A 144,179-nucleotide genomic window follows, 5' to 3' on the forward strand; every position below is an offset into this window, starting at 1 on the left:
ATTGAAATTGTCATTGCTGATTTAGCGATCGAACCGTGACGCTTGGACTGCTATACGATTTAAAATATTTGAGTTTCCACCAGCTATAGCTTTTGGTAAAAGCGGCAAGCGTTTGGTCTTACAATTGATATCAGAGCGAGTGTCAAAGGTTCGATTCTTATTGATTGCAAAGAGTGCTGCAATTATTGGGAGAGAGATTGTTGGGGTGCAATAATTGTCCATACAAGCGTTTGGTGTTACAATTTAAATACACAGTTTAAAATATTTGAGTTGTACGGTCACCACTAACTAGTAGCTTTTTGTAAAAGCGGCAAGCGTTTGGTCCTGCATATATACTATCTTCTGAATAGCTTTTCGACTTTGATGTTCTTATGAAAATTGACGTTGTTTATCACAAAACAATATATAAATATCTGACGCGGCATTCTTTGCATTATTTGTTTTGGGCTAGAATGTTGTTGTATTTCCATCGCTGATTGTGGCAATTGAAAGTGCTCTTCGATTATTGTCCCCCCGCCTCGCCATTGTTGATGAACAATTATCACGGCATTTACCCCGGCAATGGTTAACATCCCTAAATATTGAGGTATGGTTATTTTGAAGTCATTTCGTGCAATTATGTTAGTTTCTGATTTTATTGTATTCAATTAGCGATAATCCCAATCTATAAATCAGCATTGTTTCATTCTGAGAGGGCCATGTATGATTGGTCCTTTGAAATATGTTAATGCATCAGTTAAGGGAGTCAGGAAAATAGTACATACTAGTCCGTGAAGAGAAGTGGTTCCCAATTGCTGTCATATTCATGAAGAATAAAGGTTTGTGAAGGCTTTCTAGGCATGCATTGCTGATATGCATGGCCATGTCCACCGAATGACACTCTCATTAGGCATGTATTGGATATGCATGGCCATGTCCACCGAATGACACTCTCATTTGTTGTATTTCCTGTGCAGAATATTTTCTCTTTAAAAATGTTGCCACCTAATTTTTAGCATCGGCAGCTCTCAAATTGTGTTCTTAACAATTTATCTTTTGATATGAATCTTGTCATTTTGTGCTTTTACATTAAATTTCTCCATACATGATTTAGATATTTTTAAATTTTATTATATAGGCACCTGATCTTACTTTCTTTTGCTACTCACCAAGATATACATGCATAATAAAATATATGTTTATTTATGGTTAGAGTGGTGCTCTGTCTAAACTTAAGTTCTGAACTAGTTTATTCAACATCTCTCCTTGTTAAAAGATTGTTTTGATTTCTCGTGGACCTCTATTGCATATTTTGTTTATAATGCTTTGAGACTATCCCAGTATGTTGAATTACGTGTCAGAATTTTTTCGCTTCTGGTGTATATATACTTAAAGATAGATAGAAAAATACCTGGGGACATTTAAACAGACAGCATGATAGGCACTTTCATGAACTCATTCTAGATGTTTGTTCAAGATGTTTTAAGCACATATGTGAGCATTTCATGTGTTGCCTAGTGAAAGATGATAATATACTCTGATATGTTGTACATTTTTCGTAGAGGACAAGAACTGGTAGAAATGTTGAGGAAGAAATTACAGTCATTGAAGCACCTCGCCAGTCAGATTTGATGATAGAGATGATAAAAAAATTGAAGCCGGAGGTGGTCATCACTGGGATAGCTCAATTTGAGTCAGTTACCACTTCTGCATTTGAGCTTCTTTTAGATATCACCAAAGAAATAGGATGTCGTTTGTTTTTAGATATGTCAGAGCATTTTGAGTTATCTAGTCTTCCCACTTCCAATGGAGTCCTGAAATATCTCGCTGGAACTCCTCTTCCATCACATGCAGCAATTGTCTGCGGCTTACTGAAAAATAAGGTGTGTGTATTTAATTTTCTAATATTAGGTAATGGGATTTTCTTGAAGTCCGGAGCTAGTCTAGATGTAAAAGTGTTTACATTAAAAGGTATTTTATTAAGCAGAGATTTTTTCGGTGTTTTGTTTTTAAAAGGATAAAAGTAATTTTCTGTTTAAACATAATAGAATAGCAATTTTTTTATTATCATGTAAACAGAAGTTGATGCACAGGCCTTTATATGACATAGGCTATTGAATTTTAATCGTTTTTTAAGCATTTTTGTAGAAGTTAAAGCTCTGCCAAACATCATTTTTTTTGAAAAAAAAGGGCTTCTTCAGAATTTTTTTTTTCTTTTTTCAGAAGAGCTTTTCCGTCAAAGCCCTCAGTTATGCATCACACTGAGCTCTTTGGAACGATTACTAAATCCCTTTTATTGTAAACTGAATATAAACTCATCCCCTACCTTTTTTTTTCTCTTCCTGCTAGGTTTATTCGGATTTGGAGGTGGCCTTTGTGATAACAGAAGAAGAGACAATGTTTAAAGCGCTATGCAAGACTGTGGAACTTTTACAAGGAAGTACAGCCATAGTTAGTCAGTACTACTATGGTTGTCTTTTCCATGAGCTTCTGTCTTTTCAACTTGCTGATCGACATCCACCTGCTCAGGTTAGGTGGTCAACGTATTTATCTATTCTGCCGTCGAGAGGTCACGAGTGGTCTTGTTTATTATCAAACTTATCTGCTATTGAATCTCAAGTGATGGTTAAGATCCTTTCAAACCATTTAAAGCCTCATTAAATTGTCAAACATTACTATTTGAAGATAAATGGAAGAACAAAAATATGATTTTATATTTTATTTCCTCTCCGCATTTTATCTAGATCTGTAATTCTTTACAACTTCAAACAATTATCTCGGCCTGAGATATTTTTGAGACGTGCAAAAATTTTTGTCCCAATTTCAGGTTCTATGATGTGATCAAGCATCTTATTTGCTGATGAGAGAGTTATTTCAATAGATATTCATGTCTAATTCATTATAAAAATATGATTTATTAACTGTTTGTTTGATTCTTTACTCCCATGCAGCGAAATGCCAAGCAGACTAGAGCTTCTAAGGTGAATGACTTTTCCAGTTCCACAATCTCAGTACTCGATCAGGCCGAACTGGCAATAGATGAAGGGGAAAATTCTACCCTGGTCCATATGGATATCGATCAAAGTTTTTTGCCCATAATAACCCCCGTAAAGGCTGCCATCTTCGAGAGTTTCGCCAGGCAGAACATAACAGAACCCGAAATTGATGTTGCACGTGGCTTAAGACAATTAATTAGCGGTAATTATGGCTTCCCATCCGATAGCAACACAGAATTTATATATGCAGACTGCCCAGTGGCACTTTTCTGTAAGTGGGTGCTCTGCTGTGTTCACGAGGGCGGTACACTGTGCTTCCCTACTGGTACCAATGGAAATTACGTTTCTGCTGCAAAATTTTTGAATGCCGAAATTGTTAATATTCCTACAAATTCAGAAGCAGGTTTCAAGCTGACAGAACAGACTCTTACAGATGTTTTAAAGACTCTGAATAAACCATGGATCTACGTTTCTGGTCCAATAGTCAATCCCACCGGATCGGTTTACAGTAACAAAGAGATAAATATTATGTTATCCATTTGTGCTAAGTTTGGAGCAAGGGTTATGCTGGATACTTCATTCTCAGGGGTTGAATTCAACTCCAAGGGTGTAGATGGCTGGAATCTGAGAGCTACTCTGGAGAAACTTTCCTCTACCAATCCAACATTTTGTGTATCACTACTTGGAGGATTATTTTTTAGGATGCTTGGCAGTGGGCTTAAGTTTGGATTTCTTCTTATAAATCAGCAATCTGTCGTGGATATATTCCGTAGCTTTGCAGGATTAAGCAAACCTCATAACACTATCAAATATACAGTGAAGAAATTGTTGGATCTTCAAGAACAGAAGACGGGTGATCTGCTGAATGACATTGCAGAGCAGACTGAACTTCTGAGAAGTAGATATAAACAATTGAAGCAGGTATAATTTATTCTCGATACCAATACTATCACTTAGTGTGACGGTTGAAAAACATGATCGAGTAGGGATAAGAGTTTTCTAAATATCTTCATATTTCACATATCATACTTGCTAAAAGTATATATATATGCATGCGTAGGGGGAGCAACAATTGCTAAAACCAATTTACATCTTGTTGTTATATTCCTTTTCACAAAGCAACGGTTACTAGATGATACGATTGATGATAGAGTGGAGGTCACATATTTGGTACATAGTCGAAACACAAATGTTTGAGCTATTTTATGATTTGAAATATTATTTACATTGCCATGACTTAATGGTTGGTGTTTGGTATTATAATATAACCCCAAGTAATAAATCTAATCAAAATTTGGTTATCCCTGGACATGCCGTCTTTTTATCCCATCAAACACACACACACGAATATCTTTTCAGCATGCAGCAATTGCACCACATATGGTTACATTCGCCTGCACGCGTAACTTTTTCTTATGCAAATTTTGTGATTTGTGGCATGACAGACACTTGAATGTTGTGGTTGGGACGTTCTCGAAGCTCAAGGTGGTATCTCCATTGTAGCAAAGCCTTCTGCCTATCTCGGCAAGACTATCAAAAGTAACAACTCTTCCTATACTCAGGAAATTAAGCTCGATAACTCAAATATTAGGGAAGTCATGCTCAAGAGCTGTGGTTTGTGCATCAATGGTGCTTCGTGGACTGGAATCCCAGGTTACTGTCGCTTCACATTCGGCTTGACAGACAGTGATTTCCAGCGTGCATTAGATTGTATCACTAAATTCAAAAGCTTAGTAAGTAACTAAACTATTCTCTGGAAGTTAAAAAATTCTTACCCGCCTCAGAAATGATTTATGTTTTTTTCACAACTTGATTGTTGTGAAATACGTTGTCATGTATTATGTTTGTGCAACAAAATATGTTGTGAAATAAAGCATGTATTTGAGGAGGTGAACTGAATGTTATTTATTTACAGTTTGCCACATTCTGTGATCACTTCACCAACAATTTTTTCCTTATTTTTCGTGTTTTAATATTTCTGTTTCATGCATGTAACTTGAACTTAAATATTATTTGAAATATTTACTGTTTCTACAAAGTGAACCCTAGTCGGTTTTGTAGAATCCTCGCCTAGCCTATTATAAAATTGCAGTTTTAGTCATATATTGTTCGATTTTGTTAATTTTAATTCTTTTTACATCAACGCTACTGGTGTTACACTACACATGTCAACCTCATATTAAAAAATGACTATATTTATACACACACAAAACAAGTATTGCGGGATAAAACTGAAATTTGACAATTGTAGAATATCAAAATCACTAATAAACAAACACACAATACCGATTTTCTCGGTATAAATAATCCAAAGATTTATAAAACCAAGGTGCTAAAATTTGATAATGTCCAAATAAACATGTTGAATAGACAGACATGTATAAAAAAAATGTTTTCTAAAACTTAGACCCTCAAAGACTAAAAGACACGTGGTGTGGTGTAACGTGTTGCATCATGTGTAAAGTTTGAATTTGTTAGATCTATTTAATAAAAATGAACTTTTTTGCCTGTTCTTGCAAAGGACTAATGTGAATATTACTAACAATTTAATGCGTAACCTACATGTATACGTTGTTCAGTGAAATTAATTGCATTCTTTAATCTAAAATATAATATCACGTTCTTAGTTGTTAAATTATTAATAATGATAATACTAAAATATTTTATTCTATATTCGTATATATTAAAATTTATGAAAAACAATAGAGAAATATTTTGAAATTTTTGGGAACTTTAAAAGAAAATAAGAAATATGACAGATAGTTATAAATTAGCCATAAATTGCTTAAATTCTATTTATTTATTTAAATAATAAAAATAATTATTCAAATCAAAATCAGAAAATATTTTTACCAAGTATATTTACTAACTAATATTTCATCCTTATCATGCATATAAAAATCAAAACCTTGCAACGTTCGGCTTTTTCTTTATCACATGCAAATGTCTCAATCTTTTCTTTATTCATCGTACGTTGTATTAAATGATTGCTAGCACATTTCCAAAAATTATAAAAAAAAAAAAAACCTATAAAAAGTTGATACTGATGAGAGAGAAGATTTCAAAAATTATATATCTTATCCAGAGACATTTCAGCTTTCTGATGGCCTTGTTTCTAGTGTATGATTGGTCAAAAAGATCTTCTGATATAACCAAGCTGGTAGATAGAATTGCTTTGAACTTTGTGAAATTTGGCTCGAACACCAAATACGCTGAGACTTGCATAGTCTGATATGCAGAAGAAAATCCATTTTGATACTTAAATAATTCAGTTTGATCATTACGGCTGGACAAATCATCTTGTTGAGAACTTGTATGATCCAGTTTTGAGTAGTCCCGTTATAGAAGCAGTGTGGTTAGACTTCTGGAACTCTGACCCGGTGTACCTGTCATTACAAGGAAAGACGGTTGAATCTTATAATAGTTAAATATTGTTTGTTTCATAAAAATCAAGGAGTTACAATCCAACATAACATTTATTTATAGCAGTTGTCTTAATAGAAAAGGTAGAAAAATCCTCGTCATTTGTTAATCAATGGTTTTTGGGAAGAAAAATTTGTGGGCATTCGACTTGTTGGGTTAGTCCACAAACTAATATTAAAAAGAAATAAACAAAATAGCATAGATTTGATCGGAAATGAGTCTATCTCCAAGAAATTGACATGATACACTTGTACTCTTTCGATCAATTTTATAACATTTTATATCATGAATAATCTGTATCTAAATATCCAATAAGGTTGAAAATTGAGCATTTGGATTATCAAAGACCCACATTGGTAGTGTTGTTTAAATATTTGAGAATTATTTTAGTTGTAATGTAGTGAGACTACTTAGGGTTTGATTGGAATGTTGCACTTGTTTGATTTGATTGATGAACTCATAGGGTAGAAGCTATTGCATAGTTTCCATGCCAAAATTCTTCTAAATTCATTGGTATATTTTTCTTGTTTGATGGAAATGCTTTTTTCAATTGCTTGACTTGCAATCCAAGAGAGAATGTTAACTCTCTTATCATGTTTATTTCAAATTTATCCCTAATAAGCTTGGAAAACTTCCCCCAAAGCTTGGGGTTTGTGGAACCAAAAATAATTTCATCAATATATATTTTAACAAATAGAGTATGATCTCTATTATTGAATTTAAAGAGTGTATTTTTTATGGTTCCAATAATAAAATCATAATTAATTAAGAAGTTGAACAATATGTCATACCAAGCTCGGGGAGCTTGTTTCAAGCCGTATAAGGAATTTGTCCAATTTGTACACAAAATTTGAATATGCATGATTATAAATCAGGAGGTTTCTTAACATAAACTTCCTCATGCAATAAAGTATTTAAAAAAGTAAATTTAACATCCATTATATAGACTTAAAATCTTTAAAGATATCAAATGGAAGGAAAAAACTTCAGTATCAAATCTAGCAACATGAGCAAATGTTTCAAACACCGGTTCTCTTTTTGGATGATCTGTTTTGTAGGAATATCTTCTTGTGTAGCTAGACCGGATTCAGGGATGGCTTCACTATTCCTCATTAGATCAATCTCGTTATCACTATCTCATCAAGATTTATGGCATCCAACCTATTACTCAAATCATAGATATTGATATCTTCTTGAGCTGGACAAACAGAAGTTTCATAAAAAAAACATGAATGGTTTCTTCAATAGTTAGTGATATATTATTGAACAATCTATAAGTTTTACTAACTGAAGAATAATCGATAAATAAATTCATATTAGATTTATCATCAAAAGTGGTTGAGTGAGTTTTACCAGTGTTGTAGTTGAAGCACTTGTAGCCAAACACTTTAAGGTATGAAATATTATGTTTTTGGTCATTCCAGATCTCATAAGGACTTATTTTTTTTTTTTTTTTTGCATTTATCTACTATAAGTATAACAAGTTATATTGACCTCTTCTGCCCAAATTTTTTGAGAAACAATGGAATCAACAATCATAGTTCTAGTCACTTCTTTAAGGTTCGGTTCCTACTCTCAGCAACACCATTTTGCTGAGATGAACATGCAGCAAATAACTCATGTTTGATTTCTTAATCATATAGTTAGGATGAGGAGGTTTTATTTGTTAATTTAGTTCCCCTATCACTTCTTTATCATATCTATCACAAGAGATTTCTTATTTTATAATCGTTTTAAAATCATGATCAAGTGGACACTGGCCTTGTCTTTAAATGGTAGAAAAATTACCCAAGTGTACTCTCTTTACATGTATAGGACCAAATAGATACATTTGCAGTAAATCCAAGCATTTGGTAGAGGACATACACCCACGATTTTGTAAAAATAGATCTCAATTGATTTTCCTACTGCTATGCGATACATATTTTTTTTGGTGGTAAAATCGATTTTGGCCAAATCGGTCACCAACTCTTGTTTGCTCAAACTGATAATAGATTTGAAACTTAAGTAATTTAGCATCTTACGCCACAACTAATGCTTATTACCATGCATAGCAACAAAATAAGTAAGAAAAAAAATTGGTTCATCAACCCAATTAACTTTCAAGTGTTTTGTTATCTTAGTTCGGTTAGTATGATGTCTTTACTGATAGAATTTATTATGTGTTTTTGTGAAATTCAATAAAAATTATTATTATCTCACAATTGATTAGTGCTAATCAGGTTATAGCACCAAGTTTCAAATAGTAAAACATATTTAATAATGATTTTTTCATAGATAATCTTACCTTTATTTATAGCTTTACAATTTGAATTGTCTCCAAAAGTGATTTTCGGTCATTTGCATTCAATGAATTCTAAAACAATTTGGCATCTTTGGTCATATGTTTGGAGTAACAACCGTCAAGATACCATGTAGATTCATATACCTTTTTTATTTTGTGTACCTCATCATTGTCTGTTTTTGGTTCTACATTAGCCATCATGAATTGAACCGATTCTTCATCACTTTCACTTCATGATTTTTCTGAATTTGATGTATCTGAGTCTATGTCCACCTACTTGCTTTTGTTTTCCTTAATAACATGCACTTTTTGGTATCTTTTCTTCTTGAATGACTTCTTGCCATCCCTTAACCTTCTCTTCTCATATGGCTTATTCTCATCCTTCATGGACTGGTTGCAATCTGCAATAAAATGACTCAGTTGAAATCTGAAATAAAATGGTACTTCTTATCATGTTTAAAACAAGCTTGACCATCATCTGATTGGTCCTTTTTTATGATACAATTTTAAAAAGTTAGATTGATTTTGCGCATAAATTTACTAAAATTTTTGAAAAACAATGACAATGTCTCATTGTTAATCTGTTTTGCAGATTTTTTTTTCACGGAGTCTCCTTAGTAAACTGTGGGACAATAAGTCAACAATAGTTGTAGCTAGAACATTTGGTTGGATGTGATGTAAATAGTTTTTCTTCAATACGGATACGAAAAGATCATGCAGCTCAAGTTTGCTAAAGTCTTTTGATTATCTCATGGTCACTATCTTTACGTTTCACTCTATGGGTAGAGCTCGCATAACCTTCAAAACAAGCTCACATTTAATATATTCTTTTCCAAAAGCTGAAAGTTCGATAGCAATGCTTCAAAAATGCTCCTCAAGCTCATTTAGGGTTCTCCTAGTTTCCTCTTGGTGTTGTCGAACTTCTGTACATAAACAATGAGTTTGTTCTCTTGGTCTGGTCCTTCCCTTCGTATAACTGGGCCAACTCCTCCCAAGTTTCCTTCACGGTTGAACACATCTTGATTTTGATTGAATGTTCTTGTTTACCGTCTTGTAGATAATATCTTTGACCATATTATCTAGATTGACCTTCTTCTTTTCCTAATTTTTCCACTCTGACAGGTGTTTTTCCACCATCTGAGCTCTATATTCAGTGATAGCAAGTGCGATGTTAGCTTTAATGATTTTCATGGGTCCATCTGTGACAACATACCACGCATCATTATCCTAGCCATAAAGATGTGTTTGTGCACAATTTTTTCAACCATCATAATCTTCTTTTGAGAACATTAGGATCTTCTTAAAGGAAGTCTTCATATATTTATATCAAGGTCGAGAAAAATCAGCTCTCATACCACTTGTTAGGATCGGGTTTAGAGTATAGAGAGGGTGAATAAACTCTTGAAACTCTTTTCAAAATATTTGAACTCGAGATGAATTTTAAACCAGAATCAATATTTGTTAACAATAAAAGTCCATTTCTCGACCAGATAGATGCGGACAGATGTGCGGAAAGGTCTGGATAGATCTAGATAAAGATATAATCAAATTTCTAAGATTTTAACATTGCAAATCGAATAATAGTAAATATTGTAAAGTAAAGAACACGATAATTTTTATGGAAGTTCAAATATTTAATCCTTCTACGTTTATCCTTTTTCTTCTATTTAGAAAAGAATTAACTAAAAGACTTTGTTTTTACAATGACTTGTACAAATCTACTTCAATTTAAAACTTATCTCTTGTTTAAACTAAAATTCGTAGTACAACTTAAACAACAATACAACTATAAAAGAATATGAAACCCTCGATTCAATCGAATCAACAACTCGATAGTGATGAAACAACGATTTGAGAAGTTGTGATAAGCCCTACTTTATCCTTAATGCTAAACTTGAAAGTGATGGCTTCTGAGCGGTTTATATTTCAAATAAGTGTACTCGGAGATCTTGAGAAAATTGAGAACTTGTAGACTTGTAAATTGTTCGGAAGCTTCAAATTTATGAAGACATTCTCGGTTTATAATTGTTCTTGATTCTAATGTTCAAAACATCGCAATGTTAGATCAATGGTCTTTTTAGAAATAAAAACAAAATTTCAAGAATAAAGACTTAGAAGACATCACCATCTCTTCGATTAAATAGGTTGTACAAGTAGCTGGTAATCTTCACGGACGTCGGTTTCAAAACCGGTCAATACGTTGACAACATTCGAATCACCGTTGAACGATCCTAAACAATACGATGCACAACAACGATTCCGTTATAGAACAAAAAATAAACTGAAATCGTATGACAACTGTAATAGGTAGAAGAAAAATTAAATTGAAGTGTGCATAAAACAATTTAACACTTCTCTTGCAAGAAATTCACCTTATCAGTAGTCGTCATTCCATATAATTGTGCGAAATCACGGCGAGGAAATCAAAAATCGGAAAGATATTGTTCTACCAACAGAGGACGTAAGGGTTAGAAATTGGCTTCAGGAAAAAAATCAAGTGGCCCGTCTTTGTATCACAGTTTTTAACTTGGAAGGGTATTTTAGTAATATATATACTTATATATACTACTTATCCATGTCTGAAAATTTTTTCTGAATTTGATGTATCTGAGTCTATGTCCACCTACTTGCTTTTGTTTTCCTTAACAACATGAACTTTTTGGTATCTTTTCTTCTTGAATGACTTCTTGCCATCCCTTAACCTTCTCTTCTCATATGGCTTATTCTCATCCTTCATGGACTGGTTGCAATCTGCAATAAAATGACTCAGTTGAAATCTGAAATAAAATGGTACTTCTTATCACGTTTAAAACAGGCTTGACCATCATCTGATTGGTCCTTTTTATTATACAATTTAAAAAAATTAGATTGATTTTGCGCATAAATTTACCAAACTTTTTGACAAACAATGGCAATGTCTCATTGTTAATCTGTTCTGTAGATTTTTTTTTTCATGGAGTCTCCTCAGTAAACTGTGGGACAATAAGTCAACAATAGTTGTAGCTAGAACATTTGGTTGGATGTGATGTAAATAGTTTTTCTTCAATACGGATACGAAAAGATCATGCAGCTCAAGCTTGCTAAAGTCTTTTGATTATCTCATGGCCACTATCTTTACGTTTCACTCTATGGGTAGAGCTCGCATCACCTTCAAAACAAGCTCACATTTAATATATTCTTTGCCAAAAGCTGAAAGTTCGATAGCAATGCTATAAAATGCTGCTCAAGCTCATTTAGGGTTCTCCTGGTTTCCTCTTGGTGTTGTCGAACTTCTGTACATACACAATGAGTTTGTTCTCTTGGTCTGGTCCTTCCCTTCGTATAACTGGGTCAACTTCTCCCAAATTTTCTTCACGGCTTGAACACATCTTGATTTTGATATAATGTTCTTGTCTAGCGTCTTGTAGATAATATCTTTGACCATATTATCTAGATTGATCCTTCTTCTTTTCCTAATTTTTCCACTCAGACAGGTGTTTTTCCACCATCTGAGCTCTATATTCAGTGATAGCAAGTGCGATGTTAGCTTTAATGATTTTCATGGGTCCATCTGTGACAACATACCACGTATCATTATCCTGGCCATAAAGATGTGTTTGTGCACAATTTTTTCAACCATCATAATCATTCTTTTGAGAACATTAGGATCTTCTTAAAGGAAGTCTTCATATATTTATATCAAGGTCGAGAAAAATCAGCTCTCATACCACTTGTTAGGATCGGGTTTAGAGTATAGAGAGGGTGAATAAACTCTTGAAACTCTTTTCAAAATATTTGAACTCGAGATGAATTTTAAACCAGAATCAATATTTGTTAACAATAAAAGTCCATTTCTCGACCGGATAAATGCGAACAGAGTGCGGAAAAGTCTGGATAGATCTAGATAAAGATATAATCAAATTTCTAAGATTTTAACATTGCAAATCGAATAATAGTAAATATTGTAAAGTAAAGAACTCGATAATTTTTATGGAATTTTAAATATTTAATCCTTCTACGTTTATCCTTTTTCTTCTATTTAGAAAAGAATTAACTAAAAGACTTTGTTTTTACAATGACTTGTACAAATCTACTTCAATTTAAAACTTGTCTCTTGTTTAAACTAAAATTCGTAGTACAACTTAAACAACAATACAACTATAAAAGAATATGAAACTCTCGATTCAATCGAATCAACAACTCGATAGTGATGAAACAACGATTTGAGAAGTTGTGATAAGCCCTACTTTATCCTTAATGCTAAACTTGAAAGTGATGGCTTCTGAGAGGTTTATATTTCAAATAAGTGTACTCGGAGATCTTGAGAAAATTGAGAACTTGTAGACTTGTAAATTGTTCGGAAGCTTCAAATTTATGAAGACACTCTCGGTTTATAATTGTTCTTGATTCTAATGTTCAAAACATCTCAATGTTAGATCAATGGTCTTTTTAGAAGAAAAAACAAAATTTCAAGAATAAAGACTTAGAAGACATCACCATCTCTTCGATTAAATAGGTTGTACAAGTAGCTGGTAATCTTCACGGACGTCGGTTTCAAAACCGGTCAATACGTTGACAACATTCGAATCACCGTTGAACGACCCTAAACAATACGATGCACAACAACGATTCCGTTATAGAACAAAAAATAAACTGAAATCGTATGACAACTGTAATAGGTATAAGAAAAATTAAATTAAAGTGTGCATAAAACAATTTAACACTTCTCTTGCAAGAAATTCACCTTCTCAGTAGTCGTCACTCCATATAATTGTGCGAAACCACGGCGAGGAAATCAAAAATCGGAAAGATATTGTTCTACCAACAGAGGACGTAAGGGTTAGAAATTGGCTTGAGGAAGAAAATCAAGTGGCCCGTCTTTGTACCACAGTTTTTAACGTGGAAGGGTATTTTAGTAATATATATACTTATACCTACTAATTATCCATGTCTGAAAATTTTTTCTGAATTTGATGTATCTGAGTCTATGTCCACCTACTTGCTTTTGTTTTCCTTAACAACATGAACTTTTTGGTATCTTTTCTTCTTGAATGACTTCTTGCCATCCCTTAACCTTCTCTTCTCATATGGCTTATTCTCATCCTTCATGGACTGGTTGCAATCTGCAATAAAATCACACAGTTGAAATCTGAAATAAAATGGTACTTCTTATCACGTTTAAAACAGGCTTGACCATCATCTGAATGGTCCCTTTTTATTATACAATTTTAAAAAATTAGATTGATTTTGCGCATAAATTTACCAAACTTTTTGACAAACAATGACAATGTCTCATTGTTAATCTGTTCTGCAGATTTTTTTTTTCATGGAGTCTCCTCAGTAAACTGTGGGACAATAAGTCAACAATAGTTGTAGCTAGAACATTTGGTTGGATGTGATGTAAATAGTTTTTCTTCAATACGGATACGAAAAGATCATGCAGCTCAAGCTTGCTAAAGTCTTTTGATTATCTCATGGCCACTATCTTTACGTTTCACTCTATGGGTAGAGCTCGCATCACCTTCAAAACAAGCTCACATTTAATATATTCTTTGCCAAAAGCTAAAAGTTCGATAGCAATGCTACAAAAATGCTGCTCAAGCTCATTTAGGGTTCTCCTAGTTTCCTCTTGGTGTTGTCGAACTTCTGTACATACACAATGAGTTTGTTCTCTTGGTCTGGTCCTTCCTTTCGTATTAACTGGGTCAACTTCTCCCAAATTTCCTTCACGGTTGAACACATCTTGATTTTGATATAATGTTCTTGTCTAGCGTCTTGTAGATAATATCTTTGACCATATTATCTAGATTGATCTTCTTCTTTTACTAATTTTTCCACTCAGACAGGTGTTTTTCCACCATCTGAGCTCTATATTCAGTGATAGCAAGTGCGGTGTTAGCTTTAAGGATTTTCATGGGTCCATATTTGACAACATACCACGTATCATTATCCTGGCCATAAAGATGTGTTTGTGCACAATTTTTTCAACCATCATAATCTTTTTTTGAGAACATTAGGATCTTCTTAAAGGAAGTCGTTAATATATTTATATCAGAGTCGAGAAAAATCAGCTCTGATACCACTTGGTAGGATCGGGTTTAGAGCATAGAGAGGGTGAATAAACTCTTGAAATTCTTTTCAAAATATTTGAACTCGAGATGAATTTTAAACCAGAATCAATATTTGTTAACAATAAAAGTCCATTTCTCGACCGGATAGATGTGGACAGAGTGTGGAAAGGTCTGGATAGATCTAGATAAAGATATAATCAAATTTCTAAGCTTTTAACATTGCAAATCGAATAATAGTAAATATTGTAAAGTAAAGAACACGATAAATTTTTATGGAAGTTCAAATATTTAATCTTTCTACGTTTATCATTTTTCTTTTATTTAGAAAATAATTAACTAAAAGACTTTGTTTTTACAATGACTTGTATAAATCTTCTTCAATATAAAACTTGTCTCTTGTTTAAACTAAAATTCGTAGTACAACTTAAACAACAATACAACTATAAAAGAATATGAAACCCTCGATTCAATCGAATCAACAACTCGATTGTGATGAAACAACGATTTGAGAAGTTGTGATAAGCCCTATTTTATCCTTAATGCTAAACTTGAACGTGATGGCTTCTGAGCGGTTTATATTTCAAATAAGTGTACTCGGAGATCTTGAGAAAATTGAGAACTTGTAGACTTGTAAATTGTTCGGAAGCTTCAAATTTATGAAGACACTCTCGGTTTATAATTGTTCTTGATTCTAATGTTCAAAACATCGCAATGTTAGATCAATGGTCTTTTTAGAAGAAAAAACAAAATTCAAGAATAAAGACTTAGAAGACATCACCATCTCTTCGATTAAATAGGTTGTACAAGTAGCTGGTAATCTTCACGGACGTCGGTTTCAAAACCGGTCAATACGTTGACAACATTCGAATCACCGTTGAACGACCCTAAACAATACGATGCACAACAACGATTCCGTTATAGAACAAAAAATAAACTGAAATCGTACTGACAACTGTAATAGGTAGAAGAAAAATTAAATTGAAGTGTGCATAAAACAATTTAACACTTCTCTTGCAAGAAATTCACCTTCTCAGTAGTCGTCACTCCATATAATTGTGCGAAACCACGGCGAGGAAATCAAAAATCGGAAAGATATTGTTCTACCAACAGAGGACGTAAGGGTTAGAAATTGGCTTCAGGAAGAAAATCAAGTGGCCCGTCTTTGTACCACACTTTTTAACTTGGAAGGGTATTTTAGTAATATATATACTTATACATACTACTTATCCATGTCTGAAAAATTGTACCAAACAAGAAGGACAATTATCTCATTTACTATATGTCCTTTGGGGCATTTTTGTCTTTACAATAAAAATTACAAAATTAATACATCATTTTAAAATCATACCAAACACCATGTTATTTATCCCATAATACTATTAATCCATATATCTCATTTTATAATCACTTGAATTACTAATCATTTAATTATCTCATCACACATACCAAACGTAGCCTATAAGTATAACAAGTTATATTGACCTCTTCTGCCCAAATTTTTTGAGAGACAATGGAATCAACAATCATAGTTCTAGTCACTTCTTTAAGGTTCGGTTCCTCCTCTCAGCAACGCCATTTTGCTGAGATGAACATGCAGCAAATAACTCATGTTTGATTTCTTAATCATATAGTTAGGATGATGAGGTTTTATTTGTAAATTTAGTTCCCCTATCACTTCTTTATCATATCTATCACAAGAGATTTCTCATTTTATAATCGTTTTAAAATCATGATCAAGTGGGCACTGGCCTGATCTTTAAATGGTAGAAAAATTACCCAAGTGTACTCTCTTTAGATGTATAGGACCAAATAGATACATTTGCAGTAAATCCAAGCATTTGGTAGACGAGATACACCCACAATTTTGTAAAAATAGATCTCACTTGATTTCCCTACTGCTATGCGATACAAATTTTTTTTGTGGTAAAATCGATTTTGGCCAAATCGGTCACCAACTCTTGTTTGCTCAAACTGATAATAGATTTGAAACTTAAGTAATTTAGCCTCTTACGCCACAACTAATGCTTATTACCATGCAGGGCAACAAAATAAGTAAGAAACAAATTGGTTCATCAACCCAACTAACTTTCAAGTGTTCTGTTATCTTAGTTTGGTTAGTATGACGTCTTTACTGATAGAATTTATTATGTGTTTTTGTGAAATTCAATAAAAAATATTATTATCTCACAATTGATTAGTGCTAATCAGGTTATAGCACCAAGTTTCAAATAGTAAAACATATTTATTAATAATTTTCTCATGGATAATCTTACTTTATTTATAGCTTTACAATTTGAATTGTCTCCAAAAGTGATTTTCGGTCATTTGCATTCAATGAATTCTAAAACAATTTGGCATCTTTGGTCATATGTTTAGAGTAACAACCGTCAAGATACCATGTAGATTCCTATACTTTTTTATTCTTGTGTACCTCATCATTGTCTGTTTTTGGTTCTACATTAGCCATCATGCATTGAACCGATTCTTCATCACTTTCACTTCATGATTTTTCTGAATTTGATGTATCTGAGTCTATGTCCACCTACTTGCTTTTGTTTTCCTTGACAACATGCACTTTTTGGTATCTTTTCTTCTTGAATGACTTCTTGCCATCCCTTAACCTTCTCTTCTCATATGGCTTATTCTCATCCTTCATGGACTGGTTGCAATCTGCAATAAAATGACTCAGTTGAAATATGAAATAAAATGGTACTTCTTATCACGTTTAAAACAGGCTTTTGATCATCATCTGATTGGTCCTTTTTTATGATACAATTTTAAAAAATTAGATTGATTTTGTGCATAAATTTACCAAACTTTTTTACAAACAATGACAATGTCTCATTGTTAATCTGTTCTGCAGATTTTTTTTTCATGGAGTCTCCTCAGTAAACTGTGGGACAATAAGTCAACAATAGTTGTAGCTAGAACATTTGGTTGGATGTGATGTAAATAGTTTTTCTTCAATACGGATACAAAAAGATCATGCAGCTCAAGCTTGCTAAAGTCTTTTGATTATCTCATGGCCACTATCTTTACGTTTCACTCTATGGGTAGAGCTCGCATCACCTTCAAAACAAGCTCACATTTAATATATTCTTTGCCAAAAGCTGAAAGTTCGATAGCAATGCTACAAAAATGCTGCTCAAGCTCATTTAGGGTTCTCCTGGTTTCCTCTTGGTGTTGTCGAACTTCTGTACATAAACAATGAGTTTGTTCTCTTGGTCTGGTCCTTCCCTTCGTATAACTGGGCCAACTCCTCCCAAGTTTCCTTCACGGTTGAACACAATCTTGATTTTGATTGAATGTTCTTGTTTACCGTCTTGTAGATAATATCTTTGACCATATTATCTAGATTGATCTTCTTCTTTTCCTAATTTTTCCACTCAGACAGGTGTTTTTCCACCATCTGAGCTCTATATTCAGTGATAGCAAGTGCGGTGTTAGCTTTAAGGATTTTCATGGGTCCATCTGTGACAATATACCACGTATCATTATCCTGGCCATAAAGATGTGTTTGTGTACAATTTTTTCAACCATCATAATCATTTTTTGAGAACATTAGGATCTTCTTAAATGAATTCGTTAATATATTTATATCAAGGTCGAGAAAAATCAGCTCTGATACCACTTGTTAGGATCGGGTTTAGAGTATGGAGAGGGTGAATAAACTCTTGAAATTCTTTTCAAAATATTTGAACTCGAGATGAATTTTAAACCAGAATCAATATTTGTTAACAATAAAAGGTCCCTTTCTCGACTGGATAGATGTGGACAGAGTGTGGAAAGGTCTGGATAGATCTAGATAAAGATATAATCAAATTTCTAAGCTTTTAACATTGCAATCGAATAATAGTAAATATTGTAAAGTAAAGAACACGATAAATTTTTATGGAAGTTCAAATATTTAATCCTTCTACGTTTATCCTTTTTCTTCTATTTAGAAAAGAATTAACTAAAAGACTTTGTTTTTACAATGACTTGTATAAATCTTCTTCAATATAAAACTTGTCTCTTGTTTAAACTAAAATTCGTAGTACAACTTAAACAACAATACAACTATAAAAGAATATGAAACCCTCGATTCAATCGAATCAACAACTCTGTAGTGATGAAACAACGATTTGAGAAGTTGTGATAAGCCCTACTTTATCCTTAATGATAAACTTCAACGTGATGGCTTCTGAGCGGTTTATATTTCAAATAAGTGTACTCAGAGATCTTGATTCTAATGTTCAAAATATCGCAATGTTAGATCAATGGCCTTTTTAGAAGAAAAATTTGCTGACATTTAATTTGTTGGGTTAGCTACACAAACTAATATTAAAAAAATAAAAGAAATAATATAGATTTGAATAAAATAAAAGAAAAATATTCAAGGGAATTAGAAACACATATCAATTTGGGTTTTTTTTTAACATGATATCATTTTTTGTAATATAACATAAAGGAGATATTGATGTTAAAATTTGGAATAATTCACAATACAAATGTTTTCATGTAATTTATGACAAAATAACAAATTAAAAAATATTATTCAGATTCTTAAACACATTAGCTAACTTCACACTATAGCTAAATGACACAAAATTCGGTCCATAAAAAAAAACCTAACTTAAAGTAATAAATATATATTTGTTATATTTTTCACCAAACACATACGCTTTTTGTCCGTATCAATTAAGTGACATTCACCTATTTGATATATAAGTTTGACATAATTCATCACATCTTGATGAGTGTTATATTATTGATGAATACGAAGATGGACACGATTGATGAACAATAAAATAAATATATATAGAAATTAAAAAGTCGATTTATTCTTTCACTGTGTTTCATTCATCTTTCATATTACAATTTTTCCATTTCTTTCATAGAAAACTAAAAAATCTTGATAATTCTTCTATCAATGTCATATTTCAGAAGAGCCTTGGAATTTTCTTTTGGGAATATTACAGAATCGTCGAAATATCAAAGATTTATTTTACTCTTGAGAAAAATCCTGTGGATATTTTTTCAAATATAAATTTTAAATCATACAACTGGTTACATTATTTAGAAAATCTGAAAAATTAATCATATTTTATTATTTAAGGCTTAAATATCGAAAAAACACTCATTAAATGTTATATTTTTTTAAGCACAAGCTTTAACTCATATCATTTGTTGCTTTGTTTTGAAATTCTTAAAAATAAAACATATTCTCTTTTTTAAGTCTCTATTTCTACAATATCAAACAACACTCATTAAATTTTGTTGTGATTATGTTATATATATACTTTGGCTATGCTATTTAGCAACCGTGTCAAACTCTGTGTCAATTAATGAGATAACATTCATTTATTATAAAATTTTGGAATAGGTTTTTTGTGAGACGATCTCATGAATCTTTATATGTGAGACGAGTCAAATCTACCGATATTCACAATAAAAAGTAATACCCTTGTCATAAAAAGTAATACTTTTTCATAGATGACCCAAATAAGAGATCCATATCACAAAATACGACCCGTGAAACCGTCTCAAACAAGTTTTTGCCAAAATTTTGATATACTTCATCATATCTATGGATGAGTGTGACATACATAAGTTGACATAATGGATGAACGGTATATCAAAACTGTGTATTATATATATTATAGAATTTAAGATGAAAAAACTTAATTGAATATAATGAAAAAAAATATCTGATACAAAAAAGTGAATAATTTTCAGAAGCCAACCTTTTGTTGATTGGCCCGACCAGACCACGCCGGGCGGTCCATCATTTCTCCCGCCACCGAGTCGCCGCCTCCACTGGGCGCTATTCAGTCTCTATCTTCCCTCCCGCGAATCTCGTCTGCGCCTACCTGTGCTCATCTGTGTTCTTCTCCACTCGTGGTGCGTCTTCTGTACATTTTTATTTTTCCTGCAATTATCATCCCGGTTCAACTGTGAACTCTTAACATCGGAATGTTTGAATTTGTTTGTTTTTTAGTTTTTTTAATGATTCTTGGCGAAAGTCCAATCATAGACTCATATATTACATTTAGAGAAGCTCATGCTAAGCATTTCACCCTTTTAAGGTTTTAATTAAAAATGAACAGCATTAGGGCAAAATCTAGGAGCTATTCTACGTATTCCCGGCTAAATGAACGTGGAATTTCTTATTCAAGTTCTTTTTTTTGCACATGGTTACAAATTAATGTACAACATTCGCAACCGAATCCCTAATTTGGTAGTGTGAACGGGCTTCTTTGTTTAATTTTGAGAGTTGGCGAGGCAGCGATAGGAGTAATTTGTTGAGTGTCATTAATATGACCCGGGGTCACACCACTATAAGCTTGATCAAGATTCATATACGAAATATTAATGGTTGAATGAGAGTTAGAGTGGGTACTGGGGTACTTCTGTATGGGGTGGGTAATGTTATTTCCCACATTAGCTCCGGTAGTAATTGTAGAGTAACTCATAAATTTGAGGGGATTTTCCATCAAGGATAGTCCTTTGGATTGGATGTTTCTCTTGAGCTTATGGCGTAACATTCTACATGTCTGCTTCAGTAAAAAGTGACATAGGCAACATTTTTGTGTTATGATGTTTTACATTGTTGATTAGTTTATCCTTGTTTGTGTTGGATGAATTTGCCTTCAGTCTCAATTTTCTTTGCATTTATCTTTTTTTAAAAAAAAAAAATTGTGAAATGTGATGCGTTTTATTTATATTGATAAATTTCTTCCTGAATTACACTCTTTTTTGATACTTGGTCATAGCCATTGTAAGATCACAACTTGACTGGGCAGTGTTTCATGTGGATTGCCTTCTGCAGATTGAAAAATGCTAGGTTCCTTGTCGATACTGCCCCTTCCAGCACCGCCAGTTGATGGGAATCTTGGTCCGACTCCCCTTGCTCAAGTGATAAAGGAATCTGAGGATGAGAAAAACGGGCCTACTGAAGGCCAAACAAACGCTAATGATAAATCCAATTCAGCTCCTCTTTCAGTTGCTACCCACACTAGGACTATAGGAATTATATATCCGCCCCCTGACATCAGAAACATTGTAGATAAGACTTCCCAGTTCGTGGCGAAAAATGGACCAGAATTTGAGAAAAGAATCATAGCAAACAATGAAGGGAATGCAAAATTCAACTTTCTACATACCTCTGATCCTTACCATGCTTACTATCTGCATCGCCTATCAGAAGCTCGGGCCCAGAATCAAGTTTCTGCCCAGCAGCAGCCTTCCCAGGATGCTCCAGAACCAGGTGCTGATGCTCCAGCTGCTGATGCGAGTGATGCTTTGACAAAGCCTGACCCTGTGTCCCAATTTAGACCTGTCCGCAAGGTACTTGAGCCACCAGAGGCAGAGCAGTATACTGTTCGGCTTCCCGAAGGAATTACAGGGGAGGAACTAGATATAATTAAACTCACTGCTCAGTTTGTGGCCCGAAACGGGAAGTCATTTTTGACTGGTTTGACTAGTAGGGAGAGCTCTAATCCCCAGTTTCATTTCCTGCGGCCAACACACAGTATGTTCATGTTCTTTACATCACTGGCTGATGCATATTCAAAGGTACTGATGCCTTCCAAAGGGTTGACGGATAAGCTCCAAAGGAATGTTGCAGATATGACGACTATCCTTGAGCGTTGTTTGCATCGTCTTGAATGGGAACGGTCACAAGAACAGGCCAGACAGAAAGCTGAAGATGAGATAGAGCAGGAGCGACTGCAGATGGCTATGATTGATTGGCATGATTTTGTTGTGGTTGAGGCAATTGACTTTGCTGATGATGAGGATGAGGATTTACCTCCTCCCATGACACTTGAGGAAGTGATAAGGAGAAGCAAAATGACCACCATGGAAGAAGAGGATATTATTGAGCTCGGCAAGGAGGTGGAAATGGATATGGATGAAGAAGAGGTCCAACTGGTTGAGGATGGTATGAGGGCTGCTAGTCTTGAAGAGAATGGTAGTTTGAAGAATAATGAGGCCATCATTCCGGAAGAACCGGAACCACCCTTGCGGATTGTGAAAAATTGGAAGAGGCCTGAAGATAGAATCCTAACTGAAAAAGATCCAACTAACTATGTTGTCTCACCAATAACTGGAGAGCTCGTTCTCATTAATGAGATGTCGGAACACATTAGAATTTCTCTCATCGATCCTAAGTATAAGGAGCAGAAAGACAGGATGTTTGCTAAGATTAGAGAGACAACTCTAGCAGCAGATGATGAGATTTCTAGGAATATTGTGGGACTTGCAAGGACACGTCCTGATATTTTTGGTACCACAGAAGAAGAAGTTTCTAATGCCGTCATGGCTGAGATTGAAAAGAAGAATGACGAGCAACCAAACCAGGTCATATGGGATGGCCACACGGGAAGTATTGGTCGCACAACTACCCAAGCCATGCCTCATAATACTGGTGGGCAGGACCTAAATGAGACTGTGAACAATGATGGTTGGAGTCTTCCGGGTCCAGCACCTCCTCCTCCCATGCCTGGTATGCCTTCAGTTCGGCCATTGCCTCCACCTCCAGGCCTTGTCTTGAATATTCCAAGGCCTCCTACCTCAACCCCATACTCAATGCCAACTAGCACTGGACTAATTGCCCCACTACCACCTAGGCCTCCGGTAATCAATATTGTTCCACCTGTTCGACCACCTCCTCCTCCTATATCTATGGTTCCTGGGCAACCTCTTATGGGAAATAAGCCATCTTTGCTACCATCTATGGCCGTGAATTCATTTAATATTCCAGTTCCACCTCCCCCTGGATCCCAGTTTACGCCGTTGGGTGGTCCCAGACCTTTCATTCACATCCCTATGCCCCAACCAGGTATGCATATGGTTCCTCCGCCACCTATGCTCCAAGGGATGCCTCCACCTCCTCCACCTGAGGAAGCTCCTCCGCCACTACCCGATGAACCAGAACCCAAGAGGCAAAGACTTGATGATTCTATGCTTGTTCCTGAAGACCAATTTTTGGTTAAACATTCGGTATTGAGCCTCTTCTCATCTCTCTGTTGAAGATGTGTATATATATATATATGTGTGTGTGTGTGTGATATACTGTATCAATCTCCTTTGATAAATTGTATTACATGGATGACTGCAGGGTCCTGCTCATATCAGTATCTTTGTTCCAAATGTCGATGAAGCAAATCTCAAGGGACAAGTACTGGAGATAACAGTGCAATCCTTATCAGAAACAATTGGCAGTTTGAAAGAGAAAATTGCTGGGGACATCCAACTTCCTGCAAACAAACAAAAGCTAAGCGGGAAGGCTGGTTTCCTCAAGGACAATTTATCACTTGCTTATTACAATATAGGTCCTGGAGACTCCCTATCTCTATCTCTTAGAGAACGTGGTGGTAGGAAGAGATGAAACATAATACTGTGAATCCAATGTTCATTAGAACTTTGGCATTGCAATATATTATTAAACATAATTGGGCACATGTCCTGATTTTTCCTTTTTCATTTTAGAGATTGTACTTGTCCTCTACCTCGGAAGTGTTTATTATTTTTTCTTAGTATGTCATATCTACTGCAGATCTGCCATCTTTGTACTCATCACATGGGGTTATAAGAGTTTTCTAGTTATATGTTACGAGCATTGTTCTTCTGGAGTTATCTTGCATCATTTGCATTTAGGTTTTCATCTCTTTTATCTAATGGTACAGTCTTGCTCCACGACTGTTCCTATTTTTGGTTGATTCTGAGCTCGTTTTTAGTTATCCTGCTGTGTTTGCAGTCTCACATGTCTTCATTTTATGTTCTCATATACTCGTGGATCAATGACCGGCAGTCCTCAGGTGAATCTGTTCTTCGAAAATTCTACCCTCTCGTGATCCTTGTTTTGTCCACCCATCTTAACTCTTACACAACACGGCGTAAGAAGAATGCGTCTTATGTCAATCTCATATAACTTCTGAGTAAGTCGGATCAGTAGTACTCAGCAGTGGTGAGTCTCTGAGATTTTCTGATACCTTATATTCCATGCAGCAGCAGTGGTCCTAATCAGGACTTGAATTGTGGTAGCAATCAAGATTTCTCTTAGTTACTGCTTCACCAGTTGAATCAGATTAGTCTGTTTCATACAGGGAAAGAAAATGATTTAGATTTTCTTATGCCGTTTCCTCTTGAGGAATCCATTATTTGTTTGATTAACAGGGTTGGTAAATATTGATTATTCACGAGCTTGGAGTTAAAAATTTCAAAAATTCATGGATGAATTTCACTCTTTTCAATTATTTTTTAATTCATTAATTATGAGGAAACACTTGATCAATGGTTGATTCCTATCTGTGTTGTGTTAGTATTCATATTTTACAGTCACATGTTGTTCTCTAACTTACGTTATTACATACAGTATGAAATGAAAGAACATTTGGAAATGAGATCCCATCTTTGCTGCACTTTTGACATTGGACCACTTGTGGGGACAAATATCTTAAACGGATGATAGAAAAATGTTAAGCACCGTACAGCTTGAGTAGTGTTTTGGAGCAATAATTGCTCCTGATGTGAGTATTCGAAATATGAATTTTGGATTGTTGTACGATGTTTTTATATTTTACTTATATTGTATTTATTGATTGTTAGTAAAACGAGAAGTGTTTTGGTACAATAAGTAAGTAGTATTTGCAATGAATTATTAATGAAGTTAGTCTTGTGTTTCAAATTTTCATAAAATGATGGTTTTGTTTTATAAAATGTTTATAAAGATTTTTTTTTCTTAGGAAAAAATTTAAGTTTACAATGGAATAATTTTTTTGAAAAAACTATGTTTTTTTTTCATGAAATGTTTATTTCGAAATTTCTTAGGTCACATTTTCAGTTTAATTTATCAACTTAGTGCATACAATGAAATAAAAGGCAAAATTGAAAGTTTAGTTCTGTAAGTTGACATGTTTTGAGTTTTAGTCTTATAAATTGTGAATTTTTGGCTTTCATCCAGTGACTTGGATTTTTCTTTGGTTTTGGTCCTTTTTTGGCTAAAAGTCATTAACCCCATCGAATATTGTTCATGTGACACTAATGTTCTCCTAAATAGCTTCTGTAACGAGAATAAACCTACATTACACACAATAAAATAAATCTAAATAAATTTTTTTTTAAAAAAGACGCACAATATTTCGAAGTAGAAGGGAAAAAACTTGTTGTTTCTCTCTATTTTTTCTTAGATAAATTTTAATATATATAATATCTATTTTATTCTCCGTATATGAGTCGTGTAGAAAAATATCAATATAATATAATTTTATAATTTAGTGTATTCAAGCGAGAAAATGACTAGAACAAAAAAAATTAAGTTATTGAATGAAACCAACAAGTTGTAGGACTAAAAACTAAAATGAATCAACTTATATGGCTGAAATTATAATTTTCCCGAAATAAAATAAATAAATACAATTAATGTTTCTCAAAAACTTTAGAGCCCCGATCAGTGCTGTAGTTAAAATTTTGAAGACCTAAGTCGAACTTGAAAAAAATCGGTCCCCTTAAATAATAGACCACATATTTATTTTTATTTCTCTGAAAAATAGACCACGATTTTTCATTAATAAAAGTTTGTCAAAACATATAACATAATATTTATTCGTATCATTTTATTTAATATGTCCTTAAGGTGGCATTCGATTGTTGGATTTCAAATATATTCAAATGTATTTTTGTGATTTTAGAGAAGTATGACCCTAAACTTCAAATACACTCGTGCATGTTTTTATAATATTTATGTTAATTAGGATGAATTTTAAGTTTACCCAATAATTGAGGCATTTGAAATTCATTCAATTTTATGTAATTAATGTGTAAATAAATAAGTTATGGATTTAAGATTTCATTAATTGTTTCATTGTTAACGATAAAATTATAATCGAAATCTATGAATTTCAAATTCATATATTCAAATGCTAAACCTTAATATTTTTATCATTTTTATCTCAGTTCTATAAATCATCAATACTCAAGGGAAACAAACTCTTTTAATCCATATATTACATAATAATCATCTTCGATAGTGTTAGACTATCTATTTTATTCAGTTTGTTTACAACAGAAGCTCGAATTATCATGTTTATATTATCATTATAATCTATTAATAAATCAGGTTCTTCGACATTATTTTAATTTGATTTTCTCGTTCCATATACGTCAAATCATCGATTGTCACTTCCTCAATATTTATTGTTGTCACTAAAGTATTTATCAATATATTTGTCTAACTATGTGTTAATCATTCTTCTCTTTGTTTTTTTTATTTTTTATATCTAGACAAATGTTTCACGTCATACTAACTGTTAGAACCTTTAAGTTTTGATGTTTTAACAATGCTGATGGTTCAATAGATAAACACAAAGCCTAACCGAACTGAATTCAAAGAAGGAAACTTATGATTCATGCGTATATATGTTTCCTAACAAAAACTGTTAAATAGGTATCAACTCATGCCTAAGTCCTGTTGAATTGAAGAATACTAGATGACAAAGATTACTGTTATATAAGTCTAGCTACAACAACAAAAATTCTCTGCAATCCCTCATATTACTCATTGGTAAGAATCAGAGCTCTGCTGTAATATCAAATAAAGTTTTCTGTACTCACAGTTTCTGATTAGCAACATAATATCAGAAATCTACGAGCACTACTCAATGTACTATTGCCAGAAAGAATAGTGACGTGACCAATGACTACTTCATTTGGAATGAATATCAGATTTGATTTTACCGACCATTGGATCGAAGTCTATAAATAGGGGAATATATCGGTCTCTCTTGCTCTCTCGCGTGCCTACACTTCCAAAACTCTTGTGCATTTGTGAAAAGTTCAAAGCATTTTTTTCAAAGCTTTCAAGAAGCCCAACTGATAAGAGAAATCACACAGTCATTTGTTCGCTATGATCATTGAACATCTTATTTATGCTTAGTATTTCATTTCATTTATGCAATACTTGTAATCTGACGATAAATATATTGTTTATTTTTGTTAAGAGAAGTTACTAAGAGTTTCAACTAAGATGTGTGGTAAGTTAAGATAAAGTGGGCAGCTGCAACATTTGTAACTGTCAAAGTATTTTAGGGCAATCATTCCACAAAAAAGAAGAGATGACGTTGGAGTGTTGAATTATCAGAATATTCAAAAACAAACCCATGCCATTAACATTTCAGTCAGCCTATCTTAAATTATTCATTTGATAGCCTAGTCGATTATAATAAAATCATTTTCAGTGTTCGACCCTTCAGTGAGCCTCTTTCTATTCGGTAACACACTACAAGTTTATTGGATACTCAACTGAAAAGAATTACATTTCAGTTTTGTTAACCCAACTGAAATATTTTCAAAATTTACTGAGATAATTATTCACCCCCTCTATGTTAATCTCCGATCCTAACAAGTGCTATCAGAGCATGTTAATTATTGTCTCATAACACTATATTCAAAATGGCCTCATTTAACAAAATCTCAATGTTTTTCAGAGAAGACTTTGATTATTGGAAGATCAAAATGCAGGCCCATTTAGCTGCATATGATGAGGATATTGGCATACCATCAAAGATCGACCAATAAAGATCATGAAAGAAAACATTGACATTGCCATTTCTGATGATGCACCTCACATGATCGAAAAATCGAGAATGAAGTGGACCAATGATTACAAGAAAAAGGAAGTTATATACAATATTGCAAATGATATCTTGTACAAGACATTGAACAAAAATACCTTCAACAACATTAATATGTGTTCCATTGTTAAAGATATCTAGGAGAAACTGATACAACTATGCGAATACGATGATCAAACAAAAGAGAACAAATTGTATGTTGCCATTCAAAAATATGATATTATCAAGATGAAGGCTGAGAAATCTATGTCATACTTCGATGAAAGAGTGAGAAGCGTCATTATTGAACTGACTGCACTTGGCAAAGAATATGGAAATCGAGAAATAAGATAGAAAGTTGTGATGATACTCCCAAGAGATGAGATGTCAAAACAATAACTATATGAACATTGAATTGCACAATCTATTTGCAGATCTTAAAACATATGAATTTGAACTTGAAACAAGAACCGATGGTGAACCAACAGCCAAATTGACGAAAGCTCTGGATGTGACATCAATTGATCAATCAGTCTTGAAAGAAAAGTCATCAGACTAGTTGAGCAATAATGCAATGTCATTGTTTTTAAAGAAATTTAGCAAGTTCCTAAGGAAGAATCAGGCCCAAGTTGCATCAGAAAGTCATCCGGCTAGAAAATTCTCAGCAAATCACTTTCAGATGACTTTTAAAGTCGACAATGTTCATCTTTATCTGACAAAAACTATAATTGGAATATAATCATCTCTCCAAAAAGGTTAATGGTATCATTAATCAACGTATTGAAGTGCTTACCAACCTCAAAGAACATTATGGTATTGATAAAAAAGGGAAGTGGTATCAGTTCATAAGATAACTGGATCCAATAGTCAAGTGTGGTATCCAGTCAAAAGATAACTGAATCTAGCAGTCAGGGTGAGAAAAGAGAACCTCCAAAGCCAATTGATCATCCAAGAAAGCCAACGGATCCCAGTATCAAGCACTCACACTCTCGACATAAGAACATCATAAGATATAGTGCAGTCCCTTATTTTTAACATTTTTTTAAATGTAAATTTTTTCCATCTATTCAAAGGAGTTCAGTTTTGAATTCAGATATTGAATCAAGTGCTTAGTTTTGTCAGACATAAAAAAATGATAAAATTGTTAGAACATTTACATTTTGGTGATATAACAAAGCGGATGATTCAATAGATTAACAGAAAGCCTAGCCGAAAGAATTCAAAGAGGAAAACTGATAATTCATGCATATGTATTTTTCTTAAGCAAAATTGTTAGATAGAGCCCAACTAACGCCTAAGCCTTTGTGAACTGAAGAATACTCGGTGGCAAATGATTACTATTATATAAGCCTAGCTTATCAAATGACAACTGATGTAGCGACTTATATTAGACAATCAGTCAGTCTACAACAACAAAAATTCTCTACAATCCCTCAGACTACTCAATGTTAAGAATCAAATGACAGGATCGATTAGGGAGATCAACGTTGAGCTACAATAGCTCGGTTCTTGAAATATTGAACACTGATTAATTAAATCGAGTTTGGTTTTCAAATCAAGCGGAAGACACTCGAAATAATCCTTCGTAGAAACCGATTAAACATTTTGTAAAACATTTAAAATATATGCAAGTTGAATGAGTAAAAAATATTTTGGCTGAAGCATTTTATCAAACACTTGAAATGCAATAATTTTGTATTTGAAGAACACATAAAATGCTTCAAAAATGCATCCTTAAAACAATGAAAATGATAAGTAAATGCAATAAACAAATAGATATGAATTTGTTTATGGATGTTCGGAGACTTTAAATGCTCCTACGTCACCCCTTCTTCCACCTCGAGAAGGATTCACTAGAAGACTTTGATTTATACAACTCTTTGTACAAACCCACTCTAGAAGGACAACACCCAACTAGAACTCCTAGCACTCAAGATTGCAGGCAGCACCTCAAATCAGCATATTGTTTAATGTCTCATATGCAAATACTACAAACACATTGTTTTACGTATTTGTGTGAAGACTCACTCAACTAATATTTGAAGTTCAACTCTCTTGTATATGTGTGAGTGATTGTGTGTGAGGAATTTATCTTTTACAGTGTACATCTCAAATATATCCTCACACAAAGCTTATGCTCTCAACTAGCTGATTTCTTCATGCTAATTGCTCATGCTTTGAATCCTCTTCAAAAGCTCTTGTTTGATCTTTAATATGTTGTATTTATAGGCTCCAACAATGATATATACGTTAGACACAATAATATGACCGTTTGGAAAATTTATGTACTGTTTCTGAAATTGCAACAGTCAAATTCGCCTTGCTGGACATTTTCCCGAGTGGTCAACTCTGTCAACTGGTCTTTAGCTGGTCTGGTTCAGTTTCAGCTAGTTCAGTTCAACTGGTCTTCAGCTGGTCTGGTTCAGTTTCAATTCAGTTGGTCAGCTGAAATCAGCCTAGCTGATTTCAGTTTGTGCAGAACCAGTAGCTTCATCGTCATTTATCAGCATCTTAAGCTTCGATTCAAACTTTGACTTCTGATGATTTGTAGATCATCGTCTTATATTTCCAATGCATACTGAATCGCTTCATTCTAATAACCGAGCTGAGAGATATGACCAAATTACCGCAACTGCTCATACCCAACTGATTGTTGTTTTCACGCAATCAATTCTGTAATTCAGCGATCAGTTAGACATCGATAACATCCGATTTTGCCCAACTGACCTGAGATATGGCTTGTTCCAAATTGAGTTTTCTAATTAATTGAGTTGGCGGATTGTCATTTGAATCATCTAGTTGAGAGATATCTTCAAAATACCGAAACTTGTCAGAAATTCTGTTTGTGCAGAATTCCGTTTCAACTTGCTTCTTGTTTTAATAACTTCACACTTGAGAGAATATATTAGAAACACAATAACAAATTTTGTTAACATCAAAATAAAGATTGTGAACATGAAATGTTCCAACATCAAAGCTCAACTGAAATATCACATAAAGTTTTCCGTACTATTAGTCTCTGATTATCAACGGAATGTCAGGAATCTGCAAGCACTACTCAGTGTACTATTGTCAGAATGGATAGTGATGTGATCAATGGCTACTTCCTTTGGAATGGATATCAGATTTGATCTTACCAAACATTGGATCAAAAACTATAAATAGAAGAATATATTAGTCTCTCTTGCTCCCTCACTTGCTTACACTTCCAATACTCTCGTGCATTTGTGAAAAGTTCAAAGCATATTTTTCAAAGCTTTCAAGAGCTCAACTGATAAGGGAAATCACACGCTAATCCGTTCATTCATATAATTGATAGTCTTATTTGTACTTAGCATTTCATTTAAGCTATGCAATACTTTAATCTGAGAGTAAATATATTGTTCACTTTTGTTAAGAGAAGTTATTAAAAGTTCTAGTTAGGTTGTGTGGCAAGTCCTGCTGAAATAGGCAGCTGCAATATTTGTAATTGTCAAAGTACTTTAGTACAATCCTTCTGCAAGAAATAAGGAGTGACGTAGGAGTGTTGAATTCTTCGAACATATAGAAACAAACACATGTCATTTATATTTTAGTCAGCCTATATTTAATTATTCATTTGATAGCCTAGTCGATTATATTCAAATCATTTTCAGTGTTCGACCCATTCAGTGGGCCTCTTTCCGCACAGTAACATGTTGCATGTTTATTGGATACTCTCAACTAACAAGAATTACATTTCATTGTAGCTAACTCAACTGAAATTTTTTCATAATTTACTTAGATAATTTATTCGTCTCTCTATAAATTAATCTTCGATCATAACATTAACTTTATCACAACCATAAAAAAAGTAATGATAATTTTCTATTTATCATAACCACGTATTATATAATTTGAAAATTTATAAAGAATTTTCCAATTGATATGTAGATATGTGTATTTCTGTTATATGATTTTAACATTCATTATTTAAAAAAAAAAAACCGATAAATTGACAGTATAAGTAACCATTCTAATCATGTCCTGAACAATGCCTCAAACTTTTTATTTTTAAGAACAACTCCTAAATTTCAAATCAATAAAATAAAAACAGTTAGAAAAACGAGACAAAAAGAGTCGGCCTAATCCATAATAGAATATAGATATATTGAAATTTGTCAACAAAATATTCCATTACGAATTTTTAATACCAAATTTTTAAATAAAAAAATTAAATTATAATTTTTAAATTTGATTGTCTAAACAACATGTGACTACAAAATCAAATTAAAGTAGACGATATATAGTCAAATTTATTTTTATAGCTAGATCTAAATACAAGATTATGAATATTAAAATCATTTCATTTTAGAAAATTTTGTATTATATAGTATAATAAATATTGCTTTTGGTATTGATCTGAAACTATTTGAATAAAATATTATATTATTACATTTAAAACATTTTTTTAGCCCCATAAGATATAGGTCTTGAGGCCGCCATCTCACGTGCCTTACCTCAATTACGGGTATTGCCTTACAAATGAGACAATTCGACTCATCCATATTGTACCTTACGCATAATAAGTTAACAAAAATTTGTGTGACACAGTTTCACATATCGTATTTTGTGAGACAGATCTCTTATTTGGTTCATCTATAAAAAAAATATTACTTTTTATTGTGAATATCGATAGGATTGACCCGTCTCACATATAAATATTCGTAAGACCGTCTCACAAAAAATTTATTCTAATAAATTACCCCTTCTGTGTATAATTAGATAAAAGAGTTTTTTTGGTCCAGCGACCTGTCCAATTTTTTGTGTTTGTCCACTTGTTTTCAAAGTTTGTTTTGTTAATCTCACTTTTAATTTTTGATTTCCTACAATTGATGACATGGAACCAGAGAATTTTTATTTTGGATCGAAAAATTCTGGAATGGCATAGGAGATTCCTAACTTGTCTTGTGTCATTTCAACAATTCGATCAAAATCGTTGAAAATTAAAATTTATTGTACCAAAACCAAATTTTGAAAATTTATTCGAGCAAAACTCAAAATTGAACAAGTTAATGGAACAAAAAAACTATTTTCCAATGTGATAACATTTAATACAAAAGAATTTAATCTATTTAGAATTTTAATAAAATGTAATATGTGTGTATATATGTGTTGGGAAGCAATGATACAGTGATCGAATTAGCATGAAGATTATGTTATTGTACGATTTAAAAGATTGTACTGTTATTATTAGTTATAATTTTTGGCAAAACAACGAGACGTTAATCCTACATATCGTGTTCAAAAAGATACTAATATATATATATATATATATATGCATGTATATGTCATATTGTGTGCATCTATGTAATAAAGGGAAATAATGGTCTTTGACAAAGATATTGTACGATTACAGATGACTCTACTGTAAATAAATTAAATTTCTTGTTTTATATACTATATAATTTCCATCAATATGTGCTATTATGCATTTATTCCACAACTGACAAATGTTTATCCTTGGCAAGAGCAGGACAAATTAAGTGTACGGACATAAATTCAAATAAATATTTGCTTTTATTATAATTTACTGTTTTTTTTATAAATTATGAAATTTAAGTGGGGACAAATAATAATTTCAGGAAATTAATTGAAAAACCTCATCAGCACAAAGAATTCAAGAAATGATCAGTGGATTGAGGGCTTCTTCTCCCATACACCGGAGACCACAGGTATACTTGGAATTTGGGGGAGAATCGGAGGATGCGAGATCATATATAATAGGACCACTCGGTATATTTCAATGGCGGAATTCACGAAAAGTTATACTTGTTTTTTTAAAAAAAACTTGTCTACTCGATCTGCCATTAAATGCAGCCTACATTTGAGTGAAATTCAATCCAAGAAATAATTTAATATTATATCCACATAATTGTTATATCGGAAAATACGTAAATGGTAAATAATTTATTTTTAATGACGCTGTTTTTGAATGATTAGTCTGGTCGAACAGGGCCGAAGACCATCTTCATCTCGATGGAATGAAATCATCTGTTCCATTTTAATTCTCATTATTTAACAAATAAATTTTTACATGATCGAAATTATTATACTGGTAGGCTGGCGGCCTCCTAGACGGCGTCTAAGCGATTTTTCTATTTTACCTAAATATATAATTTTTCTTGTTCACCTACATATTTATCTAATTATTCATATAGTATTTCATGTTCGCAATTTTGTTGTTAACAAAACTTGTTATTTTGTTACTGATAAATTTACCTAAGTGCACAGAGCTGAGATCAGTTACGAGCTGTCAAAATCGCAAACTGAAGACGTCAAACTGATCGCACAAAATGAACCAGTCGAACTGAAATGTCAACGAATAGTTCAACTGATTGTCCAGCTGATAGGTGATTTAGCAGGAGAACTTCAGAAGCTCGGCCAACTGATAAAGAGTTCAACTGATGAAGAGCCAAGCTGACCAGTTCAACTGAAAGAGTGAAATCAGTTCAACTGACGAGACAACTGATTTCACCAGCCCAACTGAAGATCGGTTCAGATGAGTAGTTTAGAGCATCAGTTAAAACCAATCAGTTGCAGATCAAAACAAGGTTATCGAAGTGGATTAAAGCTCAGCACAAGGGTACAAATCAAAGGACAAATTATAAACTTTGCTGCAGAGCTTAAAGCCAAGAACGATTTCAAACTGCAACGAACATATTTGATGAATCTTGGTGTATGGTCACATTGTCTCTATAAATACAAGTAACAGAACAACAAGAGTGTGTGAAGAAGAAGGTCACTCTAAAAGTCTTATTAGCTTACAAGAAGTAATCAGCCCAGTTGTGAGGGAAAACTTCAATTTGTTATCAGCTTAGTATAGAAGCTCTTTTCTCTCAGTGTGTGAGAACACCTTCCCGGTATATTCATTGTTCAATTCTCACACACACTATCACTCACATATATCAGAGAGCAGAGCTTAAAAAATCAGTTGAGTGAGTCTTGCACAAAGACATAAAACTTGTATGTGTAGTCTTTGACACATAGACGTTAAACAAGTGTTGGCTGGAAGATGCTGCCTTCAGTCTAGGCTAGGAGTTCAGTTAGGCAGTGGAGTAAGTCCTAAGTAGAGTTCGTTTGTACAAGGTGTTGTATAAATCAAAGTCTTCTAGTGTATCCTACCCAAGGAGGTAGAAGGAGTGATGTAGGAGCAGTTGAAATCTCCGAACATCCATAAACATATCTTGTGTTATTTCTGTTTAACTGTTTTTTTTGTTCTTAACTGATTTGATTAGTTCACCTGATATCAGTTCAGTTTTATCCATAACTGAACTGATATAAGTCATAATTGATCTCATGTAATTTTCAATTATTCAATTGAACAAGTTATAAAATTGATTAATTTTCTTAACGAAAGATCATTTCGAGTATTTTTCGCTTGGTTTAAAACAAAACTCGATCTAATTAATCGGTGTTTACATTCTTAGAACACGAGCTATTGCAGCTCATTGAGAATATTTTGTTTGATGCACCCTCAAAGGTGCCCGAACCGATCCCGTCATATATATAAATATATATATAAGCAAAATGAATATTTGTTCATAATATTTTGAAATATTGATTGTCGTTTTGATTTATTTTTCATTTATTTTTTCTTGGATGTATTTTAATGTGTCACATGAGCTTTATTTGCATATATAACATGAATCATGTAAGAGTGAAGCAACGACAAATAAACAATATTCGTGGGATTTATTGATTTCGGCAAAAAAGGACCAAAAACAAAAATCTAAGTGATTAGATAAACCAAACTTTGACAAATTTCAATACTAAAATCCAAAACATGTCAACTTATCATAACAAAATCCTAACTTTTCCCAACATGTATTGATAAATATCAAATAATATACTAAGAATAGCATCATCAATGTGGAAATTTCTCCCCTCATATGTGCAATCCAGTGAAAAGTATAATCCTGACATATATCGATAAATATAAACTTTTAATACAATGTTTTAAAAATAACATCTCATTTTAATTTCTAATCTTTTTTTAGTCGAAGAGGATATTGTTATAGTTCAGTCTCGAAATTGAGATCGAGACCTATTTGTAACAAAAATCTCTCTCCCAACTAAAAAACAAAGAATAATAAGATATACCATTATTATATGTAGTTGCATTATACTAACTTAAATTATAGTATACTATAAATGCATGTCTGAAATACTTTAATAACGCGTGAAAAATTTATTAGTAATAATAAATATTGTTTCAAAAACGTGTGTCCAGGAGTCCAGTATTTAAGTATAAAATTTATATCACCAACCAAAAAAATTAGGCACATGCTAATTAAGACATCGTACATAGGAAACTTAAAATAATCTTATTTGGGAAAAACTAAAATAGAACAACACACTTCAATTTCTTTAATTTTATGTTTATCGTTTTTTACTAAATAAGTTAGATTTAAACGTACCACTTCTACTTGATGAAGATTTTTGTGGAATCAAACGTTTGTCTTATATATATATATATACTTCTCAACCTTTTAAAGCCCCTTCAGTACCATTTGTCGTAAGCTCAAACCAACCAGCAAAACCCTATCCCATTACTGTATACCCTTATTCATCAGTACTCCACGTTTTATATGTTTATTTTCTTAATCCCATAATGCTTCAGACAAGTTTTTAAATTTGTTTTCTCAGATGATCTTATGTATGTTTTAGACCTTAATATATATATATATATATATTTATAAATTTCCATTAATCTTTTCTGTTCCTTCTCTTTTGTCCACCTACCAAGAAACAGAGGCAATACATAAAAAGAGATACTAGCAAAGAGCAAGAAAATGGCTCAAGTCCCAAATCAAGAAGATGAAATGCCAGTTCCACTTAACACTCGCATGATACATCATATTCCCACATCCCACAATCACAATATAGTAATCCCAGCTTATTCTTGCCCTCAAATTATCCATTCAGATAACCCAATCATGGCATCCACTTTTGATCACAACTTCAAGAAAATGGTAACTATCAAGTACAAAGAATGTATGAAAAACCATGCCATAGGCGTGGGAGGAAATGCAACTGATGGATGTGGAGAATTCTTGCCCGATGGAGAAGAAGGCACTATTGAAGCTCTCTCTTGTTCAGCTTGCCAGTGTCACAGAAACTTCCACAGAAAAGAAATTGATGCAGATGATCAACCCTCTTCCGAAAATTGTCACTGCCAAGAGAATGAGTATAATCCAAAAATTGGCAGAAATGTGCTCTTCGTGGGGCATCAGAATCTGGAATTCTTGGACAGAAATGAGTTGGAGTATCAAGCTGGAACACTGATTCCCTCGAGAAATTTGGCACGGGTACCGCATCTAATGGGAGGTGCTGTCATCCCTTCAGAGTTGGATGAGCAGGAGGAGCCCTGTGGGGTGGCGGCGGCCAGGCCAAATCAAGTGGTGAAGAAGAGGTTCAGAACAAAGTTTACCCAAGAACAGAAGGAGAAACTGCAAGATTTTGCGGAGAAAGTTGGGTGGAAAATACAGAAGCTGGAAGAATCTGCCGTTCAAAGCTTCTGCCAAGAAGTCGGAGTGAATAGAAGAGTACTAAGGGTTTGGATGCTCAACAACAAGCATAGTTTTGCCAAGAAGAATAATCAACCCAATGATCAAAACTAAACCAAGTTCCGGAGACCAATTAATTCATTAGTATTTAGTTCATCATATAAGCATAACAAGTTTAGAGCGAGTTTCTTCCGACTTGTGCCCATCTTTTTCTTTTTTAAGTTTTCTCTACTTATTTTTCATATTTTATCATGTTTATCAACTTATATTTGGAATTTTGTTTGAAATTACCTTAGCCTTTTGAAGTGTGTAAAACTTGCGTTTCTTGAAATGCTGCAGGTGCCTTTCGGAATAAGCTTATTTGGACCAACTCCCTTTGGGGTACTGTGAAATCAGTGTAAAAGACCTTAAAAAATACAAGTAAAAACGACAAAGATATCCTGAAAATAGTTGCATTTTAAAAATTCTATTTTATTTTATATAGTTTTGATTTTTTTTAAGTGAATTGGACGGGCGAGTGTTCGTTCATGGATATCCAATAATGACTTGTTTATCAAAATGCAAATTAATACAAGGATTTTAAGGTTTTATGAAAGAAAAAAGAGAGGTACATTATTGTCCATCTTGAACGTGTTTAATAACCCTCAAAATGGACAAAAACAGAAGCGAAAAGGGGATTAAAACATGTCCCCATTATTCAAATTGAGCCATAAAATCTAATAGAATGAAGAAGGAAAAAAAAATTTAATTTTCAAATGAGATATCTTCGATAAAAACTTCAAACATTAAAAGGACGAGAATCTGTGCTTGAGAAGTTTTATTTTGGAATAAGATAAGAAGTGTAAAATTACTAATAAGCAATATAATATTTTTTGGTTAAAACAGAAGAAAATGAGTATCATTGTGATTTTAACACAAGCTTCTTAATGGTAAACGAATCGACCTGGTTTGCGAATTTTTCGAGTTGGTTCGATGAATATGTTGATTCATATTCGAATTTATAGAACTCGAGCCGAATTGGAACATGTTCGAATTTTTTCGAGTCGAACTCGAGTCAAAATGATTTTATTCGGATATTTCACGAGTCTTTATATTTTATTATTATAATATAATAATTATATTATATATATATATATATTTCGATTTTTTTGATATTTCGAGCTTTTGAAGCTTCATTTTCGAATTTTGCTATCCAAATAATAGTTCAAATAGCTTACGAATAGATTCGAAGATTTCGACCTGAACTCATATTTCATTTCGAGCCGAACTCGAACCAAAATATTTTTAAAAAAATTGAGCTTTTAATAGAGATTGAACTCGAATATACTTGATTCGAGCTTTAAATTTTAATAATTTAATAATATTTGATTTGATTTGATTCGTTGCCTATTTAATATTTATATATATATATTATATTCTTTAATTAATTATATGTGTGCTCCTACGGTCAAATAGAGGAAATATAGAAAACCGTACAAAATACCGAATTGCAGATTAGGGTTTCTACTCTTCTCGCAACCGATCGAATTATTGTCTCTGAGATTGATTATAAAATGGAAAACATTGAAGGGGAAGAGGTTAATTTTCAAGAACTTGTTTCCAATCTCTCCACTTACAAACAACAGCTTCAACAGGTACTCTTTCATGCTCATGTTCGTTGAATGGAAACATTGAAATTTGTGTGATTCGATTTGTGTTGGGTTGTGCTACCTGGAATAATCGATGGCAGAGCTTTTATTTGGGCACGTAACTTTGCAAGTTCGTATATTTTTTATTTTTTTTGCTGAGTGTGCTTGGTGAGGTTTGGGTGAGGCAGAGGAGTTTTGATTTCTTTGTTCTTCAGGACGTGGATGGAGAGGGAAAACGTCCTATACTAAAAGAGAAATGTAAAATTGGAGGATAAGATATATCTTTCTATGTGACTTTCAAGAATTTAAGTGGCGACCTGACTTGCAAATTTGATCATCACAGAGATGATGAGTGCGCAGTTGGTTTTTTTTAATGACCAACATAGGTTGCTATCTGCTTGGTAATTAACTAAACATGGTTTCTGTGAGGTTTTTGCCGAATTACGCCGATTACTTGCTGTTTTATTCAGTTTTGCTTAGACTCTTCTCATAAAAACCGTTCTATGTACACGTGTCATATGCATATTTTAGGAAAAAGGTCTTTACAATGTCTATATGCAACTAATTCAATGACTATTCATGATACACAGATGAAAATTTTGCTACTTACTTACTGATCACTGATTTGATTCGTTCTTGTAAATCTCTAAAATGGTATATCAAAAATCTATTAATGGTTACATAGAGTTAAAATTTTTGGGAGGAGTAACAAAAGAATTGGTGTTTTTTTGTGTATTTTCTTTGTTTTTATGTTTTGGTAGTTGGTCAGAATGGGTGTACAGCTCCACCTTGTATTTTGTAGTTTTTTTAAAAATTCTAACTTTGTAGCAAAGGAATCCTATTATTTTCAATTCCTTGTGTTCCGATCAATTTTTTTTTTAGTTTTAATTAAAGTTGGAAATTAAATGAATTCTTTAACTATGTTTCCTGTTATTTGAATCAGGTTCGACAACTATTGGATGATCATCCAAAAAACTCTGAATATGTGGATATGGAAAGGGAACTTGTGGAGGTTATCTCCTTTTAATCGTTTACATTACTATTCTTTTTTTCCCGGTTCTCCCATTAAGATAACCACTTTTACTCCCAAATGCCTTTTCTTTGGCATGCACATTGGTTTCTCTCAGCTTCTACTGACACTTGGTTCTTAGAATTGATCTCAGACTAACATATGTGTGATCAGAAGTCAATAATGATTCCATTGTATGTTTAAAACTCTGATGAGATTTCCTTCCCTTTTTGTGAAATTTAATATCAATACATCTTGCTCTTTCTCAAATATTACTGTTGCTCGAACAAGCAGTTTCAAGGAACTACCTCTGACTGAGAAGAGATCTTTATACCCTTTGGTTAGTTAAGGTGAGGATATCTTGTCTTGTTAAGCGAAGCACGCTGATGAGACGTGTCGGATTTGAAAAACTTATGGTCTGAGAGACATTATAAAGGTTCCCATCACTCGTGTCTTGATCCTATTGCAGGTGTGCTATGTTTGGTGATGGCCAGCTTGCATCTATCTCGTGATTTTCAGATGTCACTCGGATTTGAAGTTCAAAGTTTCTGTTTTTTAGTTTATTTTGCCCAAAGTAATTGTTAGTTTGTTGGTTTTTGTTTGGACTTGGCTCATTTTGTGGCTGCAGGTGATTGAGTTGACGGAGGAACTTTTGGCAACTGCAAAACAAAGTGATAGTAATTCTGGAGTTGACACTGGGATCAGCACTGAACCATCTTCTGCTTCGCATTTTTCTGGGAGCTCATCTGATCTGGTATGTTATACTTTAATTTTTTTCAGAGATTGCTTTTGTTTTTTCGGTGTTGAAATAGATTTTTACTTCAGTTTGACTTTGTAGTTGGTACTATTAGAAAGTAACGGTTTACTCCATCTGGATATATTCATGGCATTAATATGCAATTTAGAGTTGAGCGTGAATTTCCTGGAATAACTGAAGGAATAGAGTGAGATTCCGGTTGTTTTGGATAAACTAGTACTTTTAATTTGATGTGTCTTCGACCTTGAATTTTGATTTAGAAATAAAGTCCATCCCTAAGCAACACTTTGCCATTGCCTGCACCATATTTTCTGGCATTGAAATAAATAACCCCGCATGCTTGGCACCAAATGATTCACCTGTAGTTATTAAGACAGTGATTGTTTTTATTTTTTAATTTTTGGAAAACATTTTTGGGGAAATTTATGAGAAATGTTTTTGGAAGATAAAAACTTATGTTTAGTATTATTTTCTTAGAAGATGGTTTTTGTGTTGCATATCAAATTATGTTTATTTTGTTTGATTAATATTACATAATATTTGAATTGATGCTGGATGGTTGTGAGAACAAGATATTTTTTTTTTTAATTTCAAAATATAGTATTTGCAATGAAATGTTATATTTGATAGAGTATGTTTGGAATTTGTGTGAAGTTGCATTGAATATATTGATGATGATGTGGAAGCGTTGAAGTTGATAAAATTGATATTTGGGGAAAGGATTGAAAATGATGTAATGATGATTGATATTTTTTTGGAGAATTGGTAACGAGTTTTAGAAACTAAACTCAAACAATGTAAATTGTTCAAGGTGCACATGTGCTTTAAAGCAAGTTCAAAAGCTCAATGCATGGTTTCATCTTACAAAGCGTACTAGGACATGGTGTTCTAGAATCTAGATGCATGGATAAAAATTCTGTCACATATTCTCTAACTGCGCTTCATAAACTAATGAACACTAATAAAAGGGGTATTTTATTTTTTTATCTTGGTCAACTCATTTGTTAAGAAAATGACCTCCTCAAGTGTATTTGAGTCAAATACACTCGTGGAGGTCATTTTCTTAAAAAAAGAGTTAACCGATGTTATTTAACTAATTTCCCGAATGATAAAAATAGTTATTAGCATATAAGTAATGACTTGATACTGTATATTTATTTCACATTGTTTTCATACTTATGTCCTTGAAGCTTGCATTGAAATTTTAAGGTGCACTTAGGTGCATTCTCCCCTATAGTAGGGGTTCCTTAAGGCCGTGCCTCGCTGTGCTTTAGAGGATAGGCCTATGTTTATTGGGCTTTTAACGATGTTCAAACCAATGATAAAAATAGTTATTAGCATACAAGTAATGACTTGATACTGTATATTTATTTCACATTGTTTTCATACTTATGTCCTTGAAGCTTGCATTGAGATTTTAAGGTGCACTTAGGTGCATTCTCCCCTATAGGGGTTCCTTAAGGCCGTGCCTCGCTGTGCTTTAGAGGATAGGCCTATGTTTATTGGGCTTTTAACGATGTTCAAACCAATTGAATAGAAGAACGTCACACCCTATGTTCCATGAGTAGCCATGATTCGAATGAGAAAACTCTTGAATATGATTCTGTCAGAGAGGGAAAGAGGGGAGTGTTGAGTTGCCACAGCAGTGCTTTAACTTCCGGACAGGACATTCTTTAGGTCTAAGCCAGAGATCTGACCAAACTTCAAATCGTATTATTTTTCTGCTAGGGGGCCAGGGAGCAGTTGGTTGTGATGATGGTGATTACAGTGATGAATCATGAACATTCATCTGGTTGTGATCGCAAATTGCAATTGTTATGGTGACTGGGATCAATTTGCAATAGGATGCTGAACCTGAAATTGGATTGAAATTTTTCTCTGCTTTGTTGGTTTTTATATTAATTCATTGTATTAATATGCTGTGTATTTTCTTAAATCGGCGGTCTTGTGTGCCATTGTTTATTGTTTGTTTTTAGTGGTTGTTTTATACCTTGTAGCAGCTAAGTGGTGCAGTCTTCCCATTTTGTATCCCCACTTTTCATATCTAACTTCTACTGAGTTGTGTCTTGCTAATTTCCAACTGTTCTTTTTGGGTTATTTTTCATTTGCTTTTCCCTCCCACTCGAATTTGGTCATGATTGTACCTTCTATGCTTGGCTAGTGAAACTAATTTTGTTCATTCTGCGCTCCAGAAACCAGGATCAAGAACTGAAATTGTTCATAAGTTTCCTGTTGGCACCAAAGTTCAAGCCGTTTGGAGCGAAGATGGAGAATGGTATCTGAATCAAAATATATTATATGCTACTACAATTGAATTTCTTTGTTTGTGTTCGCTTTTCTGTGGTTTATTGTTGGAATGATATTCAGGTATGATGGAACTATTGAAGGTCATACTGTGAATGGGTATTATATTTGCTATGAAGGCTGGGGTAATAAGGAAGAGGTATGATTTAACTGCCACAATCTTGGGAATTAGCTCTTCTGATGTGAGCCAAACAATTTGATTTTTTGTTGTATTTAAATTCCATATCCCATGTTACCTCATTTTGTTTGGTATTGCCATGATTAATCATTGACTAGGTCGTTTTTCTCATACATGTTTATTTTAGTTCATAACCAGCTTTCGAAGTGTAGGTTTACTGTAAAGATTAACTATCTTAATAATGTATCAAATGATTTTTTTCTTTTAAAAACATTGATTATGTTAGTTTTCCCTTTGATTTGATGTTTTGATACTCTTTGGCTGTAATGCATGTGTATGATTTTCAAATTTTGTTTACCTTCTTCACGATTTCAACAAGTTGAACTAACTAGAATATTTTGAGACAATTTGATGGCCCAGAAATTGTCATCGGTGCCAAAGGAACAAACTTCAATCTTTGATTTCGTTCTTTCAGTTCTTTTGTTTGCGATCTCATAAGTTGTACTGAAATATTTTTTAGAACAGTTGATTTGAGTTGGTTTTATAATCGGTGATTCCAGGTTGATCCTGATAATGTTAGATCAATTCAAGAAGACACGGCAGACCCGTTGCTTGAAGCTGAAAAGGTAGCCGTGGCTACAAAGGAAGCCCTTAAACGGAAAATTGCTCAAGCTGCCGCCAAAGACTTCCAGTCCTGGACTGTGCCTGAAAAACTTCAAATCAATATTAATGATCCTGAAGATGTGGTATGTTCAGAATTATCGCTTAACATTTTTGTGATCAATAAGTTCATATTTCAGCTACAGCTTATCTAGAGTTCTGGGCTTTGACTTTTTACCTAACAACCTTGCTAATAACAGAAAGCAGCAAAGCGAAAAAAGATACATGCTTTCAAGTCCAAGATGCGGTTGGAAGAGAAAGAGGTTACACAGAATAAGAGACAGAATGCCTGGCAGCAGTTCCAGACAACTAAAGGCCGGGCCAAGAAGGTACCCTTGCAAGCAATTCTTGGGCAATAACGATAGCATTTGCATGGCTCCATCTGGAATTGACTTGATAACTTGCTACATGCTAGCAGTCTCTGTCCTTGCTTGCTAAATGAAATTCCCTATTTATGTTGTCCACTTGCATTGCTCCTCTTTTCACCCACAGACCCTAACACTCAAAATTTACCCGTAGACACAGGAGATTAAATGTTGGAAAATTTAGTCACCTATATTGTATTTGATCCATCAACCTACTTCAATAGCAGTTTGAAAGAAGCTTCAGCATGTCTTATTACTGTTATTTCTTGATTTTTTTTATAATCCAAATGTTGAATAGCTTTCTTTTCGTATTCCAAATTGTCCAATTTTTCTCAGCTCGTCTTTTTTGCTCAGATTTCCATTTCCATTATCCTTTGTTTTCCCTAAAACCTTCCTCTGATGTCTAAATGTCAAAGCATTAAGTGAGACCTAATGTATGAGAAGCTTACATATTTTGGTGTACAACTTAAAAACGGATATTGATTTCTCCTTCCTATTTGTCGTTCTTCTCTTTGTTCATGACATTCTTTGATTTGTCTTTGATTTCATCTGTTTTGAGTTATTACTCAGGTTGGATTTTTCTCTGGTCGAAAGCGAGAGAGCATATTCAAATCTCCAGATGATCATTTTGGGAAAGTTGGTGTAACCGGAAGTGGGAAGGGCTTGACTGATTTTCAGAAAAGGGAAAAACACCTGCATCTAAAGGGAGCAAATATGGAAACTGCAGACGAGTAGGTATCAAAAATCGGTTTCGGGTTTTTTTCCTGTTATGTTCAAATGTGTAAGAAGTATTACTTAGAACGGCCAATATGTGATACAATTTACCAGCTGTGGGAACATTTAAAAGACCCTGGGTCTCGATTACTGGAATTTATTTCTCCAAACAGCTGGTGCTCTGTTTTACATTGTTTTCTACGAAATGCCGATTGGCAGTTTGAGCGACGAGGTTAGGTTTCATGGAATTTCAGATGTTTTAGCATTAGAATACCCAAATTATGTAATAGTTTGCCTGATCTTTCATATTTATGTATTGGGTGAGAAATATGTTGTTAATAGTTCAATGTTGTGTTCCAATTCGGGGTTTAGCTTCTAATTTACGAAAGTCTTTTTTTTTTCTATTGAACTATCTAGATACAAATATATTGCTGGTTATTCAAACTATTCTATTTTTTATTATTATTGAAATAAGAGTTTGATTTGGTTAAATTACAGTTAGATGTATGATTTTGTTACAGAATTATGATGAAATTGCGTTGAGAAAATATTTGAATTTTTTTAGTCACCCGACAAGAAATAAACCAGTCCGAACATAATTTCTGTCGACAAAGGTTAACTACTCATGCTCGCCTAGCTGGTTCGACTTTGCATTAGGCCATTTCCTCTATACCCTCGATGCCAAGCTCGATGCTAAATTATCACGCCGACGAATTTGGGATCAAGGAATTTACACAGGCATATGGTCTGAATGCAAATATGATTCTATAAGGAAATTTTGTGCTTCAGAAATTATTTGCATTTCATGAACGAAGAACAAAGCAAGTGCAAATGGGATTTTATAATTATGTACAATACAGAAGTGCTCTCAAATAGACTAACAAGTAAAGGGGTTCCCAGACATTAATTAACAAATATCTTACAATCAGTATTGTGATGCATCCATCAACATTGAGAAAGTGCTTGATCAAATGCAAATCCAGTGCCACATTTCATGAGAGAGTACGCTTATTGAAAGACTCCACTGTCAGATTTGAAATGAAAGCAGGAATTGAATTCATCTTCCGAATAAATATTTCAACCTGCAAAAATCGCATCAGTCAAACAAAACTAGACATACCTTCAGCTGAGGTTCGAAACTCGTGATTGCAACCAGTTCGAGGCATTATTTTTAAATTCTGCAGTTGATTTTTCACTTGAGCACGGGAAATGTTCTATGCAGTTACTATTCTGATGTTCAATACCAAGATGACCCAAGTAGCATGCAAAAAATCAAGACATGACAGCGCCGTCGCAAAATATAAGGCAAGAAGAACAATATAACAGAAGATGCATTTGCATAACAATAATCATAATAATCAATTTAGGATAAACCTAGCCGTTACCCAAGCAATCTTCATCACAAGTTATCTACAAGAATGCTTTTTACGGACAAAGAAAATTAAAAATGAAACCTGAATAAGCTCATTTTTTTTCCGGGGAATGCAATTGAATATTAGAGGACTCAGGGTGCTCTCAAATTGCTCTCTTCTGGAAGCACGAAAATTTAAATAGCTAAGTTATTGATTTGCCTAAAGAAAACATTTAAGACAGGATATCCTATTCAAAAAAATTAACTTCCATTGGTTATGCAAATTCAAACTAGTTGAACCAACAAGATCCTATTTCATTTAGCAATGTCCTTCCATCGCAGACAAGATCATGCCACTTCTAATTTAAAATTCAAAGTCTTTATTTTATAGAAAATGGTTGCAATCAAACCATTGATATGAAAAAATAAAGAAGCAACAAAAGATGTTTAGTTCAGACCTGCCGTGATATCTCAGGCTGCATGGTGTATGCGTTCACCTAGTATTTTGAATGATAAGAAGTTGGAAAAAACAAATAGTTAAGATTTTTATCAAGTCAATCTCCACAATAATAGAAAGATACAACCACCACCCACTTACTATAAGTTTTGTGTTTCCAGATTCATATTCAAATTCAAGCTTCTCCTCGTCGCTCATAGCATAAATAGAATGAAGAACAAACCGTGTAACCGGTATGCCATCTGAACGCTGGTGGTCATCCATCACAATCTGAACCATTTTCAAAATATTATAGTCAAGATATTGGTAGATCTAAGAATCACTTTATTGCTAATTTTTTCAACCTTTCTGCGGGTAGACTTGCACGCTCAAGCTTATCACTCTCTCACGTTTGATCACGCTTGTGTTTGATTATATTTTCTGAATATAACTCACATAAGCCTAGCAAGCAAGAAGAATGACACTTGGCAAACGTCTAGGACAGGCGGCAGGCGGACAAACATGCATCTAGCAGCAGTTACGCTTGTTCTTATCCAGACAAAGCAGTTGAGTTTGACAGGTGACGGTTCCAGGAATAGTTACTCGAGTTTGTCTGATATTGTTGCATTGTATTTTGTTGACATTATCCATGAGAAATATAGTATTCAAAGGATCAAATGGTCAAGAGGGTGAGAGGTGGGGGGGGAGAATTTAAAATCAACCTTTCCACATTTAAATTATCCATCCAAATATATTGAATTGGATCCGGGTTTTAAAAGTGAAAAATGAAGCAAAATTTATGAAAACTTTTAACATTTTGTTAGTCTGAGTCATATCTTCTATTCTCACAAGGGCACTTTTGGAAAGAGCTTGGTCATTTTGGGAAGATGAAAAGATACCTCTAATAGCAAGGAAACGTGAACATTCATTTGGCCAGGGGTAGCATGATGAAGTATGAGCCTCACAATTCTGAAAGAATTCAATGTTATTTTAATCGTACTATATTATTTTAATCGATCAAAACAAGCCGGAAAAATTTAGTTGGTTCAAATTTTTTCAACTAGCATTATGTAGTCATCGTTCGACACTGAATTTTCAATATACAGATTTGACTAATATTTGTTGACCTCTGACCTATTATATTGTCTTCATTCACGACTACACGTAAAAACCACATCAAATCTATGAAGCAAAACTAAACAATGATTACATAAGTCAAACAATTTTACGTCACAAAATGAATAATTAGCTGCTTCGAAATGGAATTGAAAAGCATTGCACCTGGGAGGAGAAACAGTAAAGCATATAGAAATGTTTTCCTTCAGTTAGATTCATTTCAAATAAATGCCAAATAAGAGCCTAAAATAACATGATTGGAGTAACAACACAACAGGAGCATGGGAATTAAAGCCGTTTTGTCACTTATATACTGCCAACTGCTCACTGACTTCATATATCTTTGCCCTTTTGCCATCTACAGTGTAAAATGCTTTGTCCCACGAAACATACCCTCAATTTTGACTTTGAATTCCCAACTTCAATTAAAGAGCTAAAAATTGCAGGGTTTCTCTTAAAGGGGCATCAGAGGTTCTTTTTTTTTTCGAATAAGGCATTACCATCAAATGTAGACCTTATTGACCTGGGGTGAGGTTAAACGAAGCAATCCCTTTTTGCCATGTATGAACTGAAACAATGTGATCCATGTTTTGTGTCGTAGAGATGGCAGGTGAAGTGTGGGGGATTTAGAAACTGCTATTCACTCTAAATCATATTTTTTTATCTTTTCCATCACTAAACTTATATGGACCAAGAATTTTTACCATTCCCCCTTTTGATTTGGAAATACTGGAAAGAGAAGTGGTGCTGAAAATATTCATGGAAAAGAAAATGAAAAGTTCTATAATATCAAAACAAGTAGCATACAAGTCTGGAGAGAACAGATAATTGGTACCTAACAAGTGGGTTTTGAAATCATAAAATAATGTCTAGAGGTAGTCAATTCAACTGCCAAGAGAATAGAAACACTTGTAATAATAGTTTGAGAACCAAAACTAAGATTTTGGCATATGATAATTGATACCTTGTAGCCAAACAGTTCACAGCATGCCCGCCTGAAAACAGAGATTCTGTCTGCAAAAACAGTCTTGTATCTGTTGCATCATATATTGCAGACGCCTAAGTTCCAAAAAAAGGGAGTGGTATGTGCGACAGATAACTCTGAGAAAGCATTCAACACTCACCTCTCCTCACGTTTTTCTAGAGTTGCAACTTGCTCTTTTAATTGTTTAATTTTCCCAGCAACATATGAGTCAACAAGTGTACCAGCATCAGCTTCGCAGCACAATTTAACCAACAAAGCCATATCAACAGCCACCAGAAACAACGGAATTAGTTTACTGAGCATATACCACAGTTTTCTTCATTTATGCAATGTTGTTGAGCAGATTGTAGAGTGGTTCTCATATCTGATATATTCATCTTCTTACACATAAAGTTTGCTTCACTTTTTACTAGAGAGGAAGGTTAGAAAAAAAGCTCCACCATAACACCAGTCTTCATATATCCATTTTTAAATAACAATTATTTGTAATATAATTTCCTGCACTGAGTTTTCTCAGAGTTAACTTCAGCCAATCTCTCCAAGCTCAATATGTGTTTATGTTACATCACATAAATTATGCGAAGGTGGCACCACTAATAATTTATTTTCATCAGTGTGGCAAAAATAAAAATGGAAAAAATAAATTTCATGTCATGCACTCATAACTTGGTGGGATGTATATCCCCCCATGGATCACTCTTTTCTTCCTATGAGGCGGACTTTTATATGATGCTTGAAGTGAAATATCATACATCTATAGTGTATTGGATGTCACGCAACAGATCTGATCAGGTAAAGGGTTCACAATCAAGTAACACACATACACCCCCCCTTAGCGCACTTTTCAACTTGGTGCAGAGGAACAATAAAAGTAACAAACAACTTGACTGTGCTCTGTTATTACCAATACCATAATGATCCTAACAACAGAAATAAATATGCACGTTATTTTAAAAAGAAAAAATATGCAATGGTTTACAGTCTAAAACTTGATCTTTCTTACGTGACTGCTTTTTGAGTTCTTCAACAGCCAGTAACTTCTCCTTGGTCTTCTGCAACTCATTTTGCAGCGCCTCAATTGTCTGTTTTGCCTCACTGTCAACTGTTAGGGTGTTAACCATTCGTAGAACTTTTGTATTAGCAGAAGAAAAATCTCCATGTCCCAGCTGTAGAAGCAATAAGATTCATCATCATAAAGAAGACCAATAGAAGTACAAGTAGAGAATAAAGAATCCGACCAAATGGTTTCAGACAAGGAAAAAATAAACGAAAATATCAATCATTATCAGCTGCTATTTATAATTATCCATTTCATGGCAGTTTAGATCAAAGCACCCATATTATGAAATTTCAATTTCATGATTAGTTATCATTTCCTGGGGAACGTTTCTTAACTTGCTATGCTATAAGACCAGAAGAATAATTTAGCTGAATTGTGGACTCGGCAATTATAAGTTGTCCGCATAATTAAAAATCAAGCCAGTAAACAAGTAGAGAATAAAATAGCATGAAGAAGGAATAAATATAAAAAAAATGAGGTTGGCTGTCATTGAGGTAAAGAATATATTAACGCTTCCAGGGTAATTAGTGGAACTTACCACACATAGAATGTTATGCCAGCTTTCTGCTATGCTCTTTTCCAGTGGACGTCAGCTCAAATTCTCATTATTACAGTCAAATAAAAGAATATCTAATCCTCCCAACAAAAAAATAGTTTATGGCCATTTAGTTCAAAGCATCAAATTCTATTTGTTCTTCGCTGGTCAAACTATCAACTTTTTGGACATATGTGAGAACTTTCAGATTAATCACCGTCATGTTAAACTTTAGAAGCATGAGAATAGTAGACAATGGTGAAGATAGCAAGGATCACAAAAAATTGTTGGACAGAAGTAGATTTTCCTTGAAACACACTCACACCTTGGACTCCAACAAAGATATCTCTGATCGAAGACGATCATCTTCTCTCTCTAACATCTTCAATCTTCTTGCTTCATTGGTCAACCTCTCATTCAGCAGCTTTATTTCATCATGTTGACGGCTATTAATCTCCTTCAGTTCAACTAAATTTTTTTCTAGTTCGATGGAATAGTTTTCCTTCTTGGAAAGGGACATTTCAAGCTCCTGTCAACATGATAGATTGATTAGTATATAAACTGAGAAAGATAACAGGATGAGTTAGAAGCAAAGGAAGAATGGCACTCTATAACCTGAACAATAGTTCCACCGACTGATTCAGCTCCACCTTGAAGATTTGTGTGCTCTTTCAAACCACTGACAACATTTCTCAAGCGGTCTCTTTCCTCTGTAATTGAAGCAAGCTGCAACAGCCAAGTAGCTAAATCAATGAGCAGAATTAGTAGGCTTTGTGTACTAAAAGTACAAAATATTTTTCCAAGATAATCTCAAATTCCTCAACAGTTATCCAGGTCAACACAGAAGAATCACAATTCATTTAAAAGCATCTAACGACCAGAACTCATTTAATGTAGTACTAAATACTAACCATGAACTCTAGCCTTTGGATTTCTGCTTTAAAGGACTCTGCCCTCTCTGTTGCCATCTTAGCATCATTATCAGCTTGTTGTTTATCAAGTATTGAAGTATCAAGAGCCACTTGTATTTGTTTCATCCTTGCGTGGGCCTCACCTTCTCTAATCATGCTATCAACCACCTCCCTGCAATAGCGCACTAAGAAAGTAAAAAATTCTAACATGAAAATACACCAGAACAACATGAACAATGTGGCCCACCCCAAATGAAATCAGATGATAATCGTTAAAGTTCATGAAGCAAAACTAAAGTTAATACAGCAAGAGGCACAGTTATTACATTTCTTTTCTCAAATTCATCTACTTTCAATCGGAGAAATAGAAGTTTATAAATATATAGACATTAAATGATGCAGCAGTTTCGGTAGACATTCTTGATATTCATAATATCAGAAGTACCGGCAGTATATAAAAGTTGAATACATGACAGAAAACAAGGGGGAGCGAGAGACAGAGAGAGAGAGGTTTACTTTTAAATAATGTCGTAGTTTTTAACTTTTACAGAATCAAAGTAACAACAGAAAAAGTATATATAACTAAGTATAAAAGAAAGGCTGACTAAGTAGTAGCATACTTCTGTAAAGCTGCAAATTTGAGAGGTATATCATCTGCAGATGATACACCAGGTATTTCCTTGATCACTGATTTCCATGTAGACAATTCATCCTCCAACTTCTTCATGCTCGACTGGAGATCAGCTAATTTAAGCAAGTCCATCTCTGTCCTCTCTCTCCGGTTCTTTTCTTCATGCAATTTTTCTTTCAACAACTCAATGTTATCATGAGAAGCTTTTATCTTTCTTGCTTCACGTACTTCAGACTCCTGATGACAGATTGAGCCAAGTTACAACAACGTAATGGATCATGACATTATAATGGATGACTACAGTATGGAAATATCTGGTCAAGGATAACAAGGTATGCAAGAAATATAGGGTAGGGACTTTTAACTGATTGATTCTCGATTGAATAAGCACCAAGAAAATGGTAGTCACTGCAATCATCATAAACGCCACGCATCAAATACTGTTGATGCGACTTTATTTATGTGAACTACCAGGTGGATGTAAATTTACAATGATTCCTAAGCTAAAAGTGTATTTGGTGCCGAAATAATGTAGATGACTACTTATAAACAGGATACTTCTTCATTACAGAGGATATCTGCTAGTAGCTCACTCCCTAGTTTTTCTTGTTACTGAATGACCACCTCATCTAAGTTACAAAAATCTTGAACCACTATAAATGTGAGGCATTTAACATTATATTCTGTAACATGCCCAATCACACATGGACTACATTATTTTTACGTCCAATTTCCATCTAAACTCTTTTCATGAATTGATGACCATAAAAGCAAATACAAAACCTCCAGACCTAACAAGAAACATTCAAAATTTACAATGCACAATACACGGCTTACATAGTTCCTTAGTTCATCTTGCAAATGTTTCACCAGTAAATCAGCATCCTTGGAAGGAGCTTCCAGAGATGTTAAGGTGGATAACTTTTTTTCTACTGCCAATTTATCCTGCATGCACTGTTAACAGCGGAAAAGAAATTGATTGCCTATCATAATGCAATAATTACACAGGATTCAATGAAGTACATGAACGTGGAAAAAAGAGATTGATAATTATTGTCCATTACACTGACAATAAGACAGGTACATTTTTATCCTTAACATGGACAAGAATGAACCCGCTTTCATGCTTCATGCATACCTGAAAATAGAGAAACACGAGAATATACTTCACCTCAACACACATTTAGCCACAAAGGTCGAAATTTCATGGTAAGCAAACAATATTTCAGGCTTAAATTCATCTAAACATAGAAAAATATATTACGACGAGAAATTTTAAAAAATCAAATACATAGGTTGAACGTAGCAAAAAAATTTACCTCATCAAGTCGCTTCTTAAATTTTTCCAATTGTTCGTTCACTAGTGCTGACTCTTTTTCAGCATTTTCAGCTCTGCACTGCATTTTCTCAAGCTGAAACACAAATAACGAAATTTAAATACTAAGTGACCATGAATAGCGTTATCCCTGTAAACAAAGTTGAAGTACCAACCTCAGCTCTTATTCTAGAAATGGAAAACTTCGATTCATTTCTCAGTTGTACAATCTCATTTTGAAGACGTCTTTTCTCCTTGTCCACGCTTCCAGCTAAAGTACTAAGCTTTCCATCTAAAATGCTTGCTTTTTCATCAGCTTTGGATGCAGACAACTCAGCTTTTTTGCGAAGACCCGTCTCATTTCGGAACTTAACCTACAAAACCAAATACAACAGAACAGGTGCAAACAGGAAAATGCTAAGAAGAACACTATTTAAGTGAAATAAACACAGTAGTAAAAAAGTTGAAAGAAAAGCTGAAACACAGACTACAAAATAATAAGGTTAGAGAATTCACATATGTAAGATCACACAAATATAATTTATGAGAGGCTCATAGGAAAGGGTAGAAATTGAAGTAAAAAGTCATCATACTACAATTGGACATGGACGACTATTAATGACTACAACGTGAATCTCAAAAACTTAACAGCTCATAGGTTGCTACAGCGGTTCAAAGCAGTCAAAATGCAGCGATCATATAGTTCCAGAATAGTAGCACTTTAGAAATAGTTCTCATCCAAATTATTGAAAATATATACAAATCTGAAGTATGCCAATCTATGTTCATGCTTCAAGAGAACCCAATAGATAGAGCTGTCAGAAGGGCTGCCAGCCGGCCTCGGCCCGTGGCCTGCCCCGCCAACTAGGCAGGTTGGAAAAACCTAAATCCAATCCAACCCCCCACGGATTACGGTTAGGCAATCCAACCCCGCCAAAAAAAATTAGTAAAAAATAAAAAATTGGAATTTTTTTTTTAAAAAAAACACACATAATCTATTATAAATAATATACTAATTTCAAAATTCATCATCCATGTATAAATCATAATAAATAATACAATTCTCTAAACGTTGGTCTAGCAGTAGGCACTAGTCGTATGCTAGACCAGTGTCTAGCAACTAGGCGGGGACATGACACAAGTAATAAATCTGTCATTGATGATAAAAAAATAAGAAATATGTTTAATACATTAGTCATTGGGGATTAGGCCAATTTAAAAATTAATGGGTTTGTCCATTAGTTGGCCCAAAATTAAAAAAAAAATTTGATATTTTTCATTTTTCTCTTATCCTAACCACCGGTGATTACTGTCATTTTCATTCATTTCTTCTCCTTCTTTTCTCCCATTTTCATTGTTCATCATGCCTAGAATCTCATCGGCTATAGAATTCTGGAAGACCGCCGTCGTCGAAATCTTCGTTGTTCTCAGTCAACTTGACTGACGCAGCCAAAGATACAGCCGGAGTCCCACCACCCCAAGGCCCACTAGCACCTTTTCGGTGCGCCGCCCTAGACGGCCGCCTAGGGCACAATATCGAATACTGAAAATTAATCAATTATACATAAAATATTATAATTATAAATATATAAATATTTCAAAACTTATCAACCATATATAAATCGTTTCAAATAATATAAATCTTTCAAAACTTGTCAACAACACATTAAATATAAGAAATAATAATTATAATACAATTTATAAAAAAAATTGACGGACCGCCGAAATCACAACCCAACCCGCCCTTTTTAGTGACGGGGCGGGTTGGCCTGATGGGCCAAATCCGAATTGATGGCTCTACCAATAGAACCTCAAATTTATTTCATATGGACACTTGCGAGTACAGTTGGATTGAAAAGGTTAACGAAAATGCAGGCAATTAAAGTTGGGTAATCCAAATGCCAGCTAGAAACTGTCCATTCTTAGATGACAATTTGAGAACTGGTCTTGAAATGATTCGGTTAGGTTTTGATGTTGTGGATACCCAAAATACATCATTATTTCCCCAGTCCAATAATATATCTTTTGTCTTGATTCTGACCTAAACATGTATCACGTAAAGTTCAAATAAAGTAATATAAAAAATTATAAGAATATTCCATATCAAAGAAAGACCCTTGAGAAATAAATTTTGGGGAAAATGCATATTAGATTCAGAAGTCAGATGGTGCATCAAAAATAAGTACAACATTCAAGTTCAAGTCAGATGATTACAATTTGTTTTCTCCAATTCGTAGTCAGACCTTTAAAGGAGGATCATCTGTGGCTGGTGGTACTGGAGTTAATGACATGCATTGGAATAGAGGGTTTCATCCATCGAGTGTTAAAAAACTCAAAAGGACACTTAAGAGCACCCCTAATCAGTTGGTTCACCATTGTCATATTAGAACTAATATCAGATAGAAAATGAATAGATCTATTTTCATGCAAACCATTAAGATATTAGATGTGGCTCATGCTGATGTAGACATTATAAAGAAATTATGTATGTACTTGTCGATACCCCGTATTTCCTTACAAAATGTGGTTTAAGTATTTCAGGAGATTCAAAACATAAGTATGTAAGAAGTTCTAACTATAAAGAGACCAAATCGAAAATTATTATTTGCTGAGAGATTATCGCAAGCACCAAGTCTGAGATGTATGCATACTTGCCACTGGGACAGAGTAAAACAGAATAAAATGATACTGAGGTGCACCAATTGATCAGGCTAATCCAGATATCACCACACTCAATCCAATAGCTAGCAGACAACATATTAGTATTGTAGGAGAAAAGGTGGCAATTTCAAAATTCAAGGCAATGCAAGGTTTCAACAAACATACTACTATGCAATCGTCACAGTGATTTTACTGCTTCATGTACAAACAAATGAAATTTAGTCTCTGAAGAACAAACCAAGAAAACAGTAAAATCTTACTATGTCCTCACTTTCTCTCAGCCATCACAGAAAGTGAGAGTCAAATAAAGACAACTATAAACTGCTCAACCTACATTGACCCACAAAATGTGAGCTTAGGGGTCCACTTGCACAGCCATAGAACTAACTTGAAAATCGCAAGAACTGGCAGGGCCAAAAAACTGGCAAAACCGTCCAAACCATGTAATGCACACACTAGGTTATCTCAGACACAAACTCATAAGAATGAGCTGATCGTGAGCAAGATCTCAATGTTACACGGCCTAGGGATTTCATCCTCAAAAGCTTAAAATGTAATTTCCATGTTAAATCAACAAATTATCATTCGGTGGGCCAATTTGGGAGACCAAAAACAGCTCATTTATGTTTTCTAATTCTCCAAAACCAAGAACAGGTATATGGTTCTATTTGGAAGCACCTATTTCTGGAGAAACAATAAATAGAAACAAGGTCCCCCTGTTTCAGTTTTGTTTTCTTAATTTTTAATTTTAATTTTTACTAACTAGAACCTCGTTTTTACCCTTTCCCCTTAGGCCTCAATCAATATTTCACCCAATTCACCCTACTTCATCTATTCCAAATTCACTTCTCATTATATCTGTAATCTATCATCTAAATGCAATTAATAAATCAGAGGTGTTCACGGGCATTTTGTAAATTTATATTTGTGTATTTTATAATTAAACTTTATATTTCTAGATAAATATGTTTCCAATTATACTTTTACACTTCTAAAAACATTTTTATTAATAAAAATTTAACCATTTTACTCAAATGTATTATAGATCATATTTACTTATTTAAAAAATAGCATACATTAAAAAAATAGAACACTACTCAGTACTGTAAGTTTCAATAATTTCAGTGACAAAAAACGGTTAGAGATTCCTCCCAAATATAGACTTGTTAAGAGTTTCTAAAATACAATTTTCGATCCAAAAAAGACAACACTTTTTCATTTGTTTTTAAAAAAACTGTTAGCGCAATAACCAGAAGCGTGTTTCATTTCTCCTTCATTGGCACATGAGGCCCCTATTGCTACCATCCATAATTACGGAATCATCTCTAGTCTCTACACATGCTAGACTATGTCACAGCTCAAAAATCCAATGGCACAAAAAATACAGCATTAGACTTAAAATCACAATAAATTGCCGCACCTCAAGTTCACTAAAGGATTGTAATTGTTTTTTGAGCTGTTCTTGAGAAAAATCAACCTCCTTTCTCAGATGCTCTTGCAACATCAGCTCACGTCCTTTAGCTGCAGCCAGTTCTTGTTCCATATTACATAGTTGATCTCGTAACTTCTTTCTCTCAGCTTCTACAACAATAATTCAAACTAAAATTAAATTAAACATCCCTACCTTCATTCACAATATCATTTTAGGCATATTATCAAAAAAATTCAAAAATAGGGCATGGGCATATTGATGCTTGAAATAGATCATGAACAAATATACTGGAGTGCATGATTAAAGATAAAGAAGTAAATAGATCAAGTACGTCTAAATAAACTAGCTAGAATTGTCTTTACTAGCAAAAAAAAAATTGTTTTCCTTTGAACTGTGAGATTGTGGGTGATGACATTGAATGAGTTTTTCAGTTATATGAATAAGTAACTTATCTCCATAAGAACTTTAACTATACAAAGTTGAATGACTTTTTCAGTTACACGAATAAGTAACTTATCTCCATAAGAACTTTAACTATACAGAGTTCACTCATTCCAATTCATGGAAATATTTAAACACGGGGAAAACTTAGAGATTGAAAATAAAAAAATTAAACCAGGCACTTCAAATTGTTCAACATAATCAGTTAAGAAGCTGGCAAAAGACATCAATGTAAAACCAGTAAAAAAACTGATTGAAGAGTGGTGGTGAGAATGCACTCAAAGCATCAGAGAAGCAAAGATCAAAATTTACAGATGCTATATTCTTCCTGTTCCAAGAGAATGAGAACCAGAGACCCCAAATAGGTAATCACCATAAGAAGAAGTTGGCTGGATAAAAAAATCTATTTTCCATAGTTGATTGTGTGAATGTGATACAGTTTAGATATTATAAGTTTGTTAATTATGTTATTCATTAACAAAAGTATAAACAATATGTAGAGGTGTACAAATTATATTATATTACATGAGGGAGTCTAGTGCTAGAACAACTAATTTTGGGGTCATAGTGTAGTTTTTTCCTTTCTAAACAACCATTGTGATATCTGTTAGTGTTCCACTCTAGAATTTAAGGTTAGTATGAATCCCATTAGCAATACCAATATAACTACCGGATCCTTAATAAGCATAGCTGTTCAAGCCGCACCAAAAACTTAATAATTTCTAATCACTACATTCTCCATTATCAAAAGCAACGGGGACTAATAATTCTCTGAAGAGGAACAACTTTTTAATGATACAAGTCCATAAATGACCGACTGGAGGCATAAAGCTGAGACAATAGTGGAAAGTGATGAGTACAGAGATAATGGAGAAAAAGAAAAAGGACAAGGAACTTAAAACATGTTATCGTTGTTTTGCTCTCCATGTGCGCATGTTATGATGGATCTTATAGAGGTGCAGAAATATATAATCCCAATCTCACCAGTTTTTCTGAAACCATCATTCAATACTTCGAATTTAGTTTGGTAATCACGTGCTTGTTTTTCTGCACTGCTCAAGGCATCAAAAAATTCTGATTTAACCTACAAGAAAAAATTGCTACAGCCATGAAATTGTCAATAAAAGTTCCTCAAGCAAATTCATTAAAAGAAAAGGAAGAGTGGCCCCAAAAAATGTGCATGAGAAATCGAGCCAGTCATTCATGTCCACAGTACCAACCCCAGATTGGTGTAATAAGTCAATTACCCGCGGAAACAAACCAACGGAGAAAAAAAAACTAGCGCGGGAGCCAACAGATATTGAATTCATAAATACACAATATAAAATATTACCAACATATCAAATAGAGATAACTCTGCATAAAAAGGAGAGCAATTGAATCGGAAAAAGAACTGAGCTTATACCATCTGACGGCATTGGTAAGTACAGAGCATTTGATCGGATGTAATGGGGATTGAGTGGTCGTGAGAATGTTCCGGCTCCAGCAGATCCTCGAAAATCACCAGCTGCCTGTTGGAAGTAGGGCTCATATCAGCACGGTCTTCCGGCAGCAGCGCTTCCGCCCTCCGCTTCCGCGGCGGTGGAGTTCTGAGAATCATCTTATGTATTTCAAGGAATTTCGACAACACCTGGAATGATTACAAAACTAGGGGTTGAAATCTTTGTGAGATTGATTTGATTAAGGATGAATTTGAAAAGAGAGGCGCCAACCAAAGTACATTAGCTAGCTTTTTGTGTGCGCGCCTCCAAGCTGAGGGAGCCTTGCTCATATGAATTAATAATGAGTCCGAATATATTTTTAATAATTTTTTAATTGACAGACATCAAACTTGAGCTCAAATCCAAATTTACTGAATAAAATTTGAAATTAAGTTGGAAAAAAACAATCGAACTTGAGCAAAGATAGTTTATTTTTTATTTCAATTTAGCTCGATATATAATTTTGAAAAAAAATCATTAAGGGTCGTCTCGATCTACATCAAATCATAGATCAAGTCGGATAAGAGATTTTTCTAACATAAAGGATCTGTGAGATAGTCTCATAAGAGTTTTTATGTATTCCAGATTCATCTATACCACTTATCATAGTTGATTGTGTGCATGTGATACAATTTAGAACATTATAATTTGACAAAAACTTGTGTGAGACGGTCTCATGAGTTGTATTTTGTAATACAGATCTCTTATTTGAATCATCCATGAAAAATATTACTTTTTATGCTAAGAGTATTAATTTTTATTGTAAATATTGGTAGAGTTGACCCGTCTTACAGATAAAGATTTGTGAGATCATCTCACAAGAGACCCACTCTTATAATTTTGTTAGTTTTGTTATTTATTGACAAAAGTATAAACAATGTACTTATATTATATTACAATATATGAGAGACATAAAATAACTAATTTCGAGGTCATCATTTAATTTTTTATAAACAAAAAATACATATTTTAATCTTCATTTAATAAAAAAATATAATAAAAACATATTTTAGTAAAATTTTATTTATATTTGATTATCATATCTCAATAAAATATTCATTTATATTTATATATATTTTTAAAATTTCCCATTAACGTTTCATCTCTAATATAAAAAAAATATCATAAAATACTTTGGTTTTTATTTTTCGATATAATCTCTATAAATTTAACAAAAACATTATTTAATTCAGATCCACATCGCGCGCTAAAGAACGTCAAATATTAATAATAAAATGCAACCTACACATTTTTTACTATTAAAATATGTAAAATTTCATTGAAATTAGGACCAACAACATTAACCACCTCATGATTTAGTGATTTTTTATATTCAAAAAATATCAAATATTTAAATACATTATCAATTTAGGCAAAGATTTAAGACAGCTCAACATTCTGCAACCCAATTTGCCAACTAGTTAACTGAACATTCATGGGATTGTAACAGATTAAAAAAAAAACACACACACACACAAGTTCATAGTAATATATTCAGTAATGAGTATGATGTACATTGAATCTTTTGATGAATGTGAAAGTTGAGAATAGATTGATTTCACAAGTAAAGCTTCGGAACTTGCAGGTCAATCCCTTCTCACTCACATAAAGAATCAAAAGCCAAGCAGTTGCCATGGCTACTTGTGAGGAATAAGTTGAGGGTAGAGTCCCAGAACATGCTCAGGCATCAAGTCGTGCCTCGTCAAAATCCCAACTATCGGAGGCCGCTGCAAATATATATAGATATGTTAAAGAAGTTAGAGAAGAAAAATCATTAAAAGTTTGTCACTTACCCCTGGTTTCTTTGGGACAACACACAGGTGTCTGAGGCCGAGTTCTCGAAAGAGAACAGCAGCTTTGGCTAGAGACATGGTCTCCACTACTGTGTATGGAGATGTATTAGTGATTGGATGGAGATCAACATACATCTCCATTTCCTCTTCACTGAGTTCTAAATCCTCAACTTTAAGCCCTTTTCCTGATCCAGCCTTGGCGAAATCAAACGCGCGAAAAGTTCTAAGGACTTCTGAACCGGACAAGATCTTGCTCTTAGTGAATTTCTTTCTTTTGAGTAGAACAAGTAGATGGGACCTCAAAACCAGCCCACATAGTTCTGGTGCATCGCAGAATGGGGGGCCGTCGATCACAGGAAAGGCATTGTGCCCAGTCATTTCTAGAGCATGGTGAATATTACCCACCTTTTCAACACCAGAAAATGCTATCAATGGACCAGAACAAACATCACCAGCAACTAAATGTCTCATGTATGGTTCAGCATGAGCTTCCATATAAGGTAAACCTTTCAATTTCAAGATTTGGTCGTACACACCCTTATTGAAACTATCAGCCACAGTTTTTGAAATGAGAAGAACAAGCATCACTAATGGTAGCATTAATAGATCATTGGTGAGCTCCAAGAGTATCACACAAATAGACACTGTCATTCTCATCGTGCCACCAAGGAAAGAAGCAGCTCCAAGTATCGCGAAGAGCCCAACATCAAGATTTGACACTGATCCCAAGAGTCTTCCTACGAGACGGCCATAGGAGGCACCAGCAAGGATGACAGGAATAAAGAGCCCAGAAGGGATAGCAATACCGTAAGTAGCAATCCCAAGGCAGTATGTACCAATAAAGAATATAAACAGTGAGGATATCTGAAATTCCTTCTTGCTTCTAGAACTAAACAGGTTGCGGATCGCATCATCGTTGGTGTTAAAGAAAAGGGAAGTAAGATCATTGTAGTATCCGGGCTGACATTGGAAGCTTTTGTAGTTGCCAGAACGGCTTGTCGTGGGGCACTCTTCTTGCAAGCCACTAGGGCATGGGGTGCACGGAACAATCCAAGGAAGGCCAAAGGCACAACAAGAGGTTAAAAGGGAAATAGACATGACAAGTAGGATCTTGAATGTAGGGCCTTTCCTGCATGTAATTGTTGAATAATGTAGAAGATTGATAAATATCCAGTGAAAGTATAAATCAATTATTCAAAAATAAATGCAGTAATACACAAAATGATAACAGATGATCTATAGAATATGGTATCAAATTGTAATGACAACAGATAAAACAAACACAGGTCAGCATGGTTGTATTAAATTTCAAGTTTATGCATAATTTCCCTTTCGGTAAACCTTGAGCATAATTCATTCACCAATGTAAGACAGGAAATGGTTGTTATTAGGTAGATCTTTTTTGCTATCAAAATAAATAGATTTTCTTGCTTATCAGTAAGCAAGTATATTAGTGCTAAGAGAAGAGAGGTAAACTTGCATACTCGTTGATGAAGCTATAAGTCCTCAAGACCTTGTCCACAAGATAATTGTAAATGCTGCCAAAAATGCCTCCAAGAACCCCAATGAATATAACCGCAAGAAGATCTGGGGTGTTATAAGCAGGGATCTCGGAATTTACATCAAACATAATTAAACCTCCTTGTCCAAACAGTCCACATTTACCACTGCGACAAAATTGTGTGAGAGATCTCAGCACAACCGCAACAACGGCAGTTGTGAAGAAGGTCCTCCATAGAAGAGTACTCCGCCACCTAAAACCATAAAATATGAGTTCATAACATTGGTAGAATCAAAGAAATTTGAGCAAAAACCTGTTTATTAAATTTAGCTTAAGAAAACAACCAATTTTCTTCAAAACATCATTGATGTCACTATTCAGCGAGGCAATATAATTGAGTGCTCTTTTAGATCATTCTCAAAACAAAGACATACCCCATGACAAAAACGGTTCGCAGCAACATTTTCTAACAGCAGCTGCTTCAAAGGTTCGCTCTGCCAAAGCAGCTGCTGCTATTTCTTGTATCTACTTGTTTTAGAATAAAGATTTTTTCTTGAGCAATATCTTATTCACCTGAGTAAAGAGGCTAAGAAGAGTAGCAAATACGCAGTACCCACATCAGGTTCGCAAGGAGGGCCACAAAAATGTGAAATATTATTTCATTTGTTTTTGTTAAATTCCATTGTATCATGACCCAAACTTCAAGGTTTTAGATTCAATTGTTTTATTGTTATGATTTATTTTTTTAGCAGGGGGAAAAATGAAAGCAATCAGTATAGAAAATAACCTTGATCATACATTTCCGTAATACAAAAATGTCATTCACTTTATCGGTAGAGTATATATATTCAGCATATATTACAAAGCCATGATTGAAAGAGTAAGACTTGCATGAAGAGTCAGGGAGAGGATGGATACCACGATGCTGCTTCTTCAAGAGCAAAAAGAACACCTCCAACTGGGGCACGGAAAGCAGCAGCCACGCCAGCAGCTGCCCCACAAGTAATCAAATCCCTTCGATCTCGATCATTTTTGAAGTATCTGAGCCATTTCAAAGTCAGATGATATTTGCGAGACCCTCCCTGTCCAAGAAAGTTTGCTATGCATGCACCAGTATGAACCATTGGTCCTTCCTTACCAACAACAAATCCAGCGGAAACTCCAAGAATAGAACCAAAAATCTACAAAAAGTTCGAATTCATATTGCTTTATTAATGAAAAATCAAAGCCTTATAAGTGAGGCAAGGCAAGCAAGTTCTAACAAGAACATGCAAATCAAAATTCAGTTCTATTTGTGTATTTATCCAAAAGCTTTGCTTCAAACCTATGTAGCACAAATAGTATCGGCATGGCAAAATTTGTGTCATTGATATTTTGTAGATTTGACCAGCTAAGTCTCGCACATGGCGGGGATACGTTTTGACGAAATTGCAAATAGTTAAAAGTTTTAGGTGTTAAATTAGGAAAATGGAATCGAACTTGCCTGCTTTGACCTAGCCAGCCTCGCGACCCTAGTCTCGCAATGACAATGAAACCTAGCCGCCCGACACTGGGCAGCCACGAACCCTAGCCGAGCGCGACTCCAACCAGCGAACCCTAGCAGCGCGCGCGGCTCCAGAGGCGAACCCTAGCCAGCGCGCGACTCTAGCCAGTGAACCTAAACCTAGCCTCGCGACCCTAGCCAGCCATGAACCCTAGCCACGTTCCCTAGGTGCGCTGAACCCTAAATCTGCCTTTCAACCTTACAGCTCCGTAACATCCGCTATAATTTTTAAATTTTAATACTAAATTTATATATATATAATATTTATACATATTTTTTAATCATTGTTGTTTCTCAGCCGTATCGTGTCGGATATTTTCAAAATTTGTCATATCGTCGTATCGTGTCGTATTCGATACGATACCCATAATCTTATCCATGCAATATAGCTTCAAACAATTAGTTTAACACGAACATCTCTAAAATTGACACGACTTTTGTGCACGGAGAAAATGTTGGCAGTTATTAGCTCATATATTCAGTTAGACACGTGAAGACCTCTCTTAGAAGTAACAAATTCCCTTGGTAAGAGAGATTGATACATGATGTTTGGAAATTGCACGATTTTAAAGAAAAGTATCGCAAACAGAAAGTCCTACAAACCTTTACAAGTAGGGTACTTGGAGCCAAAATGGAATGAGCATCTATGCCATTAAGATAAGCTTTCACCTCCGGGATTCCAGAACCAGCAGCTGCCGGGGCAATAAAGGCACATAGTGCTGCAGCACAAATTGCCAAAATCAAATTCAAACCGGCATATGTGGCAAATGCTGGTAAAGGCCTGCGTTAGAATAAAAATTCTTTGTTCTTATTGAATTAGCAGCAGATGAATCAATCATTAATTTCAACAATATGCAGATCAAAGAAAATACTTCTGCCATGTTAACTGTGTTTTCATCTTCAAACTTCATGAGAATAAAGGTACAAGAAACCTAAATAGAACTGTCCAAAAGCGTTTCAGAACATTCTTGGAATAATCTGCTAAAATTTTAAAGAAGTACATTTTTAAGAACACCTTCTCAGCATAAACAATTGGTCAATCATGTATCCCCTATTAGTGCGTGGCAAGAAAAGGAACAAAATATATTAGAAGGGAATAGTCCAAAATTGCCACAAAAGAAAACAACACTGTTAAATATTTGTAATAAAAGGAAAACCAATTATATATAGTTTTGATAAGGTGCAGATGTCTGATTAAGGAACTTTTCCAAAGAAAAATCAAACCTTCTTTACACAACTGCCGAATTTACAAATGCATGCACCATGATATTACCTTCTTTGACAAATATGAGAGACCATTACATGTTAAAAATCAGCTTCATTATTGATGTGGATCTCAGCCTCATTTTTGGTCGTTTTATGTCATAGACCATGTTAAACATCTGTCATTACCTTAAAGAACAGGCTCGACATATCAGATAGAAGACTCCTAAAAAAACATTTTAGATAGAAGGTTGTGGCGACGATATATTAACTAGAATCAGCCCAGTACAACTAATCAGCAAATTTATTTCATTTATGTAATTCTAAAAAACAAGTACGAGTGGAGCTTACTGATTCTTGATCATCAAATTATTGGCAACTTGAAGCTTAAAACCAGCAATGTTTTCAACTGCGAGATTATTGAAGAAACCAACAAGACCAGTGAGTAGTCCGATGAGAAGAGCAAGTGTCCATTTAAGAAAAATATACTGAAAAATTTCAACCCTTTTCCTAGATCTCCAATCCTGCTTAATGAGTTCATTTTCAATAATCCTGCAAAATAGTAGCAATAAATTGAATCAGAGGTTATTTAGCTATCACAACAGGTTTGGACAGCAAAAAAATTATTTTCTATACAAAACAAACAAGCTCATGAGAATGAAGGACTATAGAACTAGTAGTTTTAGGCTTGCCTATGAATCTATAAACCATGCATTACTAAAATGTAAATGTTGCACAAAGTACTAAATTCCAAATGAGAAGTGAAATCGAATGCATTGACCTCTTCAAGCTCTACCAACCCAGAGAACCAAGATTTTCGAACTTAATTGTTGCTTATACATATATGGAATGAATAGAATCCCACGTGTGTTTAATTTGTTATACCTCTATAGAAGAATACTTTTCGACAGTACTTCCCTCCGGTGGCCGAACCGTCGGGAAGGAGCAACTTTCCTCACCTCATATAGAAAAAAAATGAATCTACTTCTAATTTTTCTAAAAGATACATGCTTCGTCTCCCAAAACACAATAAATGGACACCTAAGTCTTAATTGGGTCCGTCCTTGTTTGCCCTTCTGTGGCTCTAACGAAGTTCGTAAATTAAAAGAAGAAGTTATCAGGATCTCGGAAATTATCTTACAATACACATGTATGAGTCCAAGATCAAGCTTTTTGAGTAATCAGTGAGTTTCAAACATGTTTAAATAATAAAATAACTTGACACCACAAATAATCCTTGAAGTATTTTCCGATGAGACACAGAAACATTGAATCATACTCATAATCCAGGCTTTCAATTGGATAAACTTTGGAACCAACAACGGCAATCTGGGAAGTGGTGTTGATTCTGCTGTTCAAACCAAGCAACGGCCCCGACACGTCTCCTTCCCACGACGCGTCGCTTTCTCTTCTGTCGAATGACATTCTCTCCCCACGATTCTCGATGTCCACTCCTCCAGATTGGATAAAACCATCATCATCATCACGATGAAGAGCCATATATCAATCAAATCCCAGAAAAATAAAATGATCAAAACAAGACAACGAAATTTTTCTCAATCCAATCTCCGGGTCATGACCAAGTGATCAACATATACACAAAGACACGATCTTTTCCTAGCCCCAAGGCCAATGCTTCACGTGAAGATACGGGTGAAAATTCAAGTTATCCGAAAGAAAAACGGAAACTTTGAATTTGTTTCATGTGATGATAATAATTGTGGTGGCACCCGATATGGTTATACTAGTTGGTCAAAATGGTGTGCTGGTTTTGAATCGGATTCGCCTAGATAATGACTCGGGAGATAATTGCGTCGACGACGGAGGTGATCATGGGAAGCAAAACTCGTGTTTATCTGCAGTAACTGTTATTTATAGAATAGATTTCATTAAATTTTTTATCCTACTCACAAAAAATTATTACTTTTGATCTCGAAATATTGATTTCATAACAAATATGAATCGAATTAATTCGTTCAGTAGATATAAACCTGCTTATTTTATAATATTTCCTGCTCGTCCGACACCAAATTCATAAAATCAAGATTCAATAATATCTTATATCTATCGCGAGTTCCTAAATTTGAGATGGGCACTCCGGTATGAAACTCGGTTGATTTAATAAAAAGAATAAAGAAGAGAATTATGGGGGAAAAGAAAAAGAGAAAGATGATGTTGGAAAAATACAAATGAGAATGTGAATTTGCAGAATAAGACAAGGTGATGTTTTGGAGTTGCGTCAATCTCAATCTCTTGTTGTGATAGAGGTATACAGTTCTAGAAATTAATCTAATTTAAAATGAATTTAATATTAAAAAATAAATAAATCTCTTGTGAGACGGTCTCACGAATCTTTATCTGTGAGACGGATCAATCCTACCGATATTCACAATAAAAAGTAATATCTTTAGCATAAAAAGTAATATTTTTTCATGGATGACCAAAATAAGATATTCGTCCCACAAAATACGACATTTGAGACCGTCTCACACAAGTTTTTCTCTTAAAAAATTAAAAGATAAATATATTATATAATATAGTGAATACAAATTTTATATTATAGATTAAATAGTTTTGTTGATATTATATGTTTGTTATAAACTAGAAATATATTTTTTCTCAAATTACAAAATGTTTTTATTTTTATTTAATAAAAATTATCATTAAACTTGTGTACCTTAGCATCTAACATGTATATATATATATATATATATATATATATATATATATATATATATGAAATCCTAATCAAATATTTATTTATCGATATCTATATTTTTGAATTTTTAAATTAAATAATCATTCACTCATGACTTAAAAATTATTATAAATTTTTTATAAAAAAAATTAAATTTTAATATAATCTCTCAAAATTTAAAATAATAATAATTTAATATTAAAAAAATTAAAACATGTGAAAGGACACTAGTATTTATGAAAATAAATAAATTATGTTTGTTAAATAATTCGGCCTCATCATATCCGAAGATAGATTTGATTTGATAGATAATAAATCTTATTAAATATCGTTGATTTAATTTTGAGTGTCAAAATAGAAATGATATGCAAACTCGACTTGGTTCAATGCCAAAAAAGTCAGATTTGGGTTGCAAAAGTAATCGGATTCTGATGGTTTACCCGAAAATTTAATTTTTTAAAAAATATATATATAATTAATAAATATTATTTACATTTTTATATAATTTATGTTTGAAAAAAAAAATATTGTATATTTATATCATAAATTTGTATATTTTAATATTTATTTTAAATATTTTTTTAAAAAAGTTATTTATTTGATTTAGTAAATACATTTTAAATTTTATATAGTTAGACTTTCGAATTTAAATCATATATATGAGATTTTTTGTTATTATGTGTTTAAAGTAAAGACAAAAACTTGTGTGAGACGGTCTCACAGGTCGTATTTTGTGAGACAGATCTCTTATTTGAGTCATTCATGAAAAATTATTATTTTTATGCTAAGAGTATTACTTTTTATTGTGAATATCGATAAGGTTGACCCGTCTTACAGATAAAGATTCGTGAGACCATCTTACAAGAGACTTACTCTATATTAAAACATATTTTTTGAATTTTTATTTAATTATTTTAAAAAATTTAAAAATAAAATCAGGTTGAGTTGGGTCGAGTCGAGTTAGTCGGGTTCGGGTTCGAGTTCGGAGTTTTCGGGTTCATTCAGGTTGGGTGATAAGCTCGTAATAGTTTTTATTTTTGTTGTCATATTTCTCATTGTTGTCACTTCCGACGTCCTTAATTGATATAATTTTGTGTTATTTTGTTGCAAGATGAATTTTGCTGCTCTTAAGATAAATATGAGCTAAAAATGTGATTTTATATCACATTTAAAATTTTCAATATGAACTTTGTGAAGAACTTGATGCAGAAAAATTCAAAAGTGGATTTTACACCAGACGTTAAGACAAATTTTTATTCCATAAAAACTCTATACTCATTTTTTGTAATTTTTTTTTTTATTACATTAGGTTTTCTTTAGTTGATGGACTTTTCTCCTTTGACCCATTAAAAACAATACATACGTGAAGAAGCATAAGCGAGACACAAAATTGACATGAGAGAACTCAACCTCACACACGTGAAAGACATGGGAAGAAGGAGGACATGATTTTCTCTTCAGTTTTCTTCAGGAATTTAGTACTTTTCTTTTCTTTATTTTATTTTTACTTATTTTTATGAAAATTGTAAACTGAGTCATGCTTGGCCAAGTTCTTATTTCTGATTCAAGGAATAATTCCGTTATTTAGATTTTTATCATTGTGAGGTTTTGTATTTAATTTAATATTCTTGTTCGTGTCAAGTGTTATTTATATTTAATTATATGAAAATTGTATGTCGATTAATCTGACAATTTAATCTTATATATAATTTTCTACTACTATCTATGAATTTATTGATCCGTAATTGTCGAACATAAGTAGCGATAGATTAGGTGTGTTGTGCTATTATAGCATATTTAATCTAAATAATCAACGAAACTCGATCGATCAATTGCAGCTATCTCAATTGTTAGATTTTAAGATTAACTGTTTTTTCAAAACGAAAATGATATTTTTAATTAATATGAAACATTATCATTCCAGTTAGTTATTAAGAAGTATTGACTGGATGCTATGTTTAGTCAATTAAATTAGAAAAATAAAAGGATTTTAGCGGTTATCCCTGTAACCCTAAGGTTAATTGCTTAGAAATGCATAAATAAATCAAATGTTAACCGACGAACAATGATATAATCGAATATTGGAACCCTCTTGAATCAGAATTTATTCATATTAAATTCTTCATTTAATTTCATTTACATCGATTGACTAAATTTTTGTTTTAAATTTAGTATTTCTCTTAACTTGCTAATTTTAAACTTGATGTTCTAGTTAGTTCATATCACAAAATCACCCTATTTTTATTTATTTTTTATTCTCGAAAGAAATAAACCTCCCGTTCTCTGTAGATTCGACTATCCCCACAATTACACTCGTTATATTTGGACGTAGGAATTTAAGTTTGGTGTTCAACGACAGTACATCTTTCGGTTCGGACTCAAACTTATAATTTATTAACCGACAAATTTTGATGTTGATGTATTAATTTTAATTTTTAGATATTTTCTACATATGCAAACGTGGCTATCAACGTCCATGGATCTAATGATTACGCAACCCGTTTGGGACGTGTAAAGATACCGAAAATTGGGTATCGAGTGGGATACGTGAGAAAGTTGCTTAGTTGAGAAAAAAAAATACAATTGCTTGAGAAATTGCATTATCCCAAGAACCCCCGAGGGTACAACAAGAATACATGGGAACTGCTAAATATCATCGTACACGACAAATAGAAACAGCTAAAAATTAGCTTTTATTGATAATTAAAAATAGCCCTTAATAATAAATAAGGCTTCATCCCCGATTTCAATATAATATTTATATTGGTACAAGTTTGTATCTGCACAAAAAAACTTATATAATATCGTTTCATGAGTTAATTTTTTTATATGAGTCTCTTATTCGATCTGACCCATGAAAAATATTGTTTTTATATAAAAAGTATTGTTTTTTCGTTTTTTAGATATGGATCGGTTGACCGTCCTTATGAATATAAATCTCAGATAACGTCTCACATAAGACTTACTTTTGTATATGATATGTTCATATGTATTATATTTTTTGTTGTTAAAACTTTTTTTGTGTAAAAAAAAAAACTAGGCATTGTATTAAAATTTAAAGAGTTTAGAAATTTTTTAAAAAGTTTTTACAAGTTATTAGAATAAGGGTAAATTGCTCATAAATCCCCAAACCCAAACTCAATCTTCCCTAAATTTCCTATGCATCAAAAACTTTCTTTAAACTCCCTATTACCTTAAAATGGACAAAAATACCCTCCTTCCTATTTCAATTTCAATTGATCCTCCGCGCTTTCAAAATGATATCAGAGCATATGGTTAATTTATTTCAAACACAAATTTTATTATTACTAGTAACTAATTGTATGAGAAGGAGAATTTCGAAAAAATTATGAATCCGAATCTAGGTTCGAGAAAAATAATTTACAAGATTTATTCCAATATTTTGGAATATATACAAGTTAATCTAACTATTGTTAGATATCAAGAACAGAAAGGGAAGCATCAGCACCCTCAGGTAAATTCTCATGTAAACTTATGATTCAAGCAAATAAGTTTCTGGAAATTATGCCAGACTCTTCTAAGCTCTCCTTAGATCTTAGAGAAATACATAAAACAGTACAAAATTATGGCAACATGCTATATTTTGTACCCCAACGAGTTGAAGAAATCCTTAAGACCAGGAAGAAATTCTTGGAATATTAAAGGATATTCAAACAAGAATTCAGAAACTAGAACAACAATCAGGTTCTAGTAAAAGAACTTCAGGAGGATGGTTACCACCCTCATTTGGTACTGAACCCTTGTTACACCAACAAGGAAAGGCCAGAGTAGTGTCAAAACCTTTGACTGAAGAAGAAAAGATGATCAATCTAATCAAGTCTGTCTCAGAGAAGAAATTGATCTGATGACAACTTTAGAAATGATTGGTCTGGAGAATCTACAAGAGCTTGCGGAATCTTTCGTAAATCTCAAAGTTGTAGATCTAAAGATGAATACAGCAGGGGGTGAAGTACCTGCTATAACCTGGTCATCTACTCAGGAACCACCAAGGGAAAGTGTGGGATCTCAGAATGTTAATATGAGAGAATCCCAAGCAGATTTCCATACTGGTGGAGGATCACACCCAGCGGGTACAAGGACAAGGAGAAGTCAAATTCCCTTGCACCAAACACCCTACGGGAAGACTGTTTTAGATCCTATACATCCTTATGGGGTTATGCTTAACCTTGAAGTATTAGATTTCAAAAACAGAGAGGATCTCATAGATGATTGGACATCTGCTATGAGAATCGCAGCAGGTACACTTGATCTCAACAAAGAAGAATTCATTAAACTTTTAGAAATGAGTCTAATGGGATCAGTGAAAATTGCTTGGGACATGACTTCATCAGAAATGAAAGAGTCAGTCCTGGCCGGAGAATCTCTGAGCGAGATAGCCGGAAAAATGGCTACCCTATTTAAAGCACAATTTATAGGGGTAGACTATTTTAACAGTCAAGATACAGAGAAGAGGAAGAAATATACTCAGGCTCTGTATAGTCTTGAATTACACGACATATGTTTAGTAGATGAATACATAATGTTATTCACAAAATATCGATGGAATTCAGGAGTCGAAAAAGATATAGCTATGCAGCTTTTCTTCGCAAAAATGCAAAGCCCTTGGAGAGAAATGCTCATAAGGGAATACGTACCTGGTATTCCAGATACGCTGGCAAGAAGAGCCTCTTTCCTCAAAGGAAAATTGGCAGAATGGTGCCATATGGCAGCATTACAAAAGAATTACAAATGCCTAAGGGGTATGAACAAAAGAACTCCCTTGTGTTGTAAGGAAAATGATATTCCAACAATTATTGGAAGAAAACCATAGAAGCATAAGAAGAAAAGTTTTAGGACTCATCCTTATGCACGAAGTGGAAGAAGTTCTTGGAAACCAAGAACTGTTTGGTCTAGACAGAAAGCCAGATCTTATAAATCTGGACAAAGAAGCGGACCATCAAGGAGTAGGATATCATCTCAAGCATCGAATACATCTCGAAGCACAGGAAGAACACCTACAAAGAAAACTTTCAGAAGAGCTCATACTCGAGCCAATGAAAGTTTCAAGGATTGTAACTCTGGACATGTGGAGCAAGAGGTCATATTTCGACCAATTGTCCAGAAAATAAAAAAAGAGGTATTAAACGCTTCGAGCCTACCCCGGATATTGAAGAAGCAGTTTATTACCAAGATCTTATTCAAGTATACCGATTTGAGGACATTGCCTCAGATGAGAGTATATATGAAGAAGAAGAAGTTCTAAGTCAAGGGTAATCCGATGGAACTGAATCGGAATCCGACTGAAGACGAGGTGTTTCGACACGAAACACATGAAGATTTGTCTGGATTCTTTAGCCAGACAACAATCTCTAATAATATGGTCCAAAGGATCATGAGAGAAAATCCTAGCTTACAGAGATATCAAGGATTCTCTGCAGGACATGTAGAAAAGTTCTTAGGAAGTCTTGGCCTAAGAAACAGAAAGCATCATCTTATCTATAAAGTTTCTAGAAGGAAAATGGCAATCCCAATGGAACTTACGGGAAATAGAATGGAGATGCAGTTAATTCCTTCTGAAGAAATTAAGGAGGAATTACAAAAAATCAAGATAGAAGTAGCAAGGACTATGTCTTGGATTCATATTGGAGCAATCCAAATTATGATAAATGCTACTTTCAAAGAAGGGATAGATTCGCCTATTGATATTGCTATATGCGATAAAAGAATAGGGAATCTTCAAGATTCAGTACTGGGAACTATCTCAGAAAACCTCTGTGCAGGAAAGATTGTAGGAGTAATATATCCAAGGATAGCCTACAACCTGGCAGATCGAGATTTCAGCCGAGCCTTGACACTACATCAAAATTTCAAGGAAAAAAGGTTGATGAAAGAGGGTAATAGACCCTACTCTATTGCTTATCAAATTTCATATGCTCTATCTAATACACATCATTCTGAGTTGTTTATTAGAAACGAGTTCATTGAAATACCCGAGATATTCGGAAAAGTTGCTCAGGCAATTTATCCAGAAAGAGTTGAGTTTCCTTTAATACAGGAAACAAATATCCAAATACAAGACAAACCGATTCTACAAAGGAATCAAAGTCTTAAATTGGAATCAAGAAGACTATATTTTCAAGGAGATAGAATTACGAGTTATAGGTGGGGAAAAACGCCTGTCATAGAAACCCAACAGGAGCCAAAAAATTTTCTACAATGGGAAAACTTAGATGCCCAGAAGGGTGGAAGGAAATAGAAATAATATTTTATATTACAAAACAAAGGAATCAATTTCCTTGTAATTCAATATACTATTTGGAACAACCTGTGATAGGGATTTACCAAGGACTGATTAATATCGGAGAATTGGAAGTTCACATTCAAGGAATTCCAGGGAAAGAATCAGATCGACTGATTCTTGGATTAGAGTTTCTCGAGGAACACAAACCTTGGAAACGTCTAGAGTATGGAATGGAGTTTATGGCAAATGATAAGATGTGGAAAATCCAATGACCACAAGCCCATTCTCCATATACATTCCAATAGGAATGTTGTATGAACAATATAAGGCAGAATATTTTGCTGCTTATATTGATTCAGGTGCTGGAATATGTACAGCAAAGCGAGGAGTTTTTCCAAATAATTTGGAAGAAGAACTACCAAAGATTGCTGGAAGAGATTTCTCCAGAAGAATCTTAATCTTATATAAAGGGATTAAGATGACAGAAATCATGATTGGCGGTGCAGGGCAAACACCTTGGTACAAGGTTAAAACACCACCAATTTATTTTCATGATACAGGAGCTGACATATTGTTAGGAAATAATTTCCTACAGATGTTCAAGTCCTATACTCAAGAAAATGAGACTAGAAGATTAGTGTTTACAACACCCTGTAATTAAAAAATCATAGTCCAGAGACTACGAGAGGCATTTTATAGAAAATTGCCGATCCAGTTTCGCAGCAAACGTGGTGATTCAGGACAACTTCTGCACCCAAAAATGAAGGATTCGAGACGGTTTGGAGAAACAATGCTCCAGTTGAGAGCAGATCAAGTACTCCAACCAGAAGATATAGAATGCCTTAAGATAACTCTACAAACAAATGAAGTAGAGTTCGAATCTAAGGTATCATTAGAAGATGTCAAGAAGAGGATCAAAGAAAATTACAATGAAGATCCCTTGGCATGGTGGGACAGAAATCAACTCAAAGCTTGCCTTAAGATTAGGAAGGCAAAGAGTATGAATTTGTCCGTTGTAAGCCTATTCCAATGAATATCATTGATCAAAGGGATATGCAGATTATAATCAAGGAACATTTGGACCTTGGTTTAATCAAAGCAAGCAGTCCAGGTTTCCTGGTAAAAAACCATGGTGAGATAAAACGAGGAAAACCCAGACTTGTTATTAATTATCAAGAAATTAATAAAATTCTGGAATTTGATGGGTATTTTATACCTAGTAGAGAACACTTGATTAGTTGTATACGCAACGCCAATATATTCTCTAAATTCGATTGTAAGTCTGGATTTATCAGATTCGGATGGAGGAAGGAAGCAAGAGATTCACAGCTTTTTCCACACCTCAAGGACATTATATTTGGGAGGTGTTACCAATGGGATTGGCTAATTCACCCCAGATATTCCAAAGGAAAATGGATAATCTTTTTAAAGATTATTTTAAATTCATGTTTGTTTACATTGATGATGTTTTAAAAGCATCTAAAGATATGAATGAACATGTTAAGCATTTGGAGATTTTCTCTAATATTTGCAAGAAAGAATGACTGGTTTTATCTGAAAAGAAAGCAGTCATTGCTACAAGAAAGATTGAATTCCTCGGAATTGAAATTGATGAGTCAGGAATAATTCTGCAAGACCACATAGTTGAAAAGGTGCAGAATTTTCCAGAAAGTTTCAAAGACAAGAAACAACTTCAAAGCTTTTTAGGAGTTGTTAATTTTGCTGGGATGTTTATAAAAAACCTAGCAAAACATAGGAAGGTGTTCAGTCCATTATTGAAAAAAGATGCAAGATTTTTATGGAGAAAAAAACACACAGAAGGACTTATCCATTTAAAGGAGGTTTGTAAAAATCTTCCAAAAATGGCGATTCCTCAAGACGAAGATGATCTGGTATTATATACCGATGCCAGTGACCATTGGTGGGCAGCCGTTCTTACTAAGCTCACACCAGATGGAGAACAACCATGCAGATATTGTAGTGGGTTATTCTCAGAGGCAGAAGCCATTAGATGGCATATCAATGAAAAGGAATTTTATGCAGTAAAAAGAGCTTTTGAAAAATGGCCATTATTTTTACTTGCAAAGAAATTTACTTTGAAAGTTGATAATACACAGGTAAAAGCGTTCTTAAGGAATAGAATTGAATCTAAACCGGAGAATGCTAGATTATTAAGATGGCAGGCACTATGTCAGAATTATATTTTTGATATTGTGATAATAAAATCTCATGAAAATATTCTTGCAGATTTTTTAACAAGAGATGGACAGCGGTGATATCGATTCCATTATCAAGATGCAGAGGCATTTGAGGGAACACCTTGAAATGCTTCAAAACGAGTTTAACAAGCTAGTCGTAAACGCAGAAGTTGCGGGAAGACTACAACAAGCCGATAAGAGAGTTGTCTCTGATCGAATTACAGGATGTTTACAAGCATATACTCAGTTATGGTCTGTAATGCAAAGACCTATCCTCCAAGGCATTGAGAAGCCATTGGTTTCCCAAATGGAGAGTTTTCGAGTACAGGACTCTATACCTGTAGCAGGGGATTCAAATACCCCTTGCACAAGTGTTAAGTCGGGATCATCACCAGATGAGTCGGCTGAAACAAAAATTGAGACTCCTGATCCTTATCTTGAGTCTTCAAGTCAACCCTTCACCTCGGGGATTGAAGATGGAGAGATCAACCTTAGGCCTCGTATTGACAAAGGCAAATCTAAAGTTGGTACTAACGAAGCAATAATTTCTCCATTTCAGGTTTATCAACAGAATTGGGATAAATTGAAAACAAGAATTGGAATCAACCCAGCTATTAATAGGGTTGATGTCTCAGGAAAATATCCAAGGGTATGGATGAAACCAAATTCATATCCAAAGGAGGTTAAAGCATGGTATGAATTCGGGGCTCTTGCCTCAGTTTATACTACATCACCCAGCTTTCCGGAAATTTCAGGATTACCAAAGTAGATCCAGGAAGCTGTTCATGAAACTTGGGCGAATAATGATTATTTGTCAAGAGGAGATGTTTTGGAGCTATACTTTTTCGGTGCAGCACCAGAACCAGCAGAGAAAGGTTCTCACGAAGCCTTTCATTTCATCAAGTTAAGGAGGCCGGATACAAATATCCAAAAATTTATCAAAGACCTTCCAACAGAAGAAACACCCATGGTTGCTTCAATTTCTGAAGATGATGTGTCTACCAGAAGAGCTTGAGGTCTATGGGTCTGTCTCACTGAGATAGACAAAGTCAAGTTTCCGTTCAAATTTTATAATCATTCAGTGAACGGATCATTCCTGTTAAACACCATGACAGGAAAAACCACAAGTTTTGCAGAAGATTTATTCGAGAAAAAGAGAAATCTTTTGTGGAATAGCAAGCTGCCGGCCAGTAAAGAAACTCGCCGAAAATTCTGTAACATGGCACATATAGGAAGATGGTCAGAAAACATCTGCCTTGAATGCCAAAACCAGAAGGAACCTGAATTCGGTAAAGGATTCAAACCGAGATCTGATCGGAAACACTTTACCGACACAAGCACAAGTGGAGATGGACCACATTCACGTTTTCCTCGAGGACACCGAAAGCCAAAGATTCCTCGACAAAATTGAAAGTGGACATGTGACTAGTCCACTAACAAAAAGAAAAATCCACCATGTAAGTGGAAAGACAGGACCACCAATAATCGGTGGACAAGGACACCAGGACCACTAATAATAAGTGGTAAAAGACGAAAGAACATTGAATCCTTTATTTTAAAAAGGAATCCAATAAAGCAAACAAGAAAACTGGACCCAAACTTTACACTATAAATAAGGGTAAAGGGAACCAGTAAACTATACCAGACTTAAACCAAAACTGGAAACAAAAGAAAATGTATTTCAACTATCTCAGAGTTTCCAGAATAAGGATTAAGGCAACAAGAAAAGAGCTAAAAATTTCCAAAGATTATTATAAACAGCTCAAAAAAGAAGGAAAGGAGATACAAGCTGATCTGATCCAAACGCATATATACGATTTATGCAGGCAGATAAAAATCCAAGAAAAGACTGTTTCTAAATTAATAATCTAGAAGAAGACAAATCAAGAAAGGTGGAGAGACCATCCCAATGGACCACTCAACCACTACATGGTCCATGTGCAAGCTGTAAAGGTTTATGAAGATTTGAAGTCCGAAGTTTCAAATCCGAAGGAGCCTTCTATAAATAAAGAAGCAGAAGGAAGATGAAGGCATCGATCAACCTCCTCATTTTTCTTGAAAACATTTGTAATAATTTTCTTTCAAGTATATGTGTGTAGTGAGTTCAGCTACTATTAGTAGCTAAACAAGTTTCTCCTCCTCTACAGGAGGTTACTATGTGTTAATAAAATGATAGTGTTTGAATAAAGAGATATTTGCTCTTAGCCCCTCTCATGTATTATTTTCAAAATTTTATCTTTTATTGTACACTCTAAGGTAGGAAACGAATTAGAGTTGTGCCAAGTACTACTGAAGGAGTCTGCGTCTGTAATCATCGGTTGCGATCGTGTGGTTGGACTGTGAGGAGTAGTACGTAAAATACGGTGGATATAACCCGGCGGTACTCCGGTCAAAGAGGTAAAAGATTTAATTTATTTTCGGAAGCATGATGGGCCATTATTTACAAAAAAAAATCAATTATTCAAAATTAGGATATAAGGGTAAATTTGGAAATTTAAAAGAAATGGGGAGTTGAAACAAAGTTTTAGTGGGGTAGGGAGTAAAGAGTAAGTTAAGAATGGGTATAGGGATTTTTTGACAAGTTCCCCTTAGAATAATTACTTAGATATGATTATTTTCTATAATTTTTAGATTTATGATTTTTTATAATACTTTTTCGTGTTATAAATGATATGGCTCAATGGGGGCAAATACAAAGATAATTTTGTTTTTTTTTTAAAAAAAGTGGGTAAGAAGTGGTAGTTAATTATAAATTTATACAAATATATTTTTATAATATTTTTTATTAAATGAAAATACAAAATATTTTGTTCGACAGGGGTATGTCTCTCATACTTTATAAAATACTAGTGTTGTAAAAAAAACATAATCATTTTTTTTAAAAAAATTTGCAAACACTACTTAAATCCGTCAACTTTAATAAGCTTGTATAGATATATTAGTGTTCTTCTGTAGAATTGCAAGCATTGTGTGCTTATAAACAATGTTATACCCGAGATTTTGAAGGTGTGAGTCAAAATTGAAAATTTAGCCTCCTCGAATAATTGATCACTGTTTTCTCATTAAAAAAAATTTGGTCAAAACATGTCAACATGATATTTATTTGTATAATTTTCAGCTAATATGTGCTTAATATTTAACGTCTTTATCTTATTTTTCTGGATATTAGTTACTGTATGGTTTAAAATATTTGAGTTACATCGTTATCACCAACTATAACTTTAGGTGGAGTGACAATCACTCGATCCTATAATTTATATCAAATCAATATCATAGGTTCAATTCTTATTGAGTGAAAAGAGTGTAATTATTGAGAGGATGATCGTTGGAGTACAATAATTGTCGTTGTTGGGTAGATAAATCGAAATATAGTACTTGAGCTTTGTACGATTTAAAAGATGCACCATTACCATCAGTTATACCTTTTGGTTAAGCGACAAGTGCTAGGCCCACAATTAATATTAAAGCTAAGATCACGAGTTTGATTTTCATTGATTGTGAGAAGTGCAATTATTAAGAGGGAGATCGTTAGAGTGCAATAATTATCCATACTAGGTAAAGCAATCGAAACATAGATCTTGAGCTGTTTTACGGTTCAAAAGATTTGGGTTGCACAGTTACCGTCAGCTATAACGTTTAATAAATTGACAATCATTCGGTCCTACAATTGATATCAGAACCAAGGTCACAGGTTCGATTCTCATTGATTGTAAAAAGTGTAATTATAAGAAGAGAGATTGTTAGAATGCAATAATTATTCATACTGGTTAGAACAATAGGCACGTGACGGTTGAGCTATTGTATGATTTAAAATATTTGAGTTGCACGGTTACCACTAGCTATAGCTTTTGGTGAAACAACAAAGATTGATTGCAATGACTACAATTATTGGGAAGGGGATCGTCGAGGTGCAATAATTATCATTGATTGGTAGAGCAATCGATGAGTGACGCTTGAGCCGATGTACAATTTAAAATATTTAAGTTGCATTGTTACCACCATCTATAACATTTGGTCCAGCGGCAACCATTCGGTCATACAACTAGTATCAGTGTCAAAGTTACGAGTTTGATTTTCATTGATTGCAAGAAGTACAATTATTTGGAGGGAAATTATCGGGGTACAATAATTGTCTCTACTGGGTAGAGCAATCGAAAGTGATGCTTGAGCTTCTTTAGGGTTTAAAATATTTGAGTTGCACCATGTTGAAACTTTTCAAGTTCGCAATCTTGATTTTGATGATAACAAAACTTGTTAATTTGTGTTACTAATAATCTATCTTAGTGTGCAGTAGCTAGGATAACTCACGAGTTGTTTACATCGCAAGATGAAGATCTAACTGATCGCACAAACTGAATCAGTCTAACTGTTACGTCAATTGAGTAGTCCAGCTGATTGTCCAGTTGATAGGTGGTTCAGCAGGAGAACCTCAGAAGCCTGGCCAGCCGAAGGAGTGTTCAACTGATGAAGAAATCCAGCTGATCAGTTCAACTGAACAAGAGTGAAATCAGTTCAACTGACGAGTCAACTGATTTCACCAGCCCAGCTGAAGATCAGTTCAGCTGACCAGTTCGAAGCATCAGTCAGAATCTTTCAGTTATGGATGAAGACAAAATCTTTCAGTGGACTCCAGCTATACGTGAAGATACAAAGCCATTGTCCAGTCAAAGGACAATAATGGATGTTGCATCAGAGCATTAAACACAAAATGTTTCAGAAAGACAGTCGAAAAGTCGAGACACAAAGTCCAAGAAATGAATTCAAGATGCAACGGATACAACAAATGAGTCTCACTATACGTTCAGTTTTCCCGCCTATATAAAGAGAAGATCAATGAAGACTTAATAAGAAGGAGAGTGAGCAAAAAGAAACTTTTAAGTATATACGAGAGAAAAGAAAGGGCACGCTCATTGCACATCAGCTTTCAGAAGCAATCAGCCCAGAGGGGACTCTTCACAGTTATATCAGCTTAGATTAGAAGTTTTTTCCCTCTGTGTGTGAGAACATCTTTGTTCAGTTCTCACACACAAACACTCTCAATCACTCAAATGCAGTCTTGCACAAAGACGTTAAACTTGTGTATGTAGTCTTTGACACATAGACGTTAAAGAAGTGTTGGCTGGAAGGTGCTGCCTTCAGTCGTAGCTAGGAATTCAGTTTTGGCAGTAGTATAAGTCCTAGCTGAGTGGGTTTGTACAAGTGTTTGTATAAATCAAAGTCTTCTAGTGAATCCTACCCGAGGCGATAGAAGGGATGACGTAGGAGCAGTTGTAGTCTCCGAACATCCATAAAAATATCTTGTGTATTTAATTATTTAACTATTGCTTTCAAACTAATTTAACCAGTTAGAGAATACATTAGTTCAGTTCTCATCAAAACTGAACTAAAAAATGCAAAAACTAATCTAGTCTTTTGGTTATTCAGTTACACAGGATATACAAATATATCAGTGTTTCTTAACGAATGATTATTTCGAGTGTTTTCCGCTTGGTTCTATACCAAACTCCATCTAATTCATCGGTGTATACATTCTTAGAACACGAGCTATTGCAGCTCTTGGAGAATATTTTGTTTGAAGCATCCGAAAGATGCTCAGCAAACGATCTTTTACACCATTATCACAACCTATAACTTTTGGTGAAATGGTGAATTCTTGGTCCTTTAATTGATATTAGAGTCAAGATCACAAGTTTGATTCTCATTGATGGCAAAAAGTGCAATTATTGAGAAAAAGATTTTATGTGCAATAATTGTCTCCGCTGTATAGAGTAATTGAAATGTGACGCTTGAGCTGTTGTACAATTTAAAAGATTTGAGTTGCATTATTACTACCAGCCATAAATTTTAGTAAAGTGGCAAGCGTTTGGTTCTACAATTGGTATCAGAGACAAGGTCACATGTTCGATTCTCATTGATTGCGAGGAGTACAATTATTGAGAGCTAGATTGTTGTTGTGCAATAATTATCCATATTGGATATAGCAATTGAAACGTGATTTTTAATATGATATATAGTTTAAATGATTTGAGTTGCACCGTTACCACTAACTATAGCTATTGGTGAAGCTACAAACATTATATCCTACCATTGATATTAGAGCCAAAATTAAGAATTTGATTCTCATTGCTTGCAACGAGTGAAATTATTGGGTGAGAGATCATTGAGGTACAATAATTGTCTTTATTTGGTACAAAAATAGATACGTAACGCTTAAGTTATTGTACCGTTTAAAATATTTGAGTTGCACCGTTGCCACATGCTATAGGTTTTGTTAAAGAAGCAAGCATTTGTTCCTACGATTGGTACCACGGAAAAGTCATTAGTTCGAATCTCATTGATTGTGTAACGTCCCGAAAATTCGAAGGCCCACGTGAACCACATGCATGCAATTTATCAAATTTCTTATGTATTTTAATTAATTCATTTTAATCGCATTTAGTAAATATGGTAGACATGTTTACATGTTTAAAATATGGTTTTCAATTAGATAGCATAAAATTGTGTTTTAAAGGTTATTCGAGATGCGATCGAGGAACGGAGACCGGAGACTATATGAGGGAAAATATTTTTATTAAATAATTATTTAATGTATGGTATATTTTATATGGTATTTTCGAAAATGGAAACTTTTGGGTATTTTTACACGCCGAGTCGTATTTTAAACAGTATTCGACTTCGAAGAAAATATGAACTTTTCGAGAACTCGGCTAATATTTTCATAAACTTTCCTAAACAAAATATTTTAAATATTAACTAATGGACCTATTATACTAGATTAATGGGCCTATGCTTATACTATGAGTTTTAATTAAAATAAAAAGCCAAAACCCTCCCCAAAACCCATCATAATCACACGCCCCTCATCCCATAAACAATTAGGACTCTCCATCAGCAACCAAAGCATATACACACACAAGATTTTGGAAGGGAAACACACGACTTTTGGGAAGAAAATTCAGCAGCGGCCTCCTCTCCGCAATCGTTCCTCGAATCGCCAAAACGTTTTCGTGCGTAATATACGCAAAGGCACGCCATAATCCTTCTTTTCTCATCTATCACACCATATCACGTGTTTGATTATCGTTAGCGTGAAAAAACATGATTTCCTTATGATTATTTTCGTTTTTATGCATTAACAAGTGAATAATTCATGATTTCTTGTTCCAAAAACTTAAAATATTATTGCATTAAGGGGCTGCCATGTTAGGGTGACTTGAGTACACGATTTTTTAGCATGTTAGGAGTAACACGAGTCACGGTTAAAGGCTGCACACGAATTGGTATAGGCTTGAACAAAAATTATTGCTTGATGGCACAAGGGTTCGGCTATGGGTTATTGCACCGAGGGCTTGGCCATGGCTGGGCTGGTGCTCGGTGAGGATCATGGTTAGGGGGCTGGAAGGGTCATAGTCGCTGGTCGCTTGGGAAGAGCCCATGACCGCATGGACTGTCCCCAAGAAAATATGGTGTGGCCGCGAGGGGCGGCAGCATGGAGGGATCAGGCGTGGGCAGGGTGGTCTAGGCTATGGCTCAGGGTGGTCCAAGCTTAGTCAAGAGGGTTTGGCCTCGGGAGAAGGCTCAGGAGAGGAGTCCTACTCAAGGGAAAAGAGTCCTAGCGATATTAGGGAACTCGCACAGCTCTTGCTTCGTGCAGGGGGTTGCAGCGTGGGTTAGGTTGGGTCCAGGAGGGTTCCTAGAGGGGCTGGGCAAGGGCTGGCTTGGGGTGGCTCGGGCTCAGCTCGAAGAAATCGCAAGTTGGTTCAAAGGTGGCTAGGAACGGTTCAAATAATTTGTTTTAATGGCTAAGGCTTGAACCGTGGGTTCACGTGGGTGGTTCATGGTTCACAAGGGTAAATTAAACAATAAAAAGTCTACGTTTAAAATTTGAAATTTTAATAATCAAGTCTGAATTAATTCGGAATTATAACACTCTACGAATTAATATTTACAAAATAAATGGAAAACCATGAATTTAAACCAAATAAAAATATAAAAAATTTAATTTAAGCTTAAATAATTAGTTGGGATGGTTTAGTGTCAACGATAGTAAGAAAAAGTCAAACTCGAGGAATTTTACATTCAGGAGTAAAACGATCATTTTACACCTGAAAAATAGTAAACGTCTTGACAGTGCCCTGAATGCTGTAAATAATGATAATAAGCTTATTTTTAATGTTTATGGAATTTTACGATAAAACGATAATGTTAAAAGATATGTTGCATGCTTGGTTTAAAAGAAAAATGATTTATGCATGATTAATTTTTATAAAATGATGAAAATATGAAGTGTTGAAGGAAGTGAAGTAATTGTGACTAAGACGATGATACGATGATTACGATGATATGTAAGGTCACGGCTCATATGACGGTTGAGAGTATCGCTGATGTCCCCTCCGCCCAGTACTGTAGTTACACGTAGATGTATCCATCGACCTTCAGCGATACGAAAATCACAATTAATGATCTGATTTCAACGAAAAGGAATATGTATACTTATATGTCTATGATGGAAAAGGAAATGTATATGATGAAAGGAAAAAAAATGTTTATATTATGCATGTTCATGAAATGTTATGTGAAGTAAAAATATTTTGACTGTTGAATGTGATTGTATATGTATTATTCGTTATTATGGTTATGTTTGCTCAGTCAATAGACTTACTAGGTGTGATCGATGCAGGTGAGCATGATATTGATGTTGAAGGACTTGATGGTTGATCTTACTGGACTGAAGGTGGACATAACCCGAGGACCAGCGATAGTTTTCCGCACTTATGATTTAAAGTTTACATTAAAGATTTTTATGACTTTTATGATGATTTTTGAGTGGTTTTGAGAGGTTGTTAGAGTTAACTTTATTTCGAAATATTGCTAAGTTTAATTTTAATAAAACGTTTGACAATTTTATTTTTTGAATTCTATCTTTGAATTTTCAAATATAGTTGGTATGTTTTATTTTAAAATGATGTCAAAATATGTTATATATATGTATATATGTATCGGCCGAGAGTTAATATAGGGAAAAAAAATTTATAGTACTTAAAAAAAAAACGAGTAGTAGACGTTTCAGATTGCAAGGAGTGCGATTACTTGGAGATAGATTGTTTGGGTTCAATATTTGTCCTATGGGTAGAGCAATCAAAATGTGGCTCTTGAGTTACTGTACGATTTAAAAGATTTATACCATTACAATTAACTATAACTTTTGATGAAACACCAAGTACTCCGTCCTATATGGATCATCAATACTCAAAGGAAACAAACTCTCTTGATTCATATATTAATCATCTTCACTAGTATTAACACTATTTTTTCATTCAATTTGTTCACAATAGAAACTCGAATAACCATTTTTTTTATTATCATTATCATCTATGTGTAAATCAAGTGTTTCAAAATTATTGTTATTTTGATTTTCTCGTTCTATATCTGTCAAATCATCATTTATCACTTCTCTCATTTTTTAACTGTTGCTACAAAAGTTTTTATTAGTATCTTCAGTATAATTATAAGTTAATTATTATTATTCTCTTTATTTTTTATACCTACAAGAGTGTTTTACTGTCATACTAACTCTATCATAACCTAAACAGATTAATAATAATTTTCTATCTATTATAAACTACAAATTATATATCTTGGAAATTCAGAAAAAAAATTTCAAGTTTATGTGGATACATATATTTTCAAATACAACATAAACATACTGAAATTCCTTTAAGAATACTTCTTAATACTAAATTTTAATAAGAGTAAGTCTCTTGTGAGACGATTTCACAAATCTTTATCTCTGAGATGGATCAACCCTACCGATATTCACAATAAAAAATAATACTCTTAGCATAAAAAATAATACTTTTTTCATGGATGACCCAAATAAAAGATCCGTCTCGCAAAATACGACCCGTGAGATCATTTCTGTGGGGACCCGGACGCTAATCATCAACTTAATCATCTTTGGGATTTAATTATCAATTAAGATAAACAGGGTCTAAAAAATTTTCTTTAAAATGCGGAAGGTAATGGAATCAATCGATTATACAAACCAGTATAATAATACAAATCTTGTACAACATGCTTCTAATTCAAACTAGTCTAAGGTTTAACTACTAAATTTCAAGTATCAAACCAAGTCTACATCCAAGTCCGGAATCACCACTCTAACTCATCTTCTCTCATCATCTTCTTGACCTCGATCCTGTCCCACCTGTTGTCATGCACACATACAAAACAAGACAACAGCCGGATACTCCGGTGAGAATAAATCCCAGTATAAAACATGTATACATGCATATACACAATATAATTCATAAAATTCATAACAATAGGTTTCATAGTCTAGGAAACCAAATCAAAATAAGCATGCCGTAACAATGGGTTCCATAATCTCTGAAACCAAAATAAAATAAGCATGCAACTCAATTCAATTCATATCTTGACTCGACTCGACTCTAACTCTAGGGATCCCGGTGTGAATAAGACATCACTTTCTGTCACCTACCCTCCCAATCGGGGTAACTGTACGTCTTATTCCTAGACTTCGGTCATATCTGTATCGAATGTCTACAATCGGAGTGAATCTAATCCGAAGCGTCGATACCACCGAACATCTAGTTTGGCAAGTCTGCCAATAACTCTCCTAGGTCAAATGCTTGAATATAAATCTATAAACAAGGCATCGTCATATCAAGAGATTTGAATATAATTCTATAAACAAATCAATTATATCAAAAGGTAAACAACAACCCTAGTATGTGATTTTGTTGGGCAACTCAAATTGAATCTCATTTGAGTTGTGTCTTCCCCAAAACAAAACATGAATTATACATTTGTCTTCCCGGTCTGACGAAGACGAAGTCTTGTATTCCAATCTGTCCATAACCAGTCTGGCAATGACAATCATATAAATACAATATCAGTATATAATTCGATTCAAAACCTGTTCTGATCAATACTCAAATCAATATATAATCTGATCCATATCTGAACAAGGTACAATCTAATTCATATCAACGATATCATCGAAATCATTACGGAATCTTATCAATATCAATCTACTGATGTTTCGACGGCATAGCAATACTGTCACGATAACCCCGTCTATCTCAACATCACAGATATAATACCAGAATTCAGTACAACTCACAATCTGAATAATAACACAACTCTGATATAGAATCTCAACTAAATCAACTCTGAAATTCATAACAATTTCATAAACAGTCTATTCTTTAATCTGGCTTAAGTTATACAATGTCTACTGTAGCAAAAACATCATATCTGATTCATATTCAATTCTGACAATATCATAACTTCAAATCGTGTCTAAACGTAACAAAACTTACATCCAGTTATAGCCTGCGTTGATAGGAACTCGGTGCTGAAGTCGGATTGAAAATCTAACGGGCTGATCTTTCACAATCACAAATCTACAAAGGCGTAAGGATTTTCTCTCAAAAGCTTTATCCCTTTTCTGAATTTTTATAAGGAGAAGCGTGCAATTCTTATATATATACTGCATGCAACACCAGGAAACGTGGCTTATTTTTCATGTTGCACGTCACACCGCGGGTGCGCTCATTCAATAACCGCGGGTGCGCTCAGTGTAATGATATTCATCAACTTTTCCGAAAGCTTCGACCGCGGGTGCGCTCAGTCCTGTAACGCGGGTGCGCTGACCTCACTGGTACAACACCACGGGTGCGGTCTGTCTAGCACCGCGGGTGCGGTGTCACTTCCGTAATTAATCTCCAACTCTCTGTCCATCAACCGCGGGTGCGGTCTTGTTCGTAGCGCGGGTGCGCTCATGCTACTGTAATTCTTCCACAATTCATGAGCTCAACCGCGGGTGCGGTCCTTTCCTTACCGCGGGTGCGGTCTATATTTCATGCACCACTTCATAATCTCATTTAGTGCTTCTCATTACGTGTCATGCATAGTCATATCTTCCGAATATCACATCAATGAAGACTAATAAATCTCGAGCCTTACAATTTCACACAAGTTTTTGTCTTCTAATAATTGAAAGTAAATTATATTTTGGCAAAAACTTGTGTGAGACGGTCTCACAGGTCGTATTTTGTGAGACAGATCTTTTATTTGGGTCATTCATGAAAAAATATTATTTTTTATGCTAAGATTATTACTTTTTATTGTGAATATCGTTAGGGTTGACCCGTCTCACGAATAAAAATTCGTGAGACCGTCTCACAAGAGACCTACTCTTATATTTTTTAAATTCAATTACCTAAACCACATGTTACTACGAAATCAAATTAAAGTAGACGATAATAGTAAACTTTATTTATATAGCTAGATGTCAAGATTAAGAAAAGTGAAGTAATTTTCATCTTAGAAATTGTTATATTAGTAGAATAAAAAAAGTTTTGTCTTTGTTTGAAGCTATTTGAATAAAATATCATACTAATATATTTATACATTTTTTAGGGCTCCGAGGTGGCCGTCTCACACGTCAATCCTCAGGTACTGGTTTGTGTTTGTATAATTAATTTTTTCAACAAAATGATAAATAAAATGGAATATTTTTGTAATTTGAGAAAATAAATAAATATTTTATTGGGATGTGGTAGTTTATATTACCTATAAATTTATTAAAATATTTTTTACGATTTTTTTCATTGAATGAAAAGATTACATTTTTTGTAATTTGAGAGAATTTTTTTATATATATACAACACTGGTGCTTTATTGCATGCGATGCGATGCATCCTTATGAAGTTAGAATAATGTGCAAGGAGATAATCATACACCATCTTTGTGAAATTTTGAAAATAAATGGTCTATTAATTCCACATGTTTTTAAATATTGAGCACGTACATATTTTTCCATGCCCCATTTGCCATAAGCTTTGTGACCTAAGACCAGGAATCCAACAGTCTACATATATCCCGATACTCTCATCTGAAGCGATCTAGACGATTTGGGTGAGTTGGGTCGGGGCAATCCATCAGATCTGATAAGAGTTTGTTTTTGAGGAAAAATACGCAAGGAGATATATCTGTGATGGAGATATATCTATAAGCTATGACTTCCAATCGTGACCTGCAGACAATGAAAAGAACTCGTGAATGGACGCCAGAGGGGTGTCCGACGTAGCCACTCTGATGCTTAAGTTAGCAGATTGAAGGTGAAGGCTAATAACAAAATATATGAAGATATATGTGACTGCTCGAAGATATAAAATTCGAGAATCCTTTAAATGAGATGCATACGTGCTATTTATAGAAAAAAAATCTCATTATTACCTATGGTAGCCCAGAGAGAAGACGTCCCGGACATTCACCTACCCGACTGCTGAAGATAGTGTTACACATTGACTCTGATTTGGATTATCTATTTAATATCTCAAGTCATCTATGACCCAGACTCTTATGGGATATCACCAAACTTAATCCTCTTTCTTTAGCAGCTTTCGACTCCACATCAATTATCTCCATATGTATGATGGTTTGCTACCTAAAAGATTTTTTTCCAAATAATAATAATAAAAGAATGCGTCGGAAAAAAGGCTTCCTTTTGTACATAAATTGATAAATAACCCAAAAAAATATTTTTTCTTTTGTTGTATTCCCTGAAAGGGGAATTGTTACAAAGTTCAATTGGACTCTACAAAAAATAGATACATATATCATCAAAACATGTATATATCTTAGAAAAATTCAGAACCCAAGTTCGATCCAAATGACGAGCGCAAAAAGAATGCCAACTTCCGAATCAGCCACAATCTTCGGAACTTCATCACTATGCTGCGAGAAAAAAAAAAATAGTATTCTTCTGAAATATCTGTTTCTTTCTGTACATGTATCCTTAGCCTTCCCCATAAATTCTGTTTTTGTTGTTTAAACTTCTGCTATTGTGGTTGTTTAAAAGGGTTGACCCAACACTCGTCCTCCTTGACTGCGTTATCCCACCGGTTCTTAAACATCTTCATTTCATTATAGGATCGTAGTCGAACCTGCACGAGTACGAGTAACTCAGCATATACTGTAATAAGCTAGTTAGCTAGGCCTATATTGAACTTGAGACTACAACGTACCGCTGATCTTTTGTCAATCTCGTATTTAACTGAAGTTGCCTGAAATTTGTAGAGGATGGATAGATATATTTAATTCCGGGATCTTGTGGCACAGTGTAACAACACAATTTGAATCAAGAAATCATACCAGTGGCTCCAAATCTGACGAGTTCTTTGACTGTGATGATTCTGTGCTTGTCTGCATTTGAAAAACAACGATGCTAGTCGAGAAAAATAATATCTCATTGAAATACACACAAATAATGCACAAGGGAAATGGGGGCATAAATGAAAGAAATTTCTAAATTTTTGTTAATTTATTTATAGGTTTCGCATTCAAGAAACGCTTATACCTAAATCCAACCTCGATCATTCTCACCTGTGGGAATGTGTTTGCATCAAACATTATACAAATCAGTTCATGAAATAAGAGACGTGATACCTTATTTTCATTTGAAAGGCCACCAAGTGATGGGAAACCAAAATGAATTATATACTCCTCGTCGACCACACCAACTTTAACCGTACGATCACCCTGTAATAAAAGTGAACGACTTTTGTTCCGCGATGAATGCAATTAATCAAACGAGAACTAAAATTCAGATGAAAACTTACCTGTGCACAATAACCAAGCTGCATATCGAGGCCCCAAGCGTGGATCAAGTCATTCTGTAAGGGGACATTAGTATTTGTTTTCAGAAGGGGAATCGTAACGTGATTGTGCCTCCCTCACTCATACATGCACTACATACGCATGACAAAGTGGATGAGTGGTTGGTTATACAAGTATGTATCGAATTAGAAAACGCCCAAAGAAGATCATCTTATTTTAGCTTTACATTCATTTAAAATTTAATAATCACTTCCTATTCTTCATATCATATTGTTTCCATTTAATTTCTTTTATGCAGTAAGCATTATATGGTTTAATTTTGTTCAGAAACTTCATCACTAACACAAATAATGCAAATATTCAACTTAAACAACAATTGAAAGAGCGCGAAGATTTAGTTTACCTGAATCATATACCACACACAACGCCAAGCTGCTCTTGAAAACACGGGAGCCATCATCTCAACCCAACTGCACAACGTTTCGAAGGAGTTGGAAGGTATAATCAAATTTTATGCAAGAGATTCACAACTACTGCATATGTATTATTTTATCTTTGCGAAAAGGGAGAATGAATGTTTTGGTTGTGACCGAAGTACACAAGTGGCATATACATAACACCCTGTATTCTTAAAATAAAATGTTTTTAATAAAAAAAACTGATAACATTTCATAAAATCAACTTAAATAATTCGTGAAAAAAGTTAAATTAACATACAATAATTTTAATTGATACTTACATTCATAAAATACCCAGATGAATAAACACAAAGAATCCCTAACAAATTTAGTGAAACCTAAATGTATGGTCCTAATACTATTCGTAAGAATCAGAGAAAACATTAAACATACTATCTCAAACATCCCAATACAATGAGCAAAACTGTGTTCTCTTGTTTGATATGATTATTTTGTAATTCAGTTAGGGGTGGTACGTTTGCTATTACGCTTGTACCACAATAGTTACTCCATCTCGTGAAAATTTATACAAAAACATAATAGACGTAGATTCTTACCCAACACAGGGAGGGGTTGTGCTGTTTTCATAACACCTTCCACCGCCTGTAAGCTTATAGTATCTCCTATTCACAGAATGGATGGAAGAGATTAGATAGGACATAAAAATCACTATTGTAAGCAAAATGCCCATTTTTTACACAAAATCTTGGATACAATGAATCAAGAAAATTTCCAATTTTTCAAAGACCAGGTGACATGAGAAACACTAAATACATTACTTTTTCTAACCTGTGCACCCTTGATCTCCTTCTGCGGACTGTAATCTCATGATGAACCTCGGATTTGCCAGAATCAAGAGCAGGTTGTGAAATTTCAAGTCCCTCTTCCTCGATAATTGATACATATCTAAAAAGTGAAATGTTACAAGAAAACATTATTAAAAAATTTCATTACTAAGCAATACCAAAGTCATGCGTTTGTACCTTCCCGGATGAAAATATTCGACTCCTAGGTCTTCATCCCACAAAAAGATATATTCATATTCAGCAACAATATCAGGATGTAGAAACCGTTTGGCAAACCACCTATCCCATTGATTGATAAAGATTTTTGACATATAAATATGACTATTGGCCATTAGCATTTGAAAAAATAATGTGTCACTTAGTTTCTTCATTTCTTGTGAAACATCTTTAAGATACATACCATTTTGTTTGGTTTATGGCAGAGACATGAATGACTTTGTCACCCCATTCCTCATTCCAACTTTCGACAATTCCATCATAGTGAAAAAGCATCACGACAAAATCATTTGCCAAAAACTACGAAAAATCCATGACGTCATTTGATTTTCACTATTCATAATCAGGAATGTAAAGGAAAGGCGAATAATACCTTGTTAACAATTTTGTTCACCAATGTTTTTTGCTTTATCCCAACTGCAATGGCCAACAAACTTTTTGAAAGCATTGTCTCACCCTGATTACAAAATACTGCGTATCATGAATAAAGAATACGAAAACTTGTAACTCAATAGTTATTACTAATAGAAAAAAATGGAAATTTTCACACGGGAACAAAAAAAAATTATCCTCATTTTTATTAACCAACTTTAATAACACTGTCTTCATTTTCTTTCAGAACTCTCTTTCCATTTCACAATGTAAGAAAGTTTATCAAATTACAGAGCATGAGCATCAACATCTAATAGTTTTATTATTAATTTATACAGCCCAAAAATCGATCAGTATTACAATACAATAAGTAAAGCATTCATGCAAATCATCCAGGAAAGAGGTAGAACCATAGGTTTTTATTCGTAAAATAGTCATTAAACCAGACGAATGATCCGTTGATGTCAAGCACATAAATGGTCAGTTATATTGTTTGCAGGGGCGAGCCCCAGGAGTGGAAGGAGGAAAGCTGATTTCATGACTTTTGGGTGGCAAACTAGTATTTTTTTAGAAAAAAATAAAAATAAAATAAAATTGCGGGAAAAGGTATGACCCTGGTTGTTGGTATTCATACTCAAGATAAGTCGATTATTCCTTCCTATAATTTTGGGTATTCCTATTCCAAATATTCAAAATTCACAAAATGGTCAAGTATATTTATCCATCTCAACCAGCTGCTCTGACTATGTTCTACTATGCGAGCCTAAAAAAATGATCTCTCGCCTTCCCTACCATTAGTTTATTGAAAACTCTAATTAAGCCAAAAAGTGAGATCCTTGAGAAATCATGCCCTAACTATTCAAAATAAACACAAAGATGATCAGAGATGCCACAAATGATTATCACAAGTTATCATACTTTTGAAATTTTTTAACATCGATCACATACTTTTTCCGATATGGGACCTGTTAGGCTGCTCACTTCCAAGTTCGATGTTGCCGAAACAATTCCTTTTGGCAAAGCTTCAGTACCTACAGGCCTGCATTCTCTCTGAAATTAAAAAAGAAAAAGAAAAAAAGACGTTTAGTTCGAAGAAGAGGATGCTGGAAAAAGATGAACTTAACAAAGCAAAGATAATAGTATAAATGACAAACTTTGCATTTCTCCATATGTGTATTCTCTCTTGCAACATTTTCCATCGAGTTCGGTTTTGATGATTCCTACGAATTCAGAATCGAGAATCATTCATTATAAGTTAATTTACAAGATACAATCTGTAAGTTATAGAGATATGCGATGAGATTTAAACCGGTAATGACGATTATGCTCATACAGGGAAATTAAATCCACCTTGCAGTTATCAGAGTCTATATATTTATGTGTCCTGCTCAGTCCATATCCAGGCGATAACTGCATTAATGGAACATATCATTAAAAGAATCGATTTTGTTTTGAACCTGCAAAATGTCGCTGTAAACATATTACCAAAATACAGATAACGCAAGTAAATACCTCGAACATTTCAGTCCCCAGCCATGCACTTCCGATAAAGAAAACGCCACAAATCAAAGAAGCAGACACGACGAGACTGCAGAGACATGATCTGCTTTTAGGATCTGATAATAGAGAAACCTGAAACAATAAACCAAGTTTCTGATCAGCGAAAACGAAAACAAGCCCACAACGTAGATTGAAAAGTTACACAACTCGTCGATAAGACCAACTCAAGTTGAAAAACACTAGAATCAATGGTAAAAGAAAGATAGCAGTGGTTGTCTAAAAGAAAGAGGCGCACGTCGCCTAAACCAGGGAAAGTCCACCAAAAACTTTTGACACATTGATACCATATGAAAACATATGCCAACATTAGTACTTGAAAAACTCTATCAGAAGCATCAAAACTCAACGAAACAAATAACAAAATCGAGAGCTGTTGTTGCCACAGCCATGATTATCGACACCAGCCAATAGACTAACCATCATTCCATCGAATAAATTCAGGAAGGCGCCTAAAAGGATAATGCCATACAAAAGTGCTAATTAAACATTTAAACTAAACGCTAGTTGACTAATCTATATGTACATACCAAATGCAGAAAATATTTTTCCCAGAAAATTAAGAATAATTTTAGAACTCACAGATTATCTATTATGATTACCAATATATGGCATTCATACACAATCTTATTCTCCAAACTTTATGACGTTTAGTTTATGAAAGTCAAAAGAGCAAGGCAAAGACTTGAAACCAATAACAAAACGCCTCAATTTTTTAATTATTACTGCTTCGTTTTCATCTGATTGGCTGCTGGGCCAGAGATGACTCAATTTGGGCAATTGTCTTATATATTTTAAAAACAGAATTTTATTTTTATTTTTTGTTTTTACTTTCTCTTTAGCTTTTTATCCATTTTTCAATCCACCCCACAAAATAAAGAGCACCCTTTTAAACAATTTAAACATAAAAGATAAAACAAAAATGTATGATTTTTCCAAAAGATTCAAGCTTTAGAACATGTAAAATATTTTCTCCTCATCCCCGTTGCATTTCTATGTATCCACTTATGATCAAGACACGACCGACTCAACAAAATACGTACATACAATAAACGAAAGAAACGAAGTCAAAGAGAAAAAAAAAACATGCAGGAAATTCAAGCACACAAACAGTTCACACATCAAAGTATAGAGAAAGAGAGAGAGAGAGATAATTACAGAATTGAACATCTTCATGCTACATAAAAATCTCCAAAAACTGGAGGACAAGACTGGAAGAACAAAAAAAAACTGCAAATTCCCCCCTTCGCTTTTAGAACCTTCGGAATAATCACATGAAATTCGAACAGTCCTCCTCAAAAAGCAACGAATATAAAGAAAGCTCACGAAAAAAACGAACAAGCCACAAAAGCCTAAAGCGCCTTTCTGAGTTTACTTCATGGAAGAAGGGGGACCCCGCAGATAGAGAGAGGCCCGTGTATATATAGTTTTATACTGTCATAGGATTTTATTCTTTTCATGAAGAGGTGCCAATAATTAATTATACGCTGGATTGTCCTGTCGTGCGAAGACATTCGAGGTATACCGGCTACTGGGTTTCCGCCACGTGTCCCTGTGGGACCCGTTAATGGCAGTGGTATTATTTATAAGCAAACATTTGTGTGAGACACGTAGTATTTTGTGAGATAAATTTCTTATTTAGATAAAAATATTATTTTTTATGTCAAGAGTACTAATTTTTATTGTGAATATTGGTAGGGTTGACCCGTCTCACAGATAAATACTTGTGAGACCGTCTCACAGGAAATATACTCTTATTTAAATTAATTTTTTTATTGTGTGATCATTGATTTGACAATCTTGATAAATTTAATAAATTTCAGATTTTGATTTTATCATTTAGGAGGAGAAAATTAAAAATTATGATTTTTTTGCCCGTTTCGCGGGCGTAGCATTGATAATCAATTGACCAATAAAAATAGAAATGTCAAAAATTATTTTTTCAAAAAAAAATATTATTGCATAGTATTAATTTACATTGATAATAAAAACTTTGATAAATTTCATTATAAAATTACCAAAATAACGATGTGTGTACGTATTTCTTGATTACCCAATAAAAATTAAATTAATCTGACATTTGACGGTGGATTTTTTGATTAAATATGTAATCATAGTTTTCTTGACAACAAGTGAATTGATTAATTTTCATGGTACATATTCTCACACATACACACAATATGCATAAGCTATATGAAATATTAATCGTATATTTATCTGACTAATATAATTTACACAATATTGTATTAGTATTAGAGTCTATCTAATACACACCGAAAAATCGAGGCAGTGGATTTATGTATAGATCATGTAATGTAATTTAGTTGAATGAATTCCAAAGTTCTACACTACTTATCTCAATTGCATCTTTTTATTTTAATGTTATTTACAATAATATATATTTCGTATCTTAAATAGTTATCATAACATGACGTAGTTAATATAAAATTCTGATTTTTTTCCTTTATTATTGATGGAAATTTTAGACCATAGAAAATGGGAAGATTTCGAAATTAAATATATTATCAAATTATATAAAAAAAAATTTGTTTATCTAGTTAAATTGAATTTATTAAATGATGTGATCTTGAAAAACTAGTATTAAATTTAAATTAAATATATAAGATGCCAGAGATCACGAAAGTGACATGGTCATGAAATAACATGAATAAGGGAATTCAATTTCACACGTACTTGTAAGATATTGTGCATCATTTCTTTAATCGGGTGGTCCTAAATTAATATCCTAACCAATCTTTGTGTAATAAAATTTTCAGCAATAATAATTATTAGAGTATATGTTAAGAAAACTAATTTGTAGAAACATTTTATTGATTTTTATGTAAAAATTTTTTATTTTAATATTATTTCATCTTTTAACAAATTATGACATTTATTTTTTTGTATACACATACAAAGCTACATAGATAAAAATATTAAATATGTTTAGTAAAATATGGCTGTACATGTTACTCGATCATGAAACAAATTTAAAAGTTTCATATGTTCTAAACTTGTTTCTATTCGATTCAATAGCCTAAAATAAGGATAAAAGTCGTTCGATACTAACATATGTGATGTTAAACATAATGTTTTATTGGTAAGAACATGAAGATGAGTGATCATATGATGAGTCATTGAACAACCCTACATCACACTTTCCAAATGATTATCATTTATCGTGTGAATTAGTCAACGTTTATGGTTGTATATCATTAATCCTTTGATCGGGGACAACATAGAGGGTCTACAAACTAGTGTTGCATTTTGACTCGTTTGCGGACTCCGTGAGGGTCATCAGGTAGTGAAATTGAGTGTAGTTTCGAAATGCATATGAGCTTATGCTTTGTAGTCGGAGATTCATCGCTTGCTTACAGATTCATCGCTTTGTAGTCGGAAAAATGCTTCTCTAGTTGCATACATGATATCACTGTGATTACTCGAAGATATATCATAAATTTGTTGAAGTGATTCCAAAATTTGCGATTGCCAAAAATTGAATAAGCGGAAAAGTTTATCTTCGAAATTTTAACTTTGTATCATAATAACGAGTTTTGTACTCTCATCTCATCGGTAATGTCTTATCGTCGTAGACCTAATTGTTGGAGATTAAAGAACGACGGCTTCTAGTTGATTTTTTGTAGAAATTTAGAACAAGAGCTATGTTCACATAAAATCTGAAATAGTTGGAGCCAAGCATTAAACGCTAAATGTAAATTTTCAATAAACACTCTATGGAAGGATTTAGAATCATGCGATATCCAATTCAATTTTTTATTGTCAAAACTCAAAATTATCTTTAAAAAAATTAAAATTTTGCTGCGTCTTGGGAGTAAGAATGCGATACACAAATATAATATGTTATTTAGATAATTGATATCACCAATGCGAGTTTATAAATTTGTGTTCTCTCAAAAGTAACTAATATATATATAATTTTGATATATTGTTCATCTATTGTTTAGCGTCGCGAGATGTTTGCGCAAACATGTCAATAGAATTTAATTACAGCATGTTTCTTGAAACTCGAAAATATGTGTAAAAAATAACAATGTAATGTTTCAATAAATGTTCACACGAACATCTTATAAAGTATATAGTTGTCCACCTATTCCTTGACAATCGAACCTAACTCTCTATATGTAATGGAATTGGGAATCTGCCCATGAACTTATATTTTATTCTCGCGAGTCAAATATATGAATTTTAAATAATAATACTTCTAATCAATATCCTATAATTTGTCGGCATGATGTGTGTATTTATTTTCACAATGTTTCGATTGATCTATCCAATATCAATGCATGATCATGCATGATAGAGAGGAAGAGTGCGAGAAAGTGAAATTAAAGGAAAAAAAAAAGAAATTATGTTTTTCTCAAGTAGATGAATATTTTGTTAATAGTGATAGTCGTCGTATCAAAACTTTTCCTATTTTTCTCTAGTTAGTTTGTATTATTTTCGATATGATTTATCTGTAAATAACATATTTTTTAAATAAGAGTAAAATAATTTCAATGTAAATATTATGAAATGAGTCGGATTATTAGTCTTTCTACAAATATTATGTGACAAATTTATGATTTTAAAATAAAGTGTATTGTGTTAATTATATAATATAATAACAGAATTATTTTCTAGAATAAGGAAAAGTTGAATATTAATAAAGTATATTTATATATGGGAATATAAAAATAAAGATGGAAATTTTTTTTTTTTTAAAGAATATTATGAGATAATGTTTGATATAATCGCCTGTCCTTAGATTGCAGACTGCAGACCGTCGCCTCATAAATGTAATTGATATATGACACTTTTATTTTTGTTTTTGTTCTTGTTTTTAACAATTTTTTTTTTAACTGAAAAACCATATGCTATCTAATATTTTCCCTAAATTATCCTTACTCGTTTAGTGAAATAATTCTTATATTTAATCTGATTTCTGATAGAAGCTTTTCTAATTTAAAATTTTAAGTTGATCAATATAATTCAATTTTTTTTAAATCAACAGGTAAAACATGTGATTAAAGACAAAAACTTGTGTAAAACGGTCTCACGAGTCGTATTTTGTGAGACAGATATCTTATTAGGGTTATCCATGAAAAATATTAATTTTTATGCTAAGAATATTACTTTTTATTGTGAATATCGGTAGGGTTGACCCGTCTCACAGATAAAGATTTGTGAGATCATATCACAAAAGACCTGCTCGTGATTTTATGTACACAAATATGCATATATACATCAATATCTGCATTAAAAAAATTTCAACAATATTTGTATTAAATTTTCAAAATATTTATTGGATTTTAGTTTATCTTAACTAACTTGTCGAAAATTTCAACCAGTGAACTAAAAATATTGAAATCATTATATTATTTTCCTTTATAATTTTCATTTCATTTATGCTAATGGAGTATAATTATATTAAGTTACTGATTGAAATGTTTATATTAAAATAAATTTATAAGGTATTTGAAAGTACTATTAAAATAATTAACTGTTGTATAGTTGATCTAAAATATTGAGTTATTTTAAATCAAAATATCTTCAATTTTCAATCATATATTATTATTTGGTGTGAAGATAAAATCATAATTAATAATATATTTATATTTCATTCATCGTTTAACTCAAATTCGATTTATAAGCATAAATCATGATATTATCTATATATATTATATTTTAATTTATACATCCGTTTAGATTGATATGAAAATTAGTTTACGCATATTTCAAAATGTAAATAATATATCATAAATTATATAGATATAATATTTTTGGCAAAAACTTGTGTGAGACGGTGTCGTATTTTGTGAGACATATCTTTTATTTGGGTCATTCATGAAAAAATATTACTTTTTATGCTAAAGCATAGTTTGGTAGATGAGATAAGGGAGAGATTGATAAATAATCCTCCTTATCCCATGTTTGGTACCTTTTTAAAAAGCCCATGATAATATAATGGGCCCTTGATAAATAATTTTTAGAATGATAAAATATGTGTGATAATTTTAATTTAACGATAAAATACACTACAAATGACTTAATTGCCTTCAAATTATAAATGATTTTTATAAATTTATGCTAGTTGGTAGAAATTAAAATCAAATAAATATTTTTATATATTATATAATATGATAATTATATAAATGAATTCGAGATATTTATATAAATAATATTTATAAATATCAATAAAATTATTAGTATAACTCGATTAACCTTAAAAATTGATATTTGAATTGACTCACAAAATCAAGGGCTCAATTATCATATTATATAATATATAAAATTAGGTAAAAATGAATAAATCATGCAAGCACTATCGCCGCATGAACAGATAAAAAATATGAACTCAAACAACAACTTTGAAATTGTAAAATTTATTATGATAATATTAATTTTGTCATTACAATTTAATATATAAATTTAATCACTCTTATTAAAATCATACTAAACATTAAATATAATATCATACATCTTATTTATCCTTATATTATATATCACATTTTTATCCTATCATGTATACCAAACTATGCTTAAGAATATTACTTTTATTGTGAATATTGGTAGAGTTGACCTATTTTTTGAGAGTCTTTGGGAGCTTCGTCAATACCTCGAGGATTATTCCATAACCCCATCGGCAAGATTGTTCCGGAGTTTGAAACACTCGCCGTCAAGTGAGAGAGAGAGCTTGGTGGCTCATCCAGTGCATAAATGAAGTTTTCGAGTCATAGGATCACCCGATGACTACAAAATTGTATAGTTTTCGATACAATTTTGTTGCCATAGACGTGTATGCAAATGGCTCACAAGTCAAAGTTCTGTTGTGTCGGGCACAATTGTGTAGCATAAAGTAAACCCGAATCAATCTTTGTGATCAAAATGCAAAATAGTAAACGCTGAGTCACTGTAAAGAATATCTCATCCGACTACACATGCACAAGAAGCCTTGGCAAATAAAATAATCAAGAAACTGGCAAACGTGCAAAGACTAAAAGACTGAATAGATATTCGGAAAACGAAAGACGATAAAGAGAGAAATATGTATTAGGATGTAGAACAGCATGTACTCTTCGAGTTGGAATATTGAGGGCCAACTACAAGGGCCGTCCCCTCTTTGATGCTTGTAGGTCCAGGTTCATTTGAGTAGATCGTCTTTTTGCTGATAATTCGATATATTTCTGATAGGATGGTCTGGAAAGATTTCTCAACGTTGATTGCTTCCAAAGCAGATGTTTCTATGAACGAAAGCCCCTCTGTTTCAGCAAATCCTTGAGCATCCTCTGTGGCAACGGCTCTGAGATGCTTAAGATCAGTCTTATTTCCTATGAGCATGATAACAATGTTCGAGTCTGCGTGGTCCCTAAGCTCCTTCAGCCAGCGACTAACGTTCTCAAATGTAGTTGGCTTAGTCACATCATATACAAGAAGAGCTCCTAGGGCACCACGGTAGTATGCACTTGTAATGGCTCTGTATCTTTCTTGGCCAGCAGTGTCCCATATTTGAGCCTTAATAGTTCTTCCCTCAACCTGTTTTGACAAGGAAAAGTCAGTAAACAGGCACGATTCGTAAATAATTTCTTGATTCTGATGTCTAGCAATCCAATGTTACAAGAAAATGAGCTCGGTGACCAGAATGCATATATGGAGGCTAGTGACTTAATAAAACTTCCAACATCCATTTATTGAACCAAAATCAGTGATGGAAAAAAACACATTCATAATCCAAAATAAAACTATATAAATAACATCTTGAAAAAATACGGTCATTAACTCAACACTTCACTGCATTATATTGCAAATCAGAAATTGCTAGAGCACAAGTAGAGATAAATTAATAGTTGGAACCTCCCTGTCCTCCTCTTCTTTCCCAGTTGTTTCACGACTTGAGCTACTGAAATTGTGAGGCCCGGGGCCGAAGAGGGCGGGGGGTGATCGCCGGTGCCATCAGTTGCACAGACAATGAGCGGCTCCTGGCAGGCTTCTAGGTGGAGGGAACATGAATGAACCGACCCACACGGGAATGAGAGGGATTTCGAGACTGTTCAATGTAATGGACTGTACAGTTGAAGAAGGCTTAAAAGATTTGATTTGTACTACTCATATCACGAAGGTGCATCTTCTTTTCGGTACCTGAGAAGTTTCCCAGGGTGCGTGTGAGTGAGGACATAAGCACGCTGGAAAAACTCGTCTTGATACAGTGAGGACAGTCGTCGAATCCGGGCCTTTACAGTGGTATCAGAGCCGACCTCTCTTAGTACGGTGTGGTTCGGGGATGAACCAAGCGGAAGCTGGTGGGCATGTGAGACCCGGGGCCGAAGAGGGCGGGGGTGATCGCCGGTGCCATCAGTTGCACAGACAATGAGCGGCTCCTGGCAGGCTTCTAGCTGGAGGGAACATGAATGAACCGACCCACACGAGAATGAGAGGGATTTCGAGACTGTTCAATGTAATGGACTGTACAGTTGAAGAAGGCTTAAAAGATTTGATTTGTACTACTCATATCACGAAGGTGCATCTTCTTTTCGGTAGCTCATCACATAAGAACTTCAAAGTTAAGCGTGCTTGACTTGGGACAATTTTGGGATGGGTGACCTCCTGGGAAGTTTCCTAGGGTGCGTGTGAGTGAGGACATAAGCACGCTGGAAAGACTCGTCTTGATACAGTGAGGACAGTCGTCGAATCTGGGACGTTACAGAAATTTTCCCCCGTGAATAGAAATTTCCAGGTAAACTCTGTATCTTTCTGTTCTGTAACCTTAACCCCCAGAGACTCCCACTGCCATTCTTTACCCCCTAACCTAGAAGTTTAGAAAAGTTAAACATCTCAAACTTTACTATTTTGAGTATTGTAACCAGTTAAGAGGTTGGATCGCGCATCACTTCTCACCATGCCAACAAGTAAATCATGCTGATCATGATCATTTATGTCATTATTTACAATGATATAGAGCCTTACGAGAGAGTGAGAGAGATCCAGAATACAAATTATTGTCATATTGAATGGACAACAACGAGATCACCGAAATTCAAAACATAAATCATAATTGGGCAATAAACTACATGCATACTATGCTAATAGTGCATGAATTCCTCAATCAAACTGAAATTTTAAATATTGATTTTGAACCAAGAGCGATCCAAAGTAAAATTAATTGTGAGGGATATAAATCACAAGTGCATCAAGTACCCAATAAAAAAAACAACAATCAAGACAAAATACCCACACAAAGGTGCGTCATGATTCAACTGTTACACAATCCTTTTTATATATAATTCTTCTGAAATTACTCCACAAGTCCAAGGATGCTATAGCCATGAATCAAGCACTAATTAAATAAATTATAACCTCAGAAGTTGGGCATTTCTGCATGTGAGCCCAAAATTGATAAAGAACTAGAGCTCTATTAGGACTAGCATAACAGAATGTCAAGAAAAAATATGCTTCAATTATTGTGAAAGGCAATGGTCCCCCAAAATTCCCTCATGGGTCGTCATCACTACTTATTTCTTTCCTCACCTTCCCTCACACAAATAAGAACAAATAAAGAAAATGTTACCGACACAAGGAGAAAACAAAGGCAGCCGGGATTCAGTATTGGCCACTTAAGGAAAATACATAATGCATTCGCACATTCTTCAGATAAGACGAGATCAACAAAGAAGGATAAGGCATCCTAGAGTTATATAAGGCATCCTAGAGTTATCCTGAGAAAGTGCTTAACCTGCACCACCTTTATTACGTAATAAACTTAATACTCCAAATTCAAGCCTTGATCACCGCAAATTTACTGAACCAGTCCTCAAAGTAATCAATTAAGTGGTACACAATTACTCACATATCTCATTAATCAAGAACAAATCAAGACAACAAAACCCTCCACAAAAAACACGTCAATTCACTCAGATTTTTCAGCAAAACTCATGCAACAAAAAAGAGTATCAGACCCAAAACAACCCACGAAAATCTCCAAAACTCAATTCTCTTCACCCCACACCCTCGACAAACAAACTAAAAACAGTAGCAGCTGAAGCAGGAAGACGGACCTGGAGAGTGCGGGTAGCGAATTCAACACCGATCGTGGACTTAGATTCCAAGCAGAACTCATTTCGAGTGAATCGAGACAGCAAATTGGACTTCCCCACGCCCGAATCTCCGATTAACACCACCTTAAACAAGTAATCGTAGTCCTCATCAGGTCTTCTCGCCATTCTTTTCAAAGATTCCGAATTTTCCGGCTTCGGAATCGGTCGTGGATTCAAGAAAAAAAGATTACGTCAGTAGCTTAAAATAATCTGAGGGTATCACTGTCGAAGGAACATTTAGCAAAATAATTGTGCGTGGGAATGATTGCCTGGGGAAATGAGCTGTTAGCCACCTCTATACTACGCTTACTTTAATGACTAAAATAGCCTCCACATTATAAACTCAATTGTGTCTTCCAGCAATTTTCTGTACTATGTTGTTTTATACCATTTGTAAAAAATTCATGTGACACGATCTCATGAGTCGTATTTTATGAAACAGATCTTATTTGGGTCATTTATAAAAAAATATTATATTTTATGCTAAGAGTAGTATTTTTTATTTTGAATATCGATAGGGTTGACCTGTCTTATACATAAAGATTCGTGAGACCGTCTCACAAATGACCTACTATTTCCATTTATTAGTGTTTCGCATGTATAAACAACTCTCTGTATGACACATACAGAAACACATCGTAACAGATTTAGTTTTGTTTTAACTCTTCAAGTCTACTGTGAGACGATTTTTTCTTTATATAATAAAAAATTATTTTGTGAGATAATCTAACAAGAGTTTTGTGTTGATCTAGTTCATTAACTTTTTGTGTTTGCTTCACTATTAGTGAGTTAAATTAGTAACTATATAAATAACAAATTCGATCATATGAATATGAATATATCTATAATATATATATATATCAGAATATGTGAAAAAATTATTATGTGATGAATAGTATGAGATATCTATTATTTTGATCGATGCATGATGACTTGGATTAATTTTTTAGAACACTATTTACTATTATCGTTGGTGTTTTTTATTTTTTTGTTATTATTATTATTATTTTAGTTTTTTTTTTTAATTTAGTTTTGCATGTGCACCGACACCTCCATTTTAATAATTAGTTTTAGAACAAATAACTGGAACAGTTGGACTGATGGGCCATTGCATGTGTGGAAACAATGTCTCAACTATTTTTATATTCATAAATTTTACGGATTTCAACAAATCCAAATCTCTATATGAAAACATATCCTTGTAGTATTTATGAGCCACGAAAACTTATGTGAGACGGTCTCATGGGTCAATTTTGTGAAATATATATTCTATATGGATCATCCACAAAAAAATTACTTTTTTATGTCAAATATATTAATTTTTATTGTAAATATGGACACAATTGATCCGTCTCACGAATAAAGATCCGTGAGACTGTCTTATGAAAAACCTACTCTCTGTGAGATTATATACAGTACAGTAACAATTCCTTCAATGCGTAACTCAAAGAAGGCAACCAAAAATAAATAAATGATTTACACTAATATGAATTTCTGACAAGAAAAAATTGAAAGAAAGAACGAAAGGAAGAAGGCAACCAACTTCGCTTAATAATTTCTCTTAATAATTAAAATAAATCAAAATAAATGCTTTAATAATTTTTTAATTTTATCAAGCTAGAAAGCTTAATGGATTATGGGAGTGTTTGGAGGAGTTTCTATGAAGTAATTCTTATATTTTAGTTATACGAAGTGCTTTGAGATCTTTGTGAATGTCAGCTTCTACTTCTACTTATATGATTTTTAGCCAAAAGCTAGAAACAAAATTGATACGTTTTTTTTTTCCAATTCTGTTTTTTTTTTTGTTAATAATTTAAAATGTCAATTTCACTATTTGTATCCTTAAAAAATCAATATTTTTCCACAATTTTTCTCTCCATATTTTTGTTCATTTATGCAACTTTTTTCATTTGTTTTTTTAATAAGCAATTATATGATAAAAGATAAATTAATTTTTGATACAAAATATTCAAAATGGAATAATAACAATAACTATATAAATACATTGTCATGATCTGCGTACCAAAAATAAGATAAATGGTGTATATATTAAGGATATTATTGTTATTTTATTAAGAAATAAACTTGGAAGCAATTTTTCTCCCCACACTCGAATTTTAGCTGACAATAGCTTTAGACTTTTATTTTCAAACACTTCTTATTTTTGTTTCTCACCACTTCAAAATAATCTCAAGAAGAATCATCTTAAAATAAACAAAAACTCTTGCAAACACTGTCGAAAACTTATTCAAGAAATGGATAATCAGTGTAACCAATGACTGGATCCGGAGTGTAGAATGTGCTCCTATCGTACTTATTGAGAGCAGAATCGATCTCATATCGTTTTGGTAAATCCGGATTAGCCAAGAACAGACGTCCATACGCGATCAAATCCGTGTAATTATCAGCAATAGCTCTGTTTCCCATACTTCTGTTATAAGCACCAGCAGCAATAAAAGTATTCTTGAAAGCTTTTCTTATAGGAAGAAGCTTGTGAGGAACTTCATCCTCTGCTCCTTCAATGCCCTGGCGCCGGCCACTCGTGGTTCGATCACATGGAGGTAGAGTAGGTCAAACTCATTAAGTGCATTCGCCATGTACAAGCCCAGAGCATCTGGATTCGAGTCGATGGACTCCATGAAATCTGAATATGGAGATAGTCTCATACCAACTCTGTTTGATCCGATCTCATTCACTATGGCTTCCACGATTTCTAGAGCAAAAGGAGCCCGGTTTTCCATGCTCCCCCCGTATTGATCTGTTCTATCATTCACTTGGTCTTTCAGAAACTGTTCGATTATGTAACCATTTGCTCCATGTATCTCAACTCCATCAAATCCTGTAATGACAGACAAACAAAGTTATGTTTTTTATATCATTTAGAATTTTGAAAGAGTTTATATCAAGATCGGGACTCAACCTGCTTCAATGGCGTTCTTAGCCGCCAACCTGAAATCATTGACAATACCAGGGATTTCATCTAGCCTTAGCCGTCTAGGTGGAGACCAATTTCCTCCGTCGAGGCCCGGGGTGACCCCTTTGTCAGTTGATGAGATTGGAGATTGGCCATTGGGCTGCATACCTTATAAAATAAGATAGCCTAATCAATATAACGAACATCTACTTTCAAATTTCATCTGTATAACTTCATCAGTGACCTCATCAAAAGTATTAATACCAATGATAAGTTAAATAAACTATGAGCTTTAAAACACTACTATATTTCGTTAAGTTGGTATTTATAGGATTTTGTTGCCTGATCTGGACAGCATGCTGAGTCTTGGCCCTTGGGTATTAACCTTGTACTAATATGATCTACGGCTTACGCATAAAAGGATGTGTCAAACTATTGAATTCATAATCGAAAGGTTACAAGATGGGAGGAGAGTTCTATTCTCGAGGCTTAGCCCTGCTCCTGTGAGCCCAAAAAAGCGTGAGGGGGCGGGGCAAGCCACCTTCCATGAGTAGGAACTTTCCGGAGAAGTGTTTTTTAACACATACCATAGGTTGAGACACGACCAACATGCCATAATTGCACGAAAAATATGCCACCCTTGTCGTGAACTGCATCCACAATTGGTTTCCATGCCTCCACATGCTCCTTTGTCCAAATTCCAGGCGTTTCTGGGTACCTATAAATCAAATGTAAACATCATCGACTAAAGTAGACGTCGTGAAGCTGAGAAGAAATTGCACGATATGGTGGCACATACGTACCCCTGTGCAGTATCAGATACACCAGTTGCTTCAGTGATGAGAAGACCGCCTTTCGTGGCTCGTTGAGAGTAATACACCGCCGCATGCGGCTTTGGCACGTTGTTATACGACCGGTTTCTGGTTAATGGCGCCAAGACAATTCTGCACAAGTGTTAAAACGGAACGCATCATCTAAACAACAGTCAACAGCGCAATCTAAAGCTAAATGAAGGGCCGTTTCTCCAGATCACAACATGGAATGAGTAGAATTTCAATCCCACCAATTAATCGACCGATCGAATCAAACTTTTTCGGTGATTCAGTCTGCTTGTTCATTAAACTGGTTACAAGTTTATAAAAGTATCAGACTTTGGTTGACCTTTTTGGAATCCAGTACGAATAGTTCGTGATCCTATAAAAATCCTAACAGATCCAATTAATCCACAAGGAATTTGGACTTATTTTAGTTTTTGATTATGTGTTGAAACTTCTGTAAACTAAGAACGCAACAAAAGTCGTGATTCGGAGGTAAAAAAATGAACTGATAAAAGCAGAAATAAAACGAACCTTGAAGAACTCAAATTGAAAATCTCCGGCCACCATCTAGAAGGTCCACGGTAGGTGCAGCTATTGTTGATTCTTCAATGGCTGCCATCGTCCATTCACACCAATTAACATGTGCAGAATGAGCTCGTTGTTTAAATCATCACATTCCCAGTTGAGGAATCCTAATCCCAAGTAGAGGATAGCCTTGAGATAAGTGCTGTGAGATCTGAGAGTTTTTATTTCTTTCTGTAAATTAAATCTATGAATTGAATAGATTGATTTTTCTCTCAAATTAGTTTGATATTTGATAGTTTAATTCCCAACAAGTGGTATCAGAGCCTGGTTAGAGGTATTAGCCATCAAAGGAGAGCTCTCTGTGAAAAATTCGATTTCGTGAAAGTGTCTGAAATCTTGTTTTGATTATACCACGACGTAGCTCTCGTTCCCACGAGTCTACCGGTATTTTCAGATCGAAAATCGCACATCAAACTAATTTTCTGTGATTTTTCAAAAGTTCTTTACGAAGAAGATGATGAACAGTGCACGCCACGTCATTGCCACGTCATCAGCACTATTCAATTTTTTGAAAATTGCATTTTGGTCCTTATATTTTCCGCTCGTTTCAAAATGGTCCTTTATCTTTCCTAAAGTACAGAATGGCCCCTGAACTTTTGGTAATGACTGAGAGACCCCTGAACTATCAGAAAATTATATAGTGATCCCAAAAATTTTCAGCAATAGAATTTCTGACCCCAAAGTGCCTATTCCACCATTTTCGGCCGTTCCGGACACAACGGTGTACTCCGTTTTACGAGATTCAGCTCCTATTTTGATAAATAAATATTGAAGATGACCACAGAAGAGTCAACATCATATTCTGGAGCTATGATTATGCTCACGGCAACCAACTACACGCAGTGGAAACCTCGGATGGAAGATCTCCTCAGCTGTAAAGATTTGTTCGATCCCGTAGAATTAAAAGGTGAAAATCCTGATCCAACCAAAGCGTCAGAGTGGAGGAAATTAAACCGAAAATCTATTGGTCAAATCCGACAATGGATTGATCATAGTGTCTTCCACCATGTTGCACAGGAGACAGACGCATATGCTCTCTGGAAGAAGATGGAGGACATGTACCAGGCCAAGACCGCTCGGAATAAAGCCCTGTTGATGAGGCGGTTAGTCAATATGAAGTTCAAAAGTGGAACTTCTGTTGCCGAGCATACCAGTGAGTACCAGAGTCTGGTAAATCAATTATCGTCTGTAGAGATGCCGCTCGGAGATGAGATGCAGGCACTCCTACTTCTCAGTTCGCTTCCTGATAGCTGGGAAACACTTGTAGTTTCTCTCAGCAACTCGGCTCCAGATGGCAAACTTACCATGTCCATGGTTAAGGATGCCCTGTTCAACGAGGAGGCCAGGAGAAAGGATATGAGCACAGACCAGACTCATGCCCTTGTCACAGAGCCCCGAGGAAGACAACAAGAGAAACAACAAAGGGGTAAAGGCAAATGGAGAGGCAGAAGCAAAAGCAGAGGCAGATCCACCGATGGCAGAAAACCTTCGTATAAATGTCATCACTGTGGAATAGAGGGTCATATGAAGAAGAATTGCTACAAATGGCTAGAGGAGCAAGGCCAGAGCAGTTCCCAGTCGAAGAACAAGGGTGGAGAAACGCTAGTCATCATTCCTGGAGATGTAGCGTTCTGTTCGACCCATAATGAGACATGCCTTAACGTTTCAAAAGAAGACACAGAATGGGTGGTAGATACTGCAGCTTCCTACCACGTGACTTCACACAAGGAATACTTCATGACATACAAAGCTGGTGACTTTGGAGCAGTGAAGATGGGAAATTCCAGTTCCTCTGGGATTGTAGGAATTGGAGATATTCAAATAAAGACAAGTGTTGGAAGTACAATCACTTTAAAGGATGTCAGACATGTGCCAGATCTTCGGCTCAATCTTCTTTCTGGAATAGCCCTTGACAACCAGGGCTATGATAATCATTTCAGCAATGGCACATGGAAGATGTCAAAGGGTGCTTTGATAGTCGTTCGAGGACACATTTGTGGCACACTGTACAAGACTCACATGAAGATATGTACAGACACCCTCAACGTAGCTGAGAAGGAGGGTTCTCAAAATTTGTGGCATCAGAGACTCGGCCATATGAGTGAGAAAGGGTTGTCTACCCTAATAAAGAAAGAGCTTATCATCGTTGACAAAGATGCTGCGCCAGATCCTTGCATTCATTGTTTATTTGGTAAGCAGCACAGAGTCTCATTCAGTTCCTATTCAACGAGAAGATCAGAGTTGCTCAGTCTGGTACACTCTGACGTTTGCGGTCCCCTGGAGGATGAATCACTAGGCGGAAATAAATATTTTCTGACTTTTATTGATGATGCTTCTCGAAAGGTGTGGGTCTATTTCCTGAAAACGAAGGACCAGGTATTCGAATACTTCAAAATGTTTCATGTCATGGTAGAACGTGAGACTGGGAAGAAATTAAAGTGTCTCCGGTCAGATAATGGAGGCGAATACGCTTCCAAGGTGTTCGATGCGTATTGCAAAACATACGGCATTCGACATGAGAAGACGGTCCCTCGCACCCCTCAACACAACGGTGTAGCCGAAAGAATGAACCGGACAATCATGGAACGTGTTCGGAGTATGCTCAGTATGGCTAAACTGCCAAAGTCATTCTGGGGAGAAGCAGTCAGAACCGCCTATTACCTGATCAACAGATCACCATCACTACCACTGAATTTTGAAGTTCCGGAGAAACTGTGGTCTGGAAAGGATCCATCATACTCACACTTAAGAATATTTGGATGTTTGGCGTACGCACATGTATCCAAGGAGCTCAGACAAAAGCTTGATGCAAGGACCACTCCATGCATTTTCATTGGCTATGGAGATGAAGAATTTGGATACAGACTATGGGATCCAAAGGAGAAAAAGGTGATCAGAAGCAGGGACATTGTGTTCCATGAAAGCCAGACAATAGAAGACATTGAAAAACCTATAATGTCTCAGAAGTCAAATGTTGGTGCTCTAAATTCAGATGCAGCACTAAACCCGTTCGATATAGTGACAGAATACATGCCAGAAGCAGAAGCTGAGGAAGAAAGGGGTGTTGAGCAGGGGGAGCCACAACCCACTCCACCAGATGTTCCAGGATCATCACAAGGCCCAGATGATGGTGAATCTTCTCAGACTATTCCAGAAGTTCGTAGTCCTGAACGAGGACGGATTCCATCTAGAAGATATACGGAATCCGAGTACCTTCTGCTTACTGAAGATGGAGAACCAGAGAGTTTCCAAGAAGCACTATCTCATAAGGACAAAGAAACATGGTTGTCAGCAATGCAAGATGAGATGGAATCTCTGCAGAAGAATTACACTTATGAGATCGTAGAACTTCCAAAAGGGAAGAAGGCACTAAGAAACAAATGGGTGTTCAAGATGAAGAAAGATGGCAGCGGACAAGTGGTGAAATACAAAGCACGATTGGTAGTCAAAGGATTCCAACAGAAGAAAGGAATTGACTTTGATGAGATATTTTCACCAGTAGTCAAGATGACGTCAATCCGAGTTATACTTGGCTTGGTAGCAAGTATGAACTTGGAGCTTGAACAGATGGACGTGAAGACAACTTTTTTTCACGGAGATTTAAAAGAAGAAATCTATATGGAGTAGCCAGAAGGTTTTGAGGTTTCAGGTGATAACCTCGTTTGCAAGCTTAAGAAAAGCTTGTACGGTCTAAAGCAGACACCAAGGCAGTGGTACAAGAAGTTTGACTCATGCATGGCAAGTCAAGGCTATAAGAAAACTGCTGCAGATGAGTGCGTTTACATTCAGAAATTTTCAGACGGGAGTTTCGTTGCTCTTCTACTTTATGTAGACGATATTATGATCGTGGGAAAGGATGCAACGAAGATTAGTCAGTTGAAGAATGAACTCTCTAAGTTTTTTGAAATGAAGGACTTAGGACCAGCTCAACAGATTTTGGGAATGCAGATTGTTCGAGACAGAAACAACCAACGGTTATGGTTATCTCAGGAGAAGTACATTGAACGTGTGCTCGAGAGGTTCAACATGAACGACGCCAAACCAGTCAGCATTCCACTTGCCAATCATTTCAAGATGAGCAAGAGTGCATGTCCTTTATCCAAGAAAGAGATCGGGGAAATGTCATCAATACCATATTCTTCAGCTGTTGGAAGTTTGATGTATGCAATGGTATGCACAAGGCCAGATATTGCTCATGCAGTGGGAAAGGTGAGTCGTTTTCTCTCCAACCCTGGGAAGCAGCATTGGGAGGCAGTAAAGTGGATTCTCAGGTATCTAAAGGGTACTACTGAATTATGTCTTTGTTACGGGGGAGCTGATCCAATATTGGAGGGCTATACGATGCAGATATGGCCGGAGATATTGATAGTAGCAAATCTACTTCAGGATATATCTACACTTTCGCGGGGGGAGCTGTCTCATGGCAGTCACGACTGCAGAAGTGTGTTGCTTTATCCACAACAGAACAGAGTATATTGCTGTCGCTGAAGCTGGGAAAGAAATGTTGTGGCTAAAGCGATATCTTCAAGAACTTGGAATCAAGCAGAAAGAGTACAAGGTACATTGTGACAGTCAAAGTGCTCTCGACTTAAGCAAGAACTCCATGTACCATTCCCGTACAAAGCATATTGATATTCGATATCATTGGATACGTGAAGTTATGGATCGACAACTGTTGAGACTAGTTAAGATTCATACGAAGGAGAATCCAGCAGATATGTTGACAAAAGTGGTAACGCGAGAAAAGTTACAGCTATGCAGAGACATAGCTGGAATGCTTGTTTTGGATATGGCTGGAGGGGGAGAATTGAAGAACTCAAATTGGAAATCTCCAGCCACCATCTAGAAGGTCCACGGTAGGTGCAGCTATTGTTGATTCTCCAATGGCTGCCATCGTCCATTCACACCAATTAACATGTGCAGAATATCCTCTATAAATATAGGCTTCAGCTCGTTGTTTAAATCATCTCATTCCTAGTTGAGGAATCCTAATCTCAAGTAGAGGAGATCCTTGAGAGTGCTGTGAGATCTGAGAGTTTTTATTTCTTTCTGTAAATTAAATCTATGAATTGAATAGATTGATTTTCTCTCAAATTAGTTTGATCTTTGATAGTTTAATTCCCAACAAACCTGTGGGCAAGATGAAAGTCTCCCATTTTGTAGGGAGTAAGCAGAGGAATGGTATTGTCAGACGAAGATCCGTCAACCCGAACTCCAGAACTCAAAGCCGCCGCCATCTCCCCGAAGCAAGAATAATCGGACCGATCACTCTCAAAAGTCAGTAAGCTGTGATCGAGGATGAAAGGAGGAGCAAGCGGAATGCGGATATTTTAGTATCGTTCTTGGACCCAATTCATAGGAAGATTTAGAAAAATAGACCACCTCACAATCTCATTTAAGAAAATAGCCCTTATTTGTCAAATTCCCACTTTATCCTTTTCTTAACTAATTTAAAATTATTATTTAAGTAATGAAAAAGACTTAAACGCTTAAACAGATTCCAGATCTCTTCCCCTTCCTTTCAACGGCTCGCCTGGTGGTCTTCCGACATTTTTGATCGCTGCTTTCCGAAATCAAGAGAGAGAAGAAAAACGAAAAGGAAAGGGGAAACTGAGTGAAGTAGCCATGTCTCTGGCACTAGGTCAAACTCTCATTTTTGTTGCATAGTTGTGATCTTTTTGTGTTAGGAAAATTCAAGTTTTATGGATTTGTTTTCCTATTTCTTTATATAGTTGAGAATTTACAATGCTAAATTTACAGATATGTTTTCCTACCTCACCATCATAATGCTTCAGAAAATGTTAGGAGCTAAATGCATCTATTAATGGTGATAGATAGAAGCTTGAACTTCGAAACACTTGATAGGTTGCTGAGGTGATTGGGTTCATAAATTTCCCAATTTGAATTTGACAGCTCCAGAAAAGAAGAAATAAGAGAGAATGGCTACTATAAGAGAGAATGAATTTGATACAGTATCAATAGCAATTCATATTAGTTAAATAATGATTTAAAACAAAAGTTTACATATTGTTATTAAGTATAGCATAATTCTTTTGTTATTGGAACAACTTTCATAAATTTAATGAAATTTTGTTATTTCAGTTTTTGGATGGATTAAATATACTATCCATGTCTATATCCAACTAAAGACATCAACCAACTGAAATTCCTAAAGGAGAAAAAAATCAGAGATGGTTGCACACAAGATTTAGGTATGTTCATTATTGCTTTAGAAATTTCATGAATTTTAACATATTCAGTTTGTTAATGAATTAACCAATAAGCATGTCTGTAGATTGAAATGATTGAGTTGTTGATATTATTGATTGACTTTGTCTCAATCTTTTAATATCAAAGATTTCATGTAATCTATGAATTTTGAAGTTGATTATTTTTTTCGATCAAGATCTCTTCTCTTTGAAACTTCTTTTGGTAGAACGAAGAATGTCGGAGATGGTTGCACAAAAAATTTGGGTATGTTCATTTTTGTTTTGAAAAATATTTATTTTTTGTATTGCTCTTTAAATTTCATATAAATTTCATGAATTTGACATAATTGAGTATTTAATTTATTGATACTACTAGTTGACTTGATTAATTTTTTTTTCAGGTTAATCTTCAATCTCAACTATCAGAGGAGAAGTATTTTGGTTGCAAGTTAAGTGTACATTCCAAATATCAAAAAGTCAGTGAAATTATATTAGATTGCTTGAATGAGCAGGACATGGACTTCATGGTTGAAAACACACAATTTGGCAATCTGATTAAGTATGCTGCGGATTATAATTTATCTAGTCAGATTTTATGGTTATGGTGATGAGACAAGTGTATGCAACAGACGATGATGAAATGTGGTTTGTTGTAAATGATAGACCAGTCAAGTTTTCTAGAATGGAGTATGCATTGATAACATGGTTGGATTGTTCTGATAATTTTTATGATGAAGTAGTAGAAGTTTCAGACTTTTGTGATAGATATTTTCAAGGTAGTGATAAAGTATATGTGAAGGAAGTTGAGATGAAGTTGAAGGATTTGAAAAATGTGGATGAGTTGTTGAGTATAGAGAGAGTGAAGATGGCTTGTTTGTACTTCGTCTGTGGTGTACTATGGCCTATAGCTCCAGTTAAGAATCCTCAAGTTGATAAAGAGATTTTTAGCCTGATTGATGATTTTGATGTTTTTAATAAGTACCCTTGGGGTACAATAGCTTTCAAAGGAGATGTTTGTGCTTTGAAGCTTGATTTGAAGAAAAAAGAAGTTGTGTTGAGCAAAAAAGCAGAAAACGGTAAGTCTTTGAACAGTGGAACCCATGATATGGTTGGATTCATCAATCCGCTACAGGTAATTAAATTTTTTTTGCATTTTTCCATATGATTCGAATATGGTTGATTATATGTGTTTTTATAATTTTTGAATTTAGATTCTTGCATACGAATGCGTTCGTGGTATTGGGGAGCGTTTTGCGAAACAAAGAGAATGAGACAATACATCTCTTCCACGCATGTGCCAATGGATCTCCAACAACTGGTCGAAAAAAGGATCTCCTAGATATATTGACATTTTAGATGCATCAAAGAGTGGTAAAAAGGTTAGTGTATTTAGCATATAATTTAGTTTTATTAATAAATTTTCTATTTGTGTATTACTAATTTAAAATATGTTAAATTTACAGATTGTTAGGAGTATTTTGTCACCTACAGATCAAGAATTTATTGCTCCTTTTATTAGAAATATTTTCATTGAAGATTCTTGTACAGATTCCCATTTGTCCTATATTAATTCATTGTTGTTGGAGGGAAAATCTGTGTACTGCACTAAGAATCCCACTCTTTGTGAATCTAAAGAGACCATTCAATTCAAAGAAGAAGTCCATGAAAGGAAACTTTGTCCCAAAAATAAGTCAAAGAGGTCTTCTAAACTTTGTCCAGCCAAGAAAGCACTAGAAAAACAATCCCATCAAGTCGAACGAGATGATGTCCTCGGCAAATCAGATACTAGTGGACAAGTTAAAGCTTTACAAGAGCACGTGGACAGAAACTTTGTGGAGTTGAAAGATATGATTTCAAATTTGGATAGCAAACTTGAACGTATAATGGAAGTTTTGAACATTTCAAGTTCATCCAAAAGACGTTTGGATGAACCAACCATTGTCTTTGCACAATCCAAGAAAAAGAAGAACCATGAAAAATGTAAGCTCTGTGAATTTTAAAATGTTAGAGATAATTATTTATCTGATTATAATAATATGTTTTTTTTTAATTGTAGGTGAGCCAGGGACAACTGTTTCCAATCAAGGAGTGACTCTTGGGCAAGAGGCGATTGTTGAACCATTCATATCTCCTCTGACACATCTTGGTATATTTTCTTTTAAATCCAAATTGTAGTATGCTTTTTTATTTCACTAATGATATTTAATTTGTTAAATCATAGATAACTCGGTCAAGAGAGGTAACTTCTGTCAATCGAGACTTGAATGAAGGAATGAGCCGAGAGGAAGAAGTGTTTGATGCACGATTTGGAGAACATATTATTTTCTACGCACGCTCCAAGAAAAAGAATAGTAATATGTGTCAAGTGTTTGTAAATTATATATTTGAAATAATCATTTATTTCGTTATGATACAATACTTTATTTTAGTTGTAGGTGAGCCACAAAAGACCTCTATCGTTGAATGTGGTGATAAAGAAGCTGCACATGCTAGCCTAGTTGGTGCTGGTGATGTAGCAACTATGTTTGTTAACGATAAGCCATTACCACAGGAAATCACACCATCTCTCGTAGTTCACAAGGGTATGTGTTGTACTTTATTCTTATTTTTTGGAATTATGATTTGACGATATGTACTAGTATCTAAAACACATGCATTACATATGTAGATGCTCGGAAGAGTACGAAATCTCAATTTTGTTGCTCTCAATATGTACAGCTACCCGAGACACCTGCTTTGGCAGATCCATATTACAAGTCGTGGTTTACGGACCTTCTCAATCCAAGGCACTGGCTCGATCAAAGCGTGAGTAGGATTTTTTGTTCTATTTATGTTCTAATCATAATATTATATATATAACATGCTTCCAACATGTGCAGCACATACAAGAGAGCATGTACGGTCTATATGTGTTGCAGAAGACATACCCACATTTGGTAAAACAAGATGTTGCCATAATGGATCCATATTTTTCTCAAGATATAGTCTTCGCATATCGTAATGCTCCTGATGATTTTGAAAATAGCAAGTGGAAGAATTTATTTCGCTATGTTGATGGATATTGTCGTCGTTGGAGTTCAGTACCATGGGAAAATGCATCTTTCATATTGATTCCATTAAATTTGCCTACACATTGGGTAGTAGTTGTAGTGAACGTGAAAGATGGAATCATTACTATGTATGATTGCAATCATAGTTGCTACACAGATGCTGAAATGAATGTTTATATTGAGCCGGTAGAAGATGTAGTTCAACATCTTCTACATTATTGCAAGGTCAAGATTCCAGACATTTGGACAGTAGCACGGCCCAAAGATTTTCCGCAAAATGCCAGCAGGTATGTTTTGGAATTTTTGATTTTTTTTAAAAAGAATACACGATCTACTATATAATTTGATCTCGATATAATCTTATGAGTTTAAAATAATTTATTTTACAGTTCTGATTGCGGTGCATGGATGATCAAGACATTTGAGGTGGAGTTGTCTCAGCAGTCTCCATATTCATTGAATGACCAGATTGTGAATTCATATAGAAAATATTTAACAACATCTGTATGGTATGGTGAATGGATTTTATAAAGTTGCAATGATTTTGTATGATGTGAGTCTCTCGAATTTATGTTGATGTAATGGTCTCTCAAATGTAATAGATTTGAAATGGGTTTGTCGAAGTGAGGTGTGGTTGAATGATTTTTTTTATGAATGATTTTGTGGGTATGTTGGATTTTGTGGGTGTGTTGGACCGACTGAAATGCATGTTGCACCAACTGAAATAATTTATTAACCGACGAAACATATTCATTAACCGACTGATAAAATCCATTGAACCAACTGAAATATTTTATTAATCGACTGAAACATATGAATTAACCGACTGATAAAACCCACAGAACCAACTGAAATATTTTTTTAACCGGCTGAAACATATGAATTAACCGACTGATAAAACCCACCGAACCAACTGAAATATTTTTTTTAACCGACTGAAATATATGCAATAACCGACCGTTTAAACCCATTGAACTTACTGAAATATCATCCTTTTTTTTTGGGAAATTGCACATACACGGACCCTGGGTAAGAGTCCGTGCTATTACGGCTGCCAAAAATTAAATACACGGACCCTGGGCAAGGAAAGTTGTAGTATTATATCTTAGCTATCTAATGGAAGAAACCTCATATCATTTGAATCAATATCCAAATATTTATGCTAAAACCCGTAACTATCGCCACAATTCGAACCAACCAAACAAACAAATACTTCAACAAACTTTCATTCCATGTTCTCATAAATATATTCAGTACCTGACTGATTAAACACATTGAACCAACTGATCTTTTTAAAAACCGACTGAAACATATACTTTGACCGACTGATTAAACACATTTAGTAACTATACTCTATATATGATTGATTAGTTATGATTAATCGATGAGAATGTCATTTCAACTTTATAAATCATCTGACTCTCTGATAGACCATTAGAGTTATCTGATATTTAATAACTATACTCTATATGTGATTGATTTAGTAACTATACTCGATCGTACAGCTTTGATGGTGATCGAAGACGGAGTATTAAGTATGTTCAAGCGATTAGATGAGTTCAAGAATCCAAATGTCCAAATATATTTTTTAACCGACTAAAATATATTCATTAACTGACTAATTAAACACATTGAACCAACTGAAATATTTTAATAACCGACTGAAACACATGCTTTGACCGACTGATTAAACACAATAAACCAACTAAAGTTTCATTAACTGACTAAAATATGACATTTAGTAACTATATTCTATATATGATTGATTTGTGATGAGCAATCGATGAGAACGTCATTTCAACCTTATAAATCATCTGACTCTCTCATAGAACATTAGAGTTATATGACATTTAGTAACTATACTCTATATGTGATTGATTTGTTATACCCAATTAGGGTTGTATGGCATTTAATAACTATACTCTATATATAACATACAGTTTCAGTCGATTATACTGACTATTAGATAGACTATTAGAGTTATACGACACTTAGTAATTATACCGATTTATTTAGTAACTATATTCATTAACCGAATGAAATTCTTGCATTAACTGGCCGATATATCTTCGTTAGCCAACTGATTTTACATTTGACCAACTGATATATTTACATTAACCAAATGATTAAAACACGCCGAAGTGACTGAAATACATGGTATAACCGACCACAATGTATGGTATAACCGACCGAAATAAAGAGTGTATCCCACTGAAACGCTAGTTGATTGAAATATATGCTTTTAAACCAACTGATTTTAAACACTTTGAACCGACTGATATATTTCATTAACTGACTGATTGAATATATTGAACTGACTGAAATATATGTATTAACTGAAATATATGATTAAACACTGAAATATATTTGCATTGAACCGACTGAAATATATTCAGCAACAGACTGATTAAAAACATTGAATCAACAGAAATATATATGTTTAACCGACTGATTAAATATATTCATTGAATCAACCGACTGATTAAAAACATTGAATCAACAGAAATATAAAAACGTTTAATCAACAGAAATATATACATTGAATCTGCATGCACAACCTGTTCAAACAACAAACTTGACAAAAACTAATCAACATGCAAATACAACATCGTAAACAAAAAATTGAACAACTCGTCTACACATCAGTCTGTCTCTTAGGGCATTTTTTTCGGCAATGGCCAAATTCATGACATACACCACATTTTTTAGTTCGCTTCCGACCAAACTCCCCAATAGAAGGAAATCTTTCCTTTTGTGCTCTACCACGTTTCCTCTTGACATCCGGGGGAAGAACATTGTATTTAAAATGATCTGGAATATTCCATTCATTTGCAATGGGCACCGGATATATGGTATCAGCATAAGCGAGGGCCCACATTTGTGATGAGTAGTAGGGCGAGCAAAAGTCATACAAATCTAATTTCGCCCCATAAATTGCTGCAATTGCATGAGCGCATGAAATTTTATCAATTTGAAACACTCGACAACTACAAGATCTATCAGATAAATTAACAACTTCATCCTTCCCATCACCGTATACGTGATACTCAAATTCATTGAGTTGAGATGCTTTTAACCGTTGTGACAATGTAAAATTAGCTCTCAAGATAGCCTCTGTCGATGGAGTAAGTGTCGTCGTAGCTGAACCTGCTGCATTCCGATGCTTGTTGAACCACTTTGAAGTTAATTTATGAATTGCATCCAACAATGCTACAATAGGCATCTCTCTTTCAGTCTTAAGTTTTGCATTTATTGACTCTACCCCATTTGTCGTCATTATATTGTATCTAGCACCAGGGGAATAAGCTCTAGACCATTTGTCAAGAGATGAATGCATTTCAAGATACGATGCAATGTTGGGATACCTCTCTTTCAAACATCCATACAACTCATCAAATTCAGACACTTTGTATGCATATGATGTTTTCATAAACAAATCAATCCCACCTTTTCTGCCAGACACTCTTTTAAGGTTCTGTGAAAGATGCCATGAGCAATGTACATGTGATGCATGCTCATATACAGTACGAACATCATTAATAATAGATATATGTCTATCAGAAATGATTACCAAGTTAGGATCATCATTAATAAACTCCTTCAACTTCTGCAAAAACCAAGTCCATGAATCATCATTCTCTGAGTCAACAATGGCCCATGCTATAGGAAATTTATGAAAGTCACGATCTTGGGCTGTAGCAACAAGTAAACAACCTCTATATTTGCATTTTAAAAATGTTCCATCGGCAGATATAACTTTTCTCATTCTACGAAATCCATCAATGCATGCCCCGTATGCTAGAAACATATATATAAATCTACCTGTTGAATCTGTCACCAAATCAGTTTTCGAGCCTCTGTTCACTTGTTCAATCATGTACAAATATGAAGGCATAATTCGATAACTCTCTTCAGGACTGCCAAGTAACTTATCCAAAGCAAGTTGTCTTCCCCTCCATGCTTTGAAGTAACTAATTTCAACACCTTTATTTTGCATCATTGTAATTATGGTTTTTGGTTCAGGCAAACTGAGTTGTCCTTTAAAATTTTCAACCAAAATCTTTGCTACAAAGTCTGATGTTGCTTGTTGATGCAATTTCCTCCGATACGAAAGGTCACAAGTATGTGTGTTATGATAAACACGTATAGAGAATCGTGATGAATTCTCTATTTGTGATGCACATATTTTCCAACTGCAATTCGGTGTAACACATCTAACATCATAAATTTTTTTGTTGGATTTTCGAACATCTATTTCAAAGGACGCATTTAAACAAATCTTAAACAATTCTGTTTGAAATTCATCTTTACTCTCAAACTCTTGACCGACAAAAAATTAGACAAATCATTAAAAGAATAAGTCACATTCCCTTCAACATCTCATACTGTGGCTAATAATGTAGAATCTTGCACATCTTGTTCAGGATAAGAAAATTCAACTTGTGTATTATGTGTTGTACACAATGTAAGCTCTTCAACATGATTCTCTTCAACATGATTCTCTTCATTCACAACAAATTCATTCTCAACAATTTCTGTTACCACATTATCAATACTTGTTATTTCATCCACCTCATTCTCATGCTTATTCATTTCATTGTCTAAGTCATTCTCAAAAAATACTCCATCAAAATATTCATCATATGTTCTCTCATTACCACCATATACTTCAGTTTCACAATTGTCAACCATCTCATCATTATGATCTCTACAAACTTCAAGATCTTTAGCATTGTCAGTTTTTTCATAACCTGTTTCAAAACCACTTGTTTTGATAATTTCAACATGAAGCAAGGGTCAAATATTTGAAACGCCAAAAGACATATATGTTGTCAATGCTCTTGAGCTTTTTATATATATTGGCCTTGGATTACATGCATCAAATTTCGGCAAGTAACTTAGCTTCAATACCATATCATGTCTATTCAAATGAAGTGTCTCAAAAAGTGCATCTTCAACATCTTCAATACTTACATTACTATCATCAATAGATATAGCATGTCATCCCGAATTACTTCCATCACACCATGAATATTTATGTTCACTGTCAACCTTCCATTCATCCATCAAAATTAATTAAGATTTGAATCATATCATTTTCCACAGAATCTGAAAAAAAAAGGTATAAATAATGGATGTAAGAGAGTTGGAAATATATAACTATAACCGACACATTGAATGATATTGACCGACTGCAATGCATAACTTAACCTACGGAAATAAATGTTTCAACCTACTGAATATGAACCGACCGACTGAATGATATTAAGCGGCTGTAATATATGATTTAACCGACCGATTGACTGTAATATATGATTTAACCGACCGACTGAATGCTATTGACCGACTGAAATATATAATTTAACCGAATGAATTAAATGTTTTAACAAACTGAATGAGAAATCAAATTACTTGAGTAGCTGATAATCCACCCACATGAAAACATAAATGGCCAAATAAAATACCTTATACTGATATTCCAATGATCCTATGAAAACACGTATTGCATGAGAATGAAAATGTCATTAATCTTTGATTCTAATTTATATTTTTTTGGAGAAGAGAAAATGAAGAGGTTAAAAAAGTTAGAAATGAAATGAAGATGGAGAATGATAAAAATGGGAAAAAAAATGGGCAAGATGCGATGAAAGGAAGAAATGAAGAGAAGAGAGAAAGAGAGAGATGCGAACCTCACGTTGGGGGTGATGTTTCTCAATTGGGGATTGGCCTACAAACCCTATTAATTAATATTTAGATTAACTATTAATTAATATTTTGATTAACTTTTAATTAAAGAAAGACCTATTGACCAAAAAAAAACTATATGAGGCCTTTGACCTTAAAATTTTGTTTTGGGGAGCCTATATTTGCAAATGGCCCCAACTTCATATGCGTGGGCGTGTCATCCCTTTCGATTCAAAAATCAAAATTTGTCAAAGTCAATCATTAACCAAACCCAAAAAATGTTAAAATTTAGTTGTATATGTTTGACGTTTTGTAATTTTAGATATCTATATCTTTCTACCTTTGTTTTTGGAGTAGGTCTCTTGTGAGACGGTCTCACGAATCTTTATCTGTGAGACGAGTCAACCCTACCGATATTCATAAAAAAAATAATACTCTTAGCATAAAAAGTAATATTTTTTTATGGATGACCCAAATAATAGACCCGTCTCAAAAAACAACATATATTTTATTTTGCATTAAAAATATAATATAAAACAACAAAAAAAACATTCACATTAATTAGATCACTAAAAAAAGTAAATTAATATCGTAAAAATCCGATCATTACACAATATAAAAATATCTGCAATCTCTGTTCTCCGATTCGGTTAGACGGTTTTTCGATTTTGGGGGAAATGGGGAAACAAATTGTGTATCATACGATTTCAAACGACAAACAAAAAGTACCAAAATGAGTATTAACCACATGATTGTACGTTGGAATTGAATAAGGCATGAATAAAACCAGCTTCGAAATTAAATTCGAATGGAAATGGAATGATAGGTCTATTACATTCCAATTTCCAATAATTGATACCGAAAATAGACCTAATATTACCTTTTTTTAGAAAACCGGAATTATTATTTTAAAAATTTAATAGGTTAATAACATTTTTAGTTTTCAAGCATAAGAATTAATCATACACATAAAGTAATATTTTAGTAACATTATTAAATTTCATCTTTTGCTAAAGCATGAAGATACTATTACTTGTTTTCCTTAAAATATATTTAAAAAATTCCTTTAATTTTTTTTCTTCAATATAATTTTAATATATTTCATTGACGGTATATAATTAAACTAATGGTAAATATCTTTGTATGTAAAAAAAAATCTTTTTAATTATTTAGATTTAATGGTGTATTCAATGTATTATTTGACTTTTGTGCAATATTTTAATAGTCTAGTGGTACTTTTATAAATATTGTAGAAACATAGTGGTATCAAAATTAGATTTTTGTAAATTTTTTAAAAGAAATAGTATTCATATTTATAAAACTATATATATAAAAATCTACATATAAACAAGTATAATATATATATATATATATATATATATATATATATATATAGTCATATACAAACCTTAAAACATCAGGGATACGTTTTTCTTCTCTCACCTTAGAGAATTTAATTCTAGAATAGGTCTCACACAGAGACTTTAATTTTAGAGTAGGCCTCTTGTGAGATGATCTCACGAATCTTTATCTGTGAGACGAGTCAACCCTACCGATATTTACAACAAAAGTAATACTCTTAGTATAAAAAGTAATATTTTTTTGTGGATGACCCAAATAAAAGATCCGTCTCACAAAATACGACCCGTGAGACCGTTTCACATAAGTTTTTGTCTTTATATATATATAAAAATAGTCACGTACAAAACGAGCCTGCACCATGGAACCGCACTGGTAAAGGAAGCAGAAGCTATTGCAATCCATGAGGCTCTGTCTTGGATTAAAGGAATGAGCCATGATAAAGTAATAGTGGAATCTGACTCCAAGACATGAGTAGATGCTATCCATTCAGAGGCACCAGACCTCACAGAATTCGGACTCATTACTACAGCTTGTAGAGCGCTTAGCAGAAGCCCGAGCTCGATAAAAATCGATTACATTAGGAGACAAGTAAATAGAGCCGCTCACTCATTAGTCAAAACGGCCATTCAACAAGCTTGTTTTGGTATTTCTTATGTAGTTCCTGTTAGAATTTTTCTCAAAATCATGTTTTACGTGTATACAAACATGATATATAATATGCGGAAGCTTAAATCGAGTGTTACCTCCGGCCATTGAAAATTTTGATTTCTCTGCTTTTCTTCTCGGTTGAAGCCTTCTAAGCACCTGCACGCTCTCTTTAGATGGTGTATATTTCTTATGAGGTGTGTGTGCTTAGGGACCTTAATCGTTGCTATTTATAGGCATCTCATACCATCAACGAGAAATTTTGGGAGCATTATTTTCAAAGGAATAATCGTATACGCATCTCAGTTTCTGAAGTTGAGTCGGCGTACGCAACTTTTCGTCAAAAGTTGTAGGCTTCTTGGTCCGTCGCCAACTCCTACACGGTACGTCTTCCTTTAACATGTGTCAAATTTCTTACATTCTCCCACTTGACACATATATCTCATTTACCATAGGAGAAAACAAAATACATGAATCATGGCGATAGGTTATCTTAAAAACGAATATTATCTTCCATGTATTACAATGCATTATGTCTCTCAAAACTGTATAATTTAATGAATAAACCCAATGTTTATTCGAGGTCCAACTTTATTGATATTTCTCGAATTAATGAATATGCGCACAACAAATATGAGAAAATATCACATCATAGTTTCATTAATTTGTTCTTACAACAAAATTACATAAAGGAACCAAGTCTCATTCTTTCTGTATGATCCTTAAATTTCAATGGTGGCATGCCCTTAGTCAAAGGATCCGCAATCATCAATTCAGTGCTAATGTGCTCGATAAGTAACTTCTTATCTTTAACACGTTCTCTTATGGCTAAATACTTAATGTCGATGTGCTTGCTTCGACTACCACTTTTGTTATTTTTAGCCATAAAAACAGCAGCTGAATTGTCACAATATATTCTTAATGGCCTAGATATAGAATCCATAATTCTAAGCCCTGAAATGAAACTCTTCAACCATACACCATGTGAGGTTGCCTCAAAACAAGCTACGAACTCAGCTTCCATAGTGGAAGTAGCAGTCAATGTCTGTTTTGCACTTCTCCAAGATACAGCTCCACCAGCTAGCATGAAAATATATCCTGAAGTGGATTTTCTTGAATCAATGCAGCCAGCGTAGTCTGAATCAGAGTAGCCAATTACTTCCAAATTCTCAGTTCGTCTGAACATAAGCATATAATCTTTGGTCCCTTGAAGGTACCTCATGACTTTCTTTGCAGCTTTCCAATGGTCTAAACCTGGATTACTCTGATATCTTCCCAACATCCCAACAATAAATGCAATGTCAGGTCTAGTGCAAACCTGAGCATACATCAAGCTTTCGACAGCAGAAGCATAAGGAATGTTTTTCATTTGTTCCCGCTCTAGATCATTCTTTGGGCATTGGCTTAAATTGAATTTATCTCCTTTCACAACGGGAGCTATACTTGGTGAACAATCTTTCATCCGATATCTCTCTAAAACTTTGTTTATATAGGTTTCTTGAGACAGACCTATAATACCTCGAATTCTGTCTCTATGTATCTTAATGCCAATGACATAAGATGCATCGCCCATATCCTTCATATCAAAGTTTTTAGAGAGGAATTGTTTCACCTCATATAACAGACCCTTATCATTGGTTGCAAGTAATATATCATCCACATATAGAATAAGGAAACAAATCTTGCTCCCACTGACCTTCTGGTATATACATTGATCCATGGGGTTCTCAACGAATCCGAATGAAGAGATAACATCATGAAATTTTAAATACCATTGGCGGGAGGCTTGTTTCAATCCATATATAGATTTCTTAAGCTTACAAACCAATTGCTCACCATTACAAGAGAAGAATCCTTCAGGTTGTTTCATATAAACCTCTTCCTCTAGTTCTCCATTGAGAAAAGCTGTTTTCACATCCATTTATTGTAAATCTAAGTCAAAATGTGCAACTAATGCTAGAATGATACGAAGAGAATCTTTCTTAGATACAGGAGAAAAAGTCTCCTTGTAGTCGATTCCTTCCTGCTGAGTGAATCCTTTAGCAACGAGTCTTGCTTTATACCTTTCAATGTTGCCTAATGAGTCTTTCTTTGTTTTGAAGACCCATTTACATCCAATGGCTCTTACACCATCAGGCAACTGAACAAGATCCCAGACTCCATTAACTGCCATAGAATTCATCTCTTCTTTCATAGCATTAAACCATAGTTTTGACTCATTACAACTCATGGCTTGTGAAAACGTTTCAGGATCATTTGCGGCTCCGATGTTAAAGTCCGATTCTTGTAAATACACAACATAATCACTAGATATTGCTGATCTTCTTATTCTAGTAGATCTCCTTAGGTTGTTTGGTTGATCAACAATTTCTTGTTGTTCTTCATTAACAACTTGATCCACTGGATTTTCATCAGCAATTTGTGGAACTTCAGTAACTGGTTGTCTAACACCCATTTGGTCTTGAGGGCTGTGAATAATGACCAATCTGTCATTTGAATAAGAGGGTTGTTCATTAATGTGATCATTCTCAAGAATTATGTCATTTGAATGATCACTCCCACTAATCAAATCATTTTCAAGAAATTTTTCATTTCTTGATTCCACAATTCTAGTGTTGTGAGATGGACAATAGAATCTGTACCATTTGGATTTTTCGGCATACCCAATGAAATATCCACTTATAGTTCTTGGGTCCAGTTTCTTTTCATGTGGGTTATAAACTCTTATTTCAGAAGGACAACCCCAAACGCGTATATGTTGCAAACTCGGTTTCCAACCTTTAAATAACTCAAATGGCGTCTTTGGGACAGTCTTAGTTGGAACTCGGTTTAATATATACACAGCTGTCTTAAGAGCTTCAATCCACAAAGATTTAGGAAGTTTAGAGCTGCTAAACATGCTCCTCACCATGTCCAATAATGTTCGGTTTCTCCTCTCAGCTACACCATTTTGGTCCGGAGAACCAGGCATAGTATATTGGGCAACAATCCCGTGTTCTTGGAGAAACTTCGCAAACGGACCAGGTGCTTGTCCATTCTCAGTGTATCTACCATAATATTCTCCACCTCTATCAGTTCTCACGATCTTAATATGTTTTCCACATTGCTTCTCCACTTCAGCCTTAAAAACCTTAAAGGCTTCTAGTGCTTCGTTTTTGTTATGAAGCATGTAGATATACATGTATCGTGAGTAATCATCAATGAAAGAGATGAAGTATTTCGGACTTTGCATGTCCATATCTGGACAACAAATATCTGAATGTATGATTTCTAATATTTCTGTACTCCCCTTGGCACCCTTTTTAGACTTATTGGTCTGCTTTCCCTTAATGCAGTCCACACAAGTCTCAAAATCAGTAAAATCTAAAGTACGAAGTACTCCATCATTTACTAATCTTTTAATTCTCTCTATGGAGATGTGTCCCAATCTTCTGTGCCACAATATAGAGGAATCTTCATTTATAACACATCTTTTAATACCTCCCTGAACATGCATAGTGGTGTTATTATTTTGTAAAGAAATAGAGAAAAGACCATCAATCATTGTACCATTTCCAATAAGATTTGATTTATAAAACAAATTTATTGATTTATTCAAAAACTGAAATGAATAACCAAGAGGTACAAGTTTTGAAACTGAAATTAAATTCCTAGAAAAACTAGGAACATCAAAAGTCTTTTCTAATTTTAAAATATAACCACTATTCAACACTAGGCAGCAAGTCCCAATAGCCTCCACATGCGAAGACATCTTGTTTCCTGAATAGATGCTTCGCTCATTTTCTATTGGCTTCCTTAGGTTTTACATACCCTGCAAGGTATTTGTAACATGGATTGTAGAACCAGAATCAATCCACCATGTGTTATAAATCATATTAACCATATTAGATTCATAACAGACAAATGAAGTAGGAATACCTTTCTTTTCAAGCTAGTCCTTAAATTTATTGCAATCCTTCTTAATGTGTTCCGTTTTTTTACAGAAGAAACACTTGGATTCTTTCTTGATGTCAGGTTGGAGTGGAGTTATTCCTTTCCCTTTTCCCTTGACTTTGGCTTGCTTCTTATACTTTCCTTGTGTAGTCATAAAAACATTTTCACTCGTTTTCATTAACAATCTTCCTTCCTCTTGAACACACATGATCATTAATTCATTAATTGACCATTTATCCTTATGTGTGTTATAGGAAATTTTGAAAGGTCCATATTGTTGTGGAAGAGTGCATAAAATATAGTGCACAAGAAAAGTTTCAGACATTTCCACTTCAAGTGTCTTTAGCCGAGCCGCTATATCCCGCATTTTCATTATGTGCTCTCGTACACCTCTCACACTGGTGAGCCTTAATGAAGAGAATTCCATAATTAGGGTGCTTGCAAGAGCCTTATCTGAAGACTGAAACTGTTCATCAATAGCCTTCAGTAATTCTTTGACATTATTATGCTGATCGACAGAACCACGCATACCAGCAGAGATTTTGGTTTTTATGAACATTACACAGAGTCGATTAGATCGCTCCCATTTTTCATAAAGATCAACATCATCCGGAATGCTGTTTTCAGTAATAGCAGATGGTTCGTATTTCCGTATAGCATAATCAATATCCATCCACCCTAATTGAAGAAGAATTCTTTCTTTCCAAATTTTATAATTATCGCCCTTTAGATCGGGAATGTCACATTTCATATCAGAAAAAGTCGCAGGTTGCATAACTGCACAAAATATCATATGCTTAAAATTTTGAGACAATATCATGTTTTACCAATGTAAATCATGTTTTTTAAAAATCTAGTGACATAAAATTTGCCTGTGGGCTAAAATTTTAATTCAATAAGATTTTTCTGTAACTTTATGATAAAACTATCAAAATATATTTTCCTTAACTCCTGTGGGTAAATTAAGAAAAATATAATTTGATATTTTAACCTAATTAGTTATATAAATATAATAAAAATCCCTGTGGGGTAAATTTTATTATTTTTATATAATTAATTACCATTGATGTCCATTATGTGATCAAAACCCACTTAATGCATAATTTTTTCATAATTAAGGATGCTGTGGCTATTCCTCAATTATTTAAAATTATACGGTTCACCGGACAAAATTTTGGCTTCACTTAATGCTTTATATAATAATTATTTCGCAATCAACACTTTCCAAGAGTGCTCCCAGGAAAGATAGGTAGTGCTAAGGCCCTTTAAATACCCAACTCCTAGACAGAGCAATGTTCATCAGGGAGACCAGTGGCTAGTCAAGGCAGTTTAAACCGGTCTATGAAGAACTCCCTTAGATCATGTTTTCTTACGTCACCTTATAATTATTATTCAACTTAATTATCCACATTTATGTGAATCTTTATAAGCCAAAATTTTTCATACTAAATAACTTTATATTCACATTTTTACTTAATATGAACAAATACGTTCCCCATCAGTTTTTCTCTTCAATCAAAGTAGTGATAAAGTGAGGTTATTTGTTCATTTGTGAATATCTGAAATATTTTAGTTTAAATATTATATTCACATCTCACTTGATATGTTCATTTTAAATTATAAACAACTCAATATAATTTAATATGAACATAATGTGAATATTGATTTACCAAAATATTTTTTTCAATACAATTTGCATTTTAAATTTCAAGAATAAATGCAAACATAATATTAAATTTGCATGTACACATCAAACACTTATCCATAATATTTGACATTTTATATAATATGCAAAAATAATTTCTAAACTTGTATTGAACTTAAAATTATTTTAATGTGTACACATTATTTAACCAAATGCTATATGTATACCGAATTATACATATAACTTAATAACACATTAATTTTTATTTAGTTTTATTATTATTATTATAAAAATTATAATAATAAAAAATAAATAATTAGCATGGGTCCCACATATTAATTAAATATTTATATATAATTTTTTTTAATTAATAATTTTCGTACAAGAATTTTGAAATTTTGAGTAATTGACTAATTGAACAATTGACTCAGACCCATGTCTCCTTCGATTTTAATGCTTTGTCTGTGAATAATTCGCATTTCACATCATTACAGAATGCATTATTACTCCATCTTCTTCATGCAAATTTTGTGACCGAGAATTTGCTCTCATAATTTTCAGAAACTTTTCCTTCCGAGAATTTAAAAAATGCAACGTTAAGAAATTTTGAAGAAATTTTCAGGTACGTAGACTTTCTTAAAATTCATATCCACACTTCAAGTTTTACGTAAAACTTTCAAAAAATTTCTTAAAGTTTTGATATGAAAAACAAATATTTTCAAGGCAGAGGTATCACGGCTCTGATACCAATTGTGAGAATTTTTCTCAAAATCATGTTTTACGTGTATACAAACATGATATATAATATGCGGAAGCTTAAATCGAGTGTTACCTCCGGCCATTGAAAATTTTGATTTCTCTGCTTTTCTTCTCGGTTGAAGCCTTCTAAGCACTGCACGCTCTCTTTAGATGGTGTATATTTCTTATGAGGTGTGTGTGCTTAGGGACCTTAATCGTTGCTATTTATAGGCATCTCATACCATCAACGAGAAATTTTGGGAGCATTATTTTCAAAGGAATAATCGTATACGCATCTCAGTTTCTGAAGCTGAGTCGGCGTACGCAACTTTTCGTCAAAAGTTGTAGGCTTCTTGGCCGTCGCCAACTCCTACACGATACGTCTTCCTTTAACATGTGTCAAATTTCTTACGGTTCCTACCTCTATTAGTTCCATCATTATGGATGAATGTAGGGTTCCTAACGAAGTTCAATAAAATGCAGTTTGAGTTTCAAAAAAAAAAAAAATAGTCACATACAAACCTTAAAACACCAGGGATACATTAAGGAAATCAGCAAGGGATATATTTGTAAGCTATGGCTTCCACTGTAACCTGCAGACAAGAAGATAAACTAGTGAATGGGTGCCAGAGGAGTGTCCGGCGTAGCCATTTCGATGCTTAAGTCAGCAGGTGAAGAAGAAGGGCAAAATGGCTGTAAATGTGTGAATATACGTGAGTGTTTGAAAGTTCAGAATTTCAGAATCTGTAAATGATATGTATACCTGTTATTTATAGGAGAAAATCCCATGATTATCTTGTTTTCAGTGCCCACCTGCTGAGTATGGTAAGGCGGGTGCCCATACCCTGCTTCTGATGACATCTCTGACACGCCAAACCCATGCAGTTCTGACAGTAATGATTGCCAAGCATAAGATGCCCAAACTGACACACTCGAGTGTGGTGCGCTTCTCAAGATAGCCTGGATAGAAAGTTCCCAGGAGCTTGCATGAGAGCCCGGGCTCCTGATTGTCAGGAGAGAAAATATCCCGGGCATCTCCCTGCCCGGCTGCTGAAGAAAGCACTCTATATATTGACTCTGAGTGTCAAATGACTAGTACCTAATATCAATTTTAAAAAAATTGTCCAACATCGGTACAACGACTATTATAAACTTATATGTCATAACTCCGATTTTAGATGAGATATTGAGACGATGAAATTCTCTGCTCCTAATGAAATATGAGAGCATTATTTTAAAGTGGGATTTTTATAGTTAGAATATAAAACCTACATATATAATTAGTATTGTTCTTTGTCAGTTTCATTCTAAATATGAACACTATCAAACTGAAACTTTTGAAGATTACGAAGATTTAAGTTTCGTGTTTGGGAAAGGAACTACCACAGAAAAATATTTAATTGGACTAGGAGATGATATTGATGCAAGAACATTAGAGATGGAAGGAAATAAGGGTGCCAATTTGTCACATGATTACAAGTTTAATTACAATATTGGTGAATTCGTGCAGAGAATTAAGCGAGAGTCTTCATATCAGCTTCAAGAATCTTCATATCAGCCTCCATTTTAAAAAGACTCTGCTTCGTCATTACCCTCCAAGGCCATATGCTCAGAGGTTCTGCCAACCACTAGAAAACGAGATAGGACCGAGTTTAAAACAAAATCAAGTGTATTTGAGAATAGTGACTCAGATGTTATGCATAGGCTCTCTCAAATTCTTGAGAAGACAGATTCTAAAATAAAATCAATATCAAATGCAGAAGAAAGTTGTTGGGATGCTATCAAGGAAGTCCCAAACTTGGATAATCATACTCATACAAAATCCTTGATTTGCTTAATACCTGATCAAAGAACTTGAAAATGACAATTAAATGTTTATAAATTGAATGAATGAGTGCGTTTTGGGGTCATGATTGGTATTTGGTAATGAGTTCTATCATATTAAAATTCTGTTCTTATTATTTCAAATTGTTTTCTAATGATTGAACTAGCAAGAAACAAATTCTTGACTTTTGGATTATTTATAATTTTACAATTTTCTTTTTGTTTATTAAGTACATTTTGTTTTGGTCAGGAATAGTTTTTCATAAATTAGTGGAGTTTTTCATTTTAATTTCTTGTTTCATATCAGGTTGTTCATTTAAGTGTCAAATATAAATGTGGATGAAGTCTAAGAACAAATGAAAGAATAAAAAATGGAAGAAGAATTATAAGAATCTGTGAAGTATTGATTGAGCAAATAAATAATATATGTTGTTAATGTGTGCTTAAATAGACAACCAATGATTTTCAATTGATATAATTAAAAGAGTATTCAAGTATCTAACACACGTTATAAAATTTTAAATATTCCATATATAGCCTTTTGAATTTATTATTTTTTAATAAACGACCTAAATAAAATGAAAATTTAAAAAGAAATTGCAAGTTAAAAGTACAAATCCAACGACAAAATTTGCATTTGAGATCAATTTGGAGTTTAGGGACTCATAATTCAGCTGGCTTTGGGTGACTTGGGCCTTGTTTTTAATTGACTAATTATTCAAATTAATATTGACATAGAGTTTTTATTTATTTATTTATTTATTTTATTTGATGGAGGGGATTGTAAGTTAAGTTTCGAACTATTATAGATTTTGCTCCAAATATGAGACTTTGATACCAGATGAACTATAAATTATTAGCATTAACCTAGAATGTTTTGATACAACAAAATTGTATTAATCAAATCACTAAAACTCTTAAGAGACCGTCTTCAAGGTCAATTTTATGATACGGATCTCCGAATCGATCCACGAATAAATATTAATTTTTACGTAAAAAATGTTAATTTTTATTGCAAATATGGATCGGATCGACTCCGTGAGACCGCGTCACACGAGAGTTAATCTAATTAAAAAACCAAATAATTTTGTTTTCCCGTCCAGAAAAAATTCAAGAGATTCAGTAATCTCTTTTCTTGAATGGCAACTTTATCTTATCAAAAGACAACTTAAAAATTTAAATAGAAGGATATGAATTCTGGGAATTCGAACAAACCAAATCCAAGAATTGAACCACAAACATTTCTGATTTAAAGGAAACTTTTTTTTAGGAAGATTAAACTTTTATTTTTTTTACTTTTTACTAAAACTAATAAACAATAAAATTAATTAGGAATCTTGATTAAAAATGTTCTTATCTAATTTGGAAATTTCAAAGTGTAGGAACATGAAGTCTCTTGGATTGAACGCAGAAAAAATGATACTTGAAAGGTATCAAATTCAATCATGATGAATCAAGATGATAGATATATTCAAATCAAGTCCAAGAATCAAGTTTTACATGCATATTCAATATTTAGACCAGAACATGCAGATTCAATATTCAAACCAGAACAACAATCATGAACATTTTACATCCAGAGAAAAATAGAGTACCGGGATTTACAATACCATCAGTTCTTGTTAGTTGCTTGAACTGAAACAACTCAGTCTTGCATATATAGAAGAAAACAGGAAGTAGAGGCGACTCAGACAACAATGGTGGATTCAACGTTCCTCGATCAACATGGGCCGCCGCCGTGCCCACCGCTGCTGCTCGAGCTTTAAATTAGTAGTAGGTAAATTAATAATAACCTCTTTAAAATAATAATTTTTTTGTCTCGGTTCCAATTCGGGCCAAATCGTTAAATTAACAATTTGATTTGATGATAATTTTTTGGAAGACCCATATATATATATATATATATATATATATGTGTGTGTTGGAACATTTCATATTCGCAATCTTGATTTTGATGTTAACATAACTTATTATTTTGTTTCTAACAAATTTATCTAACGCACATAAAGCTGAAACTGATCGGGTTACAAATTGATCAGTTCCCAAACAAAAACTGAAGCTGTCGAGACGCCAACTGAAAGCACCAACTGATTGCCAAAACTGAAAAAGTCCAACTGCTATATCAAAGAACAGTTCCACTGATTGTCCAGCTGATAGGTGGTTCAGCAGTAAACATTCAGAAGTCTGACCAGCTGATGAAGAGCTCAACTGATGAAAAACCCAGCTAAACAAAAGAACTGATATAGTTAAATCAGTTCAATCTGATTTCACCAGACCAGTTCAGAGAAACAGTTCACCGGACCAGTTAAGAATCATCAGTTGTAACTGACCTGTTCGCAAGTCACGCCAAGACTATTTAATGGAATCCAGCTAAACACGAATATTCAAAGTACAAGCAACAAGCTGCCTCACAGATGAAGGTACAATAATGGACGTTGCATTAAAGCTGAAAGGAAAAAAGCTTCCAGAACAGTTGTCAAAATGACAAGACATTTTCTTAGGGAGCACACGCAAATACAACAGACATTATTATAGAGTCTTCATGTACGATCAGCTGAGCGCCTATAAATACCAGATCAAATATCATTGAAGATTAGCAGAAGCAACGAAATAACAACTAGATACTAGTGTGTGAAGAGAACTGGGGGCACACTCATTACATATCATCTTAGTAGAAGCAGTTAGCCCAGTTGTGTGAGAACACCTTCGTGTTTTATTGATTAGATCAGTTCTCACACACTCACACACAATCAATCACATATTCAGAGAGTTGAGCTTATTGTTTAGCGGAGTGAGTCTTCACACAAAGACGTAAAACAATGTGTTTGTAGTCTTGACATAAAGACGTTAAACATTATGCAAATTGCAAAGTGCTGCCTACAATCTTGAGTGCTTGGAGTTCTAGTTGGGTGCTATCTATGCAAATTGCAAAGTGCTGCCTACAATCTTGAGTGCTTGGAGTTCTAGTTGGGTGCTATCTTTTTGGAGTTGGTTTGTACAAAGAGTTGTATGAATTAAAGTCTTCTAGTGGATCCTACCCGAGGTTGTAGAAGGGGTGACATAGGAGCACTTGAAATATCTGAATATCCATAAACATATCTTGTGTCCCTAACCAGTTAACTATTGTTTTTTAAAACTGATTTGATCAGTTCAGCTGTTATCAGTCCAGTTCTTACCATGACTGAACAAATACAAGCCCAAACTGGTCCCTCTTATTTCAGTTATTTAGCTTAAACACAAGTAAAAAGCTTTCAATTGTTCAATTTTCTTAATAAAGGTTTACTTTGAGTGTCTTCCGCTTGGCTTGAAAACCAAACTCGATTTAATTTTTCGGTGTATTCATTCTTAGAACACAAGCTATTGCATCTTATGGAGAATATAGTGTTTGAAGCACCTTCAAAGGTGTCAAATCGATCTTTCAAAATGTGTAATGCCCGAATTTGAAAAAAGAAAAAATTTGAAAAACTAAATAAAATTTACTGTTCATCAGTTACTATTCAAGCGCTGCGGCGCTAGAATAGTAGAGGCTAGGCGCTAGAGCTGCGGGATTTTTGGCGCTGAGGCGCTAGAAAGTGGCGCTATGGCGCTACAGACCCGAAAAATCCATATGTAAGCTCACCTTCACCTCCACCAATCATTTTCCTCTTCCTTCTCCATCAAAAACCTTTCTCTCCTTCCATTTGTAAACTTCTTCTTCTATTTAAGAGAGATTTGCTCTAGAAAAATATGAAATGAATGTATATTTGTGATCCTCACATCACGGGCTTCAAGTTGACGTAAGTATTTCCCAATTTTATTCAAGTTTGGAAATATGTTGAAATTTAGAATTGATATTTGAGTTGATATTTGAGATATTAAGATGTTGAAGATATTGTATTTGAGTAGGTTTGAATTTAAAAGAGATATGAGCATGGTTTCTTGTTCTATGCACAACAAGATTTACACCTTCTGTATTTTGTGATATGGGACAGTTGTGTTTGGATTTTGGAGTTAAGGTCTTCATCAAACTTGTAGATCATCGAGTTAGCTTCGATTTGATTCTTGAATCACTCAATTCCAGGAAGAATTAAAAGAGATATGTGATTTTTACTAAAACTTGTCTGGAATTCTGGGATTTATTGATTGAGATTATGGATTTGATGTTCAAATTAAAGTTATAGCACATTGTCTTGTCTTCAAAATGATACCTAATTGGCTTGATTCCATTGGATATCGAGGAAGTTATGCTAACAATACTAAAATGTGCCGAAATGTATTGACGCAGAATTCATGGGAATTATGTTGTATGTTTCAGATTATGAACGATTAGGTAAATGACTTTATTTGACAAAACTTTGTGAAGAATAATTGTTTGGCTTTGAGTTTTCTTGCATATCCAATTTGCGGATCTTGATTCAAAGCAGTATTGAATTAATTATGAATTTTATACAGAAACCGCTCTGTTTTGATAAATGATCCGAGTTCTTGAGTTATAGTAGACTTGGGGGATTCAAGACTTCTTAACTACACCTTTCGATCTCCTTTTGGTAATATTTGAAAGGTATGTTACGGTCGATAACATACGAGGTAAAAGTATCATTTTTATTTCAAATTGAAAATTCTATGCTTCAATGAATTTATTGTGATTTGATGATGATTGTTATCTTAAGATGAATTTATGATATCGAAATAATGATATTGATTTGCATAATTACATTGCGTATTAAGCCACTTGTCGATTCAGATTTGGTATGATAGAGTTTGCCTTGATTTATTGATTTTTTGGACGTATGAGGCTATATTTGAGTTGGTATAGTGTATGCGGAGGTCGCTGTTATGGCCTGAACACTCGCTATAGGCGCACCATAGTCTTGGGATTGTAGAACACAACACCCCACCCCCAGCGGATGAGTCGGAGGATGTTGATGGATTCTGTTCCCTTGGGTACCCTATGACTAGATGATTCACTTGATCTTGAGATTTATTGATGGTCCACAGCTTCTGATCATGCATTGCATTATATTGCATCTTTATGAATTTCATATGAACTATTGGTCATTTTAATTTTCATATGTTATTGATTGTATCATACTGGTTTTATATTCACGGGCATGTCGACTACCTCTTGTTTTCATGTGCTTGACGGTAGGTGAGGCGAAGTTTGGGATGCCAGAGTCCAGCTCCAGGCGAGGAGATACGAGTTAGAGTGGGATTATCGGGTCTTAAAAGCTATTTGATGATGTTTGAATTATTTTGTCTGACTAGTTATTTTGGCGTATTAAAACTTATATTTCAAACATTTGAGAACTTTAAATTACTTTGACGATGTTTATGTCGGTTTGTAAACCATATATTATGTGTTGTATTAAATCGGTTGGTTCGTTACATATATAATTATTAGTATAGATTTCGGACCTAGGGCCCCACAAAATGTATAGTCATGTCAGGCATCAATATCATAAATTAATAATTTTCTAAAATTACAAACATAAATAAGACAATTTAATAAATAATTCTATTGTTGTTCGTTTTAAAAAAAATTAAATCTAGCAAAATTTCTTCTCTAATTTTTCTCATTGCATTCAAAAGCTCCGGTGTCGTGTTCTCAAACAACAACCAAATATGATGAAGAGTTGTTGCCACAAGTGTGTTCTTTCTCGTAATTGATTCTAGAGAGGTAACTGTAGTAACATTATAATGTGAATTTTATTTGATTAATCAATATAATTAATAATTTTTAATTATTTAAAACATTGAATATCACTCACTTACTTTTATAATAGTAATTATCTTGTGAGACGGTCTCATTGATTTATATTAATGAGACGAGTTGACATGATCTATATCTAGAGTTAAAAAAAATATTTTTGGCATAAAAAATAATATTTTTAATATGTCGGATTGAGTAAAAGATTTGTCTCACAAAATTGACATGTGAGACAGTCTCATAGATGTTTTTATGTTTTTATAAATCTATATGTCAATGGATTTTATTTTTAATATTAATTCAAAGAATATGATACAAATATGAATGAAATACAATGATTTTTTTATCTAATTAAATTATTTTAGTCGAATCAAAAGGTTAATGGACCAAAACACGAAATAAGAAAAGTTAATGGATGTTATGTACAGTTACTGGTGTCACTTTTGATCCGACGGGGTTAGAAGTGTTTCCGGACATGTGCAAGCCGGCGAAGAAGAAATCAGTTGCCTGCGCGGCCTTGGGATCCTTGCATGCAAACCCGTTCACCATAATTGTCACCATGCATGCAAAAACTAGAAGTCAATAAACTCAACTAAAATTTTCTAAGTATATAGTATAATATCACATTAGTATTACCAGGGCCACTGGCCGGGATCAGCAACACAGAAATCTTGTAGAGAGCTCGGGTCTGATGCTAATGCCAGTGAACAAGTCGCAATCAGTAAACCGAGCACGACGAAACGAGAGGCCATGTTTTTATGTAGAGAGATTTGAGAATGCTAGGAAATAACTAATGTTGAACAAATTAAACCTGTAAAATAAAATGGGAAACGAGACTACTAAGGAGAGCGGGTTTTATAGTATTTGGGGTCTATCAGAATTAACACGTACATTGAGGAAAGTTCGATAAACTAATGATTGCAGCATTGTTTTGTGAATAACATACAGACGGCTTTGAAAGGGTCAACAAATTATATTACACGCTCTACATATCACCCGTTTGCTGCCAGATTGCTGTAAGCCTGTAACGTAATTAATTTGACAGATACCTATTCGGCTATTCCATTGATCAGTGTACGTCAAAAACGGGCTCGAGGTGGCAGCGTCCTCCTTTGTAACAATGAAGGTGGTGTAGTCCACACAGTTGTCCATATACCTGTAAAATATTTTACAATATATTTGATAATTTTAAAAATCAATCTAACTAATCAATAAATTTTGAGTCATAAATGATACACATGGATGACCCACTGCCCTTGGCCCATTCCAAGCCCGAATGGAAGACAGGCCCATCAAAGGTCCATGTATTCTCCTATAAATATCAGGTTCGGGTATATAACTCAGGCATTCAATACATTATTTTTCAGCAGCACCATCCCCCCTTATATCTTCAGTCTCTGACTTGAGCGTCGGAGGGGCTACGCCGGGACACCCTCCCGGCCCCCTTCTAACGTCTTCTTCGTGATTTCAAGCTCAGGGCAAATTCGAAACCTGCGTCTGGACTAGTGACACTTGCTGGAATCAGACCCTAGATTTCCCGTGAGTATCAATAAATATACTCCATTTTTTTATAAGTGTGATATTTAAACAATGACGTGAAACAAAGTCGCTAATTTTATTTTAATTAGTGAATTCTGTCTCAAATATATTTAAATGGGATTTGTCAATTTTTTGATAGGGAAAATGAAATCAAACATTTTTTATTTAATCGATGATTAATATGCAAATCAATATTAGCAGCTTTTACCATTTCAACACGGTGGATTGTGAACTATGAGACGAGTCTTTTTGTTCATTTGTGATACAGGACGGCAGCACCGGCAGTTATCCACTAACTTGCTTCATCTATAAAATCAGCCTTGAATGTTATAGCTAGCATCTGCATCTGAGAAAACACACTCATCTTCTACAGCAAAAAGAAAAATGGTGTCCCGTTTCGTTTTGTTTGTGCTATTAGTCGCCACCTGTTCTATTGCTTTCGCATCTGATCCGAGCCCTCTTCAGGATTTCTGCGTCGCTGATCCGAACGGCCCTGGTACGAGAACCTGGAGTCAACAAACGTTAGATAGTCATTTTTATGCATGCTTTTATATGTATCTTGTGCTAATCGTTTCCGTAAAAATTTGTATACGTGATTGCAGCGCTGGTGAATGGTTTTGCATGCAAGGACTCGAAAATCGTCCAAGCAAACGATTTCTTCTTTGCCGGCCTTCATTTAGCAGGCAACACTTCAAATCCTGTGGGGTCAAAAGTGACACCAGTCACCGTGGCTCAAATTCCAGGCCTGAACACTCTTGGAATTTCCTTGGCCCGGATTGATTTTGCGCCGTGGGGGATCAACCCACCGCACACTCACCCTCGAGCAACCGAGATTCTGACAGTTATCGAAGGCAGTCTTGAGATGGGGTTTGTGACCTCGAACCCGGGAAATAACCTTACCCGAAAAGTACTACAGAAAGGAGACGTGTTCGTGTTCCCGAAAGGTCTCGTTCACTTCCAAAGAAACGTTGGATACGGTAATGCGATAGCCATTGTCGGTCTTAGTAGCCAAAATCCAGGGGTTATCACCATTGGCAATGCGGTTTTCGGATCGAAGCCTGCTATTGCGAACGATCTTCTTGCGAAATCATTCCAGGTCGATACTAAAACAGTGGATTGGATTCAGTCCAAGTTCTGATCAATTGCCTGCCTAAAGAACCGTTGATGATTTTCTCTTCTACTTCTTTTTTTTTATCTATTTTAATCCTTTGAATTCATTATTTCTGCATTGTTTCGATTAAGGAAAGATCGTGTCAGAGTTCACGCTAAGTTTGATTCATGTATCAAATTATTATACTTCTATATTGATTTGTTTTGTTTGTTTCTTGCTATTTCATTAGTCAGCCAAGTACTCGGCATTTCTTTAACTTTTTCTATGCTGAGCAAAAGAACCTGGCATGCTTCGTTGAATTCACGCAAACATCTTGTATAAAAATGCACCAGAATTGTTACTCTCAGTACAGCATTGAATATTTGTATTATAAAATAAGAAGATAAAATAAAAAATGTTCTGGTTTTTTAAGCGATTTTCCATACTATTTAAATTACAAGCGGAAGTTAAATTATATTTATATCATAAAATAAAAATTGTTTTTCCAAATAAAATCATAATTTTTTTTCCATATTTTCTTTAAAATTATTTTCACAAAAATTGTCACGCCCCGAGACTCGGGATTGACACCGACGTTGTTTAACAATCACACAATCAAAACAACAAGCCTTTCGTAGCACAGTATAAACCGAACCAGTTTATATATCATAATTTCAATCCAAAGGAAACATTGTCTTTACAAAACCGAAATCTCAAAAAAACGACATAGTTTAATGCGGAAACGTAAAACTGCATAATAATAATCTTAAACTTAATCTGATTTCTTGAGCATTCACCATCCCCAGAACTGCTCAGACTCTTCCTCCTCAATTTCTTCTTCAAGTTTCTCTGGGAAGGGTTGTAAGGGGGGTGAGTATTTGGGAATACTCAGCAAGTGGGTGAATATCGAGCACAATAAAACAACATGCATAAATTTCGAAACACATGACTTGCATACATACTTCATAAACATGCATAACATTTACCAGCCACTGTGATTTATCTAACTTTCTATGGTTTACTGACGCCAGTCCCTAATTTTTACTCTTCTAAGGGGGCGAGGCCATATAGCGGTTACATCCCCCACCGCGTAAGGGTACATCATGGTTGGGATTCCCACCCATATACAGTCGACTCCTCACAGTGCTTAAAACCGAATGACATAACACAAGAAGGAGTAGGAAAATAATTGTACTCGACCGAAGTTTTTATCAAAAACTGAAAATCACATGCATAAAATTCGAAACTTTAAGTTTAAAAACAAGCCCACTTACAGTGTTTGAGTGCTAGAAAAACGAAGATGCTTGGCTTCGGGATTTAGGTTGCTTCTCGCTCCTTGTCTGGGCAGCGCTTCGGTTCGACTTTTATG

The 144,179-nt window shown here is 34.2% G+C and overlaps 12 protein-coding genes and 2 long non-coding RNA genes across 23 annotated transcripts in view; 7 read left to right on the forward strand and 7 right to left on the reverse strand.

The window, feature by feature from the left end:
- LOC142517810 (methionine S-methyltransferase-like) overlaps window positions 1-4,910 on the forward strand; it is an 8,952-nt gene extending 4,042 nt beyond the window's left edge. For all 4 annotated transcript variants that reach the window (XM_075620268.1, XM_075620271.1, XM_075620269.1 and 1 more), the window contains exons 8-12: window positions 452-586; window positions 1,542-1,862; window positions 2,329-2,508; window positions 2,931-3,896; window positions 4,421-4,910. In XM_075620268.1, the coding sequence (XP_075476383.1) occupies window positions 452-586; window positions 1,542-1,862; window positions 2,329-2,508; window positions 2,931-3,896; window positions 4,421-4,720 (1,902 nt within the window). In that variant the 3' untranslated portion in view covers window positions 4,721-4,910. The remainder of the gene's footprint in view (window positions 1-451; window positions 587-1,541; window positions 1,863-2,328; window positions 2,509-2,930; window positions 3,897-4,420) is intronic.
- A 15,519-nt stretch (window positions 4,911-20,429) lies between these two features.
- On the forward strand, window positions 20,430-24,349 carry LOC142519153 (putative splicing factor 3A subunit 1). The gene is made up of 3 exons (XM_075622088.1): window positions 20,430-20,615; window positions 21,544-23,717; window positions 23,836-24,349. Exons 2-3 carry the CDS (start codon window positions 21,552-21,554, stop codon window positions 24,103-24,105), a joined length of 2,436 nt encoding a protein of 811 aa, XP_075478203.1. The 5' UTR covers window positions 20,430-20,615; window positions 21,544-21,551; the 3' UTR covers window positions 24,106-24,349.
- A 12,762-nt stretch (window positions 24,350-37,111) lies between these two features.
- On the forward strand, window positions 37,112-38,167 carry LOC142519049 (zinc-finger homeodomain protein 4-like). Its single transcript, XM_075621942.1, has one exon. It carries the CDS (start codon window positions 37,141-37,143, stop codon window positions 37,966-37,968), a length of 828 nt encoding a protein of 275 aa, XP_075478057.1. The 5' UTR covers window positions 37,112-37,140; the 3' UTR covers window positions 37,969-38,167.
- Window positions 38,168-39,293: 1,126 nt separating this feature from the next.
- On the forward strand, window positions 39,294-45,756 carry LOC142517943 (uncharacterized). The gene is made up of 8 exons (XM_075620472.1): window positions 39,294-39,488; window positions 40,426-40,494; window positions 41,120-41,245; window positions 43,441-43,523; window positions 43,616-43,691; window positions 44,231-44,416; window positions 44,531-44,659; window positions 45,266-45,756. Exons 1-8 carry the CDS (start codon window positions 39,408-39,410, stop codon window positions 45,428-45,430), a joined length of 915 nt encoding a protein of 304 aa, XP_075476587.1. The 5' UTR covers window positions 39,294-39,407; the 3' UTR covers window positions 45,431-45,756.
- A 464-nt stretch (window positions 45,757-46,220) lies between these two features.
- LOC142517886 (mitotic spindle checkpoint protein MAD1) lies at window positions 46,221-60,049 on the reverse strand. Of its 2 annotated transcripts, XM_075620384.1 has the most exons (16): window positions 59,689-60,049; window positions 59,268-59,367; window positions 57,831-57,991; window positions 53,926-54,123; window positions 53,754-53,846; window positions 53,272-53,388; window positions 52,424-52,671; window positions 51,804-51,975; window positions 51,508-51,618; window positions 51,218-51,421; window positions 50,301-50,463; window positions 49,437-49,527; window positions 49,277-49,346; window positions 47,359-47,487; window positions 47,219-47,257; window positions 46,221-46,491 (listed from the first exon to the last, which is right to left on the reverse strand). In XM_075620384.1, the coding sequence occupies exons 1-16, from the start codon at window positions 59,881-59,883 to the stop codon at window positions 46,402-46,404; spliced, it is 2,181 nt and encodes a 726-aa protein (XP_075476499.1). In that variant the 5' UTR covers window positions 59,884-60,049; the 3' UTR covers window positions 46,221-46,401. The 2 variants fall into 2 exon arrangements, with proteins under 2 accessions (XP_075476499.1, XP_075476500.1); XM_075620385.1 differs by lacking the exon at window positions 59,268-59,367.
- A 1,250-nt stretch (window positions 60,050-61,299) lies between these two features.
- LOC142518091 (chloride channel protein CLC-c) lies at window positions 61,300-67,662 on the reverse strand. Of its 2 annotated transcripts, XM_075620760.1 has the most exons (8): window positions 67,084-67,174; window positions 66,308-66,356; window positions 66,156-66,213; window positions 65,205-65,382; window positions 63,977-64,239; window positions 63,042-63,311; window positions 61,558-62,686; window positions 61,300-61,491 (listed from the first exon to the last, which is right to left on the reverse strand). In XM_075620760.1, the coding sequence occupies exons 3-8, from the start codon at window positions 66,167-66,169 to the stop codon at window positions 61,402-61,404; spliced, it is 1,944 nt and encodes a 647-aa protein (XP_075476875.1). In that variant the 5' UTR covers window positions 66,170-66,213; window positions 66,308-66,356; window positions 67,084-67,174; the 3' UTR covers window positions 61,300-61,401. The 2 variants fall into 2 exon arrangements, with proteins under 2 accessions (XP_075476875.1, XP_075476874.1); XM_075620759.1 differs by having other exon boundaries at window positions 66,156-66,356; window positions 67,084-67,662.
- Window positions 67,663-90,487: 22,825 nt separating this feature from the next.
- Window positions 90,488-96,447, reverse strand: LOC142519364 (uncharacterized). Of its 3 annotated transcripts, none has more exons than XM_075622358.1 (16): window positions 95,420-95,563; window positions 94,955-95,074; window positions 94,793-94,852; window positions 94,597-94,662; window positions 94,391-94,492; window positions 93,444-93,527; window positions 93,255-93,370; window positions 93,032-93,133; window positions 92,838-92,954; window positions 92,606-92,671; window positions 91,994-92,060; window positions 91,593-91,646; window positions 91,420-91,512; window positions 91,126-91,176; window positions 90,999-91,037; window positions 90,488-90,917 (listed from the first exon to the last, which is right to left on the reverse strand). In XM_075622358.1, the coding sequence occupies exons 1-16, from the start codon at window positions 95,423-95,425 to the stop codon at window positions 90,813-90,815; spliced, it is 1,248 nt and encodes a 415-aa protein (XP_075478473.1). In that variant the 5' UTR covers window positions 95,426-95,563; the 3' UTR covers window positions 90,488-90,812. The 3 variants fall into 3 exon arrangements, with proteins under 3 accessions (XP_075478473.1, XP_075478472.1, XP_075478475.1); XM_075622357.1 differs by lacking the exon at window positions 95,420-95,563 and adding an exon at window positions 96,158-96,447 and having other exon boundaries at window positions 90,489-90,917; XM_075622360.1 differs by lacking the exon at window positions 95,420-95,563 and adding an exon at window positions 95,602-96,129 and having other exon boundaries at window positions 90,489-90,917.
- Window positions 96,448-101,872: 5,425 nt separating this feature from the next.
- Window positions 101,873-105,357, reverse strand: LOC142519547 (ras-related protein RABA2a-like). Its single transcript, XM_075622596.1, has 2 exons — window positions 105,049-105,357; window positions 101,873-102,532 (listed from the first exon to the last, which is right to left on the reverse strand). The coding sequence occupies exons 1-2, from the start codon at window positions 105,211-105,213 to the stop codon at window positions 102,050-102,052; spliced, it is 648 nt and encodes a 215-aa protein (XP_075478711.1). The 5' UTR covers window positions 105,214-105,357; the 3' UTR covers window positions 101,873-102,049.
- Window positions 105,358-107,132: 1,775 nt separating this feature from the next.
- LOC142519546 (putative 12-oxophytodienoate reductase 11) lies at window positions 107,133-114,749 on the reverse strand. Its single transcript, XM_075622595.1, is given in 6 exon segments — window positions 107,133-107,613; window positions 107,616-107,926; window positions 108,008-108,169; window positions 108,589-108,719; window positions 108,805-108,945; window positions 114,535-114,749. Coding segments are annotated over 6 exon segments (1,134 nt in total). The 5' UTR covers window positions 114,642-114,749; the 3' UTR covers window positions 107,133-107,331.
- Window positions 114,750-115,393: 644 nt separating this feature from the next.
- Window positions 115,394-117,792, forward strand: LOC142518703 (uncharacterized). Of its 2 annotated transcripts, XM_075621508.1 has the most exons (5): window positions 115,394-115,878; window positions 116,015-116,745; window positions 116,825-116,992; window positions 117,077-117,593; window positions 117,670-117,792. In XM_075621508.1, exons 3-5 carry the CDS (start codon window positions 116,906-116,908, stop codon window positions 117,786-117,788), a joined length of 723 nt encoding a protein of 240 aa, XP_075477623.1. In that variant the 5' UTR covers window positions 115,394-115,878; window positions 116,015-116,745; window positions 116,825-116,905; the 3' UTR covers window positions 117,789-117,792. The 2 variants fall into 2 exon arrangements, with proteins under 2 accessions (XP_075477623.1, XP_075477624.1); XM_075621509.1 differs by lacking the exon at window positions 117,077-117,593 and having other exon boundaries at window positions 115,415-115,878; window positions 117,670-117,788.
- A 56-nt stretch (window positions 117,793-117,848) lies between these two features.
- On the forward strand, window positions 117,849-119,287 carry LOC142518962 (uncharacterized). Of its 2 annotated transcripts, XR_012813679.1 has the most exons (4): window positions 117,849-117,964; window positions 118,043-118,195; window positions 118,493-118,950; window positions 119,053-119,287. It is a non-coding gene; the product is annotated as an uncharacterized LOC142518962 (long non-coding RNA). The 2 variants fall into 2 exon arrangements; XR_012813678.1 differs by lacking the exons at window positions 117,849-117,964; window positions 118,043-118,195 and adding an exon at window positions 118,360-118,418.
- Window positions 119,288-121,298: 2,011 nt separating this feature from the next.
- LOC142519606 (uncharacterized) lies at window positions 121,299-122,663 on the reverse strand. The gene has a single exon (XM_075622646.1). The coding sequence runs from the start codon at window positions 122,661-122,663 to the stop codon at window positions 121,299-121,301; it is 1,365 nt and encodes a 454-aa protein (XP_075478761.1).
- An 11,426-nt stretch (window positions 122,664-134,089) lies between these two features.
- Window positions 134,090-136,246, reverse strand: LOC142517893 (uncharacterized). The gene is made up of 2 exons (XR_012813418.1): window positions 136,106-136,246; window positions 134,090-134,299 (listed from the first exon to the last, which is right to left on the reverse strand). It is a non-coding gene; the product is annotated as an uncharacterized LOC142517893 (long non-coding RNA).
- Window positions 136,247-142,082: 5,836 nt separating this feature from the next.
- Window positions 142,083-142,865, forward strand: LOC142518646 (putative germin-like protein 2-1). The gene is made up of 2 exons (XM_075621437.1): window positions 142,083-142,216; window positions 142,323-142,865. Exons 1-2 carry the CDS (start codon window positions 142,105-142,107, stop codon window positions 142,856-142,858), a joined length of 648 nt encoding a protein of 215 aa, XP_075477552.1. The 5' UTR covers window positions 142,083-142,104; the 3' UTR covers window positions 142,859-142,865.
- The last annotated feature ends 1,314 nt before the right edge of the window (window positions 142,866-144,179 follow it).

Source organism: Primulina tabacum, chromosome 11, assembly GCF_025594145.1.
Source record: "Primulina tabacum isolate GXHZ01 chromosome 11, ASM2559414v2, whole genome shotgun sequence".
NCBI classification, from domain to species: Eukaryota; Viridiplantae; Streptophyta; class Magnoliopsida; order Lamiales; family Gesneriaceae; genus Primulina; species Primulina tabacum.

What these genes read in the sequence shown, in the direction of transcription:
- LOC142519153 (XM_075622088.1), top strand. Translation starts at nt 21,552, where the DNA reads ATGCTAGGTTCCTTGTCGATACTGCCCCTTCCAGCACCGCCAGTTGAT. An exon ending in AATTTTTGGTTAAACATTCG is followed by an intron (nt 23,718 to 23,835) that starts GTATTGAGCCTC and finishes GGATGACTGCAG; the next exon opens with GGTCCTGCTCATATCAGTAT.
- LOC142519049 (XM_075621942.1), top strand. Translation starts at nt 37,141, where the DNA reads ATGGCTCAAGTCCCAAATCAAGAAGATGAAATGCCAGTTCCACTTAAC.
- LOC142517943 (XM_075620472.1), top strand. Translation starts at nt 39,408, where the DNA reads ATGGAAAACATTGAAGGGGAAGAGGTTAATTTTCAAGAACTTGTTTCC. An exon ending in CTGGGAGCTCATCTGATCTG is followed by an intron (nt 41,246 to 43,440) that starts GTATGTTATACT and finishes TCTGCGCTCCAG; the next exon opens with AAACCAGGATCAAGAACTGA. An exon ending in TGGAGCGAAGATGGAGAATG is followed by an intron (nt 43,524 to 43,615) that starts GTATCTGAATCA and finishes AATGATATTCAG; the next exon opens with GTATGATGGAACTATTGAAG.
- LOC142517886 (XM_075620384.1), bottom strand. Translation starts at nt 59,883, where the DNA reads ATGATTCTCAGAACTCCACCGCCGCGGAAGCGGAGGGCGGAAGCGCTG. An exon ending in AAATTTGCAGCTTTACAGAA is followed by an intron (nt 51,976 to 52,423) that starts GTATGCTACTAC and finishes GCGCTATTGCAG; the next exon opens with GGAGGTGGTTGATAGCATGA. An exon ending in CTGGAAACACAAAACTTATA is followed by an intron (nt 47,258 to 47,358) that starts GTAAGTGGGTGG and finishes TCAAAATACTAG; the next exon opens with GTGAACGCATACACCATGCA.
- LOC142518091 (XM_075620759.1), bottom strand. Translation starts at nt 67,304, where the DNA reads ATGGCTCTTCATCGTGATGATGATGATGGTTTTATCCAATCTGGAGGA. An exon ending in CAAGTACCCTACTTGTAAAG is followed by an intron (nt 64,240 to 65,204) that starts GTTTGTAGGACT and finishes AACTTTTTGTAG; the next exon opens with ATTTTTGGTTCTATTCTTGG. An exon ending in TTGTCCCAAAGAAACCAGGG is followed by an intron (nt 61,492 to 61,557) that starts GTAAGTGACAAA and finishes ATATATTTGCAG; the next exon opens with CGGCCTCCGATAGTTGGGAT.
- LOC142519364 (XM_075622357.1), bottom strand. An exon ending in CACATATGGAGAAATGCAAA is followed by an intron (nt 94,493 to 94,596) that starts GTTTGTCATTTA and finishes TTTTAATTTCAG; the next exon opens with AGAGAATGCAGGCCTGTAGG. An exon ending in AGCTTGGTTATTGTGCACAG is followed by an intron (nt 91,513 to 91,592) that starts GTAAGTTTTCAT and finishes CTTTTATTACAG; the next exon opens with GGTGATCGTACGGTTAAAGT.
- LOC142519547 (XM_075622596.1), bottom strand. Translation starts at nt 105,213, where the DNA reads ATGGCGAGAAGACCTGATGAGGACTACGATTACTTGTTTAAGGTGGTG. An exon ending in TCGCTACCCGCACTCTCCAG is followed by an intron (nt 102,533 to 105,048) that starts GTCCGTCTTCCT and finishes TTGTCAAAACAG; the next exon opens with GTTGAGGGAAGAACTATTAA.
- LOC142518703 (XM_075621508.1), top strand. Translation starts at nt 116,906, where the DNA reads ATGTGCCAATGGATCTCCAACAACTGGTCGAAAAAAGGATCTCCTAGA. An exon ending in CATCAAAGAGTGGTAAAAAG is followed by an intron (nt 116,993 to 117,076) that starts GTTAGTGTATTT and finishes TTAAATTTACAG; the next exon opens with ATTGTTAGGAGTATTTTGTC. An exon ending in AAAGAAGAACCATGAAAAAT is followed by an intron (nt 117,594 to 117,669) that starts GTAAGCTCTGTG and finishes TTTTAATTGTAG; the next exon opens with GTGAGCCAGGGACAACTGTT.
- LOC142519606 (XM_075622646.1), bottom strand. Translation starts at nt 122,663, where the DNA reads ATGATGCAAAATAAAGGTGTTGAAATTAGTTACTTCAAAGCATGGAGG.
- LOC142518646 (XM_075621437.1), top strand. Translation starts at nt 142,105, where the DNA reads ATGGTGTCCCGTTTCGTTTTGTTTGTGCTATTAGTCGCCACCTGTTCT. An exon ending in CGCTGATCCGAACGGCCCTG is followed by an intron (nt 142,217 to 142,322) that starts GTACGAGAACCT and finishes ACGTGATTGCAG; the next exon opens with CGCTGGTGAATGGTTTTGCA.